General features: G+C 54.0%; 27 protein-coding genes across 27 annotated transcripts; 11 read left to right on the top strand and 16 right to left on the bottom strand.

Moving 5' to 3' along the window:
* Positions 1 to 3,265: 3,265 nt before the first annotated feature.
* PG997_013513 (glycoside hydrolase) lies at positions 3,266 to 5,261 on the top strand (the record flags this gene model as incomplete). Its single annotated transcript, XM_066817827.1, has 3 exons — positions 3,266 to 3,672; positions 3,757 to 4,220; positions 4,315 to 5,261. 3 exons carry the CDS (start codon positions 3,266 to 3,268, stop codon positions 5,259 to 5,261), a joined length of 1,818 nt encoding a protein of 605 aa, XP_066663519.1.
* An 870-nt stretch (positions 5,262 to 6,131) lies between these two features.
* Positions 6,132 to 7,139, bottom strand: PG997_013512 (uncharacterized protein; the record flags this gene model as incomplete). The annotated part of the gene is made up of 1 exon (XM_066817826.1): positions 6,132 to 7,139. One exon carries the CDS (start codon positions 7,137 to 7,139, stop codon positions 6,132 to 6,134), a length of 1,008 nt encoding a protein of 335 aa, XP_066663518.1.
* Positions 7,140 to 7,416: 277 nt separating this feature from the next.
* On the top strand, positions 7,417 to 9,565 carry PG997_013511 (uncharacterized protein; the record flags this gene model as incomplete). The annotated part of the gene is made up of 3 exons (XM_066817825.1): positions 7,417 to 7,448; positions 8,036 to 9,340; positions 9,397 to 9,565. The coding sequence occupies 3 exons, from the start codon at positions 7,417 to 7,419 to the stop codon at positions 9,563 to 9,565; spliced, it is 1,506 nt and encodes a 501-aa protein (XP_066663517.1).
* Positions 9,566 to 9,797: 232 nt separating this feature from the next.
* On the bottom strand, positions 9,798 to 10,619 carry PG997_013510 (uncharacterized protein; the record flags this gene model as incomplete). Its single annotated transcript, XM_066817824.1, has 1 exon — positions 9,798 to 10,619. One exon carries the CDS (start codon positions 10,617 to 10,619, stop codon positions 9,798 to 9,800), a length of 822 nt encoding a protein of 273 aa, XP_066663516.1.
* A 2,486-nt stretch (positions 10,620 to 13,105) lies between these two features.
* Positions 13,106 to 15,521, top strand: PG997_013509 (putative peptide transporter PTR2; the record flags this gene model as incomplete). The annotated part of the gene is made up of 7 exons (XM_066817823.1): positions 13,106 to 13,112; positions 13,173 to 13,554; positions 13,618 to 13,739; positions 13,808 to 13,908; positions 13,978 to 14,191; positions 14,245 to 14,531; positions 14,580 to 15,521. 7 exons carry the CDS (start codon positions 13,106 to 13,108, stop codon positions 15,519 to 15,521), a joined length of 2,055 nt encoding a protein of 684 aa, XP_066663515.1.
* A 514-nt stretch (positions 15,522 to 16,035) lies between these two features.
* PG997_013508 (uncharacterized protein) lies at positions 16,036 to 17,491 on the bottom strand (the record flags this gene model as incomplete). Its single annotated transcript, XM_066817822.1, has 2 exons — positions 16,036 to 16,542; positions 16,655 to 17,491. The coding sequence occupies 2 exons, from the start codon at positions 17,489 to 17,491 to the stop codon at positions 16,036 to 16,038; spliced, it is 1,344 nt and encodes a 447-aa protein (XP_066663514.1).
* A 2,451-nt stretch (positions 17,492 to 19,942) lies between these two features.
* PG997_013507 (putative RIC1 protein) lies at positions 19,943 to 20,378 on the bottom strand (the record flags this gene model as incomplete). Its single annotated transcript, XM_066817821.1, has 3 exons — positions 19,943 to 20,111; positions 20,179 to 20,254; positions 20,333 to 20,378. 3 exons carry the CDS (start codon positions 20,376 to 20,378, stop codon positions 19,943 to 19,945), a joined length of 291 nt encoding a protein of 96 aa, XP_066663513.1.
* Positions 20,379 to 25,098: 4,720 nt separating this feature from the next.
* On the top strand, positions 25,099 to 27,360 carry PG997_013506 (uncharacterized protein; the record flags this gene model as incomplete). The annotated part of the gene is made up of 4 exons (XM_066817820.1): positions 25,099 to 25,254; positions 25,384 to 25,441; positions 25,548 to 26,254; positions 26,320 to 27,360. The coding sequence occupies 4 exons, from the start codon at positions 25,099 to 25,101 to the stop codon at positions 27,358 to 27,360; spliced, it is 1,962 nt and encodes a 653-aa protein (XP_066663512.1).
* Positions 27,361 to 28,999: 1,639 nt separating this feature from the next.
* Positions 29,000 to 32,791, bottom strand: PG997_013505 (uncharacterized protein; the record flags this gene model as incomplete). Its single annotated transcript, XM_066817819.1, has 3 exons — positions 29,000 to 29,836; positions 29,908 to 30,841; positions 30,867 to 32,791. 3 exons carry the CDS (start codon positions 32,789 to 32,791, stop codon positions 29,000 to 29,002), a joined length of 3,696 nt encoding a protein of 1,231 aa, XP_066663511.1.
* Positions 32,792 to 34,815: 2,024 nt separating this feature from the next.
* On the bottom strand, positions 34,816 to 36,248 carry PG997_013504 (Histone acetyltransferase type B subunit 2; the record flags this gene model as incomplete). Its single annotated transcript, XM_066817818.1, has 3 exons — positions 34,816 to 34,990; positions 35,042 to 36,140; positions 36,215 to 36,248. The coding sequence occupies 3 exons, from the start codon at positions 36,246 to 36,248 to the stop codon at positions 34,816 to 34,818; spliced, it is 1,308 nt and encodes a 435-aa protein (XP_066663510.1).
* Positions 36,249 to 37,218: 970 nt separating this feature from the next.
* PG997_013503 (exonuclease kem1) lies at positions 37,219 to 41,765 on the top strand (the record flags this gene model as incomplete). The annotated part of the gene is made up of 4 exons (XM_066817817.1): positions 37,219 to 37,223; positions 37,287 to 37,380; positions 37,441 to 38,985; positions 39,102 to 41,765. The coding sequence occupies 4 exons, from the start codon at positions 37,219 to 37,221 to the stop codon at positions 41,763 to 41,765; spliced, it is 4,308 nt and encodes a 1,435-aa protein (XP_066663509.1).
* Positions 41,766 to 42,227: 462 nt separating this feature from the next.
* On the top strand, positions 42,228 to 44,595 carry PG997_013502 (uncharacterized protein; the record flags this gene model as incomplete). Its single annotated transcript, XM_066817816.1, has 2 exons — positions 42,228 to 44,464; positions 44,520 to 44,595. The coding sequence occupies 2 exons, from the start codon at positions 42,228 to 42,230 to the stop codon at positions 44,593 to 44,595; spliced, it is 2,313 nt and encodes a 770-aa protein (XP_066663508.1).
* A 302-nt stretch (positions 44,596 to 44,897) lies between these two features.
* PG997_013501 (uncharacterized protein) lies at positions 44,898 to 46,505 on the bottom strand (the record flags this gene model as incomplete). The annotated part of the gene is made up of 4 exons (XM_066817815.1): positions 44,898 to 45,136; positions 45,202 to 45,484; positions 45,523 to 45,819; positions 46,044 to 46,505. Coding segments are annotated over 4 exons (1,281 nt in total), but the record flags the coding sequence as incomplete, so codon positions are not given.
* A 518-nt stretch (positions 46,506 to 47,023) lies between these two features.
* On the bottom strand, positions 47,024 to 48,215 carry PG997_013500 (uncharacterized protein; the record flags this gene model as incomplete). The annotated part of the gene is made up of 3 exons (XM_066817814.1): positions 47,024 to 47,604; positions 47,682 to 47,773; positions 47,857 to 48,215. The coding sequence occupies 3 exons, from the start codon at positions 48,213 to 48,215 to the stop codon at positions 47,024 to 47,026; spliced, it is 1,032 nt and encodes a 343-aa protein (XP_066663506.1).
* A 1,029-nt stretch (positions 48,216 to 49,244) lies between these two features.
* Positions 49,245 to 50,346, bottom strand: PG997_013499 (uncharacterized protein; the record flags this gene model as incomplete). Its single annotated transcript, XM_066817813.1, has 3 exons — positions 49,245 to 49,892; positions 49,958 to 50,213; positions 50,267 to 50,346. The coding sequence occupies 3 exons, from the start codon at positions 50,344 to 50,346 to the stop codon at positions 49,245 to 49,247; spliced, it is 984 nt and encodes a 327-aa protein (XP_066663505.1).
* Positions 50,347 to 51,115: 769 nt separating this feature from the next.
* PG997_013498 (methionine adenosyltransferase 2 subunit beta protein) lies at positions 51,116 to 52,304 on the top strand (the record flags this gene model as incomplete). Its single annotated transcript, XM_066817812.1, has 4 exons — positions 51,116 to 51,345; positions 51,415 to 51,434; positions 51,502 to 51,954; positions 52,009 to 52,304. 4 exons carry the CDS (start codon positions 51,116 to 51,118, stop codon positions 52,302 to 52,304), a joined length of 999 nt encoding a protein of 332 aa, XP_066663504.1.
* A 1,084-nt stretch (positions 52,305 to 53,388) lies between these two features.
* PG997_013497 (uncharacterized protein) lies at positions 53,389 to 54,691 on the bottom strand (the record flags this gene model as incomplete). The annotated part of the gene is made up of 2 exons (XM_066817811.1): positions 53,389 to 54,364; positions 54,432 to 54,691. The coding sequence occupies 2 exons, from the start codon at positions 54,689 to 54,691 to the stop codon at positions 53,389 to 53,391; spliced, it is 1,236 nt and encodes a 411-aa protein (XP_066663503.1).
* A 1,433-nt stretch (positions 54,692 to 56,124) lies between these two features.
* On the top strand, positions 56,125 to 57,164 carry PG997_013496 (Urease accessory protein; the record flags this gene model as incomplete). Its single annotated transcript, XM_066817810.1, has 2 exons — positions 56,125 to 56,165; positions 56,240 to 57,164. 2 exons carry the CDS (start codon positions 56,125 to 56,127, stop codon positions 57,162 to 57,164), a joined length of 966 nt encoding a protein of 321 aa, XP_066663502.1.
* An 872-nt stretch (positions 57,165 to 58,036) lies between these two features.
* On the top strand, positions 58,037 to 64,721 carry PG997_013495 (uncharacterized protein; the record flags this gene model as incomplete). The annotated part of the gene is made up of 4 exons (XM_066817809.1): positions 58,037 to 61,916; positions 61,973 to 63,185; positions 63,286 to 64,095; positions 64,148 to 64,721. 4 exons carry the CDS (start codon positions 58,037 to 58,039, stop codon positions 64,719 to 64,721), a joined length of 6,477 nt encoding a protein of 2,158 aa, XP_066663501.1.
* A 923-nt stretch (positions 64,722 to 65,644) lies between these two features.
* PG997_013494 (uncharacterized protein) lies at positions 65,645 to 66,718 on the bottom strand (the record flags this gene model as incomplete). Its single annotated transcript, XM_066817808.1, has 3 exons — positions 65,645 to 66,100; positions 66,142 to 66,584; positions 66,670 to 66,718. The coding sequence occupies 3 exons, from the start codon at positions 66,716 to 66,718 to the stop codon at positions 65,645 to 65,647; spliced, it is 948 nt and encodes a 315-aa protein (XP_066663500.1).
* Positions 66,719 to 67,403: 685 nt separating this feature from the next.
* Positions 67,404 to 68,875, bottom strand: PG997_013493 (uncharacterized protein; the record flags this gene model as incomplete). Its single annotated transcript, XM_066817807.1, has 4 exons — positions 67,404 to 67,833; positions 67,907 to 68,215; positions 68,289 to 68,590; positions 68,642 to 68,875. The coding sequence occupies 4 exons, from the start codon at positions 68,873 to 68,875 to the stop codon at positions 67,404 to 67,406; spliced, it is 1,275 nt and encodes a 424-aa protein (XP_066663499.1).
* Positions 68,876 to 70,082: 1,207 nt separating this feature from the next.
* On the bottom strand, positions 70,083 to 74,490 carry PG997_013492 (GANP/Nin1/mts3/eIF-3 p25 family protein; the record flags this gene model as incomplete). Its single annotated transcript, XM_066817806.1, has 4 exons — positions 70,083 to 71,053; positions 71,134 to 71,594; positions 71,651 to 74,018; positions 74,475 to 74,490. 4 exons carry the CDS (start codon positions 74,488 to 74,490, stop codon positions 70,083 to 70,085), a joined length of 3,816 nt encoding a protein of 1,271 aa, XP_066663498.1.
* Positions 74,491 to 76,516: 2,026 nt separating this feature from the next.
* On the top strand, positions 76,517 to 77,815 carry PG997_013491 (uncharacterized protein; the record flags this gene model as incomplete). The annotated part of the gene is made up of 1 exon (XM_066817805.1): positions 76,517 to 77,815. One exon carries the CDS (start codon positions 76,517 to 76,519, stop codon positions 77,813 to 77,815), a length of 1,299 nt encoding a protein of 432 aa, XP_066663497.1.
* Positions 77,816 to 79,049: 1,234 nt separating this feature from the next.
* Positions 79,050 to 80,129, top strand: PG997_013490 (oxidoreductase; the record flags this gene model as incomplete). Its single annotated transcript, XM_066817804.1, has 1 exon — positions 79,050 to 80,129. One exon carries the CDS (start codon positions 79,050 to 79,052, stop codon positions 80,127 to 80,129), a length of 1,080 nt encoding a protein of 359 aa, XP_066663496.1.
* A 1,711-nt stretch (positions 80,130 to 81,840) lies between these two features.
* PG997_013489 (uncharacterized protein) lies at positions 81,841 to 82,806 on the bottom strand (the record flags this gene model as incomplete). The annotated part of the gene is made up of 1 exon (XM_066817803.1): positions 81,841 to 82,806. The coding sequence occupies one exon, from the start codon at positions 82,804 to 82,806 to the stop codon at positions 81,841 to 81,843; it is 966 nt and encodes a 321-aa protein (XP_066663495.1).
* Positions 82,807 to 94,053: 11,247 nt separating this feature from the next.
* PG997_013488 (uncharacterized protein) lies at positions 94,054 to 97,552 on the bottom strand (the record flags this gene model as incomplete). The annotated part of the gene is made up of 2 exons (XM_066817802.1): positions 94,054 to 96,612; positions 96,671 to 97,552. 2 exons carry the CDS (start codon positions 97,550 to 97,552, stop codon positions 94,054 to 94,056), a joined length of 3,441 nt encoding a protein of 1,146 aa, XP_066663494.1.
* Positions 97,553 to 116,039: 18,487 nt separating this feature from the next.
* On the bottom strand, positions 116,040 to 118,833 carry PG997_013487 (uncharacterized protein; the record flags this gene model as incomplete). Its single annotated transcript, XM_066817801.1, is given in 3 exon segments — positions 116,040 to 116,141; positions 116,216 to 118,690; positions 118,702 to 118,833. 3 exon segments carry the CDS (start codon positions 118,831 to 118,833, stop codon positions 116,040 to 116,042), a joined length of 2,709 nt encoding a protein of 902 aa, XP_066663493.1.
* Between the last annotated feature and the right edge of the window lie 1,443 nt (positions 118,834 to 120,276).

Below are 120,276 nucleotides of genomic sequence, written 5' to 3'. Positions count from 1 at the left end.
TCTCGGCAGCTAGGGGGGTGGCTGACTGGAAACAACGACAATGAGCTGCCTCGCCTTGATTTGGCATTCCATAGGCAAGATATGTATATGTACATTACTGTGCATGTGTACCTATGCAAGTTTCCCAATACCATCCCTAACACCTAGAACGCGGAGACTCAACTCTGCTATAGATGACAACGCAGGACTCAGGGGTACGCAAAAGCAAAAGTCAACCACAGGACTTGTTCATGTCATTTGTCCTTTCCTGTATGCGAAAATATGTAATAGCCTGCGCGGTATTGCAAGTCTGATGTTCGTCCCGAGAAGATCATACCAATCTCCTCGTGGGATACTCACGGTTACCTTGAACCCTTTTTGCCTTGACCTGTCGTCAGCAACTATGATATGAAAACAAGACCATAGCGATGCCATCAATAGAGATATAAAGGACTCTAGATGAAAATCTCTTGCGCCGGGGACGTCCAGTCCAGAGTACGTGTCAGTTAATTCCAAGCCCCTAGAGACAGGCTCGTCAGAATCGTTATATATGAGCATAAGAGACCGGCGTTGGCATATATCGCCGCTTGAACTATTGTGATAGAGGTAACCAGATCTCATACAGCTTTTTTTTTTTAGCCTGGATACTCGTAAGCTAATTTTCAACTATTAAAATTAAGCAGAACTTGTTGATTTAGCTCATTAAATAAGAACTAAGACTATAACCATCTTCTACGTATACACGCGGTGGGAGACATAATACCCCGAAAGAAATCAGAAGTGCATACTATCACCAACTCTATCTTTGAGCTTTCGTCATTGGTTGGACTGGTATGTCTGGTGTGGCATCTCGTACATCGCCGGGCCAGGTTGATTACATGCCAGCTCACGCGCCACTGGGTGGTTATACAACTCTGATGCCCGTGTTGTGTGGCCTCCCATTGGATTATTGTACAACTCCGATACTGGTATTTCCTTCGGACCGGTATACAACTCAGATGCCCGTACTGTTGATGCTTCTTTTGGTCTTGTCGCGTCGTCATTCTGTACCAGTTGGTCCCCAATTGCTCGTGGGGCAGATGCCGCTGTGCGCCTCCTTCGATACCAGTACAGTGCTCCCAATATGATAAGAATGCACGCCACAGCCCCTATTGAAGCGCCAACTGCGACTCCAGTCACAGAAGATGACCCTGATGCTGGTTGTTCCGGCGTATCCGTTTCTTCATTGTCTTGGAAAGTTGACGAAGCAGGAGGAGTCGGCTGAGTGGCATGGTTTGTTTTTAGGGGTTGACCTGCCTCCGTCATACTAGTTTGTGACGAGGTCGATGAGGTCGATGAGGTCGATGAGGTCGATGAGGTGGTGAGATCAGCGTATCCAATGACCGTTACCGTTGTTGGCGTTCCTCAAACACAATGTCAATTACGTGAGAAAAGACATGAATGGTTTGAGACACAATCTTTCCTTACCTTGAAACAGGAGGACATTGATTTTGTTCTGGCAGTCGACATTTGCAGCGTAGCCGTCGATACAATAGTAAATATCCTCGGTGGTGTTTGCACATCTGGCTACCCCGACGCCACCAGCATTGTTGTCATACTGGTTTATTCCATTAGATCGAATCCAAAGGAAGGGGCTGTGTAGCGATCCCAGTGAAGTGGCAGCCTTCTCCAACCCTCACCGTGTTTCAGACGTACCTTTGGATTCACACAGAAAGACGGACAGGAGCTACTGCGCCAATCTCTATCCGTGCAGCTTGCACGAACATACAGGCTTGCCCCAGGTTTCTGTACCTCCAGTCCGGTAGATTTGCATAGATTATTCGATAAACAAGCATAGCCTTGCGCGCAGCAGGTTGATTCCGTGGATGTAGCTTGACATGGCGTGTCCTGTGGCGCAAGGGTGCCATCGGGATAGTAACAGAGGGAATTCGCGTGGGCGATCAACATAGAAAGAGCGAAAGCAAGAGACCAGGGCCGGATCTCGTCCATACTGAGCAACCGGAGAAAAGGCCAATGTGCAGCTGTATTCTCTTCGCCAGAGAGGTTAGGGAATCAAAAAGAAACATAAACTTCAAAAGCAGATGCCTGGATGTCAATTGTATTGGAGGTGCGCCGTTATTTGAACCTCAACACCTCGGCCTAGCCAATCCGGGGATGCTCTGGCCACAAGTTAGAATGGTGGTGTAGCGCAATATGAGATTGAATAATACACACATCTTTGCCGAATGGACATGGCTGCTTACCCCTTATTGCGGGCGTCTCATTTCGCCTTCAAGAAATTAAGGTGTTCCTCTGGAGCGACCAAATGAGATAATGAGTCTAATGAGGCTTTAACAGAAACGGCATACAGGACACATCTCGGGGAATGTTGCTGTTCTTGGCCATCGAAAGAATGGCCAGAGTTCCCCTTCACCAACCTACCTAGAGACCTGGTAAAGACGGAGTGAATGATTGCAGATGCTTCTTATACTGGACTGTGATTCTAGGAGGATACAGCACTGTGTGTTCGACACTCCCGTCAACATGTGCCCTGATTTGCACCGCCATACCAAGGGGTAACATGGCCACCGAGTTTCCCGCATGCTATCAAACTCCCGCATTTCCGCGTTTGGAGCACCATAAATAAATATTTGAAACTCTCAGGCCAACCGTGCGTGAATGGGTGAGCTTTAGTACACTACTTAAGTATTTTCTCTGAAAGTTCGTCTAGCTGGAAACCTCGGTAGGAGTCGTTAGCTTGAAGTATGTTGCTTACATCGAGTACTTGGCGATGGACTTTGGTTCAGTGCAGGATACATCGAGCATTCCATTGGAGATAGGAAAACAAAGTTGTAATAGTGTAGCAGAGACGCGCTATATTTACGCAATTGCATAGGCGTTGGTGGCAAGAGAGATGTATTGATTGAGAAAATGCCTTCGAGATATAGACTTCAGGGGTTAGGGGTCCGATACAACGCGGTCGTGGTTTCCCGTGCGTACCTTTTTGGGCCTTTTTAGCGCATGCGAGTACTTACTTCTCAAGGATTACTTGCACCTGCATCAATGTGATTGATGGACCTAAGTTGGATGCGGCTCATGTTACAGGTGATTACCACCTTCAATTTGGGAACCAACCACATTCCCCGCCCCCAGCATTCGTCACATCAATCCTGGTCCGACAGGGGCTTGTGGGCTTGGGGCTTTGCAGGCAAGGCCGCGCTTCGATGTTTCGGCCTTTCATCTGATTCGAATCAACCCAAATTCAACCTCTTCAACTTCAGCAAGCCAATTTACGAAGCCGTTCATGATGGCCAGAGTCCAGCGCAGACTGATCATTCCGCTAGCCTTCCTGTTGGCTGTCGGCTTCCTCTACACCTCCAGCTTCCACAGCCCAATACCAGCTCTGAGGTGGCAGTATGGGTCCACCATGGCTCCCGGCGTTTTGGATGATTCAGATTACTTCTGGAGAAAGCTGCCAATACACCACCGGTTGCAATCAATTCGTCCACTGCCTACGGGGAAGCCAATGAAGCTTCCAAAGATCCAGCATCAATTCAGCCCAGAGACCAGCGCAGAGAAGGCCACGCGCCTTGAGAGGCAACTTGCTGTCCAAGCAGCATTCGGGCGTGGCTGGAAAGCATATCGCAAGCATGCGTGGCTTCAGGACGAACTTGCACCCGTCAGTGGAGGCGCCAAAAACACGTTTGGTGGATGGTAAGTACCGGCGATGCACTGCCTCAATCTTCATCGATCGTATTGAGACCGCTAGCAAGTTGATGATATACTGATTATGTTTAGGGGTGCTACTTTGGTCGACAACTTGGACACGTTGTGGATCATGAACATGCGAAGCGAGTTTGAGGATGCGGTCGCTGCTGCTACCAATATCAGCTTCGAGACTAGCTCGCTCACTGAGATCAATGTCTTTGAAACAACGATCAGATATCTCGGAGGATTCTTATCGGCATACGACCTAAGTGGCGACCAGAGGCTTCTACGCAAGGCCCGTGAAGTGGGAGACATGTTGTACGTTGCCTTCGATACCCCCAACCGGATGCCTATCACGCGCTGGGACGTGGGCAAGGCCGCCAAAGGGGAATTGCAAGAAGCTTCGTCATGGGCTCTGATTGCGGAAATCGGATCTCTCTGCATGGAGTTCACACGCTTGTCGTTTGTCACTGGCGACCCGAAATGGTTCGACGCCACGCAACGGATCACGGAGGTCCTGAAAACCGAACAGAGCAAGACTAAACTCCCGGGAAGTATGTATTTGCCACCTCTTCTTACTGTCTTCATATTATGCAGAATTACGCTACTATCATTTTGATACACCATTCTTGCTAACATTTGACACAGTGTGGCCGATCAGCATCAACCCCAAGGACAAGAACTTCCACGGAGACAATACATTTAGCCTTGGTGCCATGGCCGACTCAGTATTCGAATATCTGCCGAAGATGGTCGCCCTAGCCGGCGGCCTGCTGCCAGAGTATGGCGAGATGTACACATATGCGGTAAACACGGCCAAGAAACACAACTTTTACCGACCTATGACACCAGATAACGCAGACATCCTACTGGCGTCAGCCGTACACGTCAACAAGGACGGTTCCGGCAAAGAAGTACCAATGTCGGACTATGTAGGACAGCATCTAGTCTGCTTCGTTGGAGGTATGCTGGCTATGGGGTCGAAGTTGCTGCAGCGGCCCGAGGACTTGGACATTGCCCGAAAGCTTACCGATGGATGCATCTGGACATACAGCTCCATGCCGCACGGCATCATGCCTGAGACATTCCTCATGGCGCCGTGTCCCTCGAAAAGCGCGACATGCGAATGGGATGAATACGCGTGGAAGAAAGCCGTCGTTGCCAGCGCCGAAGAAGACGTGACCAAGCTCACGAAGGAAAAGATCCGCGCGCTTGCGGACCAAGTCATATCCGACAAGAGACTGCCCAAGGGCTTCACTGACGTCATGGATCGGCGTTATATCCTGCGGCCCGAAGCCATCGAGAGTGTCTTCGTGCTGTACCGGGTGACTGGCGACAAGAAGCTGCTGGAATCCGCCTGGGCCATGTTTCAGGCCATCCAAAAGGCCTCCAAGACCGAGCTGGCCAACTCTGCGCTCGCGGACATCACCGTGCCGGCCAAGGACAAGCCGCACCAGACCGACTCGATGGAGAGTTTCTGGATGGGCGAGACGTTGAAGTACTTTTACCTCATCTTCAGCGAGCCCAGTCTCATCAGCTTGGATGAGTATGTTTTCAACACGGAAGCACACCCATTTAAGCGTCTGTTGCGTTAGTGTGTCGCTGGACGATGCATAACTTGTAAGAGCATGGGGTCTGTGGATTGTGTTGTATAATTTTCATGGTGTTCAATAAGTTTACCTAAAAGAAGGTATCGCTCCAGGGTAGACAGGTTTTACAGGAGACCGTTACATTATCAACGGAATGGGAAGGGCAAGGGAGGTCTGGGCGTCTGTTAAACATACCAGTATCCTTATCAACTATTAGTCTAAGCACCTAAAATGTGGCCTTCAGGGACAACGTGACAAATTTTCTGGAGACTGTGCTCGTAAGCGTTTCTGGCTAGTAACGTTGATGTCTTGAAGTCGTTAAGTCCAAGCAACTGCATCAACTCAGGTAACGAATATAACTCGAGTATAGCCAGATGCTAGTCAAGTGGGGCTAAAATACACAGGACATGAATATAGCCAATATCCAATCGAGAAAAGGGGTACGAGTCTTCATTGTAGAACGAACAAGAGTTCAGTCCACTTCCTAGCAAATAAGATCTAGCTTGCACACGTAGGGGCTAGAGGAATCGTCCTGTTCGAATATATCTCAGGGGTGCCTTGGCTTACTACAATATTTATTAATGTACCCTTTTTTATGGGTATCAGATTGGATAGGCTTCTTTGCATTAACCTGTTGTACTGATCCTCCGTGCAAAGTAGCGTTATCACAACCAGAGAGAATATAAGGGTATAGACCTAGTGATCTCTAGGAAAAGCTGGTCCTGAATTAGTATTGTCTATTTAGAATAGACAATCTAGTGTCCATTGACTAACGGCGATAATGAAGCCAACACCAGTTGTTGATTCGTATGATGGCTATATATAAGTCGATGAATTTTGGATGCCACTCTCTGTCTGTATCTCGCGACGCCGGGTCTACTTCAGCACATCCCTGAGTATATCCAGATAGTGTTTGAAGAAGGCATCCGCGTCCACTTCGGATGCAATCAGATCAGGCCCTCCCTCGGATTCGGTGAAGGTGATCATCGCGTTCCGCGGGTCGATCACCACGCGGCCCGATTTCCACTTGCACAAGCCGGGCTCGAAGATGACGGCCGCGGCCAAGGGGTCATGGAACGTCATGCGGGGCTTGATGCTCAGCCACCATTTGCTCAGTTTCTGCAGGACCGGCTTGAGCGGGCCTTGCACCTGGCCCTCGAATTCCAAGTACTCCTTCTTCGTCCACATCACCTGGCGCGTGACATCGAGCCCGACGAAGCGGTGGCTGGGCCGCCGGGCGCCTAGCACCATGCCCGCGGCAGTCCGGTCGACGGACATGTTCCATTCCTTATGCCGGTCCCCTGCTGGGAGGAACTTGCCGGCCATACTCACCACGCCGCGCGTCGCGGATGCGATCTCGGGCTCGAGAGCAAAGAGCAGACCGAGATTGCTCAGAGGCCCGATCGTCAGTAGGACGACTTCATTGAGGTTTTCGTGGATGGTTCGGCGCATGAAGTCGACGGCCGTGTTTTCCAGCCTGTTGAGGACATGGGCCTCTTTCTGTATGTCAGAGTATTGCTGGCAGTTGGGCTGGCCCTCGCCCTCTAGGATAGGATCGCGACGCCCGCAGTGGATGGGGATCTCGGCTGCGTTGGGACCGCAGGCACGAAGGAGAACTTGGGCTACGGCCGCGCGCTTCTGGACGTCTCCGGTTACGATGGTGACGCCGAGGAGATTACAACGGGGGTGCAGTGCCAAGTATGCCAGGGCGAGACCGTCATCTGGGTCAGTGCCAATATCTGTATCGACAATGACCTTGATGCGGTTGTCGACGTTGGGCATCTCATATGCATTGACGGTAGCTTTGTTGCCGTCGTTGTTGGTCAAAGGCCAATCGTCTGCGTCGACGGCGGCCTGGGTGCCGACGCCATCGGTTGGAGCCATGCTCAAGGGGTGGCTGGCCAAGGGTCTTGCTTATGAGAGAATGGGGGATTGAGACCGGGTACGCAATGCTGATGATGTAGTTGTCGGCGTTTTCTGATTGGTGCTTGTTACTCGGTTAAGTCCTAGTGAGGGGATCTAGAATCTGGGATAATCCTTCTAGTGGAGTTAAGAGTGTAGACGGACTTAACCAGACATGAACCTGGAGGTCGAAGTATTCAATGTTCTGACTTTAAGGCAAGCAGCAGGGCCAGTCTTATACAACGCCAATGCAAACTAGATGAAGGCGAACGGCAAGCAGTACCCGGTAACGTAAGGTTTGCTTCTGAATAATCCATCAATCCCTCTTCCGCGCCTTCAATCAGGTAGCAAAAGGCAAACCCGTCTTTGGACACATGCATTGAAGGACAAAAGCAACAAGGAAGGCCAGCACAAAGGCGTGAGCAAACAACAGAGAACCTACCTCAGAGGTATGGTACACCCGGCCAGGTATCATATCAGTAAAGATTGGATGTCATCAACCTCAATGGGCAGTCCGACTTTACAGAGCGAGGCAGGTTGGAAAAGACCCTTTTTGGAGGAAGTATGTACGTACATAAGGTACATGTATGTAATTATGCCACTTAGTGGGGTTTCAAGGTACTTGCATAATCCCCCACCGCCTGCGATAGCTTGTGATTGGTTAGCTTTAATTGATTTCCGATTGGTAGTGGTTCTCCGTCGCGACGCGTCTCCCAGGCCTTGTCTAAACGCGACCAAACGTGCATTGCGGGAGACAAGTGTGGGCAGCAAGCAAGTTTCTATCCAGCAATCTTCCTCCCCACGAACGCGATTCTCCGACAATCACAGAAGCGCAATCACGATGCTGCGACAGGACTTCAATCGAATTGACCCCAAAGGCGCAATGTCGTCGATCATCGCAAGAAGCAGTTCGCCGACCCGGCATACAAGGAGACCGATTACCCCCACCGCCTGAACTTCTACGCCGTCCCGCCCACCGCCGATATCACCTTGGAGCAGTTCGAGCAATGGGCCATCGACCGTCTCCGCGTCCTGGCCGAGCTGGAAGCATGCTCGTTCCGGAACAAGACCCCGGCCGAAACGGCGGCCCATATGAAGCCTCTGCTCGAAAAGTACCTCCCTCTCGACTCCAACTCCAGCTCTTCGTCCAAGTTGTCGGCCGAGCGGCAAAAGGACCACTACAGCCATTTCATCCTGCGCCTGGCCTTCGCTTCAACTGAGGATCTTCGTAGGAGGTTCACCCGGGTCGAGACCATGTTGTTCCGTTTACGCCTGAACGACGATACTACTTTCGCCAAAGAGCGTAATGCGTTCGTTCAGAGTCTGAACCTGGAATGGGATCCTGTGAGTGACGAAGAGCGAAGAGAATATGCCAGCGAACTTGCTGCGCTTTCGGGCTTCAGGAAAGGAGTCCAGGAAGAAGAGAACTGGTTCAAGGTCGACTGGGAGCGAGTTCCGGACTTGGTGGAAGGCCGCAGGGTATTCCTCCGAGCCGGCAAGGCCTACGTGCCCTCGCGAGAGTCGACGAGCATGGTGATTGCTGAATTCACGAAGCGCCTAGAACGTGCTCTGGAACTCACGGCGCGCGCGCTCCCTCGGTTGGACGAAGACGACCGACTGACGCCCATCTTGGACCACTTGTCGAAGAACTTCATTACCCCTGACGCATCTTACAGCAGCAGTACCTCTTCGGTGCCCGGTGCTGATATCTCCGCGAAGAACGTGGACGCCCTTTCCTCCAGCTTCCCTCTTTGCATGCAACACCTGCACCGATCGCTGCGGCGCGATGCGCATCTTAAGCATTTTGGCCGTCTACAGTATACTCTGTTCCTGAAGGGCATTGGTCTGAACCTAGAGGAGTGCCTTATCTTCTGGCGCACATCATTCCACAAAATTACCGACGATACCTTTAATAAAGAGTACCGGTACAATGTGAGGCACTCATATGGCGATGTTGGCGGCGACTCGAACCGTCGCGGCGGAGGATACTCGCCATTCTCGTGCCAGAAGATCTTGACTGAGCATCCGCCTGGCTCGGGTGAGGCGCATGGATGTCCATACCGCCACTTCAACTTGGAGAACCTAACAGCACTGCTACAGCAGGTGGGCATCGCAGACAGATCAGTATTGCAAGGTGTAAAGGAAGACAAAGAAGCCCAGAAGTTCCATATGGCCTGCAACCGGTACGTATCCCACAAGCAGCTTCCCTTATGGCAACAAGCACTGACAAACATTCTAGCGTATTCGAACATGTTCACAAGAACGAGATCAAGCGAGCAAAGGACGACGGCATATTGACGTCGGCGCAGCTGGAGACCATTGTGCACCCCAACGAGTACTTCAAGCGAAGCTACCTTCTCAAGAACCTCGAAAAGGGCGGCCAAGACGTCAAGATGGAAGAGGCATGATGACGGGTGCTGGATGATTATCTGAATGACTTTATTGAAGCGCAAGGCATTTTGGGGAATTGGAGTTTGGGTGTACACGGCCTCGAGAGACGGGCTGTTGGGTAAGCATCTGTTTCCGCTATAGAGGGCTGTTCCCCGGGAACACTGTGGGTATGTAATGCAAAATAAACATTCCGAAGCATAATGGCATCACCAGGATACCAAAACATCGACTCCTTTTCGCTTCCCATTCTCACTGCTTTTGCTTCTTCTGTTGCCCAGCCTCCTCGAACCAGCGCGCGACCTTCGCCGGGTCCACCGACACGTTCTCCCAGTGCTCCGCCAGCCTCTCCCTTTCGTCGAACCGCCAGACCCCGCAGAACGGCACCGCCAGGTCCGGGATGTTCTGGGTTTGGGTTTGGCTCCGCGCCTGCGCCCGCAGCGTGCCGAGGACGGTGCCGAAGTGCGCATTCGTGCTCACCCGGTCCACGTCCATGACCAGCGTGCCCCCGGCCGCGGCCACGAGCCCGTCCTCGTGCGCCTGCGCCGCCGCCGCGCCGCGCAGCGGGTGGCCGTGGTCGCCGACGCGGTGCAGGACGATGCCGGGGGCGGCGACTTGCGAGATGCGGGTTAGGTCGGCGTAGAGCCAGCGCAGCATGTCGTCGCTGTTTGCAAAGGTCGGGGTCGAGGAGGAGGAGGAGGAGGACGAGGCTGGAGCCAGCGAGCTCTCGCCGTTGTTGGTGGTGGTATTAGCCGTCGCCTTCTTGAGGCTCGGGTCGGGCAGGGGCTTGTTCAGCAGCATGGCGATGTGCGGCAGGGATACGGAGGCCGGTCGTGGTGGGAGCGCTACGGATGCCCGTCTGGGTTCTTTGCTCTTGGCGCTGTTGGTTCGTGGCCGGGATGCGGGCGGGGGTCTGGCGGAGCAGCGGCGCGTGAGGGGGTCTTTGGGAAACAGCGAGTACGTTGCTGTATGTGCCGAGGACAGGGTAACGGAGGAAGCTGGAGTTGCTGCTGTTGTTGGCGCGGCCACTATCACGGATCTTTCGCCGTATATGCTGAATCGGCTTCGAGGCATGTTGTTCGAGGTTTTTGGGAGAGACAGGCCGCCACCGTTTTGTCAATCTGCATGTCTCACTGGACCGGGACGGGGCGGTATGCGATTGGGTAGTGGGAAAGAAGAGCACTGCCTCTTTTTTTTCTTCGCTTTCGCTATGGGATTATCCCCTCTTGTGAACTCGGACGTCCGACGATGCCCGTCTTCTTATGCACGTCCGAGATGGCGGAAGGTTTTGACCGTGGCGCTTTGGGGATATTACCTCGTATAGTTCAAATCCGCCACGAGCAGGTTTGATCCTTTGCGTTTCGTGTCAGATTGATTCAATTTCCTTTTGGTTTTAGACACCTCAGGGCCAATTACAGACTGCATTCATATGGAAGATACAAACACTGGGCGGGAGTCCGGATGCTTATATAGTATCCTGTGATTTTGACCTAGTCCTCGATGGGCTTGGTAGATAGTAGTTTGGTGTTGCCCCAGGATATAGTAAACCGCCCAGAAGGCTCACGTTTGATAGTATCGTTATCGCAGAATGCTGAGGGATGGTCGTTACTGTGAAGATTCAAGTCTGGCAGTTTGAGAGACGCAATAGCGACATCGATCAGAGGGTGCCACACTCGGTGTTGACGTTCAAACTAGTGGTCCCTATGCGAGAAGGGGGACGCGGCTCCTGATAACCTGCTCCCCTTACCGGGCTGAACTCTCTTCCATGCCGCCTTTAGTGAAGCTGTACATATGGGAAACGTGCCGCCCTTCCAAAAGTAGGTAGGTAAGCATGGACATAATTCCCCGAAGGATTGCACTACTATGTGGGTGGCGTCCTAGCCACGTTCCCTGATCCGGGTCGTTGAACTTATAACTGACAACTCAAGCCGAGCGCCAATCAGTCATAGCCGCGATCTTGCAGATGGCGGCACTTTGGCATAGAGGGAACTTTGGAGGACCATGTCAGTTTATCTTTAATTGCAGTGTCAACAACGCTAGAAGTTTGAGCCACCCAACCTTGAAGGCAAGGGGTTGTAGGGGCCGAATTGTTATGTGGAGGAGGAAGAAGGCACCAGATCACTTTCTGTATGTCAACGCTCTGGGGATTACCTGAGCTGGCTGGAGCGCCGCATATACATATCTTCATCATGGACTTTTGTCATTTGGTATGTACGTTGCTCTTGCGCTGCTCTCAAGATAAGGCGGGCGGGGGTACCTACCCTTGGACAAGCCAGGGCCTTCCCGACAGAGTGGTTCTTGTTTTTTCTTCCACGACTACATACACTCGCCCCCTTGAAAGTTTGTTTATTTTCTACCCCTGGCACGAGAGCCCTGGTACGGGTATTTTATGCGTTGCCGATACCAGTTATCGAGTTGTAGCATGAATTTTACCGTAGTATTTTACCCTAGTATTCACTCGATTTTTATGTTTCGAATAGGATATCGATGTACCTCTTACCACAATTATAGCCTGTCGATACTTCATCTGAAGTCCGAAACGGTGTCCATCAATTAACAAACTTTCAAGGGTGAGAGTGTACATGAACGTGTTTGACAAGTTCGGATTTGAGTCTCCGCAATCCCTGCAGCTGTATGGAGGCCAAAGATAGAAACCATGTATGGGGGGTATCAGTCAGTTAAAATACGGCGGTGGCTTGTCACGACGGATAGCCGTTCTGGTCTGATTGCAGCAGGACCAATCAATTGGCCTGTCTATGTGCTCCAACTCACCTCACTCGACGAGTTTGCTCCGTCCCTTCCCATAATGCATAACTCTCAAACCACACCGACCGTTTTGGTCAACATGTCGGTACGACTTCCCGATCCATCTCTCGTTTGAAGATCATGTTGCCTAGGGGCCCAGTGTCGCCAAGTTCGCCCAGCTTCTTGAGCGGCTTAGCCAATACACCCCCGAAGATATGCGAGGCAGCAAACCCCACCCGTTCCAATCTCTCGGCGAGATAAGGACAAGAAAAGGGACAAGAAGCGCCAATTGCTTGATCACAAGAAGCCTCGGTGCAAGCTTGAGAAACGCTTGCCTTGCAGCTCCAGTGTGGAGTCCAATGGCAGGATACTGTACAGAAGCGGCCTCGTAACTTGAAGATTTGGTATTGCATAGCCGCCGTATCGGGAGTTCGGCATCGGATAAGGGTCACGACAAGAGCCCGGGAGCATCGTTGTCGACCATGCGTCTAGGTCCGGCCAAGACCACTGTTGGTGCTGGGCGACACCAACAACTGGCTGCATTAGGAAGTTACGGAAAGGCCTTATCAGCCCGCGCATATCGACTGCAGTCTTTGGATGTTGGTTGATTCGTAGGAGATATCCCGCTTTATTGCGGCGTGATGGAGAATGGATAGTGAAGTATATATGAAGACGACCGATCGATCGGAGGGGACCCCTCAAGGTTCTCTAGAGTTGTCAGTCGCGCTTTTATATCTACTTTTCTGGATCTTGGGGTAGTGAAAGCAGCCCACTGCTGTCTAACTGCCAAGTCGTCGGACAGTAGCGTTGCTAAAATGACCGGTACGTTCAGACTTCCTCGACTGTATCCTGTTGATGCTTCTGCTTAGTCGCCATGAATAGACACCCAGAACTCCCCCGGCCCCGTCACCGCCGCCGATGGCGATGAGACCGCCGCCAAAGCCATCGCCCGTGCCCACATGCCCCTTTCCGGCCTCGAAGACGATCCCGAGTTCGCCAACCGCGAGGCCTTCCACGGCCTCTACGTCGCCACCGAGGAAGAAAAGCGCACCTTGCGTCGCGTGGCCGGCAAGATGCCCAACTCCTGCTACTACCTCTGCGCCGTCGAGTTCGCCGAGCGCGCTTCGTACTACGGCTGCAACCAGGTGTACAAGCAGTTCGTCCGCGCCCCGCTTCCTCCGGGGTCGACGACCGGCCGGACACCTCCCGGCACGCGCTTCAATCCGGGCGCGCTGGGCCTTGGGTCTCAGGCTGCCACGGCCATGTTAGTTTGACCCAATCCCTCCCCTTTCGAATCTTGACGGGTCTTTTGCTGACCGAAACCAAGGACCGAGGCATTCAAGTTCATGGCATATGCGCTTCCGGTCTTCTTTGGTTGGCTGGCCGATGCCAAGTACGGACGTTTCAAGATGATCTGCTGGGGTGTCGGTATCTGCGGTATAGCTCATGGTGAGTGTCGCCATCTTTATCCCCTTTCGGACCTCTAGACGCTTCTTTGCTAACAATATGTCTTGTAGTTACCATGATCATCTCTGCGTTGCCACCAGTCCTCACCTCTGGTAAGGCTGTTGGTCCGTTTGCTTTCTCGCTGTACTTGCTTGCTATTGGTGCAGCCCAGGTATGTGACGCCGACACCCCTATCGTTATATGTGAACCGGGGGATCTAACAATTTACCCCTTAATGTAGTTCAAGCCCAATATTTCTCCCACTATCATGGACCAATCGCCTCACAAAGTTGCCCACGTCATCAAGGAGAAGAGCGGAGAGAAGGTGGTCGTCGACCCTGAAGAATCCATCGCATCCATTATGCTCTGGTTCTATCTCCTGATCAACATTGGTTCTTGCTTTGGGATTCCTACAAGTTATCTGGCAAAGCTTGTTGGATACTGGGCAGCCTACTGTGAGTTTCCAAGTTCAGAAATGAAGGTCTTCTTCAACTAACAGGCGATCTAGTGATCCCTACCATCGTCTATCTGATGCTCCCGCCCCTGCTGTGGTACCTTAACACTCGTCTCATCAAGCAACCTCCCGGAGGATCTGACCTTGGCAACGTTTTCCGTGTTCTATCGGACATCTTCCGCCACGGCGGTATCCGCATGATCGGGCGTAAAGGATTCTGGGAATCCGGAAAGCCGTCAGTACGGCGAGCAGCTGGGGTCACCAAGGAGTATCCCTACGATGATGAATTTGTTAATGACGTCCGCCGGACCTTCCAAGCCTGTGGCATCTTCCTGTTCCAGGTATGCATGAACGACACTGGTACCTCCGCTTCAAATAAATGGGCATAGACTAACATCCACGTGAAGCCCATCATTGGTCTGAACGACGGCGGTATTGGCGCCGCTGCCAACACATTGACTGCCGGCATGGACGCTCATGGCATGCCCAACGATCTGCTCGACAATCTGAACCCCGTCTCCATCGTGGTTCTGGTTCCCATCATGAACCACATTGGTCAGTCTACTTCTGAGCCCGTTGCAACCCCCCATTCTCTCTGCCTTGCTAACGTCAGAAATGACACAATAGTCTACCCCGCCCTCCGACGCGCCGGCATCCGCTTCGGCCCCATCTCCCGCATGACCTTCGGCTTCGCCATGACGACGCTGGGCTCGATCGCGTACTCGGTGCTCGCCCACCGCGTGTACCAGACCTCCCCCTGCGGCGACCAAGCAAGCAAGTGCACCGAGACGGCCCTGGGCGACCAGGGCTTCTCGACCGTGCACATCGGCCTGTACGCGATCCCGACCGTCGTGACGGCCATGGCCGAGGTCTTCATCAACGTGACGGCCTACGGCATCGCCTACACGCAGTCGCCCAAGAACATGAAGGGCCTCGTCGCCTCCGTCAACCTCTTCATGTCGGCCATCTCCTCGATCCTCTCCCTCGCCACCTCGGCCGCCATCCGCGACCCCTACCTGCCCTGGGTCTTCGCCGCCCCCACCATCGCCGGCGCCTTCATCACCGTCGCCTTCTGGTTCACCTTCCGCCACCTCGACCACCAGGAGTTCGTCATCAACACCGACTTCGACGACATGCAGCTCGACTCCTCCGAGGTCAGCGACGAGGAACACGCCGCCGCCGCCAAGAATGAGAAGACGGCCGTTCTGTCTGCCACCACTGCTCGGCCCATCGACAGCAAGAGCAGCGACGATGAGATTTTCCCGAGCGCCAAGCCTGATGAAGGACCTCGCGAGGCCAGCTTGGCCAATATGAAGGGGTGCCGAGGATGACGAGTGGCCGTGAATTCCAATTCCGACTTACCCTATCCGAGGTGGTTGTACATAGACAAATCGTAACTGCTTTATGAGTCTTTAAAAAGCTGGACGTGGGGAAAAGTCCAGAGCCCCATCAATGTGAAACTGTTAATCCAGTCTTTTTGATACCTGTTCCTTCGTTTATTAAAGAATTACCCCATTATCTCGTGACTTTCGTTGATTCATTATAAGTTTACATATGCGCAAAACTTTTAGTGGTGTTCTTTTTGACCAGCAATTCCCTCCCAGTTTGAATGCAAGTGTCTTCTATCACACGATGATGACCCGTCTCGACATCTGTGGACAATAAGGAAGTTTATGTCATGCTCAAACCAACCAGAGGTTCATAACCTCTTCTAATCCTCGCCGACCCCTTTCCCCTTGGTGTCTGACAGCGATGCTTCCGAAGTTCTCAACAACTCCCTGAGAGTGCCTTCTGCGTAGCTCTTTGGCTTCGCCCCTCCTTTTGTATCCGGCGAGGCAACCTCCGTCACAGCTGACCCTCGCCAGGGTATCCAGTTGCTGATGCCAGCCAAGATTCCATGTTGTTGTTCCCGCGGCTCTTCAGGAGAGGTAATATCCGCTGCGGCCAAGGAGGCAGACAGCACGGCTCTCGACGGTTCGGCAGATGTCTCGGCTGGATGACCGTCCGCCCCTGGTTCCTGCGACGTCCGTATTTCGAGATGGCTATTGGATGTCGCGGGTTTGGCCGGTTCGCCGACAAGCGCAGCCCCCGACGCCCGGGGCGACGTCCACTCCCCTGGACCTGGCGGGTGCTATCAATGACAGCCGTCGCGAAAGAGTTTGACTTGCGGCGGCTGACGCTCTTCCTCTCTGACTTCCCGGGGCTTGATGGCGCCTCGCCGCTGTGCGAGGACGACGCACTCCCGTCCTTGCGCTTTCCCGACGCTCTTCCGCGCACATCATCGGTAAGTTCTTGAGCAGACTTCTTCTTGCTCTTGTCCTCCTCCGACGACCGACTCGAGGACATGATGGTCTCGAGTGTAGAATGAGCTACGCTCTTCCTCCGCGCCCCCGCTCCTTCGCTTCTTTTGTCTCGTGGTGGATTGCTCGTCGTCGCTCGGAATGGCCTGTAGCGTCGGCCCCACTGGCGCCTGAGCCCTGGCTGATGATGCTGATGCGGACGAGAGGAAGCCGGTTCCGCTGCCGTGTGGTACGACGTGGACTTCGTACTGGTTGCTCAAGGAGTACTTAGACCTGGCACATATCTCGGCGATCCGATCCAGGTCGGCTCCAATGTCCTGCTGTATGTCCGCCATGATGTTCTTGAAGCTGAAGGCCTCGAGGGGCGGGAGCTTGACATCGTTCCTGGACTGTCCCTTCTTGGTGCCCCGGTGGCGCGCCATGTTCAACACCATGCCATTCCGACCAGGCCGCCAACTCGATGTCTGCAAAGAGGTGGCGTTGGAAGAGAGGGGAATGCGCCGGCTCGCGGGACGGCTGGCAATAGAGGACGGAGGCGGGCCCGAGTAGGTCCGGACGATGACGGGCTGCGAGTAGGTGCCGGTGGTGGTTCTCGTGGCGGTGCTCGGTGCGCCGGTGCTCTTCGTATAGCGATGGCGGGAAGAGGGCTGTGAGCGGTTGAGCTCTCTCAGGGCTGTAGTGCGGTCGGCGGCGGTGGAATCGTCCAGCGGTATGGGTTTCCCTTCGGCCGTGGAGGGTACCAGAGACGTGCTGGAGACGTTGGGCTGGCTGACCAGAGGGTAGCTGAAGAAGGGCAGCGAGTGTCGACGGTTTCTAGACGAGCGCGCTGAAGATGGCGGCGGCTGCGGCTGCGGCTGATGGTGGTTAACAGAAGGAGGCGGGGGTGGGTTTGAAGCACAAGACAGCGAGGGAGGCCGTCTTTGAAGGTATCGGGGAGTACGTGGCGGCTGCTGTATCGGAGGTGGCGTGTCTGATATCGGGGTAGTAGCTTTAGTCGACATATCTGCGGACTGCATTTTCTACATGCATGGACAGCACAACGCAATAGATTTGACGGGCAAAAACAAGTTCAGGGAGTGGATTCCCGTCCAAACAAAGCTGATTATGCAGTAACCTGTATGTAGGTAGGCGAGAGGGATGCGACGTATAAGGCCTAGACGTCTAGGGATCGTGGATCCTTAGCTGTATGTTATGCAGACCTCTTGCAGATGCCAATGGGCGAATGCGCCGTGGTTGGTATCTAGGGCAAGCCGGCTCAAATTACAGCGCGGGCAGGGGGGTCGCGAAACGGAGGATATTAAGACAGTGTCTTGGAGCAACTGCAGCTAGACACACCCGCGGTGCAGCAGGCAGCAGATACGGGGTGTAGTGCCTGGTCAATTCTGGGGAAGATGGAGGACAGTGAATGAGGAGAGCGGCACGCAACAAATCCAGAAAACGCAGAATGCAAGATGGTGTGGTTGGTGGTGGTTGTGGAGGTGGGGGGACGACTAAGACTGATGGGAATTCTTCTAGTCGTAGATTACCCCAGCCCAGGCCAGAAGCAGGCGCAGGCGGCTCCTCGTCTGTCTGAGATGGAGGTAACAGTGCAGTGCAGGCGCAGTCTGTTGCTGCTTGTTGCTTGGGGCCGATACGGCAATGGAACGATCATCGACGATACTAGACTGGAGAGACAACGGGCTTTTGGGCGAATGGTAGATGGACAGATGGATGTATGGATTGGTCTGATCAATCAATTCGACTGGGGGGTCGACGTAGAGTAGAGCATGTACGCATGTACGGGCAGGCAAGACGACGTGTATTGTTAAGGATGAGTTTGGCCAGATGCATTGATTGCATGAGAGAAGGATTCTTCCCAATCTCATCCTTTTGGCCAAATTTCGACAGGGCAGCCGTTTGACTTTCTTCACTTGCCTTTCCTTCTCGTCTTGTCTTGGTCTCGCTGTCCCCTCGCTTGGATGCGGGCATCTCTAGAGCCTCGTGGTGAGTGGCCGCGGGAAGACTTGTCCGCGCGACTATTTGGTGGACAGGTCACAGAAGCAAAGCGCCATATGCACGAAGTCGTGGCTGTCCTTCAAAGGCGGACCGGGGGGTCGGTGAGGGGAAACTGAGGTGGGGACCTCGAACACCTCGAACCTCCCATCATCAGTTCATCTTCACCACCTCGTTCTTCTTCCTTCTTCCTCCGATCGATCAAACGAATCTGGCTGAGTGAGCTAGATTAGGTACACAGCCACCCATAGCGTGAGCTGAATGGAATTCACAAGTGTACCTAAGTGGGCTGGCCCTCATCGTTGCTGAAATGTAGTCGGATAGTACTGGTTGCTATTGGATTGTGAGCGCTCGAGCGGACAGCAATACTCGTACTATGCAACATTCGATACATGAGATAAGAGCCACGCTAGGTCTATCCATTTGGAAAGGATAAGCATATAATATGCACTTACCACGTCGTATAGATAGTATGCGATAGCTTTTTAGTACCATCGATCAGTATGCACGATGAATTTACTTTTCCGCGTGCATCTAGCAATCTGGCGCGCTGTTCGAGTTTCCCTCATTGGCCCTTGACGCTCTCTCCGGTACACTAGCGATGCCTGCTTACATGGAAAAAGCACGGCGAAGTTCCGGGGGACTCTAGCCAGAAGTTCTAGCCATGGCGTAGGTCGTCGGATTGGTCCGCCAACAACACTGCCGATCTCCAAAGGAACTTGTTCCCATGCAAGAAGGAGGATAAGTATGTGAATTCAACTGCCCGTCTCGGCTGCGGCCGGCTTCCACATTCATTCCGGAAAAGGTATCACTCGGATGAACCGAACGCGCTCCATGGCTGGCTAGCTACGTGTCTAGCTCCCCTATGCCGCTAACCCCCAGACACCATCATTGGATTACGATCCAGTGCTGCTGCACGCAACGTGGATGGAAGACTGCCTGTTCCCGTGAGTCGCTGCCCACGATTTCAACATCCGAACGAGCGAATCATCAACCGGCCGTGCTGAGTCTTTTGTCGCCATGAGATGGTCACAATAGTATGAGCCTATATACCCGGCGCAAAGTGATAGCGACACGGTCACACAGGGAGCTTCTTCCCGTGCAATCAGTGACTTGCACGTCGCAAGGAGCCCGTAGTAACACCCTTGCTTTGCCATACTCGTACCACCGGCACTCGGGAAGCGTTTTGGATAGAGGAAGAATCATATATTTCAACAGCAATTATAGTCCGTATCTCCCTTGCTGCCAGTCTCTTGGACTTGCAGCAGCCCAATGCAATAGCCGCGCCCCCAGCCGAACGCCAGGTTGCTTTGTGTATCATTAAATCATGGCCTTGGGACTTCTTCTTCCGCAATAATGTCCCCCAGGCCGCGCCTGTTGTGGGCGTTTCCCCCCAAATCGGTGATTAAGCTGCTTGCCGCCTCAGTCCGGGTTGAACTCATCAAAACAACGCGGAACGCTTAAGCAGTAGACTGGGCCATCGTACCGTAACCCTGCCCGCCCGTTTGCACCCGATCGCTGTAGACACCAGGGGCTCGACGGGCAGCGAAACGACCCTCGCGGGCCTGCTCTCGTCGGTCGAAGTAGACGTATTCGAGGTAGAATGCGTGGATGTGGCCGGGGATGACACTGCCGAGAACAGTTAGATTCCCGAACAGCCTGACAGGTTTGCATGCACGAGGAGCGAGCGACCTACCCAAGAATAGTAAGGCAGATGTTGACGAACAAGTCGGCGCCACAGCCGGCTACCATGAACACTCCAACCGGAGGAACTGGATCTTCCATGTTAGCTTCCGAGGGATGTCGATGGCGGACCCGGAGCCTTCACTGCCCCGTCTCTCTTTACTTACACAGGATCGTGATAAGGATGATGAGGACTCCCGATACGGCACCCATCTTGATTACTGTACTTGTTGGCGTTTGGGATAGATGTCTGGAAGTATGTATGTTTGATGTTGTCGCGGCGATTATGGTTTGTTTGCCGGTGTGGTGGCAGTTGTACTCTGGGCTCAAAGATGGTTGGTCGGCAAAAGAGGATGATGACTACAATAAAAAGCAGATTCCAGAAGTTTATGCGCAGCGCATTTTCCAAGTTTCACGAAAGAAATTGCCATGCCATGCCATGCTTGCCGTGCTTTGGTTGCATGGGCTTGGCCGAATTGCCATCGATTGATGCAATGACGTAGGCCCCTCTAGCGCACGTGCTAAAACGCCGTGACTACCGAATTCTATTGGCCGATTTAGCCGTTGCGCGCATCCCAATGTGTTTGACCAAAGGTGAAGCCTATCGAGGACAAAGACGTGACTGGCGATGGATGACTCAACGTTGGGGGCTATGCAAGAACATGCCGATAACACACATCTGTGCATATTCTTGAATAATAGCATCGTGCGGTTATGACAACAATCAACCAGTATCGCCAGATCTTTTCAGGCAGCATCAACATCTTTCCTCAACCCAGATGTCTATTTGGCTTGGCATCCCAAACGATGTCTGATGCCAACTGGCTTACCACGACCCAAGAGGACTCGGTGGAACACTTTACAGTCTTTGATGTTGAACAGCGATCGCATCTTGAATCTGGTTGGCGCGGTCAATCTCGGTTCTCCTCCGTCTCAGTCCCAACCGTCGAGTCTAGAACAGTTCTAGAAACCCGATCTTGAGTCTTTTAGCTTTTCTTGAATTGTTACCGTTCTGACTAGCAAGGGGCTACGCGTCCTACTGTGGCGCCCCTAGAGTACGGAATAAGTAGTTCTCTATTCTCTACTCCGTAAGGGTTTGGCAGCCCGGCTCCCCGCTCAAGTCGATTCCGCGAAGCCTTGCCCAGCCAGTACCCTCCGGCCTTTATCGCGTAGTCCACGCCAACGCAAGGCTATCATCACGAAGCTCGGCGCGTACTGCTGAAGTGTGACGGCGGCACCAAAGCCGTTTGGCCAATGCAGCAGGATCCGAGTGCTCGATGTGAACATAACTTGCAGCCTCCTGAAACACCTATCACAGGCGTGATCCTTGCAGCTCTCATGTGGAGAAGCACCCCGGACCGTCCCTTGGGACTCCCGGTCGTGGGCAGCTTGACGATATCTATGGTGTTGCAGGCCTCTTGTGTTGTTGGTGATTATACGAGAAACTGTCTCCCGTGAGGGCAATGCTACGCAGTTGAGACGTCGCTTACCCAACGCGTGCGCGCAAGGTTACCTTTGGACAAAGCGTACGACAACTAAGACGATGGTTGATGATGGGGTGCCAGTTCAGCTCCAGGCAGTCCCATCTGGCCGGTAAGCTCCAAGATGCTACGGGAGACGTTCTTCGTTCATAGCATTTTTTTGGCAATATCCGGCAAGATGCTAAAATAAGACCCGTCAATAGAACGGACGTTGCTATTAATGACATTAATGAAGCCGCCTGAGCTGCATGGCCGACGAAACTAGCGCTGTTAGTGGTTAAACAGCGAGGCTTGTGGCCGGGCGGTGTTGACGGAGAGGAGAGGAATGAACGGCGCCAGTTTCGGGGATGAGCAGGTCGCTTAACACGGCAAAAAGACGAGCTGGTTTCGACGGGTGGAGTCCGGGAGGCTGGAAGGGCAGACAGATTTGGAACTTCCCAATAGTTTTGCAGCTGAGCCACGCTTAAGACTACCTAGCCCCTATATACTGCATGTGGTGTTTGCTACTGAATACAGGATCCGATGGTGATTGCTGACGGTGACTCTTTACGGAACCAGGATTATGTATGCAATACCATCTCACCATCCTTCTGCCCATGGTAGGAAGATCTACGGAGCTGTTGCCGCAGCTAGAAACCCCGAGAGTTATGGGTTGCGATACCATTCATTGGAAGTGTATTCTGTTTGTTACGATGGCCCAGGTATCATTTAACCTAAACGCCTTTTGATCAAGAGAACCTGTCTGTCGGATTTCAGCCGGATCGCGCCCGCTGTCTCCAATGGAACCGATCGAGTCAATATGCACTTAGGTGTTGTATTTCGTAGTTGCAATAACAGACTGGCTCCCTGTCTATGCACCTGGGTAGAGGTTTATATTGTTGTTGCGATTTCAAGCCAGAGGTTTGGACATAGGTAGGGTGTTTGCAACCCATTGCGGTCCACCGCCCTGACGCCGAATACATGTTCTGCTATTAAAGTTCTGTCATTGGCGACGGAACCAGCCAAAACTGACATGGCAGCTCGTGCTTCTGGCCAAAGGTTTTACTTTGGTTACATGAGATGACATCTTACAAGTCGGATAAGGAACACCGCCAACCTACCCGAAGCACAGACGCCGCAGCGCGCTGAAACGCCCGGGCCCCAGAAGTGCATATATCCCTGCCAAGAGGGCTACCCAGCCAGGAACCACGGGAAACATCAAATGACAGGCCTGTCCGAGGTAGGGTGCAGCAGGTTGTTGGAACTTGTCAGTGCCCTGGCGGGCTCTTCTGACAGCACCAGCGGTGGTGTAGATGTTCTATAGAACCGATATTCATACTTCCTACCTATTGTAGGTTGGCACATACATGAAGCAGACCAGCTTAGCCCGAGACGGAACCAGGAACGCAGTATTCGTAACTCACCTTGGGCTGTTTTTGAGCTCAAGCTACAGACAGCTCAAGCAACCTAAGTAGAGATTGGATTAGTATGCATGCGCTATGAGCTCACTGTACATATATGCCACATAGAAGATGGATATAGCCGTGATATCCAAAAGTTGCTCGCTGCAGGTTGTGTCGGATGGTAGTTTTTGATCTGGGACAGCACACGTGCAGTGGCAGAAGTGTGTTCTGTTCCGCGAAGCTTCGGCGACAAGTTGATTCTCAACCTTCCGTATCTGTGGGTGGGCATCTGCTTGACAACACGTTACGGCGGCAGACGCTATCCACCTCACTCCAGCCATGCGCCTGGCAAAAGACAGCAGCTGTCCATCAGCCCCATATCCATGACGCCATTTTCTCGATCACTGCTCAATAGTCTGTAGGGGGTTTGACATACATAGATGCACATTCATGATGCCTGATGTGGTTTGCATACAGCACCTACTTACCACCTATTGCTAGGCAACGTGTTAGGTATACTTAAATGCAGAGAGAATTAACCAGAGTGTATGTCTCCACTCTACTGGGCCCGACGCAACGGGTATGAAAGGCAACAGATACCTACTGTAATACTTGTACATAATAGCAAGCAATGGTGCCAGTAATGGCCAATTGCCAAGCTCCCGCAGTTGGGGAGAATTGAGTTGCTGCTGGGCCTGGGTGTTCTAGCAGCTTACTGAAGGGCCCGACGACGACGGGTGTAGGTAAACGCAACGACGCGGGCGGTATGTAACATACATGTATGTAGGTTACGCTTCGGGTCGGTTTGTTTTGGCTTTGGAAGAATCGGATTTCCACTACCCACGTCCTAATCCACAATGGCCCGAGTCAAGCTGGCGGCGGCCTGGTTTCTACAGCAGGCAAAAAGTTGCTGAAGAGACATGTCAAGATATGTCAGGTCAAGTAGTATGCATGCAGGTAGTAGTTAGTTATTCTTCGGTTCACTGGTTAATGCATAGCCCACCCATCCTATCCAACCTGTCACTAGGTTAGTTCGAGTTCAACCGTCCCAGGTCAAACATGGGGCTAAACCGCTTTGAGCAAGCAGTACATCCGCTTTTTTTCCCTCTCTCCCACCCGAAAAGACAGCGATCAGCTTTCACAACTGCCCGAAACCAACACCTCCAGCCGAAACCACACCACCCACCCCCAAGCAACCCAAGCCCAGAAAGCGTACAGGCCGGTTGTTTTAGTGGTAACAGCACGCTGGACTCATTGAAACTGGAGCTGGCACCACCCGCAATTACCAATTCGGCTCAGGGAGGGAGTCGGTCACCACCTGCAGTCTGCCAGTCACCTCGCTCTCACCTACTCGACTCGCAAAACTGTACACGCACACACACGCACACGCACACAACTCACACACCACTCTCTCTTTCTCGACCGTAGTAGCCTCTCCACCACAGTATCATCATCGCTCGACCTCCTCTCGCGCAAACCCTTGCATCCATTCTTTTCTCCTCCCTTTCCCTTTCCTTCTCTGGTATTTGGTTTTCACCCCCAAGAACCGCAAGGAAACTGCAGAGATTTTTTTTCTGGCTGTGAAGGAAAGGCGTGGTAGAGAAAGATACCTATCCAGCGGAAACTAGACTAGCAAGCCCATTGCTGTGTTCCCACTCTCCCATTTCCCCTTGAAGTACCCCTTCTTCGAACCGACCGAAGCTTCAGCACACCGACCCTTCGGTTTTACCACCCGTTCTTTTGGTCTCTTTGCACCGTATCCTTCTGCCATTTGTTTGGAAGGCTCTGCATTTTTACCAATCATTCGTATTTCCCGTACGCTCAGGCAGCTAGCTGACTCGATTCTTCATCGTCGGGCCAAGGAGAAAACGAGGAGGGAGGAGAAATAGAAGGACTTGGACGCCAAACCACTGACGCCATTGTCACGACGACCTCACGTTGAGAGAACTCAAGGGATTGTTCTCCCCGGCCGACACGGAAAACCCACTGCAATTATAATAATCATTGTACCATATTACGATCGTATATTCACCCCGTCGTCGTACTCCCCCGGCACCACCAACATTCATCATGTCGAACCAGCCGCCGCAGTCGCCCCATTTCGACCGATACGTCGTCATCCATGTAGCAACCACCTGCGATGAGCACGGCGTCTACGTTACGAAAGATTCGGCCGAGGTTATCGAGCTTGGATGGATTCTGCTCGATGCGAAGTCCCTAGACGAGGTATGGCACGAGATTTTTCCCGCCCAATTCTGCACTATGGAGCTGTTGCGGGCCCCCGTCCTTGCATGGGAATTGGCAGACGGTGCTTGCAAATTGCTTCAGAATGGTTACTAACGCGGTTTCTGGCAGATTCACCGCGAAAATGTTCTTGTCAAGCCTATCAACACGCCCATTACTCCTCTCTGCAGTAAGTTCAAGAATACCCGAGCCCGACGATCCCCAGTGATGTGCTGTGCACAACCGATCTCGCTTCTGGGATGGACAAGACTGACTTGGTGTTCGCCTACCTGCAGCTAGTCTGACGACCTTGACGTGGGAGCATGTTCGCAATGCGGGCACGTTCCGAGACGCAATTAACCGCTTCGACGCTTTCGCTTCCGAGCACTTGACCTCGCAGAACCTTGATTTCGTTTTTGTCACCCTTGATGCCTGGGACTTGCGGGTTCAGCTTCCCCGAGAGGCCCGCGACAAGGCCGTCGTGCTGCCCCCCTACCTGCAGCACTCGCGTACCTTCGACCTGCGCACCGAGTACCAACGCTGGCAACAACACCATCCTGAGTCTCTCCCCTTCGGCCCTTCGATGCTCTCCAACATCTGCGCAGCGCTCGAGGTCGAACCGGTCCAGTCCAGCGCCCCCATCAAGCACAATTTGCCTTTCCATCTGCAGGCCCTCGCTCCCGCCTCGCCCCGCCGCGCCATGGAGGAAGCCGTGACATTGGCAAGAGTCCTTCGCGGGCTGATCCGTAAGTCGCAGCCGCGCGAGACTCATCCTGATGTCCTCACCAGACCCATGGATGCTCGGGCCGATGTCCGTGCCTTCCTGTCGGAGCGCAGCAAGGTTCTCCATATGTCTGGCCTGCCTCATGACACGACCCAGTCTGAGCTGGAGAGCTGGTTCACCCAGTTTGGCGGTCGCCCCATTGCGTTCTGGACCCTTCGCACGCCTGAACAGCACAAGCCTACCGGCACTGGCTTCGCCGTCTTCTCCTCCCACGAAGAGGTTAGTAATTCAATAACCCCGGCAGAATTGTCTGATAGCTTTTACTAACCTGTCATGTGCTCCAGGCTGCCGAGAGTTTGTGCATGAACGGTCGTGCTCTCAACGAAAAGGCCATTGAGGTCTCTCCTTCATCAAGCCGCGTCCTTGACCGCGCTGCCGAAATACTAACTCCCTTCCCGCCCAGCAAGAACAGACCCCGCCCCGGTGACTGGACTTGCCCTTCGTGTGGTTTCTCCAACTTCCAGCGCCGCACTGCTTGCTTCCGATGCTCCTTCCCCGCAATGAACGCCGGCGCACAAGGCGGCGAGATGACTGGTGGCGGCGGCGGCGGCGGCGGCAGTGGCTATGGCTACGGAGGCTACGGTGCTCCTCCCATGATGCCCCCACCCCACCACGGCGGTGGTCACCACGGTAACATGGGCCATGGTGGTGGACGTATGGGTGGTGGCGGCGTTGTTCCCTTCCGTGCCGGTGACTGGAAGTGTGGCAATGAGGTCTGCGGCTACCACAACTTCGCCAAGAACGTTTGCTGCCTGCGCTGCGGCGCGAGCAGAGCCGGCGCCGCCGTTGTCGCCGATTCCGGTTACCCATCGCCCATGGACAGCAGCTCAAGCTATGGTATGCCCGGCAACAACTCCATGGCTGGTACTCCCGGACCTGGACCCTTTGCCTCGGCTGCTGGTCCTTTTGGTGCTGGCGGCGGTTATGGCCAGCAGTTTGGCGGCCCTCCCAGCACCTATGCTCTTCCTTCCGGCATTGGTGGCGGAGCAGCTCCCTACCCCTCTTTGAACACTCACTTCGGCCCTGCTCCCGGATCTCACTCTGCCGGACCCTTTGACAGCCGTGCTGCTGAGGCTGCTTTCCAGTCGGCGAGCAACGGCCCCGCATCCGCCGGCCCGTCCAATAACTTCTACTCGAACCAGAATGAGAGCGACCCCTTCTCGTTCCTGTCCACTGGCATTGGTGGTCTCTCTGTGAGCGGAGGCGATGCGCGCCAGAACGGCGCGGGTGCTCCCCTAACAAGTCTCCGGCTTAAAGGGATTGTTATCAGCCCCGCAATGGCCCATTGCATGTCCTTTGAATTATCTGGGGTCGTGTTCGTTTAACTCTCATGGATACTGTCAGGTGTTAGGCGGCTGTGGAGATACACCATGTTTTGACGACATTGATATTACGTGTCACTAATTTTGGGGGATGTACTTTGAATGAACAGCAGATGGCAAGCCATCCGACATCTTGGCAGCACATCTCTCTGGACTCAGACTTTCGATGATATGGCAGGCTTGGAAGAACTTGGTACTGGAAGGAAGGGGGAGTCAAGGTTGTGATTCGGATAGGGAGGGGAGGCGTGTTGGTTGCGTATAACCAAAAATTTTTTGGGGGGTTCGCTGGAAAGACAAAAGTGGAATTATCGAGTAGAGTCTCAGCACATCAACAACATCGGCAGCATCCTCGATACACAGTTGGGAGAGTCATCATGACTTGGGTCCTCTGTAGGTCACCTTGGTCTGCACTTTATAGCGATACACGACCTTGTCCAGATACCCTCATTATCGGACAAGACGGCTTTTGTACATGGTTACTCTTGTGGTATGGATTTGGTGGCATAGCGCGGGGAGTGTAAAGGGTATATCCTTGGCCTCTTTTTACTAGTTGTCCAAATTTTTGGTCTTTCTTCTCTGCTTCCGTTCTTTTTTCTCTTCTTCGTTTCCTTCATCACGCTGGTTATTTTTCCCGTCACAATTTTTGTTCACCTTGTTGCCACTGCGGCCTGTCATTAAAGTCTCACAATTCTTGTTCATGTTCATGGTCACTCCTCGCCCACAATAGGAATCAATTACATAAAATGGCACAGCCTGGGAGTGGTGGAGTCGGGGAGTGCAGGTTGGATTGGTTACATGCAGCTTCTTGCACAGCTGCGTGGTTGTCTCTACATGTAGATCGAAGGTTGGGGCATCGCCGTCTCAATCGTCTGCTTATGATAGACTATGCCTGTTATATGAACTGATGCAAGTCAACATCCTTTATTTATTAAGACGTATTGTCCTTTCAGATCAGTCGTTTCATGGCAGCAGCTCTGCAAGGGGTGCTTGTAGTTGTAAGATGGGAATGTAGATAACACTGTCAGTCGTGCCAAAAGTGCTGTATGTAAGAGAATGGCAGCGGCATTGAGTGGAAATTACCAAAATCGAAACCATTGGACTGTGAATTCTACGAATCCGTACGGGACGGCAAGGTTCGGCCAGGGCTGGCATGGCATATTGTACCGCCCGTGCCCTACATGCAAGACCCAACCAAGATTTTGATTGAGGTTCATTCATTTTCGGGTTTCCGATTGATTTGCATTTGTCTATCTGTACTGCCACTCTGATCTACTTCTCTTTGCTACAGATCCTCTCATGAGATTCATGTTCCTGGACAATCGAGCAAATCGACTCCGTTTTCATTTGCATCTTATGGCATCCATTGCTTCAACTTCGTTCTGACAGTCCCCCCACATTACACTGTCTCGGAAGTCTGGATGGACATCGATAATCATCAAGACTCCCCCTCCGAAAATCGCGGATGTCTAGTGTACAATACAATACATAATTGCAGCAGGTTTCGGTGCCAGTGTTTCGGTGCCAGTCAGAAATAGTCGCATATGGTACTGAAGGCAGCAGATGCTAAAACAAGCTGGTGGTTGCTAGCGGAAACACACGACCACAAGACGCTGCTGCTTCTGAATAACAGACACAATGTCGGTTAATCATCATCGCGCGCTTGGATGTGCCGGTAGCCAGCAGCAATAGCAGCCGCTTCAGCCTCTTGAAGAGCAGCCCAAGCCGATTCAACCGTCTCCTCTTCGGCATTCGCAGAGTTGCTGTTACTGGGGCCGGCATCCTCTTCGTCGGTCTCTTCGCTGCCATCGCCCCTGACGTGGTCCAGAAAGCTCCAGATGTATCTGGGCGCAACTTCCCAATCAAAGTAGTCCCACGAGTCGTCGAAGCCGATGCTCTCGTCACTGTCCGACAGCTGCTCCTCCATGTCATACAAGACGTTGTTGATATAGGCCTGGTCGACTATCGGGTCGTCGTGGCCAGCAGGGCCAGCAGGGCCAGCGCCGCCATCACCGACACCATTGCCGGGGATAGGGGTCGGGTCTGTCCAGCCGTGTGGCATCATGGGAAGTCCAACCGTGGATAACGGAGCCGATGTAGTGGCACGGGCCTTACGTCGTTGGTATTCGTCGACGGACTGCTTGAACGACTGGGGTAGATGGCCACAGTTATCGGGGGTCTTTGGCTTCCAAGCATTCTCATCGCCGGTTCCGCTGGAGGGATTCTCCCCCTCTTCGAAACTGCCCAAACCGTGTTCAGAGTCCGAATCTGAGTCGCTGTTGAAGTCCGAATAGTCCATGCGCTCCAGCTCCATCAACTCCGCGGAGAGGGGCCCGGGCGACTCGACCGAGTCGTCGGCAACGTTCTCGAGAAGCACGCCGACGTCAATTTTGGGTATCTCGGGCGGGGCGGTGAGGCCGGTGATGGGCTGCATGACGGCGTGCGAGATGGCCGTCGCCTCTTCGTCCTGATCGGTGGGCTTCTGGGGTCCCACATATGGTTGTTGTCCCACTTGCGCAGCAAGTCGTCGCGCTTGAGCTGAGCGTCGAGGACCTCCTGCCTCTCGGCGGTGCTGAGGCTACCCCAGCGGCCCTTGAGGATCTCGATTCGCGTGAACTCCTGGGACGTGTCGATGTGCCGGTTCTTGTGCGCCGAGTCGTGCATGTAGATCTCGGACTCGGTCGGATGCAGGTTGCGGCCCGTCTTCCAGTCGATACAGCCCCAGAGCGTCAGGGGGATTAGGTGCTGCTCCAGCTTGAGGTCGCGCCGCTTCGACTCCTCGGCCACGAGCTGCGTGACGTGGATCATGTGGTTGCGGTTGACGGTCGGGTCGTGGGGATCGCAGATAGACGACAGAGGGCCGCCGCTGCGCTCGCCCCAGTACTCGAGGTGTGTCTTGCCCCAGTCGGCAAAGGGCACGCCCATGAGCTTCCAGTTCTGTCGGAACAGGACCTCGTCGGGGGCGGGCGGGACAACGGTCCAGGCGCAGCCGAGGTCGTAGCGGATCTTGAGCGCGATCAGCTGGTCGATGGTGCGGTAGCGCTCGCCGAACAGCAGCTGCCGCAGGGGCTCGAGGCTGCGCTGGCCGAGCATGAGGTCCGACAGGTCGGTGCACTCGGGCCCGTAGATGGGGTCGTTGAAGCGCAGGTCCAGCTTGAGGAAGAAGCACTGCAGGCGGGCCAGGTCGAGGTCGGTGAAGCCCTGGATCTCCTCGGGCAGGCCGAGCGCGCTGATCTTGGCCATGCGCTCGAGGTTCTTGAGCAGCGGCACGGCCAGGCCCCGGTCCAGCCGCGCCTTGGCTTTCAGGATCCAGCACTTGCAGTCCATGTTGTGGTTGTTGCGGGCCTCGCTGCGGATGATGGCCCGGCGCCCGTCGTTGGTGGGCGTCGCCAGCAGCTTCCAGAGCTTCAGGAGCGAGGTCGAGGTCCCGGGGGGGCGTGCGGTGGCCGTGGCGGGCCAGGTGGGCGAGGATGTCGTCTGCTGTCTCCTGGCGCTTGTAGCACATGGCGTACCACTTGAGGGTGGGGACCAAGCGAATCATCTCGTGATCTCCTCCCACATAGTATTCCTGGTCGTCGGCTTTGGTGTTGTCGTCGGAGTACACCATCTTCTCCTTGCCCTTGCGGCGGCTTGTGTCGATGCCTTGGCTCTCGAGATATGCATTGTCGGATGAGGTGCTAGGCCGGTAAACGTTGTTCTTGGGGCGGTATGGATGAAAGCCGAACGGCGTCAGTGGCGACGCGAGCGGCCGGCCAGCAGGATCGGGAATGGTCAGGTGCCGGTACATAGCACTGCGCCAGTTGTAGACGAGAGCAGCTTCCGGGCAGTTGTAGCCTGTCCAGGTCCGGATGGACGACCGCAAGAACCGGTTGACGGTCTCGTGGAAGGTCCGGTGGACGCTGTACAGGTTCAGCAGATCGGCAGGCGGCAAGTGCTTGCAGACCTCGACGATGAGTCCCAAATTTGCCGAAAGCTGTTCGATCATGTCGAACCGCGTGGAGGGGCGGCTGCGGCCGGTCGTGAGGGCCAGGTGGATGCGATAAGATTGCGGGATTTTGTTGGCGGCGCGTCGTCTGAGGGTGCGCTTGGTGGGCTTCTTTTTCTTCTTGTCCTTGGAGGCAGCGTCGTCGGGCTTGCCCTTGGAAGCAGCGTCGCCGGGCTTCTCCTTGGAGGAAGCGCTGTCGGGCTTCTTTCCCTTTTCGCTCTTGGAGGCAGCGCCGTCGGACTTGTGGTTCTCGAAGAGGGCATTGACGTCGGGCTGGTATATAGATGCAGCCTCTTCGTTCTTGGCTTGCTCCTCCTTCTTGATCCTGTCTTGCTCCTTTGCGAACTTGGCAGTGAGCGGAGTCTCGAGGGTGTAGTCATTCGACTGATCGTTGGTCTCCTGGTAAGTTTGGGGAATGGGATCCACGCTGTATTCCATGATAGACGGCAGTCCCTGTTCTTTCTTCTTGTTCTCCCAGAACAACGTTGCTACGGGGCTCTTGAGCATGACGACTTGCTCCGCCGGGCTCTTGCCCCAGTTCATGGTGGCCTCGACCTTTTCCATGCTCTCGGGCTGCATATCCGTGGCAGTCTTGGCCACCATAGAGATATAGTGGTTGGCGGCCGGCTTGGGCTTGGGCGTGGGTTTGGAGGGCTGCTGAAGGTTGAGGGCCGGAGGAGGTGCCTTTCGGTTTCCGGCGGCGATGGAAGCGGCTGCAAACCCCATATTCGCGACCAGGGCCCGGGCCGGACTCGAAGTCGAAGCTGAAGGTTCGGCAGCATCGCCACGAGGCCGCATTGACACGACGGTTTGGCCGGGGCTGAGTGTAGGCTTAACATCGGGATCAGATGATGCGCCAGCGCCGGATCCGGTATCAACCGAACCAGTCGCCTCAACCGAGTCGAGTCTGGGTGGAGCAGAGTTCGGTTTGGTTGGCATTCCAGCACTGCCCACCCTGGGTGATTGAGCAATACGATCAACATCTTGCTGCTTCATCAAGAAGCCAAGCTGACGACCATCATTGTCTCTGATGCTGATAGGCTGATTGGTATCGAGGCTGGTTGATCCAAAGTTTGTGGATGTAGCCGGCGCTGAAGCTGACGAGCCAGGTGCCACGAAATTGTAGTACTGTGCCAACTTATCTTGAGTGGTCTGGTCATGATTGGAGGAAGAAGCTGCCATGGACTCCGTGCTCTGAAGCTGGGGAGAAGCAATGTCAACAGAGACACCGGTCATGTTTGTCATCAGTTCAGCCGCTTGTTTGCGCCGGGCCACTTCGCGGAGGGCATTGGCAAAGTCTTGGGTGGTGAACTTCATGTCGGGGTTCTGGCGTGAAAACTCGAGGAGTTTGTTATGGATCTCGGCCACGCTCGGCTTCTTCTTGGTGGCGGGCTTATGAGGGGAGGAAGGGCCGCCTCCGCCGTCTGTCTTTCCCTGGTCTTGGGAAGACATGATGGCAGCAACGGAAGGGATGAGTACAGCTAGTGCTTGATGGGCATGTGGACAAGTTGAGGAACGAGTGGTGTTGGTGCAGGGGGTTCGTCAAAACGGGCCAAGATGAGAAGGTCGTGATGTTCTGGCGAGACCTGCGATTTGCAAGGCAAGGAAGGTCCGGGAATGTGCGGATTATTGAGGACAAGGGCCAAACAAAATGCAAATGCCAAACCCAGTGCAAGTCAAGGTCGTGAATGGGTTTGACCTGCAGTTTGCCTCCAACGAGGTGAGTTGAAGGGTCAAGGGTCGTAGGTGAAACCGCGGTGTTAGGCTTGTTGGAATAAAACCATAACAACAACAATGGTTGGAGAGTAGCACAAGAGACCCGCTTCCCTTGAGAACAATCAGAAATTTAAAGTGATTGTAGTGCACCAAGCATGTCGTCGCCCCGAGCGATGAGCAAACGGAGCACCGAGTGCGTCAGGGCCGGGGGCCGACCCGGTTCCGCATGCCGGGGCTCCCCCTAAGCCACGGCCCGGGGGTCTTTTGTCTGATTCAAATGCGGTAGGTAGGAGGAGGACATTAAGGACCAACGTATTGCTTGGCCTGCTGAACCTCTTGTTGTATTCCTGCCAGACGATTCTCGTATGCAGGCACGCAGCAAACTGGTTACAATATCTCCTTTGAAAAGGCTCAACTTCCAGCCCCTATTTCTCCAGATCATGACACCTTCACCCGACTGCGAATCTTACAAGTCATCAAACCCAGTGTGACGAGGTATTGAGTGTATCAATATACGTAACATGAAATGCCGCATCTGGCAATAATGTAATGTGTGTTAGTTCTGCCAGCCCCTGAGAGCCGTTGATCACGATTTGCACATATTCGCATCCAACATGGTCTCCACGTCCATGCCGGAGCTGATATTTTCCTGCAGTTGCTACCTGTTCCTTGGGACGTAAAAATAAATAGAATGCCACATCATTAAAGCTTACATGATTAAATCTAGGCTGTCATCGCGGCGCGCAAAGATCACGCGTCAAACAAGCCAGATCAGTCATTAGATCTATTCGACGAGTCGACTAGAATAGGTAAGGAAAATCCAATCACCCTGAACTGATGGGATGGAACCAGATATATACCTCCACATCGAAGTGCTTCATACATCGAGTATGCATCCCAAACGAGTGTGACCGCTGCGCATCAGACTCACAAGAATATGGAGTAAAGGAGTAAATACCGTAGAAAAGGGCAAAAAGTAAAGGTGTAACGTTTTATTGCCCACTACTGGAATCGAACCAGTGATCTCATCATGTCGTCGGTCGCCTCTTCAGAAGAAGAACACTGTCCTAGCTACTAGTGATGCGCTTTACCACTAAGCCAAGCGGGCTTGTTGATCAAGAATCATAGATGATCTTATGATTGGATGAAAGATCAGTCGTTAAGACACCATATAGCTGAAGTATGGATGTAGCGGTGAGACATGTTGGTGGAGTCGTGGCTAAGCTAGAGGTCCATGATTGCGAACGGTGGTAGGGCACGGGAAAAGGGGGCCAACAACAACCGAAAGATCATCAATCAGCCAACTTTTACTCAGCGGGTAGCGAGGCCCCGATGGAAGTAAGGAAGAGAAGCAACTCAAAATTGGTATCACAATGTACATGTATTTAGTTGCTGCTTGGCTCACTGAGAAATTTAGCAATGAGGTCCCTGGCATATAGCCAAAGTTCAAAACACCATAAACACGCTTCATGCTGCGCATCGCCTTCGAACCATCCCATATCTCATAGCACCTCCGGTAGCTGCATATCCAATGCAGTAGCCTTGCCATGGATAGCTTCTTTGCGCCCATTAGCAGTAGACTATTTTTTGTCCCTCTGCTTCTCCCCGGTTTTCTGAAGTTCCGTCCGCAACGATACCGTTATGGCAGTTCAAGAACAGTCCAGGCAAACTAATAAAGAGCATCCTCGAATAGTTTTGCTAGCTGGCGATTGGACCAGATTGCGCAGATAATAATGAGGTAGTATTGCGAGGCCTCCCCTTTAACGGCCCATCTCCTCCAAGTTGATGTCGGCTTCATCCTTGCCCACGATGGATTCGGCGACCTTCCACACCTGCAGCATGTTGTCTTCGGCGGCACTGGCTACAAGCCAAGGGTCGTTGAGATTCCAGCTGAAATCAGCCAGATGGTTGGTGTGGCCACCATGCATGAACAAACTGTAGTCAAAGTTAGTGATAAGTCTAACAAAGCAATTGCGGGAAACTTACAGCTCAGGCGGTCCGTCTTCCTGGTCATCTGGTTGTTGCTCGTCGCCAACGCGACTTAGATCCCAGAACACTATGCGTCGGTCATAACTGGCACTGCCAAGAATACCGGCCTCATGGGGGTGCCAGGCGATTGAGGTCACCGCATCCTGGTGGCCCTCGAGCGTGTGTACCTTCTCCTTGACATTACGCAGATCCCAAATACCAATAGTCTTGTCGGCTGAAGCTGTCGCAACGATGACCTCCGTCGTAGGGTTGAATGCGAGCGCATTGATAGCGTCGCTGTGGCCATGACGAGCCACGAGAGACGATTGGGATGTCGAGTTCTGCCGTAAGTCGAGAATTTGTAGTGTCAAGTCATCAGACACACTACCCAGGAAGTTCTTGGAGATAGGATGGTACTGAACGTCGTTGACGACGTTGGTATGGTGGGTATAAGTTTTGGCCGGTTCGAGGGTGGTCTTGCCGCTCTCCAGGGACTTCAAATCCCACAAACGAACTGTCTGATCTTGACTGCCCGAGGCCAGCGAACCTTCGACATGAGGGTTCCAGCAAAGACCAAAACCTTCGTCCTGGTGGCCCTTGAGGGTAATTTGCGGGTTGACCGTTCCGTCGGGCTTGACGCTGTGCTTGGTGCGGTCGAAGATGAGGATCTCGCCGTCGACTGTGAGGGTGGCAATGAGGTCTGGGTTCTGCGGGCAGTAGCGAGCCTTGTTGACCTCGCCAGGGTGGTCGATCTGCTGGACGATGTTCCACTTCATGGTGCCCTTGTCGGATTTGCCGTAGCCTCCAATCTCGCCTCGGTCCTCATCGTAGTCGCGAGGGTTCGCCTTGATGGATTTGGGGATTTCTACCTCGGCGATCTGAACATGGTTGGGCTTCTCGTCGGCGGTGTGGGTGCCGATCAGTACGCGGTGAATGCGACAGTTCTTTCCCTCGGGCTCCTTGACGTCGGGGAACCATTGTACGGTCAGAGTGGGCCAGGTCAGAGCGGTGCTGAGAATCATGTCGTAGAGGAAGGGCGCATTCTTCTTCCAGGTCTTGTACTCTTCGTTGATCAATCGTTGCTCTTCATCTTCGGAGTCCTGGCCTGTCATGTTGACTATTGTTCGCAAGGCGAGTCAGCTCTATCCCGGTACAGTGTTCGTTGTCTGGTTTTGGGTGGTGGGATTTTACCATCAGGGTCCTCGGCAACCTGCGCGGGAGCCATGGTGAGAGCAGTTTGGTCACTTTTGAAACTTGCGAACTTCCCAATTGGGCTGGAGGTTACGATTTGGTCAGAAAAGTGAGGTTGAAGACGATTGGTATGCGTCGGTGGGCTGGTCTTCCAAGTCAGTTGGCGAAAATGGTCAACGCGCAAACGAAAGGAAGGTGGGTGATGGATCGATCGCGTAGCTCCAGGAAGAAAACGCGGCTTCCAGTCGCGTAAAGTGCCGCCGTTCCTTGGCCGAGGTTTTATGTTTTATGTAAGTGCCTGCAGGTTATGCACGGCTGCTGGCCCCGCACGTCTTATGGAATAAGGCAGGTAAGAGGTAAGCATAGCATAGCGAATTTGGCCCAAGCTCCCTAATTGAAATCTGGAGATCCGACCCTTGGCAATCTGTCCGCCAAATTCATCGCCCAGCGGAAAAGGCCATTGTTGCTTGCACAACCTAACCTTAGCTTCTCTCTCTGCTACAAGGATCCGCACTAGGCCCATTCACTTGCCCGCCGACTCTGCGAAAAGCACAGGTCAGAGTCACAGTCGTCATACGAGCAAGAGATCAAGAGGCGACAACCTCATTACATACTCTCTTCATTACACACCCTCCTCCCTCCGTTTCATATTGTGGTGTTGTTGCTTTGTGCTTCAAATGCTTCAATTGAACGCTACCTAGATATTGCGCGATTTCGCTGTACCTTTCTTGTTCTATACGATCTTCCAATTGCCTTCGCAAGGCGTTTTTGGGCCAGATCCGTTCCCGTCCCGTACCGCTAAAAGGCCCTTGAGCCTTGTCTTGTCTGTCGTCTTCGCATTTTTGACAGGACTCATTCTTTTTGCATCACCCTCCTGTATCCCAGCTGGACTGCGCAAAGTCGTTTCATTTCAAGCTTCGTTTGACGCGCTTCTTCCAACACTCCTTATTTATTGCCTGAGATTTCCTCTCCTATACTTTGCGACCGCATGCGACTTGGTCAAGATGGGGTTCGTATAGACTCAACCTACCCACCAAGTGTAATGATAACCCCGCGACTGACTTGACCGCAGTGTTCCCAAGTTCTTTCGATGGCTCTCGGAGCGGTATCCGGCGATATCGCAGCTGATCGCCGAGAATCGCATTCCCGAGTTCGACAATCTATACGTAGGCCGCCTGCACACATGTTCGTCTGGATGAGGTGGAAACTGACTGTGGTGCGATTAGCTGGACATGAACGGTATCATACACAACTGTACACACAAGGACTCAGATGACGCAACCTTTCGTCTCACCGAGGAGGAGATGTTCATCCGCATCTTCAATTACATCGAACACTTGTTCGGAAAGATCAAGCCGAAGAAGCTCTTCTTCATGGCCATTGATGGTGTTGCCCCACGCGCCAAGATGAACCAGCAACGAGCCCGTCGTTTCCGAACCGCTCTCGATGCTGAGAAGGCCCGGGACAAGGCGATCAAAGAGGGCGTGGAAATGCCCAAGGAAGCGCCGTTCGACAGCAACTGCATCACGCCTGGCACAGAATTCATGGCCAAGCTGACACGACACCTGAAATACTTCATCAACAAGAAGGTCACCCAAGACTCAGATTGGCAGGGCTGCGACATTGTTCTGTCTGGCCACGAAGTTCCCGGAGAAGGAGAGCACAAGATCATGGAGTATATCCGCAATGCCAAAGCGCAGCCTGATTACGATCACAATGTCCGGCATTGCTTGTACGGTCTTGATGCCGATCTCATCATGTTGGGCCTGCTGACCCACGACCCGCATTTTTGCCTGCTTCGAGAGGAAGTCACATTTGGGCGCGCTTCGAAATCGGCATCGAAGGAATTGGAGCATCAGAATTTCTACCTGATGCATCTTTGCATTGTTCGAGAGTATCTGGAGTTGGAGTTCCAAGAGCTGAAGGCAGAAGGGGCCACAAAATTCCCCTTCGACATGGAGCGGGTTATAGACGACTTCATTCTCATGGCGTTCTTCGTTGGAAACGACTTTTTGCCCAATCTACCCCATTTGCACATCAACGAAGGTGCATTGGCCACTATGTTCCGCATATATAAGGAGGTTCTGCCGCAGTGCGACGCCTATATCAACGAGGGGGGCGTTATCAACCTCCAGAGCCTTGGACTGCTCTTGGACCAGCTGTCCAAGGAGGAGAATCGTCATTTTGAGCATGAAAACTCCGATCAGAAATGGTTGAGGAGCAAGCAGCTGGCCGAGGCCAAGGGCGAAGAGATGCCCAAGACTAAGGGCAAGGTAATCATGACCTCGGCCCAGAAGGAACTGTGGAAAAAGGTCAAGAAATACATCCAGAAGCCGCGCGAGGATCCTTTGGATCTGGGCACCGAACTTGCCGCTGCCGATCGCCAGTTCATCAAGGATCTGGCTGGCGATATGCGACTCGAGTGGCGCACCGCCCACGATGATGAAGGTCGACGTCATCTTGTTGTCTCTCTCCCCGGAAAGGCGAATGGCAATGCCGATGAGGAAGACGACGAGGAAGTCGAGGCTGGCTTTGCTCTCAACCGTGTGATGAAGAAGTACGACTCTGCGCAAGTAATCGACGTTTCTGCAACCGAGTCGCAGGACTCGATGGCAATCAAATACAAGGAGAAATTCGGCGAATGGAAGAACGAGTACTACAGCTCCAAGTTCAAGGAGTGGACACCCGAATCCAAGGAAACCGAGCTGCGCCTGCTGTGTGAGAACTATGTCCAAGGTTTGCAGTGGGTATTGTACTACTACTATCGCGGCGTGGCCTCGTGGCCCTGGTTCTACGCATACCATTACTCTCCAATGATATCAGGCAAGTCATCCCCGAAAATTCTGTGTTCTATCTACTAGTCTGACACAACCTAGATGTCTGCAAGGGTTTTAACGCCGACGTGGACTTCCAACTCGGCCAGCCGTTCCGCCCCTATGAGCAGCTGATGGGTGTTCTGCCGGATCGCAGTAAAAGTATTGTTCCCGCAGTGTATCACCCGCTAATGACGGATCCCAAGTCGCCTATCATTGACTTTTACCCACGGGATTTCGAGCTTGACATGAACGGCAAGAAGATGGAGTGGGAGGCCATTGTCAAGATCCCATTCATTGACGAAAAGCGACTGCTCGAGGCCATGGCCACTAAGAACGACTTGCTTTCAGCCGATGAGAAGGCAAGAAACGACTTTGGTGTGTCGCTGAAGTTCACATACGACCCTACAGCTCAGCCAATCGTGTATCCGTCTTCTATGGTTGGCGTGTTCCCCGACATACCCGGCTGCCAATGCGTTGAAAACATCTATGATCTCCCTACCGCAGACGGCGCAAAGCTCTACCGAGGCCTTCTGGATGGCGCAAAGCTTAATATCGAAGCTTTGGCTGGATTCCCAAGTCTAGCAACGCTGCCCTATACTGCCAGTCTTGATTACCATGGAGTCAATGTTTTCCAGCAAGACAGTCGTAACCAGAGCATGATCGTCACACTCTCGGATGTTGAGATGCGTAGCAGCATCGAAACGGCCAAGTTGAAGCTGGGACAAACATGCCATGTTGGCTACCCCTTCTTACAGGAAGCCAAGATCGTTTCCGTCACCGATCGCGATTACGAGTACACACATGATGCCAAAGGAAAGATTGTGCAGCGACACTTGGACGGCTCAGAAATGCAGACTTGGCAGAAAAAGGCGGCCCAACTTGGCAACTTCTACAGCAAGCGACTTGGAATCGTCATCGGTCCCATCGAGGTCACGGTGCAAGTTGATATGCTGAAGGGCTTGATAAAGACCAAAGAGGGTGCCCTCGTCAAGGAGTATGGATACATACCGGGGACAGAAAAGGACCATGCTGCCCAGGTCATAGTAGACGAGGTCGTGAGTGAGGACCAGCGATTCATTGAAAGAGAAGCGTTGCCCATCGAAGAGGAGTTCCCATTGGGCTCCAATGTCTTCTTCCTTGGACAAACGGTTCAAGACTTCCTGTACTATGGTCGTCCTGCCAGAGTCCTCGGTCACAAGGACGGCTTGGTAGAGACAGTGATGGTATTCCATCACCCAAAGGACCGCCAACCACAGCCGAAAGCGAAGGGCCAGGATTTCGTTCCGCACGAGTCCAAGTACGCTGCGCGCTTCTCTACTGTTGCCAAACCCGTTGTGGCAGCCGGTGATAGTCTCGGTAACTACGAGACTGCCGTCAACGTTGCTAAAAACATCGGTGTCTCTCCCCTGGTCCTCAGCAAAATTGCCTCGTCGCTTTTTGTTTACACTGTGGGGAATATGAAGGTCAACCTTGGCCTTAATCTCAAATTTGAGGGTCGAAAACTGAAAGTGCTGGGCTATACTAGAAAAGGCCCTCGTGGTTGGGAGTACAGCTCAGCCGCTCAAGCCCTTATCGCGCAATACGCCAGTAAATTCCCTGATTTATTCGCTGGAATGATGCAAAACCCCCAGGGTAATGAGTTGCGCGAAACGGATCTCTTCCGGCGAATGACACCCGAAGAGGCCACTCTCAAGGTCAAGGAAATTGGTGCATGGCTCAAGACGGTGGAGACCAGCAAGTTTGAGAAGGTTCCCTTGGATGCGGAACAGCTCGACTCGAATGTTGTCAAGGCAATTGAGAAAGCGGTCGATGGTCTCATTGAAGAATTCAATGGTGGCATGGGAGAGGATCTTTTTATCAAACGTAAGGCTCCGCGCGATGTGCTCTTGCGCATTGAGGACGCTGAGCAACGGCTTGGCGACCAGAAATTTTCTCTGGGTGACCGTGTTATCTACGCTGCCGGCTCTGGCAAGGTAAAGACTGGTTCTCAGGGAACAGTTGTTGGTATCAGCACTGTTGGCAACCACCATATGCTTGATGTGGTATTCGATCAGCCCTTCATGAGCGGCACTGCCTTGGGCGAACGCTGCACTCCGTTCCGTGGAGCAACAGTCGCTGCGAAGACTGTCCTGAACACCACAAGCAAGCACTTCCTGGCAATTCCCAAGCAAGCAAATGCTGGAGGCCACAGGATTGCGGACTCGGTCCAGAGAACCCGCGGAAACTCGGGAGGACTCCGTGGCAGGAACGGAGGAACATACCGCGATGCACCTGCTCCTCCTCCCCTGAGCGGGTCGTTCCGAGGCGCTATGTATGGCGCAAATCATCACGCTTCTGGCCGTGGCCGAGGCGCCGGAAATGCGGTGCCACACCTGCAGCATTCTAGCCTGGTTTATCGGCCAGCTCCCAATGGCGCACACCCGCAGCAGCTACACCAGCCGGCCCACCAAGGAGGATACCAGGCCAGCAACGGCTACGATTGGCAGTCGGTCGGCCATGGAGGCCAAGCGCATCATGCAGGTCAAAGTCACAACTATGCGCAAGGACAACCGTCTGGACAGAGCAACGGAGCCATCTACGGCGCAGTACCGCCTCCACCCAATCTGAATGCTAAGGACAACAGTCGTGGAAGAGGTAGAAGTCGCGGTCGTGGAAGAGGAGAAGGCCGAGGCCAAAGAGGTGGGCGCGGCGGCGCTTCTCGGGGAAGAGGAGCACCACAGCAAAATTCTACTTAGAGGAAATGTAGATCAGGCATGATAGTGGATATGCTCAACCTAGTGTAGGCGTTATCGTCTACTCCGAGGCGTGATCTAAGCATGGATGCCGATGGAATTCAAGCTCATGAATGGACATACTAAAGCTCGCAATGAAGATTAGATAGACAACGCACAAGTAGTCAATCCACCCAACATTCTCGAGTGGACGGGACGCGCGCTTACAATCAATTCTACAACGGCTACAGGCATGGCATTGTCCAATCATCTGTCCCGAAGCGGGGGAACTCGTTTGAACCCCTGTCCCATCACACATGGTAAGTAACATTTTGGAACAGGCTGCCTCGTGTAGCTTCCTCGTTGCCTGTATCATATTTTGCTCAACAAAACGCCAGTCTATTATACCGCCCTTTTTCGCCCCTCGCCCATTGGAGTCTCGCGATCAATGATCAGCAACCTGATACTTAGCCGAGTTATCAAAACATGCGTTTAATCAACACGGAGACGATGGAGATGGAGGAGTTCATGGGCCTCACGCCTCCGAAGTACGCCATATTGTCTCATCGTTGGAGCGGTGCCGAGGTAACATATGTGGACTACATGGACGGCAGCGCCTTTTCGATGCCAAGCTACAGTAAGGTACTGTCGTTTTGCTCTAAGGCCAGGTCTGAGGGGCTACAATATGCCTGGATCGATACCTGCTGTATCGACAAAAGATCAAGTGCCGAGCTCAGCGAGTCTATCAACTCCGTGTTTAAATGGTACCAACAGGCCGAGATCTGCTACGCTTATCTCAGCGACGTCACCAAGGATACCGCGGATTTCTTTGCCAGTAAAGACCGCATATTTGAGTCAGGTCTGTTTATGAACACTCATCCAAACGATGTCTGGGAGAGGCTTGGGGAGACCCGACTGCACAAGGAGTTTTGCAATAGTGTATGGTTCAAACGAGGATGGACATTACAAGAATTAATTGCACCTTCGGAGGTCGTGTTCTTTGATAGCAACTGGCATGACCTGGGAACGAAGCATTCGTTAGTCTCGTTGATTCACCAGATCACCCGCATTGATGCCTGTCATCTTCAGGCGGCGTCCGCTGAAAATCTTACCAGCAGTCCTGGCAGGCTGCACGACACTTCAGAGGCCTTACAGCTCGCGACAACTGCCCGAAAAAGAAACTACCCTGAGCCATGGCGACTTGCACCCACGGCCCAGAAAATGAAATGGGCCGTCGGTCGGCATACTGCGCGGCTGGAGGATCGCGCTTATAGCCTACTTGGTATATTCGATGTGACTATGCCACTGTTGTACGGAGAGGGACAAACAGCGTTTTTCAGGTTACAAGAAGAAATAATAAAACGGCACCCGTATGATCATTCGATCTTCAGCTGGCGGGATGATTCAGGATTGGGGCATACGGGTTTATTTGCGCCGAATCCGGACTACTTTGGCCGTTCAATGGATGTGTGTCCGGCCTCTGTCACTTTCCGAGAGCGAATGGCCCAAGAGTTCGATAGCTCCGCCGAGGGGTCGCATGATCCTATCGAGGTATCATTACGGAGGGCACGTCTAAGCTTGCCGCTTGTTGGGCCCATTGTGTCTGTCAGGCTTCAACAACTGCCAGCAGGCCCTTTTGTACACAAAAATGCATCCACCGCTTCACTGGTGCGCGCCTTCAGCCCTGAACCACAGCCAAAGACTACTGGCTGGCATAACCTTGACCGAGCCGGTGATAGACCGCTACCACCAATCTACATAGCAGTATTGGACTGTGCCTTCACCGCAATACCAGGTTGTTTTGTAGGTATCATGCTCAGGCGAGAAGATGGTCTCCATGGCTCCTACGTCCGTGACCATTGCCTGAAGGCAATATGTATAAGACCGGAGTCTTGGATGTCTTATCAAATATTTTCGCTTTACGCACACCTCGAATACAAGAGTGTCACTGAATGGACGGAAGAAGGGTTAACTCAGCCATACTTGAGCCACAAGACTGCAATCCAAATTATTTATGTCGGTTCGGAGCCTTACGGGCTCCTAAAGGTACTAGGTGATTCGTTAGGTCACGGCTTCGTGCCCTTTGAAAATCACTGTGATCTACACGTCAAGCCCGGTGACCGCAACTGGCTCCTGTTTTTGAAGGCTGATAGTCGCGGGAACCTCACAACATTTGCCCTTTTCGTCGGCCGCTTGGAGGACAGCGATAGGCTCTGGACGCATGTTGAGCTCCCGGCCTCGTCGAATGACGCCGCTTACTGGGCACTGCCCATGAACCGGCTCGGCGCGCAGCATGATCTCCGCCTGCCCCAGTTCAATAGTCTGCAGAGCGTGGAGGGCTCGGACTACCGCCGCGACGATATCTACGAGGGCCTAACAACGAGGGACCTAGAGAGCAAGAGCGGTGGCGTGGTGGTTGTGCGACGTCGCAAGGCGCGCGGGTGGCCCGGAGACCCCGAAGACGTCAACGTGATCATTGATGGCGTAGAGGACCGTCCGCAGTCGTTAGCTGATGAGGGGCTACAGGTTTATACTCCAGTGTCTGATGAGGATGGCCTAAATGAAGATGCATATCAGTCGGGGGCAAGCACACCCCAGACACCAGGCGGCGCACCTGTTGCTGATTGGCCACTTGATTTCGATTCGAACAGCCTCTGGGATGGGTTTATAGGGTTTAATTTACCTCACCCCTTTACGGAGGATGATGGTGTACCAGATAATTGGTATAATTTGCCCATGAAGGAAAGGGTCAAACATATGCCCAAAAGATTGTTACAGCAATGTGAGCAGCAGCAGCGGCAGCGGCAGCGGCAAAGAGAAAGAGCAGGGAAGGGTTCTTGATCCCAGCAGGTAAAATATAGTGCTATGAATGCGTGCATCCCCAAGGAAACCAAGCAGTATATTTTCCTTTCATTATTTGTACTCACTAGCCTAGACGTTCTCAACCTTGTGTTCGCGTGCTCCATTTCACGTAGGAACATCAAATTTCTTCAACTCGTTCGCGGCCTCCTCGTAAGTTCTTCTCACCACTTCGGCATGATGCTGCGATCTCGGCAGGATGGAGCATGGGAACGGAAGCGGGCTCGAATTAAACCCATCCGTGAATGCGAAACTGATATCAATGGTTAACGATTGCATACCTTTTGGACTTGCAACCTACATGTCGACATCAATGTCCTGTCCGGTTTCGTCTTTGGCTGGAGACACGTTGAAAGCCCACAGTATTCGAGCGATGTTAAGATTTATTGACGCAGCCCCTAGATGCATACCAGGACAAAAACGACGACCCCAACCAAACGCGGTGTGGCCAAGGGTACCAGGAAAGTCGCGCTCCTCGAGAAACCTCTCCGGCTTGAACTCGTGAGGCTCCGGGAAGTCTTTCTCGTTAAGATGGACTACAAGGGGAAGGAGGGTCAATAGATGCTCGGTCCTGGCTTTGGAAGGGGCAGTAAATACGTACTGGTCCACAAGGGGGCGATGATGGTGCTCCCCTTAGGGATGAACATGCCGTTGTACACGTCGTCAGCCGTGCTCGCATGCGGCGTCCCACCCAGCACGGCTCCGGGCCGCCAGCGCAGTGTCTCGGACGCGACAGCCCTAATGTACTCGAGATCTTCCATGTCCTCAAACGTAGGTAGCCGGTCCCGCCCGATGACTCGGTCCAGCTCCTCCTGGGCCCGAGGGATGAAGTTGTGCCCGAACTTGACGCATGCCAAGAAGAAGCTTGCGAGTGTTCCTGCTGTCTATGGCCGGGGGATGAGTTAGCAGACATCAATCAAACAGACTTGGGATTTGGTGCCAACTTGCCGTTTCGATGCCCGCACCGAATGGCGAGCCCGCGCTGTATGCGAGCTCCAAATCCGACATGCCTAAAGCCCCCTGTTCCTCGAGAAGGTGCGTCGTGAAACAAGGCGTTGCGACGCCTCTCGCAACCTTGTCCTTGATATCGTTCAAGAGATCCATATACAGCTGTATGTCCTTTTGGCGCTGCTTGAGCACTTCGGCCTTCCAGGAGGCAAAAACAGTCGGGATATACTTGAGCGCTGGGTACCTCTCTGCGGCGTATTTGCCCGGGATGCTATGGGGATAAGGCTCAGCACCTGTGACCATGGAAGGGTTGGATTATGTCCTTGTTCGCTCTCATACCCGACCATCCCTCTCGGGGATACATGTACGAAATAGACTTACTTGACAGAAGTCAACCTCCCCATCGCCTCAATATTCCGCCTCACCACCTCATCACTCGCCACATCCGTCACCCGCCTCCCATACGTCACAAGCACAATGACCGAAGCCGCGTACCTCTCCAGATGCCCCCGGAACCCCGCGGGGGTCTCTCAGGAGGTCGCGGGCGAGGACCGCGCTCTCGAGTCGCTGGATCGGGCGGTAGGACGCGCTCCGGCGCTGCATGAAGCCCGAGTGCAGCAGCCTGCGCCAGTGGCGCCAGAAGTCGCCGTAGGGCGCCATGAGCCCGCGCAGGCCGCCCGAGAGCAGCTCGCCGCCGACGACGAAGCGCGGCCGCGACGAGTAGACGGCGCCCCGCCGCTCCAGCAGGTCCCACGCCGTGCGCGCGGAGCCTAGCACGATGGTGGTCGGGCTGCTGCTTAGGCCGGGGACGGAGACGATGTCGCCGTACTGCGCGCTCAGCTCGCGGAAGTATAGCCATGGTTTCGCGAGGCCGGTCTTGACTGTCTTGGGGCCCGGGGGAGGCGGGCGCCGTGGGCGCGGAGTTTGAGGGTTTGCTGGAGCTTGGGATGGGTTAGTCTGTGGCTAGGTGTGTATAGGAGAGGAGTAGGTCGGTAGGTTTACAGAAGGGTATAGTAGGAAGAGGTAGGCTAGAGCACCCGCCAATCCTATGCTCAGAAGTGTAATTCCAAGCATCGTGAAACCCCTAGCAGTTGGGCGGTTATACAAGGACGATTTGCTTTGAGTACCGGCAAATACACGACGAGCAACCAATGCACGAGAATTTGAAATGTTTATACGTACACCTTATATACTTACCTATGATGCATTGCAATCCTGAACAGACGGCAACGATGGCCGATTCTCGGTACCAAGAGCCGAAGCGTCATCCCCGCATTCTTTCCCCAAACGACGTAGATCCTCCAAAGCCGCATCGGCAAACCAACAACTACTGCCGAACCAATGTGATGATGTATGTATAGGGATTGGAAGCCCGTGGTTTCATTTGATTACGCGCTGCTTATATAAACATTTGGAGCTTATGTGCCCAGGTTCGCCCCCTCTTCCCTGGATAAAAATAAAAACCCAACGCTCGTCTATACATCATACAAATACCAAAACTTGGACGGCCACCCGTTCTGTCCAGTCCCTTTTTCCGGCCATTCGGGAGGCAGCTCGCCAAAGTTGAAGAAGTAGCGGCCCTTGCAGCCGTGCTCCTCGCACTTGAGGTCGCAGAGGCCGAACTTGGCGCAGAAGCAGGTGCCGGCGTTGGGGCAGTCGACGGCGGGCTGGCCGAGGATCTGGTGCCACGAGTACTCCATGACGCGGCCGCTGAACTCGTCGGTCAGCTCCGTCGACCAGAGCCACTGGCGGTAGGCCTTGTAGTCCTCGAGGCTGCGGCCGCGGATGCGCTCGCGCGTCGCCGCGAACTGCGCGCCGCAGTGCACGCCCACCGACTCCGGGATCGGCTGCCCGGGGAACAGCTGCGTGTAGGCCTTGGCGTAGGCCGCCTCCGTCTTGAGCCGCTGGTCCGCCGCCGGGTCGTCCCAGCGCGCCGCCGCGTCCAGGTTCGGCTTCATCTCGAGCGGGCAGCCGAGGAGCCAGGAGCAGCGCAGCGTCGAGAACCCGTGGCTCAGGACGTAGGGGATCCGGAATTTTTGCAGGACAGGGACGCCATCTGAGTGGGGGTGAGTAATTATGTCCATGATTTTCCCCGGGATGCACCGGGGCTGAGAAGGGGTGAGTGAGACTTACCATACATGGGATCCTCATTATGCCATTGGTATCTGCGCCCGTGGATGAAAATGACCACGTCGGGTAGTTTATAGTAATTATCAATTATATATCTGCATAGAAGATTTTAGCTTACGAACTTCCCAGAACCTTGGGAAAGCAGAATGAGATCAGATGAAGAGGGTTCGGCACATACGTTAAGTATACTGTGCTCTCATGTCCGATGTTATGCTTGACGGTCAATGGAGCATAGGGATCGTCGGCCACATAGATGTGAGCTGGGTAATGCGGGAAATTGTCGGTGATCCATGACGTGTTTTCGGCTTTTACCGACGAGACGACAAGCTCGACGCGGGCATTGGTGTGCTCCTGGTCCTGCTGCGGCGTCGTCGTCGGAGCCGCCCACGGGTTCTTGTGAGCGTGGGCTAGGGCGGTGGAGAGCTGCTGCCGGGTCAAGCGGGTGGCGGGCAGATAGAGCCAGGAGATGAGGAAGAGCGAGAGAAGAGCTGCGGAGAGCGCCAGTCGACGATAGGATCTAGGACCGGAGCTATACATGGCGTGAAGTTACTGGCAGAGGCGCGAAACCATGATCATCGACGGCAAGTTTTAAAAATTATGGAGGAAAGGGCAGAGCAGGAACAAGGATCAAAGGGGTACGGGTATCCGGTTGGAGAGACCCTTATGAAGATCTTTTGACTCTAGCAGGTTTTCCTTTTCTTCTCGTGTTTCCTTTCTTTTTTATCTGCTCCCGTCTCTGGCTGTGCAGAAGTCGTGAAAAGACAGGTCGCTGCGGTTTTGACGTCGAAGGCTCGAATTAGAAACCAAATTATGAATGGGGAACATGACGCGCCATCATCTCACGACAGTGCATGCGTCCCAGCAGGGAGGGCCGCCGTGAGGGCCTGGCAAAGGGATCGCCAGGGGGCGCAGAATTGGCCATTGGGCCAATCATGGGCTTGGCCAGACAGCTGAGCGTGAAACATGGACAGGCCTTCCAGGGCATGCAGGGCCCAGTGCCAGGGGATGGCCGCCCGGAAGGAAGGCGCCAACGACGCCAACGACAGAACCGACTAGCCTGCATGCAACGCTACTTCTTGCCAGCCTGGCCCGAGGTCTGCGAGGCCTGCGAGGTCTGGAGTTGATCTGATCTTTTCCCCTGCTCCGACCCGCCGATTCGTACCCCCTCCCCGGCTTGGTGCGTGCAAAGGAAACGTCTTTTCGGATCTGCAACGCACACGATACCGCTAAAAGTGTTTGCGTGCCGTTTCAAAATCGCCAGAGATCGTCCCCGCCGCTCTGTATCGTGTGCAACCCACCTCATAATCTCATGATATCTCTCAATATTCACTCACTGTCATATTTTGGCTATAAAATTGCGTCGCTTGATCATCTCTCGGCAAGGTGAGAGAGGTCTTCAGGCAGAACACGGCATGCTGTCTCAGGGAACTTCCTGCATATAAGGCGTCTTGGCGACGTTGGTCGACCTGACTTGCATAAATTCTAGGCTAGGGTAAGGCTAGGTTAATGACCGTTGCACCGGTATTTCATCTCCAACATCCTCCCATGCGACAGGATCAACCCGCACTACAACAGCCTAATTCGGCCAAACCGTCTGCTAAATAGATCGTTCCAGTCAAACAGTAGACATAGCTGGAAAAGAACCAGGTAGCCGAGACCGGCCACCAAATACATGACATCGACGCTGACACATCCATAAACATAGAAGAAGAGCGCTAGGAACCTCCCGACGGTCATGTGCTGTCGCTCTCGGTGTAGCTCGATGTTCCCGCGTGTTCTATAGAACTGCGACACGGACAGGAAAATCAGCGCGACAGATTGCATGGCAATCGAGGTGATGCTGAGGGATCCACGGGTCCCCAGGCGGCCCACCGTCTTCATCTGCTTGATGAACTGGAATACCACCAGGAATGCATCCGCCACGCACAGAATCGTGATCCATATGCTCCATACTACGGTAAACGAGGTTGAGTGACGAATGTGCTCCGAAAACGAAGGCAACGCGCCCACGAGAAGGAAGCCCAACGAGATGGGCAGGATGACTGCAGCATAGGTCCCAAGTATGAGCCGCATCCGAGCGGACGTCAATTTGTGTGCGTGCGCCTCTTCCGGGAGCCAGTCCGACATTCTACGGGCTCGGGCTTCGTTCGGACCCGGAGCCGTGACGAGAGGCACAGTCCGATAGCGGATAAAGACCGTGAGGCTTGGCACCCGCTGTCAGTATATCATTGAACATGCCAAATGTCACATAAGAATGGAGAGGGAGTTCCCTACAGCACGACTGAACAGAGCCATTGCACGATGACCTCCACAAAGCCCAATAGCGCCGAGTAGCTTTCCCAGCCCCATAGTTGGTGGCTCGCTACGCAGGTGAAAGCTGGAAAGGAGACGCTATGGCTGAGCCGGAGGGCTAGCGTGGTCGTGGAGAAGAGGCCATGGTTGAGGACGTAGTAAGGCGATATGCCCTTAGTACCAGTCCGTTTGATGCCAATGTATTGTGGCACGTATGCCACGATAACTGACACGCATAGTAGCCTGCATATTTGCGATGAGCAGTCTGGGGAAGGACAAACGGAGCGAAAGCTTACGTTTCGAGGACGGTGCGTGTGGTATTTTGGTACTGTGACGGATCCTCGCAGGCCGGTGATGTCATCAGAATGTCACCCATTCTTCCCGTCGCATTACGGGACTGCTTGAACGCAACGAGATGATGATTTTCAGTGTAAGGCGCCTTAGGTGACGCGCGATCGAGGGCAGAGATGGATGACAGAGCGTGGGGTTGACATGATTCAAGAGAGGAAGATGTTGAGGCCTGAAAAGAGGCAGGCCAAACAGCTAACGGATGAGAAAGCATGACCTTCCTCCAATTTACTTAGTGTGAGGTACATACATAGGCTGGGTGTATGTAAGCAGCAAGCATGCGCCTCCAAGGCACACCCGCCAAACGACAAGAGGATTCCGCGCGCAGTCCTAGCGCTGGCGTGAGGACACGTCAAATGTTCTAGACCCGAGTTTCAGGCACCATCACGGCTGGTAGGGTGTGTCGGTATATTTATCGACGGCTGGCCAAGCAGCCTATCATATTGGCTCGAGGACTGTGTGGTCGTATCCAACCTATTGGAGTGGCTCATGATGAAAACCGTCGTGATGGTGCCTTTGCCATCTCACAGGTTCCACGTACCTAAGTATGCAGCACAAGCAACGGTTGCGTAAGTAATATATTTGACAGTCTGATGGCAGATAGCATATATCAATTTGGCTGCCTATTTGTGATACCCAAACAAAGGGAAATATGCTGTTGTGGTGTTCTCACTAGGTAAAAGCTCCATTTGCCCCTCTTAGCCCACCCCCTGCTGAGGGCACCCCCCACTGCCCACCAGCACAAGGCAAGCCGACGTCACGCGTCGATTGCCCCTCGCTTCGGTCCTAACTAGTAAATGTTTGCGCCAAAAGCACGACTCTCAACCAACACAATGTCGTCGGAAACAAGCAGGACCGCTATCGTCACCGGTGCTACCGGGCTGCTCGGCCGGCAGGTCACTAGAGCCTTTGAGCGGGCCAAATGGACCGTCAAGGGCACCGGCTTCTCCAGAGCCGACGGTGTTGACGTTCTGAAGGTCGACCTCGCCAATGCCGCCGAGGTCGAGAAAACTTTGGATGCCGTGAAGTGAGCAACACGCCCCCTCGACCATACATAAGTCATGTATTTGCTGATCGGTGTGATAAATTGAACCAGGCCCCAGGCTGTAGTACATTGTGCGTGAATACCAAACTGCCATATTTACCCAAACTACGTGGTCCCTATTACTGACATACGCCATAGGCGCCGCCAACCGCTTCCCTGACAAGTGTGATAATGATCCCGAGGGTACGCGTGCCCTCAACGTTGCGGCTACCAAGTCGCTTGCAGGCCTCTGTGCCGCGCGCAACATCTTCCTCATCTACATCTCCACTGACTATGTCTTCCCCGGCAAACCCGGCGATGCGCCGTACGAGGCAGACGCCAAGCCTCAGCCCACCAACCTGTACGGCCAGACCAAGCTGGATGGCGAGCTCGCCACGCTGGAGGAGTACGAGGCCGCTGGCAAGTCGGGCTTGGGGGTCGTGATGAGAGTGCCCGTCCTGTATGGTGACGCCGAGACCCCGGCCGAGAGCGCCGTGAACGTTTTGATGGACGCGGTGTGGAAGGCTCAGGAGGAAGATGCCAAGATTAAGATGGACCATTGGGCGTTGCGCTACCCCACCAACACCGAGGACGTGGGACGAGTCTGTCAAGGTAAGTTTCGTTGTGTTCGTATGTCTCTGTTCTCTAACTGACGGAATATTACAGACGTTGCGGTGAAGTATCTTGAGACCCAAGATCGATCTTCCATGCCCAAGATCCTGCAGTTCTCCTCCGAGGACAAGCTCACCAAGTATGAGATCTGCAAGGTCTTTGCCGACATCATGGGACTTCCCATCACGAGGATTGAGGCGAATACCGAGGGTAACGACCCCAACGCAGCCGTGCAGCGACCATACGACTGTCACTTGAGCACGAAAGCTCTGAAGGACCTTGGCATCAGTGTCATCACGCAAGACTTTGTTGGCTGGTGGAGATGGTCTGTGAGGGCATTCAGAAAATGAGTTGCCTATGCTTAATAGACTACAGAGTATCAGTTTAGAGTATACTCATGGATTGTCCTGTCTCGTCCGTGACGTAGTCATGGACATATCACAAATGTCAATGAATATTGGCATAGTCAAATTTAGCAATAGTCTAAAGCTCGTAGCGAGTTTCAGCAACCCCTATATTGGTGCCCATCTGATCCTAACTGTGGCGGCGTAGACGATGATATTGCTTTTGAAACAGGCTTTGGCACTGTCCTGAACATGAGAAGCCCCAACTCGCTCAAAGATGGTTTCCGCTGCATATCGGACGCTGTTCGTAACGTCATGAATACTATCAACGATAAGTCTGGCGATGACAGGTCGAGCAACATTGTTGGCCACTCGCCGCACAGGAATCCGATTATAATAAACAGCCTGGTACAACCACGGAATGAAGTATGAGGTTTTGGACACGCACAAGTTGACTAATGACATACACTAAGATTCGAATGAGTGGAGGCTAGAGGGTCGTAAGGCGGTTGGGACGCCCGTACGATGCAAGGCAAGATCGTTCCACGACGCACAGAACGATACGCGGCACCACCTCCACCTAATGGCCAAGCTTGGCTTTCGGGCTTTCGGGCTTACGCCGACGACAATAAAAGTCAGACCACGCCGCTGCCGATCTCAGACGGTCCGGAAAGCGGTGCCCCGCTGCAGCAAGCCTACGAACAGGCTAGGAGAGACTAAATACAGAAAATGGTATCATGTCGAAATTGGCGATATACCACACCATGGTACCAGACGAGGCGAGCGATCACTGATACCTTCCGAGTCGATGGCAATGCCATGGAAGTTGGGGAACTGTTGATAGTCACGTAATGCGAATTCATGACGACCGCAAGAGATTTTGTGCGGTACTACCTGAACATAGCCCCGATATATCGGGGCATTATGAATCTTTGTCTTCAGGAGGGGTACCGCGTGATATTGCCAAGAAATATCCCGAAAATGGCATCTGACGTCCAGAGCGGGTGTCAGCATAGGTTGAAATGGATTTCGCTGTGCTTATATAAATCAAAGAGTTCAAAACGCTATATGCAAGTATCTAAATACTAGGTCACCATACTTTCCTCGATGCAGATCGAAGATCGTCCACGTTCAGCATATCGACGCCCTCGGTCGTCAGGACGTGCCAGATGCTGTTGCGCAGGCCAATGGGCCACGCGGGCAAATCCCAGTACCGAACGACCAAGCCTCTCCTATGGGCGCCCTTGACGTGACCCCGGATCGTCCGCAGTTGGTCTTTCGTAAGGCCGGCCCAAACGCGGCCCACGGAGGCGCCGAAGCTTACGCTGGCGTAGTGCGAGTTGGTGCTGTTGTAGGTGGTGGGCGTGGTGACGGGCTCGCTCGAGTCCGGGTCCTCCCACATCTTGTCGAGCGGGGCGTCGAAGAAGGCGTCGCGGTACGTCGCGTTGGCCGTGAGCAGGTCGAACGGCGTGTTGCCCGTCCCGACCACGGTGACGTGGCCCGGGTGCACCGTCCCGTTCTCGACGTACGTCAGCCAGCCGCGGGACCGCAGCGGCTCGAGCTGCCGCAGGACCTCCGGCCAGGTCTTGGCGCCGTCCGTCTTGACGTCGACCAGGAGCGTCAGGGACTGGTCTGGGTCGACGTCGAAGACGCCCCGGCTGGCCTCGGTGTTGTTTTCGGTGAACCGTGTCTGCGGGTTCGCGCGCTTCAAGATATCGACTAAGGGGTTGATATAGAGCGACTGAAAGGTCCGCGCCTCTGTCAGGGAGGACCTACTGTGGCCGACGTACAAGGTGGAGTTGCCGTCGTTCAGCCAGACGTCGGCCTCGGTGCCGATGCAGCCCGCGTGCAGGGCCGAGAAGAGAGGCACCTTCCTCCAATAATCGTTATGCGAATGGCATTGTATCGGCTGCACGTCCCGGAGGAAATCTGTGGGATACCATGCCAGGTCTTCTGTGCCGGTTCCGGGCTTACCCCAGTTCGAGAAGATCTGGTCGGGGTCGGGCTCCAGACCCCATAAACTTCGCGATATCACCAAAGCCAGGTCAACCATCGCGACTATGCCTCTGTGGCGCCCACTGTATTAGCGCAGTTCTTTAAGCCGACATGGGGGATGACACAAGCCAGACTTACAGTATCGTTAACGACCATATAGTACCGCACATAAAATAGCCCATGGTCCGTCCTTTCCTCCGCTTGGGTCCAGCCGGCCGCCTTTCGGAGCCCGTGGCGTTTTCTTCGTCGAATGATGTTGTCGAAGACCCCGTTACGCTCTCACTATCGGACCTCGGCCGGGTTCGGGTGTACATGATTCTCTTTCTGTCCATCCTGCTCAGGAACTCGGCCAATGTCCGCTTCTCCTTTGCCGATACACTCGGCGAGTGGTCGGCCATGTTAGTGGAGGAGGTGGTGGTGATATTCCCAGCTATAACGGGTTTGAGGTATACATATGATAGATAAGGATACAGCGGAAGCCTGGTGAGGGCGGACGAAGGGATTCTTGTAAGCGGTGTGTTTGTGTAAGAATAGCTGGGGTGGTTACTCCGGTGCGCTCAGATGACGTGTGTGGTGCTGGTGGCTATAAAGGGTGGATCTGCAAACAGGCGATCGGCGTGTTATCCGGCGTGTATGTATGACACCGTAGAGCTTATATCGTGTGATCTTCCATGAGGGAGGGGAGGGGTCACCAAAGAGAGTAGAAACTGGGGAGTCGGGAATACAGCTGACGGGGGCGTATGCGAGTACTAATACTATTTAACCAACAGTGTTAACCCCCCACAGCCGGCATATCGTTTCACTGTTGTCGAAATGCGTGATGGAAGCTAATCTGGAAGCATCCAAGTACCGCAACAACCTCGTATATATGGCGTCCCTCCCATGAGGCGTCTGGACCCTAATGGGCCCCGATTCCGCGGGCGTGATGTTTGGTCCCTAGCAGAAGTGACTAGGTCAGACTTGGACTGAAGTAGTAGACGAATGAGACAGTCCAGGGCCCGCGGACTCCCCAGCTGGGAGGGCGTGGCTTTTTAATTGGGTACGGCGAGTGCAGCGGGGGCCACAGGTACGATACAATGCAACCACCAGCAGCACATACCTGTAGACGATTTGGGTACGGGAAACTAAATGAACGAACAAGGTCACGACATGCGTGCGAAAGCGATGGGGGTAATATAGGTTCTTGGCATCATCTCATAGCAACCGCACATCTTACCTCACCTTGCCAGGGCAACTGTCCGATCATCCCGACTGGATCAACGAACGGCGCTGATCCGTGGCCTTGGCTTTGGGTTCAGGCAGTGCCATACTCGGCTGTCAGAGGGACAGGTTTCAACCCATCCCATCACAGAAATGAATTTTAAGCGTCACACCTCTTGTTGTTTCATTTCGATCCGCAACCAGGACTTCTCCAGCTGCCTGCTGCCTGCTTGCAGCACCAACGTTGCGCTGACTGGAGCTGTCGGTAGCTGCAGGCGAGGATCCACGGTGCTTTTTAGTGGTTTGGGGCAAGGGGAGACGAGGAGGGGTCCGAGGGGATCGGGGGTAGCAGGGTACTTAGGGAACGTGGCTGGTAAGCTAGAGGGGCCTGGAGGATTCCTTGGCAAGCGCATAAAACAAGCCTCGCTAGCGCTTATAAATAAGTATGGACCAACCTTGTTCGTGCTTATCTTATCGATAATGGGCCCTGTTGCTGTGATTGGAAGGAAAAGTTCGAGGCCTAGCTAGGTTACGGCTGGAGGCTCATCAACTTCAACGAGGTTTCAGGGACGGGCGGGAATCCATACGACAATCAAGGACCAGAAACATACCCAGCGGGTCAACCATCGCGATGCCTCACAAACACACAAGAAGAGAGAGGGATCCCTCGACGTAAGTGACAATGGCAAAACTCATGGGTGGAAACCCGTCTTGCGACTAAGCTAACCTTGGCATCATGAGCATAGATTTGATCTACCGCCAACGCAAGTAGCCAAGTCCTTGCCGGTAACGAAATCGAAACGAAACAGTCGCCAGGACATAAAAGAGTCAAGTAAAGATGCGCCGCCCAAGAATGCGAAGCGGAAGCGCGAATCAAGCGAAAAAGACGATGCGCCCCGCGCTTTCAGACGGCTGATGGCCCTATCCGGGGGCAAGAGAACACGCTCCGGCCTGGATAATGGCGAAGATCGCGACTCAAAGAACAAGAAAAAGAAGGCGAAGGCCGCAGCCACTGCCGCGGCATCAACCGAGGCCGAGGTGAAGGAGGCTATCGAGATACCCAAGATCAAGCCAGGAGAGCGAATGTCAGAGTATGCCGCCCGCGTCGACCAGGCGCTCCCTCTTGGAGGCCTGATCGGCAAGACGACCAAGCAAGGCAAAGACCCTCTCGGCGGGAAGGTATGGCGCACAAAGAAGGAACGGCAGATGCACAAGCTCTACGACGAGTGGCGCGAAGAGGAAAGGAAGATCAAGGAGCAACGGGAGGAGGAGCTCGAGGAACAGGCCGAAAGAGAGGCCGAGGAAGAGGAGCAGGGCATCAGCTGGAAAATTCCCACGGAGCTCAGTGCCGCTGGGGGCAAAAAGGGCAAGAAGGGCAAGCGAGCCAAGCTTCTGGGCGAGTCCAATGATGCCGAGGAAGACCCATGGGCGGAGCTGAAGCGCAAGCGAGGTGAGAGGCCGAAGCTGCATGACGTCGCGAAAGCGCCCCCAGAGCTTCCTCAGCTTAACACGGCGAAACTGCTCAAGGTCCGCGGCGCAGGAGTCTCGGTGGAAAATGTGCCCAAGGCCGCAGGTAGTCTGAGAAAGAGAGAGGAGCTGCAGGTTGAGCGAGAGAATGTCATTGCAGCCTATCGGAAGATGATGGAAGGCAAGAGTAAAAGTGCGCAATAGGCGCATGGTTATGGGCTTTGTGCGGAGTAGATCATTAGAAGCAGGCTGCATCCTACCTAATTTGCTTCTTAGAGTCTGGCCACGAAAGGGGTCTTTGAAGCGATCGTCAACCTCCATTGTGTCATTTTCTACCGCTTGCGAGGCTGTGTACGTTGTTGGTTCAGTGGTTGATGTTGATAACATGATGATTGACAAGTAAGATCCAATTCCATGCTGACCTGAGTTGTTCAGTGTAAAGCAAACTCGAAAGTGATGAGTTGCTCCGGCACGGCACGGGGTGTATGAAGCGACGGTGAGGGGCAGACCAAAAAACCAGCCCCACTTCCTACCCCACGGTTGAGGAGCTCCAAAGCGGGTGTCAGACTTCGCTCTGGGCTTTGGGTTTGCCAAATTTTCATGCAGAACCGAACTTCGAGCCCAGCTGCCGGCCTTTTTCTACGCTCGATTTTTTTTTTGCTTCCTGCATTTACACGAACAACAACGTTGCTACGTTTTGGGAACCATCAACACACCAAACACAGCAGACCAGGCTGCGAAACTGAGCATTCCATTCAGATCCGGATTTAAGGCCTCACGTCAATCTGCAAGCAACTTGTTGTCGCGTTCGGAGAAAGCAGCGACCAAAAACTCACCTATAGGTCGACCCAGACCCCTGTATTTTTGCCAACCTGACCACGATTTGACCAACCTATTGAGCGGTATCTGAATGAAACTCGAATCAGCAGTTGGTCCGACAATGGTAGCTGTGCAGCCGTAGCTGCGCGACCAAACTACTTCCCACTATCAGGCGTCTGGGAGGTGGGAAGTCAACCCATCATCAGACACGCTTGCACTTATTGCCCCTAATTAGATGTACCAACGAAATCGAGACTATGGATCGGGGACTCGACGACTTGGTTGAGTGGCTTCTTACGGAGATTGGCTTCTCGGGTCTGCAAGGTAGGCTCACCTGTTTCGCTTGCCATATCCCGATCGTACTGACCTGTCGACCTTTAGGTTTCTCGCCTCTTCACTTGGTGAAGGCTGTCAAGACATTCTACACCCAAACTAATATCGAAACTGAAACTTCTGGTGCGGACACGCAGCTGCCGCTGCCTTCTTCTGAAGTTGTCAACAGCCAAGAAGTGGGTGAAAGCGACATCGTCCAAGCAAGTGTTGTCTGGAATTGGCTTACAGCTCGAAACGATGTAATCGTTGGCGACGATAATCGCTACAAAGGCATCTCCCTCAAGGAGGCACTCGATATCTCCGGCTATGTCCCTTCTGGAAACCTTGGCCAAACATCGGCCGGAGAGAATGAAACCCCCAAGCCAGCGGCTCAAGGTTCTTCGGCAGGCAACGAAGGTGCTGGCACTGATAGTCGACGACCCGGAAAAGCCGTCAGCAAGATCACACCACGCTTGCATCTGTCGGAGGAGAGGTTATGGAAAGCGATCACTGGTCATCAACCCGATCTCAAGAAGGTTCCCCAGTTCGAATGGCAGGCGTTAGTCGCCATTGCCTCTGTCAGGGAGGTCGGAATCCTTCAAGGTGACCTGGTCAGGCTCACTAACCAAGACAAGCGCTCACTTCCTACACGGACGGACGCACTTGCTCGGAAAGGCTATATCGTGAAGCAACCAGTAATGCTCCGAGGTTGTCGAACAAGTAAGATCTGGTTGGCCCAGTTTGCCCACCATGCCAAGCAGGAGACTATCAATGAAGGACTCGCATCTGCCAAAGTCGATTTGACCAGGGAAACCTTGACCAAAGACTGGGAGCCGGTTCCCTTCAGCCATTTCTGGAACGGCGCCAGGGTTGATCACATCGCACTTGCGCAGGGCTTTCTGGCCATAGTGAAAGCATTCGGCAAGATCAGGTACTGTGACATCCGTATCAAGCTCGATATCGTAGGGAAGACCTCACAGATGCGGGCGATGGGAAAGTCTTCGAGATGGTTCACGCACCGCGGCATCGTCGAGTTCAGGCCGATGAAAGCCCCTGACAGCAACCGAGTCTTCAAAGATTGTGTTGAGTTCATCCGTGATCCAACGGCAGAGGAATGGCAAGCCTTTAGGAAAACCCCGACAACCAGAATGAGATTGAAAGATCCACCTTCTCGCCGTAAAGACAAGTCAGCGGCATCACTTCACGATTCGGCCAAGACAGGCTCTAAGCTATCGCGCTCGGCTCAGAACGAGTTGAAAACCCAGCAGGCACTCATAGCGAAACTTCCCAGTCCAGCTATGATCAGGCTTTCGGCTTGGAACCCATACAAACCTCTCATCAACACTGTTTTTGACATCATCAAGCGTTCTGGTACGGAGGGCACATCGAACTTGAATATCGGATACTTCCTGCTAGGATGGCCTTATCGAAAATGGATCTTCTCCATGACAACTCTACTTGGCCAACAACGTGTACACCCCGAACACCTGAAACCCTTCTCGGTCACTGCACAGCTTGCTCGACGCGGGAAGACCATGACATACAGCTTCTTCGCAACCAGCAACATCAAGCCAGAAAACGGCAACGCCAAGTTACCCCTGGACGGAGAACAGCAAGAGACCGCTGAAAACGCAACAACCTCTGATGCTCCACCGACCGACCTTAACATCAAATATGGCTTCTCACGGCCGTCTGCGAAGGTGTTCTTGAGAAATTCCTCAGCCAAATACGTCTCTATGCCAAAGAAGCAGGAGTTAATTCCACCGATCGAACCCTCGGAACCCAATACACCAGATACACTGGTAATACATCGGACCCGTCGGCCTAAGAGATCGCAGCCCGGCCATGGAGAAGAGAACTCGGCTTCTGAGCAGCTTAGCGAAACGCCAACAAAGCGGAAACGTTTACTCAGGGGTAGAAAATCTTCGACTCCAAGTTTGATTGGTCAAGTTGAAGAGACGCAACCTGAACCCATGGATATAGATGGTCCTCAACCGGCTGAAACTGCCAGTGCTGTTCCTTCGTCGAGCCAAGTAGTGCCAGAATCCATGCCGCCCCCTCCGTTGCCTTCAGGGGTATTTTATGGACTGCCGAACTCGCTGGGTCCTCAAAAGACCAAAGGCCGGAAACGGAAATCGTTAGTGTTGGTATTCAGGCACCCCTCTCTGAAGAAATCGAGCGAGACCGGTCAGCAGAACGTAGCGCACAATAATACATTGGATACGAGCTCGGAACAGGTTCAACCAATGCCCAGCTGTGGTGCGGAGGATCCAGCAGCGGCTGAAAAGAATCCAGTCGCCGAAAGTACATCGATCGGCACCGAGCATCCTACTGCCCCTATACCCGAATCAGCTCCGGAAACCGTGCTACCAGCTCGCCAAGAGGATGCCTCTACTCCGGCTGAAGGTCCTGGACCGAATGTGTCGGCTGATCAAGAGGATGTCTCTACTCCTGCTGAGGGTGCAGCGCCTCGTAATAAAGGCTCTAAACGCGGCGACAAGCGATTCACCTGTGAGACGTGTGGTAACAGTTGGAAGAATACCAATGGGCTGGAATATCACAAGAAGAAGTCGCAATCTACTTGTAACCCGACTTGGGTACCGCCACCGCCTAGCCTTGAGATCCTATCAGTTCGGCGTGCAAAGCCAAAGGAGCGTTCCCTACCAAAGATGCTGACCACGCCTTCCAAGAGCCCCAAGGTAGACCAAGAGCGCTCCCAGTTGGTGCTACCCACCAAACGCCCGAACCGTGCTCGCCCTGAGACCCCGCAAGAAACACCACCTGTAAAAGGATCTCAGTCAAGCCAAAGCACTGTTCTGCTCAGCGTCGGGCAAATACACAATGGGCCTGGTCTTTCTGCAGCAGGAAAACGCGTTCTACCTGGGGCAAACGAAAGCTTCAGAGGCACTGAACAACTTTCCCACGTTCATACTTCGGTTTCTCAGCCGTCGGTGGCCAAAGCCAGTCCACTGGTACCAGAAACAGATATCGGTGCTGTGCTTCAGGGAAGCAATGCACGCCCCGTAAGTGGTGTGGCATCTGCAGGGGCTACATCGACGCCTACGCCAGTGCTTGATTTGCCGGATCGTGCAACGCCCGAGCATCCATTGTCAACTCCTAAACATAGTGTAACACCGCAAGCTCAAGCCTTGCAGAAAACACCGTCCAACAGCAGTAATATTGGTGGAACTGTTCCCGCGCCAGCAGCTCAACGCGATACAAAGCAGCGAAGTAGCAAGGCGACAACTGCACAGAGAAGAATACGCACGACGAGTCTCATTGAAGAGCTCCTTCGTGAGAATGGGGGGGCTTTCCCTGGCGATCATGCGCTGCATGTTGTGATCTCATCTATTTGGCCCCGGAGATTCAACGACGACGTTGACCCGCCCGATCAAAGAACTTGTGATATCATTGTTAAGAAGATGATAGGGGCTAAAGTCATCAGGCAGGATCATTATGGCTTCAGGGACTATCAGGGAAATGTTAAGTCCATATCGGTGATATCTAAAGCCAGTGATGGTCAAGGAGAAGAAGCGCTCACAGAAAAGATTCTGGGAATCAAGGCGAAGTCCATAGAGCTATACCCTGATCCTTATATCCCTCCTGGGCTGAGTATGCTTGGAGGGCCGAACCAAGCTGAAGCTCTTGGCATTGGAGAAACAGGATCGATACCTACCGCATTCACGAGTATTGCCAAGGGCTCTATACGGAAAAGCGTACTTACGCTTGATTATCATATGCCTGTAGAGGCGTCAACTCTGCCGCGGGGGTATCCACGACGGATCGATTCTCGGCGTCTGATTCCACCAAGAGAACACACCAGGAGTCAGTAGGACTCAGTCAAGAGAATCCGTGGCCTTCAAAACGACAAAAACTGGAAGGAGATGTTCAGGACAGCTTCAGTCATGCCTTACTTCAAGAGCCAGGCTTGTCTCTTCGCCCGGAATTCACATCGTATCCTTATCCGATGGCAACGAACGTGGGTGCAGGTCAGTTGGCTGACCACCAAACCGACGGTATGGAAATTGACGCCACCGACAATGCCCCTGGTCGTGGGCGCGGACGTGGCCGTGGCCGTGGGGTTGGCCGAGGAAGGGGGCGGGGACGAGGACGGGGCAACACCACAGGTCGTGGACGCGGAGCTGGGCAAGGACTGGGCCGAGGCCGTGGCCGTGGTGGCAAGCGTGTCAACGTTGCCCTCGATGACGATTATTTCGCTCGCCAAGCTAATGCTGCTAGATACACCTGGGCTTCCGAAAGCGATCTCAGTGTACTCTGGAACCTTGATGCAGATCTGCCCAATGTGCAGCGGGCCATTCAACTCTCGGAATCGACACGGGTGCTTTACCCCCAGCCCTCCGACTTCACAGAGATGCAGCAAGACGACTCTGATGACGATGACGAGGATAGATTCCTTGCCGAAATACCGCCACAGGGCGACGACGTCTTGTCAGACAAAAGTGACACGGCAGAGGCGTGTTCGAATGCCAGCCCCAACTTTACTATACGTTTCGCTCCCGCGAGGCGGATCGAAGCTCTTGGTGATGGGTCTTGGCCTGCAGAACTCCCGAAGGGGCCAAGACCTGGCGGCGTTGGTGAGAGTTTTGCCATGATCGGCAGATTCCCGACGTCGCAATGGTTCCTCAAGGAAAATCTGCCTCAAAACGCCCAGGAAATGATAAGTATGGCACCAGATGCCAGCCAGAGACCTTCACAGGCTCGAGGCCTAAAAGAGCCCAGCTATGAAGACTTTGTCCAAAATCTCATGGGCATTGAAGCATGGGAACTTTCATCAGAAGGCGTCTACCTGCAATTTTCTGGCACAGCTGCGCCCGAGTACAAATTCATATCTCTTGGTGTCGGCGAAACGCACACGAGCACCCTTGTGACGTCGAAACTTGAGTGGCAGAAAGACTTGCAGTACACGGCCGCCAATTTGCCACAGGACATCCTCGAGGCGCCGTTCGACGACGAGATATGCATACCCCAACGGGTCGGTTCTCTGGCAGCAGGTGAGCTCATGGCCCAGTCTGCTCCACCCCCCACGCATTCCAGAAAGATGCTCTCGAGCAAGGGACAGTGGAAGACCCCCTCGTAAGAAAAGAAAGTATACACGTCGACGAGGGCCGATAACAATACGTCGAGATATTGTGTACAAGACTCGTTCTCTTAGCGAACTACCTCCGCTATCCAGGGGTCGCTGGAACCAGCGCAGTGAAGCCGCTGCTGAAGTCGGTCTGTTTGATGGAGAACACCACCTGCTGGTTGCTTTTCTTGTGCTCAAAGCACTGGTTGGCGGCGTCGAGAAGATTGTCGATTGGGGAATGCTCATCCGGCTTTTCCCGCAAATGTCTCTTTCTGGTCTGAGGCGGTTCTGGTCCAAGATGGGGAAGGAGAGAAAGAGCTTCATTGACGCGTTCAATGCGCGATTCCCTGCCGCATTCTTGGAGGCCTACGAGCAGGGCAAGCTGCCTCCAATGGACTACGACAGCCTCGGGGCGTATGATTGGAAGACGTTGATCAACTGGGCCGCCAAGCTCAAGACCCACCAGCAAGTTGAACTCCCTCCTCGGCGAGAAGTGCTAGAGGACCGATACTCGCTTCAAGAGCCCCCCGAGATTGAAGCCAGGTGGCGCGATGAGTGGTTCGGACCAATAACGTCCGCCTACGCGCGCATCGATGGTTCCGGCGGCGAACCGTTGACAGTCCCCTTGGGTAGCGATTCCGACGATGATATTATCATGAAACTGGCAATCTCGTGGATCAAGGCACTCTGTAACAGCAAATCGCGTTGCACGGTCGGCGAGGATGTGCGAGATGGTCTAGCAAAACTTGGGAGGGCTAACATGGACAAGAAGTCACTCAACACTCTGCTCGAAAGGGCCGTGTCGAGTCTGATGCACGACCGAGTGATCTCTAGGGTCAAAGGCAAGTTCATGGGGCAGGTCTTCAAGCTCAACAACAACTTTGAGAGGCGTGCTGAGAAGCTTGCCAACATGGAGAAGTTTGCCGAGGCTTCGAGATTCAAATCAGAGCTGGACAAGTGCTTCCCGCAGCGGCGAGACCATGCTCGTGCCGCTCGATGCAAACGCCGGTACTATTATGGCCATCATCAACCTCCAGGCGCAGGGCAGGATTGTGCTCCAGCATGAGAATTTCCCGGATGTGCCCTTCGGCTTTGAGCCCAGCAACTATGAGGGCCGCATGTTCCCCAAGAGTTACTACAGCTTCGATGTGAGACTTACCCCTTCGGACAAGTACCTCTACAGCGAAGACATACCCATGGCCATCGAAGCCAACCACCTGCCCGTCCCCGAGAAGGGCCCTGTAGGCGAGCTCCCCATCTGGCGCGACTTCTTCGGCAACCTGGAAGCGGGGCGCTGGGTTCAGTACGTTTGCTTGGTGGTGTTTGCGCTCGCTACCAAGGGACCCCTCAACGCAAAGAGCGCCGCCACTCTGCTCCATCCAATGGTCGAGATCTTCGAGGTCAACCTGATTGTCCAGTGGATCCAGAGTCTAGGAATTCTAGAGTTGACTGCAGGTAACCACGGTTGGACAGTGGGCGAATGGTGGTGGCTCATTATTGGCAACATGGTAGACCTAAAGGGGAAGGGGGCTGCAACGGCATAGTTGTCGCTGGTGATGAGTTGGCGACCTCGGCACACTCGGCGACCTCAGCATACTCGGCGATGCTGATAGAAGCAAGGAAAAAACGGCTGTGAAGGGCTGAGGGCGCAGCGGCCTGGGCCGCACCATAAGCATGAGATACCCCAAAATGCAGAGTGCCACAAGCATCTGCTCTGTACAAACCCTTTGACATACGACAATATGTATATAGGATGTAAAGTCTACGGAAGGGAAGATAGTAAATAGATTTCTTGACAACCGACCCTTGAAGCCCTTAACTACTGTTTGCTTATCACATAGTTTGCCATCAATGGGCATTGATCAATGCTTTGGTGATTTTGCAACCCCCATTACCCCTCTAGACTAGTTTGCCCTGTGTCTATTGGAGAGCCAGTGCAATAGAATGGTTAAGCCATGTGTGTTGGGATGTGACCGGTGTTTCCTAACGCAACTAGATGGATGAGCAAACAGAGCTTCTTCTTGACGAGAAATGGAGGTTGTCTTGAGAAAGCCCAGCGTATTAGCAAGCAGGAACAATGAATACATGTGATTGGATCGCTTTCTGTTAGTTACGTGTTCCGAGTGTCATTTTAATGGGGGTCAGCATCCCTTTGAGCAGCGGCAAGTTCTCAGTATACCTTCACTCGCCTCTGGTCTTGGATCAAGTCCAGAAAGTGGTTGAAAACCCCGTATTGGACGCATAAGTCATGAATTCTACTGATACCTGCAGAGGGGTAGACAAGCTTCAATTAGGTAGAACACGATCGCGTAAGTTAGGAGCAATCGTAAGCTCCCTCCCTCCATATACCAAAGTTCAAAACGCCAGGCGCCACGCCGTGCCAAATGCAACTTATCCCGTAAATGAAATAGTGTTTCCCTAACCGGGGCGTCACCTATACCCGTCCTGCTGGCCCTCTCTCCGGCTCTCAGTAACCCACCAAGATCTTGAGGAGCATGGCGATCAGCAGACCCACAAGCACCATGATGGCGTAGTCGATCCATACAGGCACGTCGGCGTTAGCACCCCTGTTTTGGTTGTTCGCCATCGGCCACTGCGCAGCAGCCACCGGCGCGTGGCCCGACGCGGGCCCCGGAAGCGGGATCGTCCTCGTCGGCTGCGGCACACCCTGGCCCGGTCTCGCAGCCGGGATCGGCGCCGTCTGCACGAAGCCCTCGGCCAAGTGCGCCGCCTCGGCTTCCTCCTCTCCCGCTGTAGCTGTGCTGGTCGCCGGTGTCGCGCGCCCTGCCGCACTGCCACTACCACTGCTGCCAGCATCCCCCGCCGCCTCGGGCGCCTTGGTCTTCTCCATCATCTCGTCGCGGAAGCCCATCCTCAGCTCGGCGGGTATCTCGACCTCTTCCCTCCTGCGCTTCTTCTCGCCCTCTCCTCCTCCTCGTCGAGGCGCTGGCACTCCATCTCGACCTCCTTGATAATGTTCTCATTACTCTTGCCGCAAGCCGCGCAAGTCCAGCCGCGGGACTCGGACGCGAGCCGTCGCCTCACGTTCTCGGCCGAGTTGAGCCCGCCGATCTGGCCCTGGGCGTCCGTCTCCATAAAGGCGCGGAGGGCGACGAGGGCGGTGCGGACGCCCCAGGCGGGCTGCCACGTCTCCTCGTGGTGGCCCGAGATGCTCAAACAAATCTCGCGGTTGGCCTCGAAGCGGCCCGACGGCGTGCTGAAGCGGAACATGGGCGGGCGCAGCGGGTACGTCGGCGGCAGCACGATGCGGCCGTGGTAGATGCCCTCGGCGAAGGCCGAGTGCGGCGGCCCGCGCAGCGTGAAGTGCCACTCGAACAGGTCCGTCTCGAGGGGCGTGGCGGTGTAGTCGGGCGAGGGCGAGGAGGAGAGCTCGGCGGCTTCTTTTACTGTTGGCGTAGGTGCGTCTGGTTAGCGAATCATGCATTTCTCTACTGCCCGCCAAGATGGAACGAAGGGAAATTACAAACTTACAGATGCGCCGTATGGTGGGCGATTTGGAGTTGAACTTTGGTGTTGCCATGATGGCAGCGATGGAATGTGCAATTCGAGGGGAAAACCGGCGGATCAAGTTGGATAGATGAAGAGGTGGTGTTTCTTCAGGTCGGTGGTCAGTAGCTTCAGCTCCCACCAGCGGTCATGAGGTAATATAATGGACAAGTATGGTGTAAGTTCCTTAGGTCGTGGGGAGGTATGTAGTTGGTTGAGCAAGTGATGTAGGTTGACGATGCGCCAATCTGTTGCGACGTGTAAAGCCAGGTGTCGATTAAGGTTGGGCTAGCGGCCGTTGAAAGAATGACGACAGCTGAGGTGGCATTGTTCAGGTCCAGATCCTCAGCTCAACACGGTAACACCCCGCCTGCCCGCTGCTGCAGTTGACAGGGTCCCTGGAAACTTAGAGGCTATAAGCACTAATTTTAGCATTCCAGTACCCACCTGAGGCACTGACGAGTTTCAAAAGCAACTCAACATTTACTGTAAGTAATCAACTGCGGAAAATCAAATGTAACTATTGTGCAAACTACCGGATCGAATTATCTGCTGCAGTGAACCGGGTCATCTAGCCAGAGATTGATGGGCATCGCCACCTCTGGCAACAGCATCTATTGTAAAGTCGCCCTGGCATTGAGTTCAGATTCTCTGCCCAAGTAGGTTTCTGCCGTGTGCTAAAATCACAGTGTGCAGACCCCTCACCACTCAGATGCAGCCTACCAGTGAATGTCCCGGAATCCCCCAGCAGAGCTTGCTCGTGCCGAAGACCTGGGGGAGACGCCACCGTCGTCTTCGCTGTGCTGCTTAGCAGGCGTGGCAGGTCCCTCAATGGCCTTGTGGCGAAGCTCAGGAACGAACTCGGCCAAGATGTTCGGCGGAATCACATAGTGAGGGACGTTGAAGGCAATACCGTCGGGCCTGGCCATGAAGACGTCAATCAGTCCGCCACTGACGTTGGCGATGAACTCTCGGAACAAGTCGGAGCCGCGGAGCCGGCACTTCTTGCTTGACGACTCGGCATGGACGATGGCGTCGGTCATGCTGGCAGAAAGGCGGGAGCAGTAAGGGCAAGAAATACGGATGCCCTTCTGATGGGCCGGAGACTTCAGGTGAGTGGTGAGTCCTGCAGCTCGCTCAAACTTCTTTCTGTCATCATGTCAGCAAATGGCACCCTCCAGACGCACACCGATCCGATCCGATCCAGGTCCAGTGGACTTACCCGCATCGAAGATGGGGACACTTGTACTTCTCAAAGACAGGTTCGTAGAAGACGGCCGGGTTGTAGCCCTGCTTGTTAGGGTCGTTGACGCGATGATCAAATCGCTTGGTCATATCGACCGGCATGTCACTATGCTCCTGCTCCAGGTCGCGGAAGAACTGCTTAGGGGTGGGCCGAACGTCGGGATACACTGGGTCCTCATTGGATGCCCATGGACCAGCGTCGCGTCCGTCGTCCTTCTCCTCGAAGGCTTGGTTGAGGGCGGCCAGGTTGTCTCCGGTGAGCAGGTCGGGCGCTTGGTTGACGCCCCTAAGATACAAGTCGGGCTCGTTCTTGGGGGTCTCGGGCTCGTTCTTGGGGGGTCTCGGGCTCGTGTACCAACGGGAAGTCATAATCCTCTTCCCACTCGACAAAGTTGCGAACCACTCTGTCGGGCTGGAACCAAGGACGGATGTCGGCATTGACTTGTTGCTCGCTCATCTCGTGGAACAAGTTGTCCTCGTTGGCCGGGTTCATACTGCCCAAGCCCTTGACAAAGTCGACTCGTCTCTTGCGGGCCTCGTTGATCATCGCGAGTTTGATTACTCTGCATTGGTTGGTCTCAATGTGCTTCATCAGGCCACTAGGGCGGCGGAAAGCCGAATTGCAGCCAGGGCATACGAGTTCTTGCTCGGGTACATGTCGCTGCGTTGCAGGTCAGCAGCGTACTCATCAACAGCGAAGAAATCATATTACCTCAGCATCGTGCTTGAGCAAGCTAGTGCCGTCGTAGAAGTTGATCTCGCACTTGGTACATCTCCAATGCGACTTTCTGTACTGATGCTGATGGAGTTCGGTAGCGGAAGCAAAGACGTCGTCGCATTCAGGTCGGGGGCACGGGTGGGAAGCAGTCTGCTGCTGGGTTGGCGCTTGAGAGGCATGACCGGCAATACCGGCGGCCGAGAAGGGAATGACGTTGTTGGCTACCATGATTGCGGCCACAATGTGTGAGATGTAAGATTCTCCCGGAAGGGCAAGATGAGGAGGAATATTAGCAGGAAGGGAAATTTGACTCGATGGTCTTTAAACAGATTGCTGCCCACTCTGATCGGTGATGTGCGTTCCTGCACATTCAATGTGAGGTGCGAAAGTTTGGGAAGATTGGGAAGTAAGCGGGATGAAAGGTATGCACCTGCTTGAGCAGAAACAACGGATCTAAAGTGAGGCCTACAACAGTGGAGGTGCCACTTTAGCTGGCTCGAAGAAGGCACTCAACTATTGTGAGGAATAAAGAAATCGAGGCAGTCGCCGTTGCCTGCCTTTTGCCAACACCCCACAACTTACCAGTCGCCCTGACGATGCGATGAAGCTGGGCTGGGCCATGGAAAGAACCACCTCGACGAGGAGGGGTTAACATGACATTTGTCGGCGAGAATCCTGGGCAACTTACCTTGCAATTCAAACCCTCGTACCTAGGGTTGAGGCATCCCGAAAGCTGTACTCAACACATGAGGTCTGGAAGGGGGAGCACAGGAGATGTACATATGTCCAGGCCCAGGTAATACGATCCTTATTGTATATCTCCAAATAGGCATGTGGCTTTTAGTCCAAGTATCATGCCGTAAATACAAGTTTGGAGGAAGTATCATCTTAAGACACGGGTTGGCTGTGAAAATATACGAGCTACCCCTATCTTGGCCTATCATATAACACCAGAAGTCCAAAATCTGGCCAGATAGACGCTTTTCATTATCGTTTTCGACAAGGAATAGCAATCGGGGTAGAAAATCGACCGTGAATGTTGTGGACAAACGACGAGGCCGAGCCACACCTGCAGGCACAGCATAGGCAAACATCCATTGAATGTTCCGACATTGATTCAACGAGCAATCAGCAGTGAATCAAGGGCTATAAACACCGAAAAGCTATGTTTACGTAACCACATGCATACTACATGTACAGTCACCGAAGACAGCAAGCATCACTAGGCAACCAAGGGCAAGAAACATTGTCAGTCGGTCATGCTTCGTTGAATTTCCAACAGCACAATTGGGGTATCAATTAGGTGCCACCGCACCTCCCTAAGATCTAGAAGAACGCCGTGCCATGCAATATTCCGCTGATGCTTTGTCGCAATCTTTCTCGTACACATGTCTCCCCCAAGATTCGTTATACTATGTAAATTTTCCTCCTATCATCACCCCAACTTCTTTCTCTCATCCTCCACTTCCTGCAATAGCCCGTTCATTTGTGCAAGGAAGTCCGCCTCTGACTCGTCGTCACTCTTGGCCCGTTTACGGCTGGGGGCTGACGCTTCGCTTCGGTAGGCGGCCAGGTCCTCATCTTCGACCTCATCAGGCAGTACCACCGGGCGCTTGCGTTTTGAGGAGACACGCGAAATAGCCGGTGACAGGCTGCTGTTGTGGCTGCCATCTAGGCCATCGGTCACTGCAAACAAGCTGTGACGCTGCGCCTCGCCATTGGGTGTTGATACCAGGGAATCGCTAGGCTCGCTTTCAAGTGCGGTGCTCTTACGGAACTTCTCCAATGCCTCTGGCTGGTACGCATACTTGTTGTCCGGCATCAGGACGAGACCATGGACCTTGTATTGCCAGTAAGGGTCCTTGACTCGGCTCTTCTTGGTCTTCTCGACGCGGTGCTTGTTGACCCCAAGGCTCGATCGGAAACTGGAACTGAACGTCGAATTGCGGAAGCTGCTGGGAGGCACAGATTGTGAGTCTCGGCCATTGGCCAAGGCCATGAGCTTTGCCGTTTTAGACCCCAGCTTGGCAGTGGAGGCAACAGAGCTACGGCTGACGGGCCTCATGCCATGCTTCTCACGCCGGCGGTTTTCACCACGCCGCAGCATTTCCGAGGGGAGCATGGTGAGAGGCTCGTCATCGTCCGCGGCAGCCTCGCGAGCGGCAGCTTGTTCGTCACGCATCCCCTTGAAGACGCCACTTGCAAGCAAGGCCTGTTCGATATCCTCGTCTTGTGACTGAATCGACTCCCTGAATTCCTTTTCTCTCTTGGATTTGTTGAGTGCTTTGCGGTCGCGGACCAGCTGAAGAGCCTCTTCGTGCCTTTTCTGTTTGGCAGCTTCTTCTTCGGCCCTTCGTGCTGCAACGCTCTGCGGCGAGTTCCAAGCACGAGCCTTTTCCTTTCCATCTGGATCCGCTTCTTCACGCGCCGTTTGCGGAAGATGTTGAGCCACCTGTAGAAATAGGTCACGCTTAGACTGTACGTACGGAAGGCCCTGGCCTCGGCCCACGACTTCTCATCCTCTTCTTGCCGTATGCGCTCGTCTTCCTCGGCGCGGAAGGTTTCCCATACTTCTGTAAGGGTTTCTGCTATCGCCCATTCCTCGAGGTGGTCCTTCATCAAACCTCTGTCTCCCAGCACATACCATTCTGTAAAGTTCCCCATTGGGTCCTTGTGGGCCGGGGCAGGAGGCATCGTAGTAGGCGCAGGGGCAATGCTAGGCGAGGCTGTCGATGCAAGCGACCCTAATGTACTGGGAGCGGGGGATATACTGGCTGCTGTGGGACCAGAAGGGAAAGGCGATGATGTGCTGGGTAAAGGTGACTGTGGTGCTCCCAAAGGAGCGGCAGGGCTCGTGGGTTTGGGGTTGGCCATGGTGCTGAAAATAGATGTGGAGGTTGAGTTGGTTGTTGAAGTATCCCCAAGTGATGTAGGCGATGTGCCAAAGCTGGGAGGCTTAATACCGCCAGTTGAAGGTGGAGAGGAGCCGAAAATCGAGGAGACTGGGGGCTCTTCTCTGCGATACTGCTGGAAACCTCGGGTGGATTCGTCGCAGTGGGCGCAGGCTTGGCGGTACCGAATATAGACGGTGTATCGTTTGCTCCTGGTGTAGTGGTGTCCTTGTTGAGGGACGCGAATATACTGGGGGTTGACTTTTGCGTTTCTGAGGGAGTCGCAGCCGGACCAAGGAATGTGCTGTCCCCAAAGGTAACCTTTTTGTCTGCCTTGGGTTTTGCTGTCTCCTCATGGGTTGGCGTTGCTGGCTTTGAGGCCCCAAACAGATGAGCGAAGGGGTTGGCAGCAGATGGTGCACTTTGTGCGGTAGCAGTCGACAAAGAAGGCGTCGTCGAGGCAGCCGAGCTTGGCTGTGAAAAGATTGACTGTCCTGGAGGCACCCCAATGCTGGACTGCGGTGCCTGACCAGCGGTATTCGAGAAAAGCGATGGCGTGGAGACAGGGGCGGGCTGCGTCGGTGGTGCAGGGACTTCGTTCTCGGTCTCCGACTCAACAATTTCTTCAACCTCACTCATTGCTTCACCAGTGGCTGGTGTACCCTCCACGAAAAGGCTCTCCTCGTCGTGGTCCGCCTCGGCCATCTCTTCTCCAGTGATTTCGTAGACGGTCTCGTGGATGATTTCGGCGAGGGGCCTGTCGCTCCGCTTACGTTCGACCAGGCCGTTCGAAAACGAATGAGGAACGCGTGGTTCGTCCATCCGCTGTCGCGGGTTGAGGACCAGATAGCGCCGGTTGTTGTCCTCCTCGAACTGCAGTCCATGCAACTCGGCAAATGCGATAGCTTCATCCTCGGTGTCGAAATAAAGTTTTCGCCGGAGGAAGTCGGGGGTCAGGTCCTTGGGCCCATCTCTTGGCCTCGAATATGACTTCTTGATCACCTGAAGCATCGACTGTCGGACCATGCTGAAGTGAATCTCGGCGAAGCAGGCCATGGTGTAGGATATCTGCGGCGATCCAACAATGGAGAAGAAAATCGAAGCAACGTTCATGGCCATGTCGGCAGGTGCCCACGGGCTGAGGGGCCCATGAAGCCTTGAAGTGTTCTCGATAGCTTCAACCAGGCACATGGCGGTCCTGACCCCATCCGATTCCCATAGCCATTCGGGCCACCTCTGCACCTTCTCCTTCAACCCCGTCTCGTTCGCAAAGAACAAGGCGTAGTATCCGCGAAATTCGGCCTCATTTTCGCACTTGATTCCAGCTGTGGCGCAAGAGTCGTATGCCTGGTCTAAGGACATCAACGTCTTACTGAGCTGCTCGCGTTCTTGCTGTTCACTGAAATCTTCAGCAGCGAATCCAGGCTGTGAAAGAAGATGCAGTGACGTCACGTGGAATCTCGCGATGGTCTCCAGGCAGTAGATGTGATCCATCACCTCCTCCGAGTTCATGGCAGGGCCTTGAGGGATGAAGTCTTTCCGGATCGCTCGCGTGCGATCCCAAAGGAAATGATGCCGGGTCGCCAGCAGATCGTCCGTCGGAATCAGCTGGTCTATCATATAGTCCAGTGATCGTCTCAGCGCTGCGGGCGATCGTACGTCCATTGGCAAGGGCAACTCCTGCCCAGCTGCAGATCGAGCCAGTCGCGTCACCATCTTCGTTGGACACGGTATCATGTCCCCATTCCTATCCACCTTCTCCGCCAGCTTCACGTCGTTCTCCGTAATCCGAATAATCTTCTCCCATTCCGGGCACATTTCTTCGCAAATACCCTTGAATATGAGTGCTTCGTCGAGACGCCGTTGTTTTCCTTCCTCGTCCACCAAATCTGCCTTGACGAGTGACTTGCGAGCCTTCTCGCGGTAAGCTTTGTGCTCTTGGCGAAAAGTATCCATCGCAGCCCTCGAGGTACGGGCACCCGGGTCAGAGGGCCATTTCGGGGCTTTGACTCCATCCCTAGCAAGCTGCGCCTTGATCGTATTGGCGAAGTCTTCACGTCCAGCACCTTTTGGCGTATTGCGGCCATTCGAGTCCACTTGCCGGTTTTCTTTGGGTTGTAGGTGATTGGCCGATTTGGGGGGTGCCGTACGTTGTTGCTTTGGCCGCCCTTGCTCCTCATTGCCTCCCTTGCGTTTTCCGTTCACCTGGCCATTGGGGTGGCCATGAGCTAGCCCCGCAGGCTTCTGGGCCAGAGTGTTGTTTGCTTTGAGAGTGTTCGCTTGGCCGAATGCAGGAGCTGGCGTTGCGGCGGCCCCGGTCGCAGGAGCACCAAATGGGTTCGGTTTCGCTGCTGCTGCAAAAGGGTTGGGGGCTGGCGATGGCGCTTTCGGTGCGGTGTCTACACCGGAGAACGGATTGAAAGGAGACTGCGAAGGAGCGCCAAAGGGTGCACTCGCCGGCGCCACAAGCGAGGCAAAAGCTGCATTTCGAGTAACATTAGTGGATCGAATATACACCTACATCGTTAAGATCATGTCGGCGATGAGGGGGTTTTCCAACGCGTAGTCTATGGGTCGGGTCGACATGATGCCCCCAAAGGATGACTGCTTCCGGCCACGAACTACCCATCGATTGATGTTGAAGAAACATGCAAGGCGTTATCTCAGCCAGGTCGGACACAACAAAGCTGCCCGTCGGCCAGCCTGTCCTGTGTATCCAGCTTCCCTCATTGTCGTAGCCCTATTATTTCTCTCGCCGATCCGTCATTGCCCTAGCTAGGTCGGCTCGGATGGTTTCGATGGTGAAGGCCCAAGTCCCTATGAGCGTGGCGACTCCCAGCTGCTCCAAGGGTGTATCGCGCGGTCGCAAGTCGAAGTGAACAGGATAATTATGCATGGAGAGTGTTGATGGTTGAAGGAAAGGTCCGGGAACTCACGGTTCGGTGCAGCCATGGCTGTAGACAATCCCCAGCTCTTGCCTCTTGCGCCGGGTGTCAAGGGTATGATGAGGTGTGGTGATCGGTCATTGAAGTGGACGCGCCGCAGAGCTCAAAGACACTTCTTGACAGGGTTTGCGCTTGTTGGTACAGTCGAAATAGGCTGACGAAGGATCGTGGCGATGATGCGATGCGTTGGCAGTTGCGGCGAGGTTGTCGATTATGGCAAGGTAGTTGGTTGGCAAAGGCTTGCAATTGGCCCTGATGATGTTGTTGGAGTCGCGCTTTGTCGGCGATTGTCGGATGTGGGTATCCGATCTGACGTGAAGTGAAGCGAGAGTGTTGCAAGTGGAACGGCCGTCGCTTTTTTGTTTGCTTGACTACTAGTTGCTGGTGTCTGGCCGCGTTCGTTCAGGTCCAAATGCCATCTGCCATCTTGATGGAGTTGGAAGTGAAAGCGGAAAGAATGGGAGCTCTGACCATGAGCTCTCTCTCTGGGCCTTGACCGCCTTGCCCTGGGCCGGATTTGGGCTAACTCAATTGGCTAGAATCAAACAGAGGGTGGTTGGTAGGAGCATTGTCTATTGTTCGTAGCATCACCAACAATAGCGCTGCCAAGTATGTGGCCGACTGAATTGTTGAATAATGCGATTTTCTCTCTGATAATAAATCTTGGAGGTGTCCCCAACCTCCTGTCTATTACATTGACAGGTACCGATTTAGAAACCTAGTACTCAGGATCAAGTTGGACAGGGCTGGGCGTACGTATAAAGTGCGAAGGTAAGAAAAGATATGAAACTCGATACCTATTAATAAAATTGAACGTAGTATACTCTTATAACATCAACTTGGCAAGTGCAAATTGCAATTCGGAGTCGAAAGGACGGTGCAAAATGGAAGGCCGTCCATTGCAAGTACAACAAGCTGGTCATGGTGGGATGGCAGAAGTACATGTAGACAGTATGACCATTCACATTCACCCGACAGCCAGTATAAAGGAAATGAGGTCATTAAGTCCAGCCACGTTCGAGCCAACGCGCCCTTCAATTTGCAGACGCGGAATGGCTGGCCGCTCTGCCCAACTAGAGTCGTAGTCGTTGTCGTACTTGGGAGAGAGGCGTTGTTGGTATTGCACTCGATTGATTCATACATACTACTCCCTGACTCGGCGGCGGTCCCAACGTGACAAATTCCATTTCCATGCAGCAGGGCTAGAACGAAGTAAGAAAGAGGAACCTGTGAGAGAGCACTAGGAACCGACCCGGGCACTATTACTGCAGGGTACAAATAAATGCATGCTACTGCCGGGCACCCCAACGCACGCAGCGCGACTAATAAGGCTGCTTGCATTGTACGGCAATACGGGCAGGGCAGTTCTATTGATGTACTGGAACCCCAATAAAAAGTCCAAATCCCCTGGGTTAGTCCCTTGACAACTCGACTTGGCCAGTCGAGAGTTGCGTCTCACAAATAGAGACAACCATCTTCCGCCGTGACCTGTAGATCTTCGAACCCATCTTCCTAAACACCAAGTCCTCTCCGCCTTGTCTTTCGCACCTTGGCGGCCGTATTGTCCCGTCCAGTCTCCGACCACAATAAAGGGCTCTTCTACTTGAGCAATTTCGTGAACAAAAAACAATAGCCGTCACCTCTCCCTTCCGCTGCTGTCAGCCCCGCTGATGGAGACTTGTCCACGTCCGACACATCATCATCGCCCTAGCCCATCATCCATGTCTTAAGACGGTCGGCTGATGAACGAGGCTTCCTCGCGCGACACAACATACCAGCAGACCGGAAGTCCGACAGAACAAAGGCACACAACCAGCCCACCACGCACCCCCTTCAGCTCTCCCCTCGATACGATAACGTCTCACGATTGAGATCTGCACCACCACAGCTCGGTTGGCTGGCTGCGCTCATTTCCTTTCCCCTACATTGTCCGTCCGACGATTGCGCCCCCGAAACAGGGCAGTGCAGTTCAATCAGGCTGCGCACACAGGCAGCGTCTATATAAATAAGCCCCGTCCACACCCCAGCTTCCGATGGCTTTTCTCGAAGATCCGCGACTACGCCAGCGGTGGAACCAGATATCGCAAACAACCGAGGCGGTGACGGAGAATGCAGCGGCCGGTATCTGGACCTTCGGCCACACCTACGTGAACCCCTGCCTCGGCTCCCTCTGTTCCGTCTTCGACGGCTGTACCACCTGCTGTCTAGGCGACCCAGAAGAAAGAGCGCGGCGGCGGAGGGAGCGAGCGCGCGCGCGAGGAAATGCCGAGTACAGTTTCGATTTCTACGATGACTGGGATGACGACCTCGCGGGAGACGGCGGCGCCGGGCAAGGCAGTGGCGGGGTCGGCGGCATTCACTGGGATCGCCTCTTGGCCGGCACAGGTACAAGCAAGAAAGGAGCAGGCGAGGTGCACGAGCAGCCCCAGAGGAGGACAAAAGGCATGAGCTACGGAACAGGAGGACTGAGGCGGAAGTCGAGCACCGCTGAGGATCCGACCATTATACCCAGCACGCAGCCGATCGGCTTTTTGGGGAGGTTGCCGTTCAAGTTTGGAGGGCCCTTGCGGTACAAGCCCAGCGCCGCCAACTTGATGGACCACCCGGGCCGGCACGACCTCGAAGGAGAACACGAGCCGTTGCTAGGGTCCGACGAACACGATGCCCATTTCTTCATGGAGTCACCAACGCATAGTAGAAAACGGAGCGGCACGACTGGAAGCGGAGATACCAGCGATTCGTACCGATCGAGAGGCGACCTATTCCCTAGTGATGGAGAAGGGGAGGAGGATGCCATCCCGTTAGACGACGAATTCGCCGACGACTTTGCCGTGGAGCTCGACCGCGTTGACGACCGCTCCAGCAACAAGACGCGCAGCAGCAAGGGAAAACGCAAAGCCTCGAACTACAGCGTACAGCGCAGCGCATCGCGGACGACACTAGGGTCGACGTATTCCAGGCCGCCCTCGTTGCCCCCGACTCCCGAGCTGGTAGCAGCTGACTCATCCATACTAGAGGATCTGCAGGAAGAGGAAGAGCGGCTGCGCCAACAGGAAGACGAGGAGGTCGAGCGTAAGCGGCAAGCCGCCGCCCAGCTGGCGCTGGAGCGCGGACTTCACCGCGATAATATGCAGGTCGAGTCCGTACCAGAAGCTAAGGCCGAGATGGTAGAGGTCGATGAGGTGTATGCACCCGGACAGACAGCAGAAGTACTAACGGTTGGCTCTCCTCCTTCGATATCCGACTCGATGCAGGCACAACAAAGGCCGCAAAGTCCGCCGCCGCCGCCAAGCGATGACTTTGTACCAGCACGGCTACCATATTTCAAATAGAAGGAGTAGCGGTTTTGGGATACAGACAGACTCGCCTACGAGCCCGCAGTAGCACTGCAGGTTTGATGGTAGTTGAGAATGGACGTGAGCGTTCAGAAACTCCCATCCGCCAAACGAAATGGGCCGGCTTGCTTTTCCAAACAGAAGCACGTCGCAATCAAAGTGATATGCCAGGTCGAGCGCCGCCCCTGTCCTTGCCTGCGACAGAGTCGCCACGAGCGGACATACTGCAATCCACACCCCACCCGATTCCGAGGCGGACGAGGATGTAGAATACTATAATGAGCATTATGAGCCACGTTGAAATAAAGGCCAATCGAGCTATGAAGATGACAGAATGACACGACTTTACCCTTTCCTTGTATATAATTAACAGGATATCCCTACGGTAGCATAACATTTTGGCAATAGACACGGGGGTCCGGAGCGTTGGGGCCTGGCCCGCCGAGACATAGAACAGACACAGACCCGAGGACGACACCGAGACCGAGACCGAGACCATGGGTTCTTCTCTACCTAGGTGCCTAATAATACATGTACTTACGTCTCAGCGATTGACCTGTCAAAATCTCAAATTTAGGGGACGCTGGATCAGCAGTGAGACTATCACCTGACGTCATCTCTTGAGGCTTGATTAGACAAGATCCAACGTGAAGGAAACCAACAAGCACTCTAGCGATCAATGATCTCGGCACGGCAATGCAAGTAGACGTGAGCCGTACAGGCCCCCAGGGGTTCCTTGCGGGCAACATAGAAGAATCTCCTAATCGGAGTCGACGTAGCTACGTCGGGGCAGGCTGTTAGAGAAGGCGCAGGGGAAAAGGAGGGGACGGCGTCGTGCCTCGGTACAACGACACCTTTCCCCGCAAAGCGCTAGGCACAACGGTGTGGATGTGGTGGAGAACCCGGGTCCATGGCCGAGATCTTAGCCCAGACAGTAAGATGGATCTGGAAATGATGATGAACCACGCTGCCACGGCCGGTATTTCTCCAATTTACTGTTTCACAAGGACGTGTTGGGCTGCCGGGTAATATTTGTTGTTTGTGCGCCTCTACATATTTTTACCGTCCGTATTCTGTAACCTCAATTCCTCCAAGTTGTCGTAACTGTCTACAGCATTTACTTTACGACACCTTGCTGGCTTATAAGCAGATCGCAACAACGCGCAACCTAACATCTAGTTGTTTGCCTTGTCAAAACGAACACGAACTGCCACGCAGAAGCAACCACAAAATGACAGCCACCAACCCCGAACTCACGCCCACGGGGCCCATAAGCACGCCCCTCACGAAGCTCCTCGGGATCCAGCACCCCATCGTCCTCGCCGGCATGGCGCGGACCTCGGGCGCCGCGCTCGCCGCCGCCGTGTCCAACGCGGGCGGCCTGGGCGTGATCGGCGGGTTCATGTACACGCCGGACCAGCTGCGCGAGATCGTGCGGGACATGAAGGCGCTCTTCGCGCGGCCCGGCCTCCCCTTCGGCATCGACCTAGCGCTGCCCCAGGTCGGCGGCGGCGCCCGCAAGACGAACCACGACTACACGGCCGGCAAGCTGGACGAGCTGATCGACATCACCATCGAGAGCGGCGCGCGCCTCTTCATCAGCGCGGTCGGCGTCCCGCCGCAGCCCATCGTCGACCGCCTGCACGCCGCGGGCATCTACGTCATGAACATGGTCGGCCACCCGAAGCACGCCGTCAAGGCGCTCGAGCGGGGGTCGATATGGTGTGCCCGCAGGGGGCGAGGGCGGGGGCACACGGGCGACATCGCCAACAGCGTGCTGATCCCGGCCGTCGTCGACGTGGCGCGGCGCTACCAGCCGACCCTGCTCCGGGGCCAGCCCGCCATGGTGGTGGCCGCGGGCGGCATGTACAACGGGCGCAGCCTGGCGAGCTCGCTGATGCAGGGCGCGGTGGGCGTCTGGGTCGGCACGCGCTTCGTCGCCAGCGCCGAGGCCGGCTGCAGCGAGGAGCACAAGCGGGCCGTCGTGGCCTGCGGCTTCGACGAGACGGAGCGCACGCTCGTCCTGTCGGGCCGCCCGCTGCGCATGCGCACCAACGAGTACGTCGCCAAGTGGCACGCGCAGCCGCAGAAGATCAAGGAGCTCTGCGACCAGGGCATCACGCCCATCGAGTGGGACTTCGACCAGGGCAACGACGTCGACCCGCCGCACCTCATGGGCCAGGTCGCCGGGGCCATCACCAAGATCCAGCCAGCAGGGGAGATTGTTCGCGAGATGGTGGACGAGGCCCTGCAGATGCTCAAGACGGGGAGGGATTACATCACTCCGACGCCCAGTCAGCCGAAATTGTAAATATATGTGTGTAACTTACTGTTGGGATCTCCTATTTTTAGCGACAACGAAACTCGGGTCTGTATTTAGTGCGTACGTACGTACGTAAGGGTCTACTACACGCATTTTACCAACCTTACCTGGTACCTACATCCTAAGCTTCCCAAGGGACCCGCAACGTTGAAGGGCATGCAGTCGTCTCATATCTAGGGCGACATGGTACAGCTAGCTCAATCAATCAATCACCGTCATTCAACTTAGACAAAACCGCCTACCTAAACATGTGTTACGGTAAGCTGAGCTGAGCAGGGCTGGGCCGGCCGGGTCAGCAACCGACTTGGCTGATGGCCACCATGAACAGTTATGATTATGTGACGCGTGAAGCGTCATTGGTTGCGACCCTTTTTGGTAGGTCACTCCAAGATATATCACGTCATGCATTGGCCAGTTGCACAAGGATGTCATGGTATGCAGGGCTGACAGCGGCTGGCAGGCGGGTTATCCTTCGTGAGTGCAAATTACAATGCAGATGCTGGGAATGAGAACCCCCTCAAAACTGGCAGTCTTTGTCAGAAGTGATAATACGGTAGGCAAGGGAGGGCAAGGTTACGTTGGAGCAGCCAGGATCTCTCTCCAATGCCAACAGAGACGGACAGGACAGTAAGTTGACTATCATGAGTTGGCTCGCCAAGGCCGGTGGATCGGCTTTTCTCTGGCCGACTCGACTAGAAAGAACGTATCTGAATCGCTAGGCGCGTTGTGGATGGAAAAGCAAGCCGATCCGGCAAACCGAGAGTTTCCACCCCTCGACTCATTGCTTCTTCACTACATACATACTAGGGAATCACGGGACCGAGAAGTGCGGAGGGAAGAGAGACGGCAGCTGAAAGACGCAAAGGCTGGGGGTGGGGAGTAGGGGAGCAGCAGCGGCAGTTGACAATCGGGCGGACCCCACGGCACCCCCCGCCCTCTTTGGACGAATTGCCCCTGCAGCAAAGGAATAACATAAGCAAGCATGCATGTAGCCAAGAGCCGTGGAGGGCTGCGCGGCCTTCCCGAAGATCATTTCTGGCTTGGTGACCGATTACAGACTGTCGCATGTTTCGGAGTGGAAGCGCCATGGGTGTAGGTCTTCCAGTAACAAATCAACGATCGTAGCACCGCTTTCGTGGTTGAGTGGGAGGAAACTCGCGTCATCTTCCGTCGTGATATTGCTTATCACTTATTTCTTATTTTCGTTCTTGCTTTTCCCCGTGTCCCAGGAAGATCGTACGTGCACAGAGTTATAAAAACTCAAGGGGATGGGGGAAGAGGGATAAGACCAACAACATTGAAGTTCGGGCCTGGTGGTAGGTAAAAGAGGTCCCGGTCCCGAAGGCGGGGCAAAATCAGAGCTGGCTGCCACCAGGTCGGCCCTCCTTCTCTGACTTACCGACCGAGTCTTATGCAACTACCGATTCATACCTGGACTGAGGAGATGGAACACACAGCAAACAGGCACATGGTAACTTCGATTTGCAGTGTCTCATCAAGTTGTTGTGTCTTAATTCTTATTATTATCGTGTTGAAAATAAATAAATGGTATCATTTGCCGCTCATTCCAGTCGTTACAACGCCCAAAATACATCAGGTAGAAACCCAGGTAGCATACAACTTCAGGGGGTAAGGTGATTTGGTGGTACAATGTGATCGCCAACCAAGGGGTGCTTGACCATGTTTCGAATTCCATGGCCTAAGCCCACTTGTCGCCCCGGGTTTTCTTGAACGTGGCCGTAGACACCAAGGGTTCCTTTTCCCATTCGGTCGGGAGCACCATGGCGAGCGTGTCGAGCTCTTCGCGAGCCGCTTGCATGCGCATCTTGAGCGGCTCCTGCTTTTCCGAGCGGTCCTCCTCTTCCTCCGGGTAGGCCATTGCGTCCTCGTCCGCGTCCGCGTCCTCGATGCGCTTGATGAGCTCCTCGAGCTCCTCCTCGGGGACATCCTCCACGAGCTGCGGGGTGGGGCCCAGAAGAAGCTTGTGGGTGTCGTAGACGAAGGTCATCTTCTGTAGCGAGTTCAGGTCGACCTTGCCCCATCGTAACACCCTCCAGGCGCCTTCGGGCACAACCGCCAGACGTTGGACGCGGGCCAGGTCCCGAGTGGAGCCCCATAGCGACGAGCACTCGGGTTTCAGTTCGGCTTGACCGAAGAAGAGCGTGTCGCGAGAGAAGTCAACGTAGATTCTTGGTGCGTAGTCCCCGACTCCGAGCGCCAGCGCGTAGTGCTTGAGGGCCTCGTGCCGTGCCTCGGAGTTGACATGGAGGAGGGCGGGAATCTGGGTGTTGGAGTGCCATGTCTCGCTATCGTCGCGGCGGGTTAGGACCCCGTCTAGAGACGTTGGCGCCTCGCGGCAGCGTGAGAAGGGCGATTGTACCGCCACTGTTCGCGCAGCGGGCATGGCTTCTTGCCATATCTTGATACGCAGCTCGGGCGGGAGCTCGCCGAACAAGTGGAAGGTCTGTGGGCCCTTGGCCTGGGCGAAGAGGGAGGTAAGTGTTCGTTCCATGTTGGACTGTAGAGAGTCGACCAGATCAAGATATTGAGAGCGTTGTCGTTGGTAGAATCTGTTGAGGAGGCCAAAGGAGTTTATAACCGGAACGAGGGCCAGTGGCGCATCCTGTGCGTCGATGGTAGTGGTGTGAGACCTTGTGGATGACATTGTAGTATAAGGGGGGGCTTTGTGCGTTGGGAGGGTGCTCTGACGGGTCAGGACCCCACGGTCGAGTAAGAAGCAAGTATAGATCCTGGATGCAGGGATCAAGTTTGGGTTGGCGAATAAGTCGATAACAAACAAGGGGCTGTGCTCCCGTAAGAACTACTAGATCTAGACCGCAAAGCAGAGTGTTCAGCTGTGTGCTGGGAGGTGCTGGGAGGGATGATGGGAGGATCTGAAAGAATTATATATTGGCCAAGGTATTTGGGCAATGGGGGGGGGGGGTCTCATCCTTGTCCGGGAGCATGTACAATGTTTTTTGACGCTCGCAACAACAGCTGACTGCTGGTCACCAGCTACTTTTAGACTACCTTTCCGCCAAGGGAGAAAGGCCAGACCCTGCTAGCCGGGAGGCCAGGAGATCCTTGGTGCAAGCCATGTCAGCCAGCTAACTTTGACCCATCTCCAGCCAGAGCTGGAACGTGGTTAGAACGGGGGGGACGCCACAGGAGACTAGGTTAATTGCTTGTACGTACATAGGCATGTTGTGCGTAGGAGAACAGGAGGACAGGCGGCAGCTGGGGGCCGACTCACCGTGGTGGCCACTCCAAGTCGAACAGATCAGCTTGGGTATGCAGAGACAGGGGCAGCCCTGCCAAGGCATGTCGGTGTGAAGCCGCAGCGTCGCTCCTGGTGCTACGACTCCAACGCACGATGAGCAAGAGAAGTGAAAGCAGGCAGGCAGACGAAATCGTCTCAACTACATTGGATCGCTCTTGTAACCTCAATGAAATGTGTAGATAAGCATGGAGCTATGGACAAGGGCCCAAGTGAGCGAGGAAGACGAAGTTGACAGCTTGGCAAGCAGCAAGTTGTGTTATGCGCATCTCCATCCCACTGAGATGGACGGTTGATGGACAGGCGTGCTCTGTGGGACTGCCGACCAACGGCACTGCCTGCCGATTGAAGCCGATGTGACGCTAAGCAGGCTTTGCCAGCAGTGCCTGTGTTGTGTGTTGTATAGCCACAGCGACAAAATGCATACACCTACTACTTTACGTATGCATTCCCCATCCCTTTTCGTCTTGTCTGTGATTTGTTCAATGACGGGGTTTTTATGCGCGTTCGACTGTGCATCTCTTCTTGCGCCACAAAGTGCCTGCAATGCATGCGTGGTTTCTGATCCGAGAGCCCAGGAGATGGTGTCATAAGTCCTCGGTGGAGGTTGTAAGTGCGTTGCAAGGTGTCAATTCGCCCTTCGTTCCACAGCCTCAGACCCCGAGATGTGAGTGACGTGGTAGGGTAAGTCGGGATGTTTTCCAATGACAGCTTGACAGGCGCTTTCGAGTCAGCTACTCGTCCGTATCAAGCGCTGATCAAACGTGTACAGAAAGCATTGCAGGAGAGAGAGCCCTGGAAGTCTATCAAGAGACAAATGTCGGCCAACGGCGAAGTCTCACTCCGCCCCGCGTGCCGATCCTCCTTAGGTAATACAGGGTTCACAATGGTTTGGCTGCATGCATGCCTATCAGAGAGGCGGGAGTAAACAGAGTCGGTAAACCATAATAATTAAGTGCATGGCAAGTCAAGTATGGCATCGGACGAGATATATACGTATCAGAGGCGGGTCCTGTTTGTTTGCTGTCTTGGCTTCCAGGGAGCGAGGTTGGCATGGAATTCCAGTTAGTTGCCAGGTATTCGCATTCCAACCATCTTGCAACACATCAAACAAGTTGGGGTGCGGGCCTCAATTCTCCTCATAGGCCAATTGATCAAATTGATCCTGTTGACTCGTTGCCAAAGACTGTTAATAACATCAAGGAGATTAGTCAAAGTTCGGCTCTTGCATGGTTGACAAGAACCGGGGCAGCTCATGTCATTGACGTTCTATTTTTACAAGGAGACAAAGACCGGCCTCACAATGCAAATGTTGGTCGGAGGCAATCGACCTCTGGCGCCGACCCGCCGATGACTGATTTGACTTCGTTGCATTCGCGCCAGCCAAGGCTAACCGTCCGCGTCATGATTCGAAGCATGATCACCAGACCGGCAAGAGAGTTGCTGGCCACCCGTCTCGTCCCTTACATACGTAGTACTTCCATGGACGTTGATGCAATCGGGGGTTTCTTGACGTAGATCACGACGCGTCGGGCGGGCCAGCGCGGCTCGGTGCTGGTGACGACCCTCGGGGCATGTCGGCCAGTGCCCTCGAGGCATGATGTCGGCACCCAGCCTAGCGTCCAGCATCTACGGCTAGGCACTCCCATGCCACCAAGACATCTGGCTACGTAGACGCTTCTCAGGGTGAAACGAAGTCTACCAAGTTTCCAGCATCGGGCTACCCACAGCAAGCAAGCACAATACGTTCGGCGGGCAGCAGCCAAACATTGGCGACGTCGTCGTCATGTGCTGCATTGCTGCTGGTCATCTGCTATGGGAGATGTCGGGCCCGAGGTGGCTATGTGCATGGCGCATTCTCTCTCTGCGTCCAAATTGACCCTCGGATTGGTCCAAATTGCCAATTGATTGATACCCTCCAGCTGCTGCCAGCGTTAGTGAATTTCGGCGTCGCACCGCGTTGGTTGGCCAACACCAACCCAAGCCATTGAACCAGAATTTCATGTTGCTATGAGACATTGTTAGCTAGATTCTGCCATTCTGGAGTGGGCGACAGCAGATACGGCCGACTCTAGGCTCTGCCTAATTTTCTAATTGGACAGGGAGACGCACGATTAGAGTGAGGAGCACTTCAGATTGTCTGCATATCGAGGCTGGGGAATAAGTTTAGACCAGCCGCGCCCATCAATGAATGAATCGGACCCTGAAATGCAAAGCCAACACCAGGGTGCATCACGGGTGCTACACAGCTACTGAACTTCAACCTACCCGTACATGTACGGTAGTAGTCTTCTGCATGCAGTGTCGTGGGTAGTGACTCTGTCCCGCCGCTGCTGCTACCCCTCACCCCCGTCACCCCCGTCATCCCCGTCATCCCCTCATTCTACGAGTTACATCCCGCTTTTAATGGGGTCGGCTCAAGCCGCACCCAATGGCCACGACGCTTATTCCCTTCCGCCCCTGCAAGACGGTTGGAGATCTGCACCAGGATCCGGCCCCGTTACCCCATGCCCAGAAGCCATGTCCATTGACAATGAATTCTGTCCGAGGTCCTTGGCAAGATTATTAGGTATGCATGCTGGCATGCTTGGAGAATGCACGATTGGCTTGAACTGCGCGAGTCTCACTCCAAGACAAAGTGACGCATCGGTTTTGGACCACATAGGCCAAGAAACCTTCAATGGGAGAGGCTTCCGATCATACATCAATATCAATGCATTTAACCACCAATGGCTGCCCCCGCCCAGGCGTGCTGTGAGATTCAGGCAGATTCAATTCTTCGGCACACACCGGCCATATGTCTGTCAAGTGTAATGTAATGCAATGTACACCTGCCCGATCGGTCTTGAATTGCTCTGTCGACCTGAGTCAAGAACAACTTCTCGACAAGCCCCGCTCCGTCTCGGGGACGTGATTAGTGAACGAATATTCCAGGGACTTCTCTTTCTCTTTTCTCTTCTTGCTATCCGGCTCGTTTCGTGCTGTGGCAAGTTTACACAATATCGGCTGAAAAGGGCTGTTCAGCACATAAAGAAGTAACCAGCCCTTGACTTCCACATCCTCCCTTGAGCCAGTGGAAGGAAAAAGCAATACGACAAACGCAACGTCACTCAACGCTCCAGCTGTTGGAACACTCGCCATGTGACAACAGCTGGGAGTCGGGCTTGGATCCGTCACAGCACCATCAGTACGTGGCAATTTGCTGTCCTTAATATTTACTATTGGCAATCTTGATGAAATAATTAACGTGTACGCTCGTCTGATAGCATTCGCCTCGAGTGTCTCCTATCCCAAGGTATCAGCCAACGCCCGGGAAACGAGACCACAGGCCGCCTTCTCTTTGCAAGACCTTTCGCAAAGCAGTGTGGCGCCCCTGTCCACTCAGCGTCTTCCCCTCGAGGCTTCTAGAACGTGACGCCATCTGCGCCTTCTCCCTGCCGTGAAGCTCAGCTGCGCGTGACTAGTGGCGTCGCTCTCCTTATTCAGCCCCCATGGTCTTGTGGCGTTCATATATTTCTGCAGATGCCACGTTTTTCTTCTCTTTGACCAAACTTTGCAGGGCCCAACGGTCTGGAACGCGCTGCAAAGAAGGTTTGGGTCCGGCTACCGCCGGCCCCAGGCGCTATTCGATAAGGCGCTGGCTCGCCCGCATTGCAGCAGCTAACCCGCTGGCCCAGAGCAGACCGTCGGGAGCTGGAGGCTAGCGGAGGCAAGCGAAGGCCTTGTGGCTTGGAGGGCAAAGGGCGGCCAGCTGAAGCAGTCTAGACCTTCACATGCTTTTACAGGTTCCTTCGCTGATGCCAGGGGGCAGGCTGGCGAATGTTCAATATTCTGTCTCGACTATCCTTCAATTCACAATCACTAGTGCGCGCCGCCTGCCCAAACTGGAGAACGTGCACATTGCATTGCGCGGAGGTCAGCCCGTCAGTTCCCCCTCCGCATTGGTCTCCTGTTGGCCCACGTACAGAGTCGTCCCCGAGTCCCCTCGTCTTGTCTTGAAGTCAAATACAGAGTTGGGCTGTTCAGCTTGACAGCGCAGATCTCAAGGCTGACAAGCTAAGGCAAATCTCAGATGTCCTCCGTGACCGTGCGGAGCGACCGCGGTTCCTTACTCCAGCAAACTCAAAGCTTAAAAGCACATGAGGCTCAAAGCTCTGAAGACTGGCCAGTGTGGCCTCGAGGGAGACAGGGACCACGGTAAATCCCCAACAGCTGCGGAACGGCTCACGAGTACCCGGATTGCGGGGATAGGGCCGATGTTGTTTACCATATGGCGAAGTCTAGACCTGCTCTATTGAGGGGGCGCATGGCTCTGCATCTCGTGGTTGAACTATTGGTACTCGCTCATCTCCCCCGCAGTGTCCAACGCATGCCCTTTGACTGACTAGCATGCGCATCCAAGGAGTCGCTATTCTTCCGTACGCAAGGCAAACAAATGCGAACGCTGGCGAGTACGAAAGCTTACTCATTACTGTTTACTTGGCAAATCCAGGAGGTTCGGGTTTTGATCCACGCATTCGGTCGGTTGCTAATCCTGTTCTGCATTTGCGGATGTGCTACGACGAAGGAAATTACACTCCCATCTTTTCCCCTGACGGGCATTAGAGAAACATTTGCACTCGGGCCAGCTGAGTTCAGCGCCGAAACTTCACAGGAGAACAAGAACCGCGTTTATGACTTTCTCATGCGGTTTCGAATCGGCCATGCTCACTTGCCCATGCTTTGTAAGATTCTTGGCTCGTTTCGCAATGTTCCCGCGGCAATCATCCGTAATACAAGCGACGAGGGGCCAACTCGTAATGGCAGTTGGAACATCATCTCTACCTACTCCAGATCGAGAGCCCGTTTCCAGAAAGCAAGTCAGGGGTTGGCCCCAGCCAAGAAACGCCCTGACTAAATTGCAGAGGCGCCAGGCTCGCGTCCTGAAGCAGCACAGACTGTCGCGCGAGGTTCGGTGTCCCAGGACCTCCGCATCCACCCCCGATCAAGGTAGAGTGCGCACCGCAGATAAGACGGACATGCCATTCTAAGTTCCTTACCCCCACGAAAGCAAACCCGGATTAGCTGTGCTTACGAGAGTCCCTCCCGTGCGGTAAGCTGCTCAAAACTCCTATCCGAGGATCTGTATGTAGTCCGCCGTCATCCTAATCTCCGGACGGATAATGCTCGTGACGGGCTTACTTAATGTAGAGATAGCTTCGAATACGTGTGAAGGTGGCTATAATAAGTGATTACTGAGTGTTGGAGAGAACGGGCCGTTTTAGTTACGAGCTGAAACTATTCTCGCTTGCAGTATGGTTAGAAATCGCCACAAACATCATACTGTTGCCGCAATAGAGTCATGAGGTCCGTTCATTCCTACTCATCATGACGGCGGAGTACGCTACCAGGGATAACTTCCTGAATGCCTGTATACTCAAGTACTCATCCGAAATATTGCCGGGCAGAGCCAAGATATGTTGGTGCCTGGGAACTCGGTCAAAGTGTCATGTAGAAACAATGAACGGAGAGGATTTACGACACCAAAGGCGGCGATTCTTCCTGCTAGATGCTTGCCTAGACTCTTCGCCATTTCACTTGGGGTTGAATGTGGATAGTTAGACCCCGGCCATCAGGCGCGAGTTGTTAGGTCGGTAAAGGAGATGTGCTACAGTGAGCCTCCTCATTCACAGAACCGTGTTAATATTCTAGTAGATATTTGACTGGTATGACTATTTCGTCTTCTATGAAAGATCATGTATGCAGGGTTACCTGAAGACAACTTGATCTGGTGACCGGGGATTCCTCACATTCTTCCTGTCGAATGCCAGGTCATGAAGCCAATATTCTTTGTCAGGGGCAGATAGATCCTTCAGGCTCCCCAAGAGCTCATGCCCTGTATTGTATCCTCGAGGCTACGGCGGTAGCTTATCCATTGTTAGAATAAGGAAAAGGGCGAGGGGTTATCCTGATGAATAGCCCCGTGCCATTGAACATAAGAACATGCAGTAGGATACTACACTTGGAAGGAATGACTGGTAGTATGAGGTAGCTGGTCAGCAATCGAAGATAGCACGACAGTTAGCTGCAACCCACGGTACCTCTACGACAGCGTAGGGAAGTCTTTAAGGTAGATAGAAGCATCAGAGGTAGCGAAGCTGAGAGTATCGCCAATACAGCCCTGACACCGTTGGGCTGAGCTAGACTATCGCGACACTGGCTCACTGCCCACGAAGCATTCATCAGAGAGCCCCCAAGATGTATGCTTTCCAACTTGACTTCTTATTCTTTTTCTCTTTTGGTACAAATAACCAACGAAGGGTCTCGCACGTATCGGCGTATTGATGCAGCACGCAATCATCCAATGCCAGTCTACCAAACATGCATGACCCAGTAGCCGTTGAGGCCCAAGCCGAACATAACTCTTCTTGGAATCCCACTCTATCCAAGCTGCCATTCCTCTCACTATAATAAGTATGCGCACTTGTTGTACTGTTGAGTGTTAGTGTTGGTATCTGGTCGCGATACTGATGAAATCAGCATCATGTAATATGTACGTATACCTCGTAGGATATCAAACAAGTCACAGGCAGCCTTGGTGTTTCCTCTTCCTCTTGTCTATATGATCGTAGTGAAAGCTCTGGCATATATGAAGGGATTTGTGCCAGAAGGAGAATACAGGCAAAACGCCTGGCACGAGCCGATCCACTAGGAACGACAAAAGATACACTGGCAGTGATCTCAACTTACCAACTACCAGAATATTTCCGTGTGGGCTTAGATGTGCGCTTCGAAGTGTTATCGTTCCTATGTATGCCACAAGCCAGCGTCGAAGAAGGTGTGTTATTGTTGGAGTAGATGTCCTACTGAGCCCCTTAATTGCAGGCTCGAAGCATGTAGGCACCCCGGGTTGCCCAGCCAAGCATTCGGCTTGTAGATTTGAGCGAGCTGCATACAACATTGTATTTCTCTCAGGAGTGTCTTAGTTCAATGATGTTGTCACTGATGTCAGCGCATAATATGCGCTCATGAACCAACCATCTCACGACTAAAGGTACGGCGGGTGGATGACAACCCAGCCAACAGGGTACAAGTAAGTTTACGCCCAAGAGCAATTCAGGGAGTAACGATACTGTCTCTGCCCCTTATCCAAAGAAGCACAGCTGGAAAGATATTGGCATGCTAGACCGTGTGGCCTTATGAGCTAAACACTACACTGTGAATATCGATATGAGAGCTAGCTTCCGGGGGTCATCTCTGACAGATCACTGTGCGGAGCGCCAATAACCTTCATTACGGCCTATACACGGAAGAGCATTGCTCTAGCTTATACATCTATCGCGTGAGGGACACGGAAAAACTAGACACTTGTTCTATGACTGAGGTAAGTTGGTATTAGACCAGCGACGCGATAATGCAACTGAGCGCCAACCTGAGCCCCAGTGTAAGCGGATTTAGTGGGAGGATGAAACCATGGATCTTGCCATGAGCGACTGTCTCTTGCCTCGGGTTTCCCTTTCGAGGAAGCCCGACGATGAGATGGCATATCACGATCCAGACTGGAGACGGTTGATGTTTGCTTAGACGGTCATGCTAGAACGACCTCTCCATCTATGACTAATACTCCTGTTGTCGTATGTATAGCATGAGGCCTGAATATCGGCCCACGAGGCAGTAAGGCGGTTTAAACGGTACGCTACGTGTTTCAGAGCTTCCTTTGCATTTGATGTACATCGATCATCACAGGTACATCGAGCAGATGTATAAGGTACGTCGACGGCATGTTCTTTCTTCAACACCATGCAGGGCAGGCAGCAGCCACTCGCCCACCCAGCCGCCCAGAGAGACCCATGTCAGTCCCAGTCCGACACGGGGTGTCCGTGAATCAATTCCAGTGTGGAGGCGGCCGCTGCGGCCTGCGGGGAGGGCGGGATGGACATTGCGCCCTGCAGAGGAGAAGGAAGCAAGCAGCACGCGAGTGTGCTTTGTCTGGCCCCCCGCCTCGTTGCCTCGCCCGCGCACTACGTAGCTGTCGAAGACCAAGACAGTGGCCCAGGCCGTGCCGCGTACCGCCGTCCAGCCCTTGCAGTTGACAGCTGAGTTTTTGCATGCAGGGAATCGCGGCCTGCAGTAGTGCCCAGCGGGATTGAGTTCCATCGCGCTCCCTTGGCTTGGCGGTTCTGCTTACCGCATTCATTCATTCATTCCATCCAGACAGGCAGGTTGGAGGCCTGCCGACCGGTCTGCCGGCATGGCTGCATGCACGCACGTGCGTGAGTGGTGTCAAGAAGCAAAGCCGGGATTCGATCAACCGGGGTGGGATGAAGAGATGCGCCCACTGCAGCCGTCGATGAATGGCTGGGCTGGGGGGGGACGGACCGCAGCCGAAGCGGTAAAGAAGAGACAGACAGAAAGAAAGAAAGAAAGAAAAATTAATGTTGCCATAGCAGAGGGCAATAACGGCACGCACACCGCACCTACATCATCAGCTGAGGTCAGATCAGGGCAAGGGAGCGAGGAGGGATTGGTTGGCGATGAGAGCAAGATGCGCGATGCACAGCCCTCTCTGCCCCGGCGGTCGCATCCCCCGCCGTACGTGCCCGTCGTTGTTTTGTTTGGTTCGGGTCAGGATTTGGGCACGAGGCACGAGGCACGACTCCTCGACGCCTCCACTGCGACTCTGGCTGGTCCCCTCGTCCCGACGTGACCTCGTTGGTTACCTGTTTTGCTCACCGCAGTTTCCGCTGTCTGAGGAAGCGCGCTGCCTGGCAGTGCCTTTTGTCCAATCATGTCCGCTTTTTCCCGTCAATCGGGCTGGCCGGGGTTGGTCGTCGCAGGGCTGGGTTTTGCTCTCTTCTCCATCCTTGTTTTTTTTCTCTCTCTCTTTTCACCTTTCGCACGACGGGGTGAGCGAGATCTGCAGCGGTCAAAAATCAACCCCTCCCCTGCTCCCCTGCCCGTCCGTTTTGACCCAACAAGCCGCCGTACTGGGATTTGCGCAGCGGTCAACTAACTCGTTGGAACCGCCATGCCTATCTTCAACTTGAAACAACCCAGGGAGCCTCGGTGTGGTTCCATAATGGGGTCAAGGGAGCTGTCCACGCGACTTGACTTGACAGCAGAAGCAAAGGGAGATAGATAGGAATGGATCCCGACAAGGAGACAAGAAAAACCCAACCGTTTCTCCTTGTCTCCATTTCCTTCAAGAGATGACGTCGGTCTGTTCTTTTTTCTACGATGCGCCCCCCCGCGGGAGCGATGTTTTAGCCTAGTGGTAACCCCCGGGCGCCTCCCCGGCGTATCAGAGGCCACCGAGCCTGTGAACCCCTGGCAAGATGGGGTTACGTCCCAAGTTCTCGGGTCCTCTCACGGCTTGCCTTTTGCTCCTGGCCCCTGGCCCCTTCCATCAAGTGCCCAACTCCGCTACAACGGTCCATGTGATTGGGTTTGCCCATCACGGCAACCCGAAGAGTATCAGTACAGCTTGATGTCTAAGTACCTAATCACATCGGAACCCCTAGAGTGCCAGTAAGGGCGCAGACTGATCGAGTGGGGAACAAGCATCGAAACAGGTCAAATGCTACCCTCTATAAGGGTCTTGGCAGGCACAGATGCATCGCGGCTACCGGCGGGATCTACGGCACATTTCACAAGGGTTGGAGATGAGGGAAATGAAAAAACACCAAACATGAAATGAAAGTGGAAAGAAAAGAGCAATGCCAAGCCTTACCACTGTGACGTGACATGACACGAGGGGGAAAAGCAAACACTGCGAGGCGAGGCTGCCATAGTTGAGACATGTTCTTCTTGGTCACAAATCGGGACAAGCATCCAGCAGTGGTTCGTGTTGAAAATATGTTCCTATTTAAGTATTTTACACTTGTACAAGGTTCGTAGCGCGAGCCACTGGTATCTGTATCTTGGAAACAAGGTCATCAAGAAGGGGATATATGCGCTGTGCAAGCGATCCCATATTCGTAAAATTCGTAATGACTCTTCTAGTCAAGGAGTATCAGGTGTCTTGCCTAGACCTTCTCCAACTCTTACAAAGCGAAAAAGCCTTCTGTTCCCGTCTTCATGGAGATGCTCAGCATCCCGATCCTTCGCCGTCCCATGCAACCAAGATGCCTGAAATAACCCTCGTCCGCCAGGGGATCGATTGTGCAGACGTTCAATGCTAAGCGCCCCCTGAAATTGCCGCCGCCGCCGCCGCGGTTGACATCATGCGCCCCGACAAATGACTGCAATAACAACTTTTTTTGTGTGGTTCCCCGCATCTATCGTCCCAGCCCTCCCAAACACCTGAAATGCGATTTCCTTGCCGAGGGTGCGAGCCCATTCTCAGTCGCAGCTGGCCAGTTCAGCCCCCCCGGCCAAACCCATCTGAGATGAAACCAATCCCTCGAAACGCCGTTGTGAACCCGGGAAAACAAAAAGAAAAAGAACAAAAAAGTAAATGCACTATGTCCGCTAATGTCCGCAATGCGCCGTTCTCATGTGATCGAAAAGGGTATTCTCGCGTAGATCAAAAACGAAGCTGGGGGAATCATTGCAAAAATGGACCTGGGCTCACAAAAGGCCGAACCATCTTCCGCCGCGCGCGCGAATATGTTGATACATGCTCGATGTCCTAACCAAGCGCAGGCAGAATATCTGTTATACAGTTCGAACCAGTGAGCTGTCCGAATAGCCACTGTCGAAACTAGACTTCTCCACCGTCTTCTCGGCCGCCAGCTTCGGGTTGCTGTTGTAAGATCGGTTGAAGACCTTGTTCCCAAGCGTCTTGATCCTGCCGACCGGCTCGCTCTCGTCCCCGGGGTTGACGTAGACATTCGTGACCGGGCCGCGCTCGATGCGGCAGAACAGGGTGGAAAACAGGTAGCGATCCCCATTCGGATCAAGCAGAGGCAGGGTCCGATAGCCCTCCTTTAGATTGCAAAGTTTCGCAGTGTACGTCGCCATGGGTGCCACGCGCTCGTTGCGCTTCTCGCCGTCGGGTGACATTTTCACGCTGAATTTGACAAAGACCAGCTCCGGGTACTTTGTTGTTAGTTTAAAGTGGCACTTGTAGTCGAAGACGGGATTGAACCCGTTCTCCCGCACCACTTTCGTTGTGTACTTTAGAGGGGTGTCGGTGGGCGTAGGTATGCCGACGCTGCTGTCGTGCTTGTCTCTCTTGTCGTTGGCATGGAACACCTCGACCTCGACGTACGGGTCGACGGTGCGGTTGGCCGGCAGGTTGCCGGGGCGCATGAGCTGCTGGGCCGAGATCACGTCGATGGTGAAGGATACATTCTTTCGCTCCAGCTTGCCGACGGCCTCGTCGGGGAGGCCTTCGCGCAACATGCGAATCTCTCGCATCGAGTGGGGCTTCAGGACATAACCCGACTGGTCCGTGCCGCCTTCGAACATGGCCTGGTTGAGCTGCATACCGTGGTCGAATGTCTGCCAGTTGAGTGCCGCCATCTGGACACCCTTTCGCCAATACATCAACGGGTTGAAGTTGTGCGAAGTGAGACGGTTGAATTGAGGGTACACCCGCATCATGAAGCGCATGTTGTGCCGGTACAGAGCATCTTTGTACTCCTTCGTCTTCGTGTGTTTGCTGAACGTTCCTTCCATAAAGGACAAGATGTGGAAGGGCATCTTGCAATCGAGCGCAGCAAACCCATCAAACTTGACACCCATGCAGTAGACACCCAGTTCGCCGAGGGCCGGGACGATCTTGCTCGTCTTCTTCTTGTTGGGCGCACCTTCACTGCCGCTGTCGTTGTCGCTGGTGTTGCTGCTCACGGTGTCTTGGACCTCGCCTTCGGTAATCGTGTTATATCGTTTGCCAACTCGCAGGCGGGACGACTCTCGGGGGCTGAGCAGCGGGCTGTTCGAGAGGTACTGGGCCGGTACCGCGCCATTATCCGCCGCCACTGGTTTGGTATACGGCGACGTAAGGCTGTTGGTGAGACTGTTGCCACGCCGGCGTCCGGTAGAGGAGGGAGTTCTTCCTTTTCGCGACTCGTCTACGCTCGGCGCGGCCGCCTTCACCTTGATTAAGACCCGATGCTTGAGCTGAGACGGGGATGGCAGTTTATCCGAAGACGAATCCAGCGGTGTCGTGACCAAGCGAGTGCCGAATATCTCCTTCATGATGTCGGCCATGAGCACCTGCTGCGCGTTGTTGCAGTGCACCTCGAGAGACACCAGGAGAGGGAAGGGGCTGGCGACGAAGGCGTACTTGTTGACAATGTTGATGACTTCGCGGAAGGAAATGGCGTTGGTCATGGCATATCCGTGCTGGACCTGGGGCTGTCCATCAGAGCCGTCCCAGCAGTCGATCTCGATGCTGCGACAGCCCTTGACGAGAGCGGTGATGTAGCCCTCGACGCTGGACAGGTCAGCTACCTGGCGACCCAGCAAATACGTGTTGTGAGAGCTCGATATAAAGTACTCATGCAGAGGCCGGTCGAGGGAATATTCTGCAGGCTCGCGTGCGAGAGGTAAGTTGTAGGTGGAAGTGAGATACGCAGCAAAGGCCTGCTCGGTCATCCGGGGCAGTGGGGTCTCGCCGTCTCCTAGCTCGCCGGCTGTCGGCTTGGGCCGGCGGGCGAAACGGAGAAACTTGGCCTCCCAGCCGCGTGGGTTAGCATCGACATCCTCGCCTTGGGTTTCACGCAAAAATGCTGCAAATTCGGGCCAGGTAATGCCCGTTTCCACGTCGGTAATTGCCGCTCCACGGTAAACCGCGCGAATGTCGTCTCGGCGCTTCATCTCGCGGACAAAGAGTTGAAACTCGCCGTAGTTCAGGCGTCCCGTCTTGGTGGCGTCTGCCAGAGTGAACTTGCTCTGCAGCTGCTCGGACGAGATGTGGATGTGCAAATTGCGGCATACACGCTCGACGCCGGGGAGGTCGATCTCCTCGTCGTCAAAGGAATGTGGCCGCCCCTCGAACTGCTTCGTCATCTCGCTGGCCCAGTACGCGCGAATGGCCTTCTCGTTGAAAGACATAAGAGATGTCATGAGATCTTGGCGATGTTTTGAGATGGCGTCCAGGGCATTCACCCAGTTGTCAAAGGTCTCCTCATCCTCGGCAATCAGGTGCATGACCTTGCTCTTGGACTTGTCGGCAACGGCGTACAGAATCGAGAAGAATCGGCCCTCCTCCGACTCGGGTACTTCGAAATCGAGACGATATTGCCGAATATCCGAACCGACTCGAATCTCTTTGATATCGTCAATGTATATGGATTTGGACGGCCGGCTTTTTGTCCCAGGTGACCTTGGCCGCCTCCGAATCCAAGACGAGGAATATCTTCTTGTATTTCCTCTTCTTGGAAACCTTCAAGATGGATGTCCCTTTGATCAGGGCCAACGGTATGACGGGTCCGGCGTGCGCGCCGACGGGAGACAAAGACCCAGTGTTAGACCCAGGGTTGCTTGTCGACGATACTTCCCGTAACGACCCGTTCATCAGACCCAGAGCGTTGTACTCGTCTCTCTCGTCTGTGAAGCCGTCGTCCGAATCACTGTAAAAGACGGTTTCAGGAGGAGCAGTATTGTTGCTGTCGCTCCTGCGGCGCAGAATAGCTGGGCCGATGGTACCATCTCGGCCGGCAGGCGTGACGGATGACTGTCGGCGAGTGGGTGCGAGCTTCTTGGCCCGACTTGATAGCCTCCGCATGAGACCCCCCTTCGTGTCTCGATCTCGGCCTTGCAGGGCTTCAGCTAAGGAATTGGCGCTGGGAGCCACGCTAGGGTTCATCGAGTTGACGCTCGGCATGCGTGACAGCTGATGGTCGCGTATTATCAAGGGGTCACCCAGCATCAAGGGGGTGGGCGGGAACTGGTCGACTTCGCGGCCCAGGAATGGAAAGGGCTCGGGTGAAGCCTGGACGGAGCCGCCTGCCATCAGTGCGGCGTACTCTGGCGTCATGAGGGGCGAGTCTCGTGGTAAGCTCGAGGCCATGGAAGAGGCACTCATGGTCGAGGAGGGTATTGAGCTAAGTTTGGTGTTCGCCAGGGCGGCTGTCTGCACCTGGCTGGGGCGTCGCCGCCGCTGTAAGGAACCCTGGGAAGAGCCCTGTATAGCCATGGGGGGAGTGGTGGAGTTGGCATTGGGATCGGGGCTCGACCGTGGATGTGAGGTTGGAAGAGAAGGCATAGTGTGTGTGTATGTACGGGATACAGCCCGGCGCGGTTTTCTACGCGGTAGGTCGGTATGGAAGAGCAGCGCAGGACAAAGACTGGGCTAGACGAAGAGGCGTGGCATCTATGAAGAGGAACGTCCAGTTGGTTTCGTGGGCCTCATGATTCTGCCAGTCTGGGAGAAAAGGAAAAGGTTCAAAGCTCAATGGCCCATGGGCAAGTGGGCGGTAGAGGAGAGCAGCAAGGGTTTATAAAGATGCAGGCGAATCTTAGCATACACGGACGCAGCCGTGACGGCCGTAGCTGGAAGGATAGCAGGCTGATCCGGGACCAAGATGCTTTATATACAGTCTTCGAGGCAGCAAGTCGATAATACCCCACGATATCTATTGGGGTCCGAAGCTAAGTGGTGGGTAGGCCTACAAACCACCAGAAGTCGGAGTAGCAGCAGGCCTCGAAGTACTAGGCGAGTACAGGTACGGCTGTTCGAGGCAAGTACGTCGAGGTACAAGTGGCCGCGCAGATTGGCTGTACAGCATATGCGTGCGTGCAGCGCGGGTTGGGACCGTGGAGGTAAGCCTGCAACGGAGGGCTGCTGCAAGTGGCTGGCTCTTCTGGGCGGGAGAAGGAGAGTGTGAGAGAGAGCAGAGAGAGACGAAGGTGGTGTTGGTCCTGTTGCAGTATGCAGGTCGCTTTTTTCGGCGGGAACCACGAGACTAGGGTAGTCAGATATGCAGATAACCCACACTGGCGATCGATATTGTTGCTGCTCCTTATGCCGCGAGGAAATTATCCCAACGCTTCCTGTTTGGTCCTCTGCGTTCGTCTTCGTGTCTTCTTGGGCTACCGGGAGATTGCAACTTCTTTTTCTTTCTTCCTTTTTTTTGAGCACCGCGGGGAGGGAGGGAGAGAGAGAGAGAGAGAGAGAGCTGGGGCCAGGAGGAGCGTCCGCCTGACAGCGATTTCGTATGTTGTAGGTGATGGCGATGTTCACACTAGTTCCCCAATCACAATCGGCAATTGTTTCTGTCCAGTTCCCCCAATAGCGCCGCAGTGATGCAATGCGCGCGACAAGCGAAGAGGAATATATAGAATTGGTTGTTCGGGGGCTGGCGCACGTCGTCGCAGTGTGCGCGGCAGGAGTTGGGCAGTGTAGTACAGCGTTGGTATATGCGATGCAGAGGCAATTGGTGCGAGGAAGAATCCAGGTGTGCCGATACTGGCGATTTGTAGTCGTTGGACGCAAGGCGGCTTTTGAGTGCTTCTCTCGCAAAGGCAGGACTTGAGGTTCACTTATGGTGCAGTAGACGGGGTCGGGAGATTATTAGTGACGGAACAGAGAAGGGATGAGAAGGCATGGCCGGACAGGGAACCAGGGTGGACGATCGACAGGTACGTACTGAAGACTCTAAACAAGTCGTTCAGCAGCTAAGGTAGCTAGCCTGGGAAGCCAGGGTGGAAGAGAAAAAAAGGGGGGAAATAAAAAAAGGAGGGGGTGGAGAGAGAGATTACTGTGTGTGCGCAGCAGAGGACAGAGGGAGAAGAGGATCGGGTATGAACAATTGAGCACCTGCTGAGCTGTGCTGCAGTACCGAACAACAAAAGGGAAACTCTGCAGGTGTCGGCTGTGGAGAGAGGCGCATTGTATTGTACAGTAAGACCTGCCCGTAGCGTGTACATGCAGCACAGGTACAGGGAGGAGCGAGAGGAAGATAAAGAGAGAGAAAAAATCAAAAGGGGAGTAAGGCACAGGCCCCCTGGGGCCATGGATGATGGGGGGAGCGAAGCAGGAGGAGATCGATGACTCTTTGAGGGCACAACTCAGGTTGACTGGTTGAGAGCGAATGGCATGGGGGCGTATCCGAATAAGAAATCAGAAGAGACACACCCAGCACCAGCCAGTGCAGTACACTGGACTTGGCTACGGTCGCTCGCACGTACAGGGGATACCCCAGAGTTGGGCTGATTCAAGAATGTATCGCTACGCCGTGCGCTGTACTCTTTTTCCCATCCTCACAGGTATCCTTCCTCTTCCTCTCTCTTTGCCCAGTGCCCTGCCTTTTTTCCTCAGCATGCATGCCATGCCGGTCAGATCCAGGGGTAGGACAGCAGCAGCGCAGCAGCCGTGTACCTACCTAGCTTTTTCCGGTGCCCTAGCCAAAAGCACACTGTGCATGCATTCCTTTCATTCTTTCCCTTTCTCCAGTCGTGGCCATTGAAAAGTACTCGACAGTAGGTAGGTACACATCTACATCAATCTCATCAAGCACACGCACGTAAAGTTTTTGGATGTTTGGAAGAGACGATTTTAATCCGCTACTGCCGAGAGTAGAGTTCACATTCCCATTCCACGACCATGCCCAACCAATTGGATAATTCTCGGAAAGGCTCGTTCGAAAGCTTAGGTGGTTAGCACGCGCTGATGTATTTGGGCGGAGAATTCAATGATTGACCAGACGTAAACAGTTTTGTAGATCTCCTTAGTATCAGTCTACGTATGGATTGTGTATTGCAATGCATGAGGTACGGTACATGTGACGGCCACATGAACCTATGGAGCGAGGCAGGTCATGTACAGTAGCAATGGATCTGAGCCAACCCCGTTCGTTGGGCGAGCATTCGAGCTGCCCAAGACAGAATGACAGGTATGCTAGAAGGAGTTGGGAGGAACCACCGCGACCGTTGTGCTAGGCTAGCAGGTGCGCTAGGTACTGGTCTGGCACTGCACACTACGACAACTACAGTACGACACTACGACACTAACTGCGACACCTCCCCAGTGTGGTACTTTTCCGCCGTCCAACTCGCTCAAAGAATACCTATGATCCGGATAACGTGCTGATGACTAGAGAGTGGGACCGTCGCTGATGGTTCCAGGAACAAGCCTCCTAAGGAGTAAGTAACCTGAGCATATGGCGATGCTCCATGAATGCTATTGCCAGCCAGGGCTTCCAAGTACATTGACCAAACGGATATAGGTGGTGCGACAGTGGGAGGCGTGTCTATAGGTACACACAAGAGACTCCACTGACATCCAACAATGACTTCACCACCCTATATTGGGTGACAGCGCAATTACCTATAGGTACCCAGCCTATGAATTGACGTGTTCGTCATTGGCGCACCTGTCCGCCGCGTTTTTCCCAGCCAGCTCCCGTGCCCAGGGTCAAAATCCCAAAGAGCGCAAAGTGGTAAAATTGGCGTTTGATAGGTACTTGGGCAGGAGCGTACGTACCTCTGGGCGTGAGTTTGGATGTACTGCAATAAGTATTCCGAGTCAACAATGCGGCAGTAGTTCGCATTCCCGCTGGTCTGAGAGAGAAAACCGAGCATGGCCCCGACCGAGGCAAGGAACGAACAGACAGGGCGGCCGACTATCGAGCTCAATGCACCTACGTAATTTACGTTTGCTAGTAGCCATCAGGCCCAAACAATCAACAACAAAGGCCAGCAAGGAGAGCAGTGTGCATAACTGTGCTCTTCAATTTGATTTGTATAGCTATGTGTATGCATGTATATACATCTAGCTGGCTCGACTTGCCGAGTATACCGTACGCGGGCCCGGATTTGATCTACCACGAGCGCGTATCCAGACCGCTTGAGATGTACGGTTTGTATTTTTCTCTCGCGCGCGCTCGCTCTTTCTTTCTCTCCCCCTCTCTCTCTCCCTCTGACCTCCTCTAAACCTGGGTCCAGAGACTGGGGGAGATGAGAGAGATTGCAAGATTAAACCCGAATCCAACCTAACCCAGATGCATGTGGCAGGTGGGGCCCAGAAGCACCTAACCCTACCATTGTACCCAGTACCGAGCAGATTGGTGTCAAGCAGAATCACAATGAATTTGGCCAAAAACCTGGAGGCCCATCGACCGTAGCGCATGGTCATATGTGTGCCAGCACATTATGAATGCCTTGTTATTTGTCCTTGATCGACAATACCGTTGAGCCACACAGACACACACACACACACAGTTTGACAGTCGTCGACTCATCTTCTCCCCCTTGACAGAATATCATACCCCCCTGGGTCCGATAGGGCTCGAGGCGCAAGTCTAATCTTGAAACCACGGCGAGAATGGCGAGCGCATTAACCCAATCCGCCCACACATAGCAGCATCACGATAAAAGACCGACCAAGGGCAGCTGGAACCGTACCGTCGCTTCGAGAAGAAGTGGACAGTGTGACCTTACCTCTTGTAACCTAAGCTAATTGCGAAACAATACGGGGAGTGGGCTGCTCTGGCGATCATCCGGCCGTCGGAGAGGCTCCATCTCCAGTCAATAAGGGCAAGAATGGTGCCACTGTTTTATTAGGTCGCCAACCTTATTGCTGGCACTCTATCAGGGACACAGCAGGTAAATTTGATACTTTGCTAAGAAAAAAACCCATCGCGCCTGGCTGAGCTCCTTGCCCGTTCTTCCGCACGCAGGGCAGACCATACCGGGGAACAGCACCATCCATGCCTGATGCCATCGCAGATGGTGAAATCTGGAATGGGCAAATCGCCTTACTACAAATGTACAGGTGCTGCGCTAGGGGACCAGCTGACAGTGAGCCGGTGGTGACGGCATCATCCGAGAACCCGTATCCGTCAGTGCTCGCCCATTCATTCCGTTGTTTGGCCTATATTCGCCGTCCTAAAATAACTGCCTACACCCTGAGGGCCTCTTCACAAGCCGACATTGTGCTGTGGGTGGGCACCAGGGAAGCCGTCGAGCGTCATGTTCTATCTAATGCCGGTTGAAACTGCTTGTACCTCTGGCTGCCAGGTCAGGAAACTGTCGTGATGAGTTTGTCTGTCCGCCTTCTGATCTGGCTGGGTCGGGAACGAGCCTGTTGTCGCTGAAAGCTTCATTTTGTGTGAACGAACAGACAGGACGCTCTGTCAACAGTGCATGAACCCATTAGAGGTCAGCCGTCATTTCCCCAGACTCCCAAAGAGAGTCTTATGAGGAAACCCAAGGCTCTGCGATTCTGCTAAGGTCCTCATTTTGTTTTGTTCCGCTACCTACCTCGTTTTTAGCACGGCAAGACAGACTGTGAGGCAGCCTTCTCTCCCCACCCGTCAAAGCGATCTACCTTGGTTTCCAAGCGCACGCCTATCCTTATTTGCCATGTGTTTCGCAACGATTCAGAACGACGCACGCACGACCGGGACCCGGCGTGTTCATAATGTCCCGAAAATCGTATGTCTGTCTTGATCGCAATCTTGCAGTCTTGCAACCGTCTTACGCCGCAGCCTCCGGTACGGGCAGTTACATGCGATACCGAGCGCTGAAAGGCAGTACTGGTACACGCCCTTGGGTCTCATTCGTCGGCACAAAAGGCGATGGAACATGTTCTGTGGCCTATCTGAACGACTGTTTTCCAACTCCGCATCATCAGATGGGTAAAAAGGCACGGTGGCAGGGATTCTTCCTATAATTGCAAATTGCAGTTGGTCAGCCGGGCAATGATTGGCCGAGGCGACCTGCATTAGGAAACACCTGGAGGGAAGCGTGGACTTTCACCGCCCAGCCTCATTATTGACCCCAGACAGTCGTCGCCGCGCCGCTACAGCTAGTGCTGACCGGGTTGTAAACCAGTCTGCTTTCGTCATTGCCATGCCTCAAGGTCAGCCTCAACAGCGGGCTTCGCAGGGAGAAGAGTACCTATGCCACGAAATACGACGCCGAGCAGCCAGCTTGACGAATTGGCCATATTGGGACTTTGTGCAGACCATATGGACGTCGCTATACTCTTGGCTCAATATCAAATCTCGTGTTGTGTTTTGCACCCTCAGGCTGGGGTTACATTAGGTGAGACCAGTGATGTGATCCCAATGCTTATTAATTGGATGCAGTTCTTGTCCCCTACCTGCTTCGCCAATACCACAGCCGCCGTGTGCGCAATACAACTAGGCGATTGGCGTATACTCTCTCTCGTATGTGGTTCTCGACAACAACGAGCAGGGGTCAGAGTGTCACGAGGACAGTTTCTCGCATGCGCGGAATGGCAGCCATGCCAGGGCAAACGTTGCGGTATTATCAGGGGTCTCAACCAATCAGCGACTGCCGTCAGCAAGAACATACCTACCGTTTGTATGTTTTTTCGAGGCGACTAGCGGCCCATACTATTGATCAAAAGCCGTCGCGATGCGGGCTGTTGTCTGGCACGGTCCTTATCTTTGCGTGCCTTCGGGATTTCCTCTTGGAAGCTTACCGAAATGATTCACGGCGACGAGTGCATGAAACAACCTCGACTGCCAATAGGACCAGTTTCCGTCTTGCATCGAAGGTATCAGCCGGCTTCCCATCATTTGAGCAACGCCCGAAGTCGCACCAATCAGCAGCACGACGTCCGGGTTGCAATTCTCATGAGTAGAGGGCCATTGGCAGGGCTATCAAGAGAGGAGGGAAAAGTGGTTGCAACGTGAAGCTGCAAGATGGAGCAATCCAGCATGTTTCCGAGTTGACAAGTCGTGAACTTGAGTTCTATAGCACACTAACAGTAGAGTATAGCCAAGGCAGATGCTGAACCTAACATCAGTGGGCCTTGAGGGAAGTACTCCTACCGTGTGTCAGGCACAGCGGCGTGCTCATTCGCAGGATTTGGAGGGGTCCGGCTGCCCCCATTCCCCCATCCCCCCAGTCCCCCAGTCCCCCAGGAAATAGTCTCGTCATATTGCATGCACACGTCATGTCAAGAACCGCAACACCGCTCTGATCCTAGCTATGATCGTTTGATCCCGAATTGCACCTTTCACGCTGCTCAACGAGCCCGCTGTAAGGGCAAGTTGCGATATATTGATCATGAGTATCCCAGGGAAGCAACCGCCTGTTCTCGGAATTGGTTTTCAACCGGTGAGGCTCAAAGTTGACTCTTGAGCGGCCAGCTCATATGACTTGCATACGAGCTTGCCCGAGCCTAATACGCCTGTGCGTCTATCTTGGCAGGCCAGGATGATTTGTTGCTAAATCCTTTTGCTCTGTATACTACCACTGCATACTACTACGAACACACATATGCATCATGCGCACGGCAATTCATTTTGATACTTTTCAGAACCGGCCGGCCAGCCAGCCAACCAGCTCGGCACTTTCTCCCTATCCTTACTTCTTCCTTGTTTTCTTTTCCCTGTGAGAATGCGCGCGCAACGCGGCGCCTTGCCGTGTACGTTGTCCGGCCCCCAGAGGAAGGTCGTGGTACGGCCAGACGGCGCGATGGCCTGCAAAGGTACCGCTGGATACATCCAAGCCTCCTCCGAAGCGAAAAAGATCCGCTGCGGGATGGCATCGCCCGGCTGTTCCGCGTCCAACTTGCAGCCGCATGCTGCAATCGTGCAGCTGGGACATGCGTATCATGGGCGGAACTGCTCTGCGTGAATGGCCCGTTGGCGAAGACTAAGCTGCGCGAGTGGGAGAACAGCAATTGATTGACGTCCTCCTCACATTAGGTACTGATCAATTGGGATCCCACGTAGCAATGTGGTACCCAACAGCAGCAGCAGCAGCAGCAATAAGGCACACACAAGGTTTGGGATTTGGCCGGTTGGGGGCGGGCCATCACGGTGGTTCGCAATGTCGCATCGCGCACCACCCCGGTCCGTCGATCGGCGTGAAGCTTCATGATCTCGACGCTGGATGCAGCTTAGCCGGCCAGTTGTCAAAAGGCCGATCCATCTGCCAAGGGGAATACTGGGAATACTGGAGGCGTCCCTTACAAATTAGGCACTCTCCCAGGTCCTGCTTAAGCGAAGCAGGATCGTCCCCTCCCTCTCTGTATGTACATTACATGTAGGCCCCGATCGTGAACAAAGCCGCTGCCACCACCCGCTTGGTACGATTGTGTGTCCTACCGTACTACTTCTGCAGATCACCACCCATGGGCGCCTCAATCATCATGGTGGTGGGTTCCTTTCGGGCGCAAGGCGCGGCTGTGAGGGTTTTCGCGTGTCCATCATCTCTGGCCGTCCTGGGCAGGCAATTGGATTATTAGTGTCATATCACCCCTCATCCTGCACGTCCCGACCGCTCGCTGCTTGATCATGATGGAATATTGGGCTACGTGATCCGTGGACATCATATGGACCACACGCAACTCGATATCTGCATGCACTGCACCTACATACGCAACTGAACATGCACACACATAAAACCATATCTGGCTCAGCCATAGAATTCGTAATGGCGACGCAACCTGTCGACGTCATCCGTGAGCTTGCGACTAATAGCATAGCTACATGTATGTCTGATAGAAGCTGCAAGCCCTTTGCAGACCAATCAAAACTGTACAGGAAGCTGTTCCTCACGGGAGGTGAAGATTATCTCATGAGGGGCAGACAGGGCAGAGACGGCTTGAGGGGTTCTTGCGACCCGAGCATACCGAACATTGAACTCCAAATTGATGGGGACCTTTTTGGGCATCCATATAAACGCCGATCCGTTACTATATACTCCAGTCTATACTACATTCTGAAACAGTCGCCTATCTGGCCGCGGCACCTTGCAGTCTGCCATCGTTGATAGTTTTCTTATACACCCCTAACCTTACTGTGAGGAGGGAACAAGGGTGCCCAGACACTTGCAGCCACCGGGACAGGAACCTGCAGGCAAGCTGCGAATGATGATGGGCGGGCAGCGGAACTGCTGGGAAGCCATGCCGGGCGGCCGCTGTTCGGACAGGATGGCCTGACCACCTCCACCACTCTACCTTGGACGCCGGAACTCGTGCACATGTATGCAGATTTGATGTGTTGTGGGGAAGAAGAGACGATCCGAATACCAGGCTCTCACGATCACAAAATGGGGTGGAGCAGCTACAGTTTCAGCACCGACGAGCGACATTCCGAGTCGGGCTCGTGGCTCGTCATGGCGCGCCGCAAGATAGGGGGATTGACAGGAGGCACGAGAGAGAGAGAGAGAGACAGAGAAAAACCTTGAAAGCAGGTTTCTGGTTTCCCGACAGGACGGAAATCAAGACCAACCAGGCTTGGAAGTGAAGATGTCACGACGTCGTTCGTTTCTCCCCCATGTTTCTGCTTCCTTTTACCCCAGTCCATATCGGCGCGGCAGAAGCAAATTCAATCTCGAACTGGTGAGATAGGTACAACACCAAGGAAAGATCCGTGTGGTTACTGATTGCAAATTCCGACTACTGCTGCAATACATCATCCCCCCCTGGTCCACCTAGGCTGGCTTCCGTGACGTCCATGGCACGCGAATAAGACTTGGAGCTCCATACTTCCTCATCAGACCACAACAACGGGTAACCGGCAAAAAGTCCACCACCAATTGATTTTTCTTCTCGCCCTCTCGCCCTCTCTCTCTCTTCACCTTCTCTAGTAGTGCATGCAGTTCCCGGGTGGATAGACCGCCTATGTCCGTATCTGATATTTATCTCTCTATCGAATCCCAAACTCCACGCCTTATGGGGGGCCAATGGAGCAATTGATCAATGATGGCTGGCAGGGGGTGGCATCTATTATCAATGTGCGGCCCATCCGCCCAGGGAGGAGGAAGCGCATCTCCAATCTCCAATGCCACCGTGTGCATTGTGTCGCCCGGGACGGTGTACAACGCAGCGCCGGGGCCGACAGGGGGTAAGGAACGTTCCATCATTACGGCATGGAGAAGAAAAAGATGGTGTTCTTCTAGAAGCCAAAACTGGGGCCCTCATCCAGCTCGTCGGATCCATCGGTGCTTTGCATTTAATGTAGGTAATCTGTAATCTGTAGGTAGCGATGTACAGGTGATATCGCGCCTCTCTCTCTGTCCATGCGAAATCATGAAAAGCCTGGCATTGGGTTTTCATGTTTATGTTTCGCAGAGTACACACACAGGTCAATACACACAAGTAGATGCGACAGTAAACCAACAAGCGGTGTGGGTTGCGGCCGCAGGCCTATACGAGCGATCAAATGAAGGTTCTCAAGTGAGGAAGCCGGTGCCTTAGATGTTGCGCTCCGCCTCACTTTTGATAAGACAGGACTGACTTTGCTCTGTGGCTCTCTCCAGCAGGAAAAAAAGGTATTAATAGACATTCTAATGCATAACCGGCTAGCGCTATTCTCAGCTGCCTGCATAGCCGCGCTCGTCAAGCAACCAGCTGTGACCCTGTAACAGCCAGGAAACCACCGCCATGGTGATTGCTATTATTACCTATACGAATGAGTACGATGGGAGGCTGTTGTATCAGGAATGTCATCCTGTTATTTACACCAAATCAATTACTGTACATTCGATCCTCCGAGCCTGCGGCATGCACGTACAACTAGATGGGAAAGATGCATTGCAGTGCGTCTATCCACGGCGGGGGCAAGGGTCTATCTCGGGTCCGATGAGTCCCTCAGTCCCTCCACCAACAACTGCATGGCTGGAAATCTCCAGTTCACCAACACACACACACACACACACGCTCTCTCTCTCTCCAAAACCAGGGTAGGTACACGTATGCAGACGGGCAGCATCCATCTGCACGTCAACATGTCACCCCCAGAGCCAAAACCCCTAGATTAATATAACCCCGACCAACGCAGTTGGGCCCGCGCATCAGATAAAATCCCCGTCCAGCACGCTTGCTTCCCTACCTGGGGGATTATGTAACGGACACGCACTCTGATAATAGCACTCTGCCAGGTTAGGCCTGCTCCTCCAACTTCAACGTTTCAATGCTTTCCTCCTCAAATGAACGAGTCCAATTAGCTGATGGATGGGCAGCGTACAACGTGCGGTCTGTCGTGCATTGCACCAAATCTACCAAAATCCGCAGCCGAGTGAACTATCGCTGGGTGGGCTCGGCTCGGCTGCTTGTCACGCGATAATGGCGGCACCGACAAAGACCCAAAGGTCGTTTTCAGCGAGCGAACCAGTGTCGCCCCTGCTTGTTATCTCTCTGCATGTGCCGAACGGGCGGCATCTACTGTCTGCTTCGTACCGTGTCGATCACTCCAAGATAGCAACGAATTGGTGTTCGCGCATGCATCTATAAATTGGGCGTGGATGCCCGGCCATATTAACAGGTCGCGGGGTGATTGCAGCAGCATGCGGTTCGATGAGGAGAGCATATGCACGATGCCTGGCGCCTGGCGCATCCGACCCCTTTCAGTCGTCCACTGGACTGCGCTCCGGTCTGCTGCGTTGCCGGGCTCGGTTCCCGAGAGGGCGGTGTTGTCGCCTTCGCATAAACTGCTATTCACTTGATCATGATATGGCTTCGACGGAGGGCGATGCGATGCGATAGTAGCATGCAGACTGCACCACGCCCATTCTGGAACTGCGCGTCCTCCCAAACGGGGAAATGTTGCACGGCTCGTCGGTGAGACTGACCAATCTTCACCGAGAGCCGCCTCACTAGGTGCCTTGTCCTACGCGACTAGTCGCTGCCATCATCGCCCCGGGGATTCTCCAACGCTATCGCACGCATACCACCCTTTTCGCCGCAAAAGCAATAGGTAGAAGGCCGGCCAAAATGCCCCAGTTGGGGTACCTGACCAAAAGATACAGTGTAACTGTCGAGGTCCAGCCTGATCCCACAGACATGGTTTCATGCTCAAGCACGCCGCCGTATCTGATCTGCACGCGCTGCTGATAAGAGGCAAGAATGGCCTCTGTCTCTCTCTGCCTGGCTAGCAGCAGCATCACGCAATCAGCATCGTCAGCATGGCTCGCGCAAAGTGAGTCAGCAGGGGCAATAACATGATATGATCGGTCATTATACGGCCATTGGTACGCCACGGCCTACGTAGCGTACTAAACAAGGCCCCTTGCAGTCTGCTGCAGCTTCGCGTCTTCAGCCGGGATGAGGTTGATCGCCCGGGCTGGCTGGTAGGCCAGGCAATACAACCCCGTCTGGGTATCTTGGAGTATCGGTACCCCAGGAGACAGAGCCGCCCTACAAGCGGCAGATCCCATGGCATGCATAGACTATATGGCGCTGACCATATGCGAGATATCAGAAACATGGGCTAGGATGTAAGCGAGCCCATGTGTGAGGTTACGGTGCTAGATCCCTCGGGATACCAACCTCATCAGAGTAAATTGCCAACGAGCTGCTTGCCCAATCGAAAGCCATGTCCCTCGGCACATGACCGACGTTACGTTGGGTCAAGTTTGGAAAGATCCTAGGCCTGCGCGCTTCGTTCCCTCGGGGAGTTTGTTTCCCTGAAACGACGCAGGGACTTTTGCGTCGGTTACGGTACCAGCGAGTTGGTACGGCTGCCAATACCAAGCGCACTCAAACCCGGCACCCCTCAATGCCGATGGGACAGCAAATGCTACCTACCACCGCTCCATCGCCTTCCTTCTGAGCCGGGGTAAGAAGAGCTACTACTACGGTGCATCAGCACTTGACCAGACCTCATCACTTCTCACATGTTTGCTTGACCGCTTTGTCATACGCCGTCGCGGCCCTTGTTCCCCTTTCTTTCTTGCTTCGTCAAAGCATCGCCAGTCAGCCATGTCTGCAGCAGGTAGATGCATGCCAGCGACGAAGTGGATTAGGGTCGTCACGCGCTGCTGCGACCGCATCCAGCTTGCACAGGCGCGCCAGGTGTGAAACGTGGTCTGCGATGCGGTCATCATTCCATCAACGGTTCCATGCAGATGACTGGTCCAATGGATGGTTACCTGGCCCAATCCGGTATCTCCAAAGCCCCAGGAGCTGTGTCCGCCCGCTCCTGATTTGAGCTGGGGGAGGGGTGTGCAAGGGGGGGCTGTCCACTATAATATGTGGATGGACAAGGCCATATACCGAGACCGCCGCAGATGTCGGCCGTCTTAGCCTACAGCAACGGCGGCATCACGGGGCCATCTAATTCGGGACCTCGGCTTCCGATGACTCTTCCTCCTGTCCTGAATTCGCTCAGTCATTCCCATCTATCTATCCTGGGGAATGGATCCTCTGTCTGCGTCAGGAGCCAGTCAAGCGGTGCCAGCTTGCAATGATTACATTACGCCTTTTTTGCTGGATGACAATTTCGCTTAATAGCTCCGGACCAAATTGCTGCTTCAGGAAGAGAGGAAGAAGCACCATTATTCAGCACTCTATCTGTCTCTTTTCTCCTCTGACTTATTATCGGGACTTATCGATCGCAGAATGTTTCTCCGTAGGCGGCACAAAAGCGGACGCCCGCTTGTGCACATACAACAGCATGGAGAGTTTTGCAACATCTAAGTAGCTATATTCCCACTAATTGCTTATATCGACTTTTGCCTATCTCGGTTACACCCACAGACAGGCGACCAGAGACGAGATGGCCATGAATGACCTGTCACCCAAGCCCCCCCTGGTTTCTTGACGGGTGCTGCAGGGCAAAGGTAAGCCTCATTCACCTTGGTCTAAATATGGTGCTTCCCTCCCTCTTACCCCCCATCCTTGCACAGAAGCCCAGCCACCTAGGGCAGTCGTTTCTGGGGTAATGCAGTACGACGCCAGCCTGGATCGCTTTTGTGTAAGCGCTTGGGATGCCTTTTGACCCTTGAGGGGGAAGCATTACTAGATTACTACCTTGGTAGGTGTTACATATGTAGCTGGCCTAACTGGGCATTGGATGATACGATGATGGTTCTTGTATGTAATATATCGTACCTTATCTCCGGGCTTACCTTGATTTTCCCCTCACGCACTCTTCCATGCTTCTATTGACCACACCTCCCTCCTTCGAGCTTGGGGGTGGCTGGCTGATCTACAAGTCGTCCCAGAACGGCATAACTCTCCTTGCCCCCTCCCCCCGACCTGAAAGAGATATGGCCAGCTCTTGTTTTGGGCGGTGAGCAGGACCGCCTACATATGCAGATGGGAACTTCTATGCATGCCAGTGTCTGCTAATCGAAAATCCGAATTGGTTTATTATTGGTAGGTAGCAAAGCGGAAACCAACGTGCCAGTCAACAACAGTCTACATACTGCAGAACCCAATGCGAATCCAAGATGTTGCTTAGACGGCTATCGATAGAATGCTCATATATCGCACATTGGTGAGGTGCCAAAGGGCGTTTTGATGAAGATAGCCTGAGGAACATCAGCGGTGTTGTAGCATGGTTGGTATCAGGCCTAGACAGCAACGTTATCAACGATGGCTGAAGGGAAAGAGTAAGCCCACGGTGCTTCGAGCTCGCCAATTTGTCCCAGCAGTATATTGACCCATCTCATGGTGTTAGTTTCAACAACTTCTCGCCCCGACCGGCATCGTTGCGCCGCTGACACTGGACACCGGACCCTTGGGCATGTTGCTTGATGCACGGAAGCGATAGTTCTATCCAAGGTGCCAGTCAACACACACAATCTACGGCATTATCCTTTTTTTCAGCTCTCGTCAGCTGGCGAGGTAGGCCGAGGCCGATCTGGCTTCGTGCGTGCGGCTAGGGTGGGGTTATGCGTTGGCTAGAGTGTGCATATGTGTGTGTGTGAGCGTGTGTGTGGATGGATGATAGGTGTAGATGTGTGTGTCTGTGAGTATTAGTAAGAGAGAGGGGGATGGGTGTGGAGGGCAGGTATGTGACTGCGTAGAGGATCTCCGTTTTAAAGATCAGTGTAGTCAGTAGCATGTTGTCACTGTGAGATCAATGATATGTACCCTCTTCTTCAAGACCCGTGGTCCTCTTGCCTCTTTCGACTAATGCCATTATCTGGCTGATGATAGCTCGACGGCGCGAAGCATGATCGCCCTTGTCGCATGAGGCCCTTCTCTGGGCTGCAGCCTCCTTTTTCCTATCTCACCCCTCCGGAGAGGAGAGGAGAGGTAGATAGATGTATTGATCCTTTCTGCAGTGCAGAAATGCAACGCTGGAAATAAACACACGGCGGCCTTTGCGACTGACTGCTGGAGAAGGGGCACCAGAGTAGTTTTGATTGCATACGCGTATATGTAGAGCAGGGCATCTCTTTTTCACATTGCCACCACATGTGCATGCCCATGCCCGCGGCCCAATCAGCACTCGTCGACCGAGACTCCGGCGCAAGCAATAAAAGCATGCCGTAAGACGCCAGGCTACATGTGTATATGTGTGCTTGCATTCTGCACCTCTCAGCCTGGTTGCCTCTTTCTGTCCGCCTTGCCGGTCTGCTCTCTGGTTGGTTTGTTGGTTGGTCTGTCTAGCAAGCATATGGACTTGCTTTCTCTCCCCCTCGCTCGCGCGCCCTCTTCCTTGCAACTTCGCCCGCCCGGCCGCCCGCTGGCAAGCCCCCTTGCATATATTTCATGCATACATACTTACATACGCGCGGGGTCCGTGAGCGTCTCTTCCCCGGAACAGCATAGGTAGCTGTTAGGCATTCTTTTCTTTTCCACCCCTCTTTCTCCGTGTCTCAGCAGATATTGGGGCGAAGGAAGGAGACTGTCGGAGTGCAAAAAGTGAGGGGCTGCGTTTGAGAAGAGGAGAGGAGAACAAGGACGGGGGATGCGCGCGAATCGTAGACGCAGACGTAGACGCAGGGTGAGAGGGGAGAGAGCAGCAGCGGTAGCAGCAAGAAAGGGCCGTGCCGGCCGAGAAAAGCCGTCTGGCCGCCCGCCCGCCCGCCTGAAGCATGCCCTGGGCTTGTGGTACCATGCAACGTCACGACTCCGTCACCATCTTGGCAGCGAGGAGCAGGCATCATCAGAACTTTGCAGTATCTGGACCCAGCTCGAGCTCGATTGTGGTTCTGGTACTTTTGCGATAAAAGGCGGGGGTAGAAACAGATGGAAAATGCTACCCCGTGGTTATTGCCGATTCCTTTCTTCTTTCTTTTTTTCTGGTCCCTGAAGAGTTGGCCGCGGCCCTTGGTCGGCCAATCACGGGATCGTGTGTGATGTTGCCTCTGTGCTCCCGTTGCGTGTAAAGCTCTGTTTGCGGTAGTCCACGTGCCATAACCGCCTAGTCCCCTATAGCTGTTCTTCGTGGTCCCTGTGACCCCTGTCGTGGAATAATCGATGCTATGACCCTTGGACGATCGGGTTGATTAAAAAACGGGATGTGGTGGTACAAGGCGTGATAAGGCAGAGACAGATTTAGTTTCCCTTGCAGATTCTGTCTCGGATGACGCGATCGACACTTATGCTTGTCTCTGCTGCGATTTTTATTTTTCCTGATTCTTCAGCCAGTAACTGCAGTGTGCCGGGGTCGTAGGTTGCCTGACAGGTATTGCTAACTGCTGTCATCGCAGAGAAAGTGAGACTTTGTGGCCCCTCGACCCGTGTAACTTCCGCCCTTTCACTCATTCATTCATTCATGGCCCATATCATGACACAATCGCATGTTTCGGAAGCCTCCGTCTGCCCCCGGAAAAGTCGTAGGGAGAGAGACACGGCGTGGGCATCATGAGAGGCTTGGCTTGCTCCCCATGCACAAGCCACGAACGGCCGTGCCCAACGCATCAAAGTACTTTCCGGTCCCAAACCGCCAGACCAAGTGGCCGTGACCATACAATACATGGGTGGGAGGTGATTCGAGCCCCGCCACTGCAGAGACATGGTTCAAATTCCCCGATTGCGTGGATTTCCGGTCCCCAGCCCAGCCGCCCGAGGGACCCTTCGGCGCTGTGGTTCCGGGTATTTCTGTCTCTGCAAGACCCTGCCAGCAACTTGCTTTCCCCTACTTCGAGCCTGTCCTACGGGGGCACACGCAATATGGGCAGCTGCAGCATCGGATCAGCGGGCCATGCCATCGCCTCCATCAGAGATAGGCACAGCGTCGTTGGGCACACCGTAACTCCTATTTCCTTGGGCAATTTCATCGGAGGAGGGGGTGTCGATGGGCATGGATGGGTATGTATGTCCCTTGCATTGCGGCCTCATCAGTCTTGTCTTCACGAGCCGCGTAAGTCGAGGGGCGGCAGCAGGCCGGCCTCCTGCCACTCGCAAACACGTGTCCCATGCTGTCCCTCATCCACCGTATGATATGGGCAGGCAAATGAGAACGACCGAGTTTCGAATCCGGAACCCGTGAGAGATTGATGAGTGATTAATTACCCACTCTTCTCCCTCCCTCCCCCGCGGTCCCGGAGTATATCTCCTAGGCTGAGTGAGTGAGTGGGTTGGACCGGCAGAGAAGGGATGTTTTGCTGCTTCGAGAAACATATGCATGCATGGCCCAGACCACGGTCGACCCAATGACGTGGTCAGGTCGACACACACACACCACAACTACGCTCCCTAAGGCGCACCCCCTTGTTTCCCGCGATATGGTATACGCTATCTTGATCGAGGGAGCGGCTTCTACTGTCGCGAAAGCCCAGTCTTGGCTAGGTAAGGGTCCCCGGCACGTTTGACACTGTGTACGAGGGTGACACTCTCGAGGGGAGGGGAGACGGTGGGTGTTATCGCCATGTACACAGTTTGTATCCTGGAAAGCTTGGGATCTTCAGCTTGACAGCCCGTCTTTGAACCCTCCAGTCCCCCTGGTAGCCGTCGCGGGTCGATATGCTGCAGCTCTTGATAGGGTCGATATGCGGCGGCCTGTCCCTGGAAGGGACGGAAGATATCCATCCAAGCTGATTGGCCTCTTTTATCCCCAATCTCATACCGCTGGAAGCCGGGAAAGACCGTTGGGGAGATTTGCTTTCGTAATCTCTGGTATGCCTTTCCAGGCTTCCCAGACTGGGGAGCAATCACCGGAAACTGCTCTGCGGGATGCCATATGCATTATTCGTTTCGGCACTACCTCGAGGGCTAGGTGAGCGCGGAGGCCTGGTCGAAGTCAAATGGACAGCTCCTGTTCTTGTCACTATTCAGAGATCAATCTTCCTATCCCTCAATAGCTACCGTATCGGGCTTTATTCGTCCATCAGCAGTAACAGCTACAGCCTGATTCCAAGTAATGAAGTAGACTTATACTCGAGGTGTTTAGCTGTACTACGCCTCCTACATGTAGAAAACATATAATCTAGGCCGGTACGAAAACCTCATTACCCATCCAGACGTTGTTGTCGCATATGTAGACATGCTTCATGACATTGGTACGCAAAAGGTTCCCCCATGCTGTGTTCTTGTGGACGATGAGGCGAAGTCTACGACCACAGTAGCTCCTCATCATGAAGTGGCTAGCTAAGGGTCACTCTACCTATGGGCCATCTTCTGAAAGGCAAGGGTACAAGCTACTTGGTACACATACAACTCGTAGCTCTTGACGAGATCCTTTTTGCGTTTGGCCCGATGCTGTGATGGTCTCAAATGACAAGCCGTGGCGCGTGGTATCCTAGTCCTGAGTAGCACTTCTTATACACAAGGTCATGGCGGGACACAGCCTGGGAGTTGTCTGGAAGCCGAAGTCAATAGCACCAGACTCCGGCATCGTAGCGTAGCAAATAGTAAGCACTCTGTCATTTGTTCAAATATGAAAGATAACAATGCCCGGACCTGTCTACCACGCGTGCGAGCTTCCCTTTCCAGGCACTCTCCAGTCCATGCCTACAAAGGTATCAATCGTGCCTCTTCATAACTCTCGTCTCGTTCATGCCCATTCCATCTAAACAAACCTCTACACCCCTCTTCTATCAACTCCAGAATGTACCATGAAACCGTGTCTTCTTTTCTCGGGAGGCTATTATTAAAGCCCGTTCTCGGCCTTGAACTTGTCCCATGCTTCGTTCAAGGTGGCAAAAACGGTGGCGGCGATAAGTTTTACCTCGGTCGAGGCGTCCTGTGGCAGCTGTTGTTTTGAAGAAAATATAGTCAGTATCAACTGTTGCCAGCCAAGAATGAAGAAAAGGGGGAAATGCCTACCTTGTCAGGGTGCGTCTTTCCGATGGCCTTCATGTAGTTGATTTTGACCTTATTGGCCATGACAAGCTCATGTAGACCGACCTTCTTCCAGCCGCTGTCCTCCCACAGGACCTGATCCATGCTGCCAAGCAACGCACGTAGGTTATCCCGCTTGCCATCACGCCACAACGAGATGCGGGCGTCTACCTTCTCGCTCAAAGCAAACTTCTCATCGTCGGCCGCCTCGGCGGCCTGGTTGGCAGCCCTGAGCCTCTGGACCGCCTCCGAGTCCTTCTGTGGCGCCATATCGGACAAGGCCGAAGGCTTGGGCCGCGGCTTGGCCGCCACCGGAGCAGGCTTCGGCTTCGGCGCCAGCGCCTTTTGGCAGCGTTGGCGGCCAGCGGTGGCAGTGGGACCGCCCAGGCCGGCCTCGACGCATAATTGCCATACGTTCGCGGCATCGTTCCACTTCTCCATCTGTTCGAGCGCTTCGGCTTTGCGGCTCAGTGCCTTACCGTACAGTTCCTTCATGTCCCGACTCTCGCCGTCCCCGAGTGTGACCTTTTCGCCTTCACCGCAAGAGGGCCCGATGATCTTCATCGCGTTGTCTGCGTCCTCAACCGCCTGCTTAGGGCTACCGGTCTTGAGAGCAGTAAGGGATCGGTTCGTAAGTAGTACGATGCATATCGGGTGGGCTTGCGGGATGCCTTGTAGGGAGTTTGTGTAGGAAGTATGCGCGGCGTCAAAGTCACCACGTTTAAAGTGCGCGGTACCGTCCATTCGGTGTTTCGTAGACGCCTGCAGGACAGCTGGCGAGACGGCTGGGATCTGCCGAGTAGGCACTGGAGGTCTGGGTGTGATAGTGCGGGAAGCCGGCGTTGCCGGTTTTGCGGGAGCTGGTGAAGGCTGTGTCCGAGCTGGCGGCGCGGTCGAATTGAATAACAGGTCCGGTTCGGGCTCGACCGGCGCTTGTGGTTGCGGCGTCGCCGTCTTCTTCCGGCGAGCCGGGCTGACATATGCCTGGGCGGTTTGCTCTTCAATGGCTTGCTTGCTGAGACGGGACCGAGGATCTACCGAAGGTTTCGAAGCCTGCTGTTGCCATTTGGGGGCGGCGCTGGATGACGAACTAGCAGAACGCATAGGCAAGGCCGGAGACCGATCCCGGGATTCCTTTGGGCGCGAAGCCCGTTCGGGTCGCATACCCGACTCGAGCATCATGGCCTCGTCCGTTGCCGATGGGCGCTGCCTTTCTGGCGCGGATGGCCTCTCTTGCTGCGCTGACCGCATCCATTTCGGCTGGTTCGGGTCAACAACGCCTTCTTGGTTGAACTCAGCCACGGCTTTTTGCACCTGCTTCTGGCCCGTCTTCCACAGGGTGTTTGCCGTTTTGAAGAAACTTGCGCCCATGGCGGCTGCGCGCTGCTGAATATCGCTTGATACATCACCCGGTGACGCGGTGCCGGAGCGTTGCGGGAAGTCGGGCTGATCTTCTCTCATCCAAGCTGGGCTGCCGTTGTTCCTGGACCGTCCAGTGTCATCACGTGTTCTGCTTCGCTCGTTAGGGACGCCCTGCGCTCCCGGCTTCTCTCTTCTAGACTTCTTGTGCGCATCATCCAGAAGCCAGCCAACAGCTGCTTGGATATTAAGTCCCGAGCCATTCTCTGTGAGTCCGCGTCGAGCATTTTCAGGGGTAAATCCCATATCGACCAATTCCGCAACCGCTTTGTCAAAGGGATCGTCACCGCCGCGATCGCCGCGAGTTCGACGGGGTTCTGGTTCTGGCTCGGAGTCGGAGCTGGAGCTGGAGTCCTCGATCGGCTTGCCGGGCTGGGCTGCTGGCTGAGCTGCTTGGGCTTTGCGGCGCACTTCTTCCACTGGCTTTGCCAGGTCGCCCAAGAAGTCGTCGTCGTCGTCCATAGGCGCAGCAGCGGGTGGTTGCTGAGATTGACTTGGCCGAACTTGGTTCAGACCGAACGGGTCGTCGTCGCCGAAGGCCCCAGAAGGGGATGCAGCGGGCTGGGACCAGGCGCTCGGATTGCCAAGGTCCAGCATAGCTGCGTTCGCCGGCGTGCTCTTGCCAGAAGATGGTTGAAGCGGAGGCGGATAATGGCTCGCGTTGTCGACCTTGGTATTCCTGTTGAAAGCCGCGAATAGGTCGTCGTCGTCGCCGGCGGCGGCCTTGGCCTGGCCGTTCTGGGGGAAAGCTGCCGGCGATGCGGTGCGCGAAGCATTGGCGGAACCCTGGCCTAGACTATCCCAGAACTGACCGTTCCCGTATTGTGACTGCATTTGTTGTTTCTGCTCCTCTGCTTTCCTCCTCTTTTCCGCCTCCATCTGCTCCTGCCGTTCCCGGAGGCTGAGGTTGGCATTGCTCTTGGCCCCGCCAAAGTTGACCAGATTGCTGAAGCTGTCCATCGCGGGTTTGTTGGCGGCGGCGGCGGCGGCGGGGGCTTGGGCGCACCCAGTCCCGAGCCTTGAGCGGACATGGGCGTGTTCCTACCGGATACCTGAGGGGACGGGCTCGGGCGTAGGGACGGGTAGAAGTTGCTGCCCTGGCTGTTCATCGTCATTAGGTTTGGCTTGTTGGTGCCTTGCGCCGACTGGGTCGACGACCAATCGAGCCCTGAAAGATCGTCCATGATTGCACGAATACTTCATATCATCATACGGGTCATCATAGGGGAGTCGTTGGAGGCGAGCTAAGTTGCAAAGTGGGCTGGTTCTGTGCTGGGCGACCCGATGCATGTCAACACGCGACATGCATCTCCTCCTTAAAGTGGCTTGAACTCAGCGGTCGGCTGTGGCGCCGCCGATCCGGATTAGGTAAGCGGGCCAATTGAAATGATCCAGAGGACCAGAGCTACCGATGCCAGGAAACTAAGTAACTGTGCATCCACAATCGCTGCCTTGGGCGTCGACATTTGGATGACTACGGTGAATTCATCTTCCAAGTCAAAGGCTGCACCATCGATGGTTCTTTGCTAGACTTGCCGTACGCTACCCCAGATGAAATGCATACCTGGCACCCAAATGCTGCAACATTCCACATATTCTAGAGTGTGCGCCTTCTATCTCGAGCGCGAAGAAGTTGTCACCAGTAGGTCAAACCACAAATACTCGTCGGCGTGCATCTAGTCTAGTCTAGGGGATTAATAGATGATGGCGAAGAGCAACAAACCTCACGATTCTTGCCATTCTAATCGTACTACGGAGTAATAGCATGGCCTATGCAACGTCGTCAACGGCCCGAGGTCAGAATTGCTTTAAAGAGACCCGTTATGCCCATCCTTCTCGTGACCTGTGTTACAAGCAGCCGACAGCCGAAATTTGAGATACTGTTCTCGGGTAACAACAGGATATGAAGCAGCATACGGAGCACTCCGTACGGATAGATACTTGTAGGAAAGGTGGAGGTGGCGATGATACAGGAACGGTTTGAGACCCTTGGAAATACTATGTAAGTCGACCTGTCATCTGAAAACCCCAAGGGATGATGCTACTCCAGACAGGGATTGCAAGCCATTTCCTAGCAGCATGCAAGCATGGAAGGAGAAGAACAACTTTAAACGATGGTCCCCTCGAACGGGTTGGTTTATTAAAACAAGGCGAGCTGGCCGGCGACGATGATGAAATACGTACCTGTCTGCCTCGTGGCCACGTGATGGGCAAGAAGCAAAAAGACGGTCCAGCTGATCGCTACAGAAGCACGAACTTGTATTTGTGGAAATGGAGATTTAGGATGATTAAAAGAGATAGACTCCGTCTCCCGCAGCGGGCCTCTCCACGAGTCAACTACAACTACAAACTCCTTTTTCTTGCGACACAATTCTGAGAGACCTTGACAATTGAGACGATCGGCAGCAATTGTCATTTGGATCTGCAGAGCTGCCTCTTTTGAGCTTGGTGGCACCGCACTTTGGGCGGATAAGCCCGATCTGATGCTGGTGTGTGTGACGTAGCTGGAAATGAGCGGGCAATCTTGTCAGACCCCCTCCCTGATTTGTTCGAATGACAAGATGAGTCGTGCTTCGTTGCGCGGTGTGCTCCAATCGTCAATTTCGAATCAGCAGATGAAGAAGCAG

Source organism: Apiospora hydei, assembly GCF_038363865.1.
Source record: "Apiospora hydei strain CBS 114990 chromosome Unknown utg000009l_segment0_segment0, whole genome shotgun sequence".
Taxonomy (NCBI): Eukaryota; Fungi; Ascomycota; class Sordariomycetes; order Amphisphaeriales; family Apiosporaceae; genus Apiospora; species Apiospora hydei.
Note: the sequence above shows the minus strand (reverse complement) of the source record. Positions and strands in the feature narration are given on the sequence as shown.